Source organism: Pelobates fuscus, chromosome 3, assembly GCF_036172605.1.
Source record: "Pelobates fuscus isolate aPelFus1 chromosome 3, aPelFus1.pri, whole genome shotgun sequence".
Taxonomy (NCBI): Eukaryota; Metazoa; Chordata; class Amphibia; order Anura; family Pelobatidae; genus Pelobates; species Pelobates fuscus.
In genome coordinates, this window is record NC_086319.1 from 285,435,466 (window position 1) to 285,577,292 (window position 141,827).

Genomic DNA, 141,827 nt, shown 5'->3' on the forward strand with positions numbered 1-141,827 from the left:
ATTCTTGGCAAGTTACAGCAGATCCAGAGAATCCCTGCAAGATCCGGTTAAAGCTCAGTCGGAGTGACGAGGAACTTTGTGGATTACAAATTTTATTGTTTCAGAGATTTGGTAAGTGAGTGACAAGGCCATAATAAAGCCTGTCCGCTCACCGACGTATAGTGTATAAGCCAGGAAAAGTCCCGAAGGGACCCCTGTGAAGACGAGCAGAACTCCATTCCCTGCAGCCCTTACATCCTGGAAGCTGAGGTGCCTTCGCACGGACGAAGACTGAGGATGACGACGAAAGATGTGTTCTTAATAATGTTTTTATATGTGTATTTTTATATTCAGGAAGGTAGAGGTACCGACATACCTCACATAGCTGTGAGGTATGCATTAAGACTACAAGAACAGGTAACCATATTTCCCAAACCCTAATTTGGCATTCACAATACGAGTGTAAAGGAGATGTATCAAGATGTAGATACCTAAATATAGAATATAGTGTGTGCCATTTAGGAGTAGGAGAACCTAAGTGCTTCAGTCCGGAGTATCAACCTCGTACAATTTGGTTGACTCTCAGGAATGGAGATCCTCAGGGGACCCTAATTAATAAGACGGTATTAGAATCCGTACATTCTTCGGGTGTTCTGCTATTTGATGCGTGTAAGGCGATATCAAGTGGTAGAAAGCCGTGGAATGTATGTGGGGATCTTAGATGGGAGAGGACGTATGGGTCTAACGATAAATATATTTGTCCCAGTAGTAAAAATAAATATGTGAGTCCTAGATGCCCAAATAGAGATTATAACTTTTGCCCATATTGGTCTTGTGTGGGGTGGGCAACTTGGGGACAGACAGTAGACAAGGACATGATTGTGACTAAGTTGCCTACCAGCCCATATTGTAAGTCTATGGAATGCAATCCAGTCCATATACTTATAAATAACCCCGACAAGTTCTTAGATAAATATGGTAATTTATTTGGGTTTCAAATATATGGGACGGGTTTAGATCCTGGGACAGTATTGTTTATAGGGATAGAGACTGATACGGTAACCTCCCAAACTCATCAAGTATATCATTCCTTTTATGAAGAGATGAGCATAGATAATAAGATCCCCCATAATGCTAAAAACCTGTTCATAGATTTAGCCGAAAGTATTGCCGGTAGTCTTAATGTTACCAACTGCTATGTGTGTGGAGGTACTAACATGGGAGACCAATGGCCTTGGGAAGCAAAGGAGGTAATGTCTGGTTCTGAGGCAATTGACCAATTAATATCTACACAAGCCGATTATCATATGAGTGTTAGAGGTAAATCTGAGTGGAGATTAAAGACCTCCATCATAGGTTATGTTTGCATAGCAAGGAAAGGAATGATGTATAATACTTCTGTAGGAGAATTAACTTGTCTAGGGCAAAAAGCTTATGATGATGATACAAAGAATACAACTTGGTGGTCAGCTTCAAATGTCTCAGAACCATCTAACCCGTTTGCTAGATACGCCAATTTAAAGGATGTGTGGTTTGATCTATCCATCACATCTACCTGGAGAGCCCCAGCAAATTTGTACTGGATCTGTGGTAAGAAAGCCTATTCGGAGTTGCCACAGGACTGGGAAGGGGCATGTGTGTTGGGTATGCTCAAACCATCCTTCTTCTTGTTACCTATTGAAACAGGTGAGACTTTAGGTGTTAAAGTGTATGATGTGAATCATAGGAAGAAAAGGGGACCCATAGAGATAGGCGCCTGGGAAGATAATGAATGGCCTCCCCAGCGTATTATAGATTACTATGGGCCAGCCACGTGGGCAGAGGACGGTACCTTTGGTTATAGAACCCCAATGTATATGCTCAACCGTATTATAAGATTACAGGCAGTGGTTGAGATCATTACTAACGAGACATCACAAGCGCTCAATCTTCTAGCGAAGCATAATACCAGGATGAGGACAGCAGTATACCAAAATAGATTAGCCTTGGATTACCTTTTGGCAGTAGAGGGAGGTGTATGTGGGAAGTTTAACCTGAGCAATTGCTGTCTTCAAATACGAAGGGCAAGCAATAGCTGAGCTTACTAGCCATATGGTTAAACTAGCGCATGTGCCTACTCAGGTATGGAAAGGGTACAATCCAAGTAGTTGGTTTGGTAGCTGGTATGAGTGGTTTGGAGGGCTTAAGGCAGTGGTAGGTGGAGTCCTACTGATTTTAATGTTGTGTCTACTCCTGCCGTGTCTTATACCCTTAGTAGTTAGGTCTGTGCAAAGCCTGATAGAAAATATAGCAGAGAGGAAGGCTGCTGCACAGATAATGGCAATTTATAAATATAAGGCTCTAGATCAGGGAGAACCAATGCAGGAAGATGAGTGTTGAAGATTCACATCATAAGATAAGTCTGGTCTGGTTCAAGGTAACTTGCGGTGTATGCAAACTAAGGTTAAGTGATGCCTCAAGTAATTGTGAAATATCAAGAGGCATCAAAGGGGGGAATGTGGTGGAATCTCGGTAAAAATAAATTTAGTAGGCCGAGATTACCACGTGGCATGTGTACGTGCATATGCTGACGTATCGATCAGTTGGTTGCACGAGGCAAGATACGATCAGTAGTTTACGGAGCATGTGCAAGAAAACAGGATATAGTATTCCCCTCCTCCATTGTGCTGGACAGGCCATGCGGTCAAGCAGGAAGTTAATTCTTATTTGTATTGATTGGTCAAGAGAATGTGCGGGTGGAGCTTAATATGGGAGGAGTTATGTGCCTATATAAGGAGCCTGCACTATTGTCCGGGGCTCAGAACTTGCTGTATTTTGGTGACATTAGTCCCTCTGAGTCCCGATCGGTGATCCAATAAAGAATCTCTTCCTTCCTGAAGAAACCTGTGTCCATCTCTCTGTGCTTTGCTTCCGTCAGTTTCTCCGGTATCAATACCAACAAGACGGTAGCCATGAGGGTGGCAGGATGAGCCATCCACAAACTCCCAAGTGCACCTCAACTGGGGCTCGGGAGCCAAGCATTTGGAGGTCAGCATTATGAGAGAACTACTCGCAGGTGTGTTGTTAGGAAAAGACCTGGGCTATCTGACATCCCAGTTTGCAACCTACCCAGAGGAGACGTTGCCGGTGACCTCAAGATTGCAAGTCCACCAGGGGGAACTGCCGCACTCCGAGGACCCTCAGGTAGGACCCTATGTCCCATCCCTAGCGGTAAATCCCATCCAGTTCTGGGGTACCCCCCAAGGTTTTGAACAGGAACAGAGGGCAGACCCCACATAGGAAGGAGGCAGCATCCCCCCAAGGAGATATAGCACAGGAAAGGTTTGAGTGGAAGAAGGGGTTATTATACAGGGTGAAACAGGGATTAGAGCAGCGCAAGTAATGAAAAGACAGCTGATAGTGCTCCGTAAATCTAGGACTGAGCTACTCGAGTTCAGCCATGACATTCCCCTAGCAGGACATCTGGGTTTCTGGAAAACTAAAGACTGGTTAACCCAGACCTTCTTCTGGCCAGGGATCACACAGGACCTGCAGAATTACTGCAGGACTTGTGACGTCTGCCAAAAGATAGGGAAGAGGGGTGACCACCCGAGGGCCAAACTACACCCCTTGCCCATAATAGAAGAACCCTTCCACCAAGTAGTGGTGCACTTGACAGGCCCCTTCAGTAAGCCCAGCACCTCACAGTGGAAGATTTTGCTACTAGATATGCGGAGGCAGTAGCCCTTTCTAATATAGAGGCAGAAACTGTGGCAGAGGCTCTAGTTACAATTACATTTACACCTCAGGGCCTCCAAAGCTGGCATCTACCTTATGTAGGAGGCGGGTGGTGAGGGAGCACTCTCCCCTGAGTTCTTCCCTGCTCAGCTCCCTCGCACGCACCGCAGTAATGCCCGAGCTGAAATATGACATCACAGCGCTCTGGCATCATGAAGAGGTGCGCGAGGGAGCTGAGCAGGGACGAGCTCAGAAGACAGTGCTCCCTTGTTGCCCGCCTCCCACATAAGGTAGAGGCCAGACTCCCGGCAGGTGGGGCACTGTGCGCCTGCCTGCCCGACGAGCTGCAGCCAGCCCCACTAGACCACAGGGAAGAATCCACTCCAACACTCCTAAAGGTAAGAAGGCTGGGTGGATTGAACTTTAATTTTTATTTTAAATTGCTAGTGTGTGTGTCTGTTAGTGAGAGTGTGTGTGTGTGTCTGTTAGTGAGTGGTGTGTGTTAGTGAGTGTGTATACGTGTTTGTCAGTGACTGTGTCTGTCAGTGTGTGTATCTGTCACTGAGTATGTCTGTCATTGTATGTATGCATGTTTCAGCGTGTGTCAATGTGTGTATGCGTGTCTGTTAGTGTGTGTGTCTGTCTGTGAGCTAGTGTATTATTGTCTGTCAGTCAATGTGTGTGTCTGACCAGGGCCGGTGCAAGGATTTTTGCTGCCCTAGGCAAAAGAAAAATTTGCTGCCCCCCCATGTGACATCACAAAGCCCCACCCATATGATCTGCCATATGAACTAACGCCACTGCTGCACACTGTGTTTACATTAAAAAGCCTGCAGGGACACGCTATAGACACCGGAACCACTTCATTAAGTGGTTCTGGGGACTATAGTGTCCCTTTAATGTGAGGTTAATTAGAGATTAGTGTCACTAATAATATACTAGATTGCCTACTTACAACCAGATGAAGATGGTGATGGCACTGGCTGCAGTTTGGCTCCACTGGTTTAGTGTAGAACCGGATCTCTGGAGGCTGTTTGTAACTGCGGTCACAAAATTCAATGTTCTGGGAGAACAGGAAGCAGCTCAAGGTCTGGGCCCCAGGGCCTGACGGTGAGTATTCCCATAAGGCCCACCCATAAGTCCACCTATATGTTCCACCCATTAAATTCGCTCACAGGGAGTGTAGTGTGTAGGGGATGTGTTATGTGTTATTGTAGAGGATCTAATGTGTGTGCTTATGGAATGTAGTGTATAGGCATACCAGTTTGTGTAGGTGATGCAGTGTGTTTGTGTGTAGTGGAAGCAGTGTGTGTTTGTGGTTGTGTGTAAGGGATCCATTGTGTGAATCTGTGTTTGTATGCATAAGGGATGCAAGGTGTGTGTCTGTAAGTGTGTGCATTAAGCTCTCCCCTGCCCCTTAGTGGTCTCTCCTCTCCCCCCACCCTCCCCTGGGGGTCTCTTCTCACACCCACCCACCCTCCCTGTGTTTTCCTCACCTCCCCTTCTCTTCATCTCCACTTCTCCTCACCCCTTCTCCTGTGTTCTTCTCACCTCCCCCCGTGTCTTCTCACCTCCCCCCGTGTTCTCCTCACCTCCCCTTCTCCTCACCTCCCTCTCCCTGTGTTCTTCTCACTCCCCCCTCCCTGTGTTCTTCTCACCTCACCCCCCACCTGTGTTCTTCTCGCCTCCCCCTCTCCTCACTCCCTCCCTGTGTTCTTCTTACTCCCCCCTCCGTGTTCTTCTTACTCCCCCTCCCATCTTCTTCTTACCCACCCTCCCCCTTTCTTCTTACTCCCCCCTCCCCCTTTCTTCTTACTCCCCCCTCCCCTCTTCTTCTTACTCCCCCCTCCCCTCTTCTTCTTACTCCTCCCCTCCACTTGTCTTCTTCTTACTCCCCTTCCCCCCTTTCTTCTTAATCCCCCTTTCTTCTTACTCCCCCCTCCCCTCTTCTTCTTACTCCCCCCTCCCCTCTTCTTCTTACTCCCCCCTCCACTTGTCTTCTTCTTACCCCCCCTTTCTTCTTACTCCCTCACCCCTCTTCATACTCCCCCTTCTTAGCCCCCATCCACTTGTCTTCTTCTTACTCCCCCCCTTTCTTCTCACTCCCCCCACCCCTCTTCTTCTTACTCCCACCACCCCTCTTCATACTCCTCCTCCCCCTTCTTAGCCCCCTCCACTTGTCTTCTTCTTACTCCCCCCTCCCTTGTATTCTTCTTACTCCCCCTCCCTTGTTTCCTTCTTACTCCCCCACCTTCCCTCTTCTTCTTACCCCCCCCCAGTTCTTCTTATCTCCCTCCCCTCCCCTTCCCCAGTTCTTCTAACCGCCCCCCCCATCCCCCAGTTCTCCTCCTAACCTCACCTCCCCTTCCTGTAGCGTGGCCGAGCTCCACTGGAGCCAGGAGTGCCATAGCACCCTCCCAGAATAATTAGAGTCCTATCATTTAAGAATGGTTTGGCAACTTACCTGGGTTCTACTGGGTGCTCATTGCTGCCTCCTCTCTGCCAGTGTTGTGGTGATTAAAAACTTGGGTTTGTTCACTGAATACTGGATTTTAGTGAACTGCAAACTTGAACTAAAATAGCCAAAGTGTGACTTTAAAAGATTTGGTGATTTATTGTTGTTTGGTATTTACATGTCATCTATTTTGGCCTATAATTTGTGATCTGGTGTTTATGAAATCAAACCCCTGCATTCTAAGTGGAAATTAGCTGCTTGGGGCAGTACCACTACATAGGACAGATTGATGTGGTTTTTTTTTTAGAGATACTTAAATTCTGTATACGTTTTATAAGGCAATTGAAAAAATGTGTCACAGGACTAATTTTACAGTTGAAGAATAGGATGTCAACACAAAGTGCATTAATTAAGTACTTGTCATAAAGGTTTAAAAACTACTGGCTTAAACAAACTACTAGAGTTGCAGTGGTTTGCCTTCTGGCACTGAAAAGATGAACAATACCATTTTTAGTAGAGTTTTAAAAGAAAAACACACACAGCCACATTTCACATCCCACCGCGAAGCCAGTTTATTTTGCAGGTACAGAAGTAAACAGAGGCAGAAAGATTCCAGTGCAGTTGCACAAATTAATATTTACATTGTTTTCAGACATCACAATACAGGGAAATGTCATCTATGGGAAATTATATACATATGGAAAGACTAAAGACCATCATTTTCACGATTGTCAGACATCACACTTCCCAAGTGGAATACAAGACAAGATAATATGCCAGTGGGGCTCATTCAAGCAAAGAGAATTTAATCTTTGCATACTCCAAAGCAAACCAAGTAACTGCTTCATTCACTCCTTTAATACAGGAAGGATTGAGAATGTCTGAGTGATAAATTAAATATTATCCATTGCTATTTCATAAAGCGACATTGGATCAGAGATTAATACTAATCCATTGAATTTGGAGATGCTCAATTACAGCTGTGTACAAAATGGAGAAAGAGATATGTATAAACAGCAATTGTAGTGTAACTTGCGTAAGTAAAGCAATTACCATGGAAACCAATAGAATGTTTCTCCTGATGGACTCAGAATTGCTGTTTATAAATAACCCTTGTTTTACTTCAGTTTGCAGCAGTTCTACATATTACTAAGAGTAGTAGTGGCTTACAACGTGACATGTTCGTGATGGTGAACCACGCAGCAAATTTAGACCATGCTTCTATATGTGTACAGGGTGCAGTTAAGAGGCAAGCAGTGTTTGTAATAGATAATAACCAGCTCAGTGTTCCTAGAAAAAAGTGCGTGCAGAAAAGCTCCTGTTTGGTCCCAAAAGCTACAGGTTGGATAGATAGAAATTTTGTAAACAGAGCACCATTAACTGCGTCCATGAACTGCTTAGATTTATAGCACACGATCACTATATTTATTGTGTGGACTTCAGCTACATTTACTATATATGCACCCGGATTTATATTATTGATTTTTATTTTCCTTTACGTTTATCTGGAATTAAATAATTGAACAAACATAGAATGCAGGAAGTTTAAAAAAAATAACATAAACTTTTCATTTTGAAATTGAGCCAATAATAACTAAACTTAAAATACTAAGATAATATAATTAAATGTAAGCTTTAAACATAATAGGGAAATATAAATAATTTTGTAAAGCAACAAATAAAATTTTCTTATTTATATTAAGATATTTGTCATAGATGCTGATTTTCGTTTTTTATTACCTTTAGCTTGTTATCCTGATAATTTATTGCATTACTTTTAAAGTCTAATCATGAAAAACCGTAACGTGCAGGATCTTATGAGACGCTTCCAGAGGGAATATACATAGGTTTTCCCATAATGACTTGCATCTTGTTTTTCAATGAGTATATCACATGGTCATATTGAAGAGAAAGGAAAAGGTTATGGCAAACTGTGTCACATTTTATATGAAAGTATATTAAAGGGACACTATAATTATCAGAACTACAATGCAGTGTTTCCGGTGTCTATATTATGTCCCTGCAGCCATAGCACTGTAAACATTGCCTCAGTGAAAAGGCAGTGTTTACATTGCTGGCTAGTTACACCTCTAGTGGCAGTCACTCAGACGGCCACTAGAGGTTCTTCCTGTGTTAGTGCTACACATGCACAATAGCCTCCCTTTCCTATGGGAAAGCATTGGATTGGCTGATATCATCAAAACTGATGATCACAGCCATGGAGGCGGCACACGCAAGGCCAGCCGCGGTGAGCTCAGCGTGGTGTAGGTAAAAAGGTGAGTGGAATCAGCTTTAATCTCCGGAGAGAGGGTGGGCAACAACCTAATGCTGCATTCCAGCACCATAGTGTCAGGAATATGTTTGTATTCTCGACACTATATTGTTCCTTTAAATATTGCTAAATAAATATATGTGGTACGTGTCTCAGCTTATAGACATTTTGAATGTAGAGCTATTAATTTGCAACATTTGTTTACAGAAACAATTATTTTGTATCTGTTTTATTTTGATGTTTAATGAAGCTGAGATACACATCATAAATGTCTGGATCTTGAGAGTATACTTTTCGATGTGGCCTCATTTGCCAAAAAAATAGTAGTCATGTTATGTTAGAAAGTAGTCATGTTATGTCCATTTAAAGGCAGACTTATTGTCTTGAAAACGTGACATGTTCTAACATTATCTGTTGTTTTTGTGTATAGGATAACAGTATATTTCTAAAATAAATTAATAAATAAAAAAATGTCTTTATCTACTTGGCCTCCAGCAAAGAAGCACAGGGTTACTGAAAACCTACCGTAAAAGCTAAAATAAAGGTAAATCCCACCTGTTGTGGTACATTACATTTTGTAACGGTACATGGATTTTAATGTTACCATAGGGAAACGATAGACAGATCAATATAGGAAATACACATAAAATAAGAAAGCCAACAAGAGTTATAAATACATTCCAGAACTGAAATTAGACATGATGAATAACACATATATTTGATTACTATAGTGGTTTTTTGAAACCATCCCTCAAATAATGAAAACAAACTGTATTTAATTAAATATCGCACATTTTCAGCATCTAAAATCATGTAAGCTCTTCTTTCTTCTCTGGAATGTACTTAAAGTTAATCATTACCATTTGTCTGTCTGCATACCTACCTGGCCCATGATGATTATACTAAATGCAATGATGAAACGACAAATGGTCTATTCCAGTGTTTCCCAACCCAGTCCTCAAGGCACACCTACCAGTCCAGGATTTAGGGGTGACCCAGTTGTGTCTAAGGTGTTTTTTCTTTTTTTTTCTAAAAAACACCTTAGACAAAACTGGGTAATCCTTAAATCCTGGACTGGTAGGTGTGCCTTGAGGACTGGGTTGGGAAACACTGGTCTATTCAATATACAGTAAAATGCAATGCATTGACAATTGACTTACAAAATGTAAAAATAAAAAAAATCCAACTGAGCCAAATAAGAAATTGCATTCCATCTTTTTTTACATATATTTTGTACGTCAGTTGACCTTGCATATCCTTGTTGAGTGAATTGACCTCTCTGTGACAATCAATTTACTAAATCACAACTCACATAGTTCCAGTATTATTTATCCATTTTACCAGGTTTTTAACAAGCGCATGTAGAGAATCCAGCCACTAAAAGCCACCCATGCAGTCAATACTAAATGAAACTTATCACAAACTCTTCAGTTCCTACTCCAGAGAAATCCTTTTTTTTCAGTTTTTGCCTTGAACAAATGAGACTCAGCACGTTTTAGTGTCCCTTTAAATTAGATTGCACCACACAAAGCTATCTTTTGGAAAAAAATTACCTTCTGCTCCTTTTACTATTTCTAGTACATGACTAAAAGAGAAAAAAAAAAACATAACTTACTCTTAAATACCAAGATATAGTAAGGAGAAGAACTTTTTTTGGAAAATCATAAAACCAAAGTTCTTCTTTACACATGATTAAGGAATCGGATGTTGTAATCAATTCAGTTGTAGCGCTAACCTATCTTCCCAGTAGCAGAGAGATATGCACTGACGTCTCTCTGATACCAAATATGGTTAAATGGTCCAAAGAGAAAAAGAGATACTTTTATTTATTGTAAAGTAAAGTGGGATTGTCTGAGAAGGCAGGGAACGTATTTTGATGTATTAGCTCAGTTAGTACAAGTCCCCTAAAACACACACACCACCAACAAATCAGGTACTAAGGAGAAGTGAATGTTTCTAGACATTTGTGAAAACACAAGAACATTGGAGGCAAATATTACGTTGATCATATGTCACCAATAATCTAGAGTTTTGGGAAATGTGTAGACACGTTTACTCATCCCTACCATGAACAAGCATTCCATGTAATCTTCATGTCCTTAAGTTGAAGGGGTACATTTAACCCCCTTCGCTGCCACACCTGAGGCTCTGGAAGCAAAGAGGCTTGTTGTATACCCTATATGGGAAACAGTTTTCTAAAATCATGATCTCATACGCCAGGAGATCAGGACTCTGCTTTTTCCTTTTCTTTCTTCTTTCCTTTCTTAAGGAAGGAGGGTGTGCGGAATTTCTTTTTCTTTTTGGAGGGTGACTTGGTGGGGGAACCTTCTGGAGAAGCGCTGGGTGGTGGGTCATTTTTCTCTTTTGGGGTTTCTGTGTCTGTGACTTTTGCCGGAGTTTCCTCAGGACGAGACTGATCTTCCTCTTTTCCATTTAATACCACAGATGGCAAGACCTTTTCTTCTGCAGTCTCTAAGTCTGTGGCTGTTTGTATGTCCTCTTTCCTCTCTACTCCTTTACAAACAAAAAAACATGGACAATACAAAGATCAATAGTTCATATGACATAAATAAATGATTATGACTTTTTAATTGGAGTTAGGAATCTAAAACATTATTATATCACTGATAGCCTTAGAAACCCCTCTCTCTGCTGGTGACTTGAAGATGAAATTACCTATAGAGAATCATCATCATTTCTTGGGCATCAAGACTAAAATGTCCACTAATAAACTTAGGAGGAAGAAAATTATTCACTGAACATTGAATACAATAAAAATACTAGCCACTTCACACAATTTCTCCTTTTCATTTTACCCATCTCATATTGTTATACCAATAAAAGCAATAGGTGCTAATTTTAGGACAAAACTGGCATAATCATGGGATATTGGGAAGCAATTACTATTCCAGATTTTACACTCATAGTAGGGTCACCTATTTTGTAAAGAATGGTACTGTGTTAGATATGTGAATACAGAGAATACTTTTTATAGTATAACTAGAATTGACATTAAAACGTTCAAGATCACTTAGGTCCTATCTAAGAGACTTATGTAGTATTAAAAGCATACTTTCTTCTGGGATATCTTTTAAAGGTATCACCATTTACCGTACATTAATGTTTTTGTGAATTATTTCTCCACTATCATTATAAAAAAATGGAAAAGTTGCTAATTAAATAAAAAAGATTAATATTTGGAGCATGTTTACAGCTAAATAAAATTGAAGAACACAAGCAAAGGTGCATTTTTCATGTTAAGAGTGTTAATCAGAGTAACAAGGCTGCATTTGCAGTTAGTTAACAGGGTGTGAATTAGTTATATTGTACTTAAAGCACATGGAGAACATATATTGAAAGTTTAGCATAGCAACATGCAACCCTAAATTTACTATACCACACCCCAAAAAATAAATAAAATAGGAAAATGAGTTTCACTAAGCAGTGACTTGTGATTCAACAGGGGAAAAGCTAAATTTAGGCTGAAATAGTTGAAAGGTTGGAAAAACAAGTCAACACAGATAAATTGGAGGCTATCTTACTAATAGGGTTTCATGGACTTAGTTTTACAATTCACGTGTAAACTTGTGACAGTTATTATTATGTTATTATTTATATAGCGCCAACAAATTCCGCATTGACTAAACTTCAAATATTTGTTCTCATGTGTACAGATAAAAATTATATATTCCTGCCTAAGAAACATTCCCTAGATTGATATGTTTACATAAACATTTCTTTAGAACTCTACTGGAGGGGGATTTATCATCTTTCAGTTTGATTGATCTACATTCCAGAATCGAGTTACCAACACAGATGATGTCTGGCAATAGGCCACGTTACACATCATTTCCTGGCGAGATATGTATAACTAAAAATCTTAAAGTCTTTCACTTTTTTCTGTATACATTTTTTGGACTTTATGAACATTACAAAACCATATTCACTTCATGCAGAAAAACTGCAAGGTAATCAAGGTAGTTCAGTGAATGGACTGGGTAATTTCCAGGTAAAAACTGTAATTTACGACCTTGGCCTAATTTTCTGTTGCCATCAATCCATTTAAAAACAGATTAACCAAATCGATATTGTGGAGAAAATGTTTCTTCAAGTAGTTACTGCAGGCCACCAATGTGTCAGTGAGGAAGCCTGACACTATTTCCAATTAAACAGCACTGTATAATACCTACAATTTAGACTATTGCTATAAGAATCACAATGAGAATCAACAACTGCATACAGGGTACTGTAAGTGGTGTTTGGGCATTATATGGTAATCAATCGTCTGGAATGTAGGTGTCGAAGAGGGAAGGTGGTTGCGGTTGGTGTTTTTGGAGAAGAAGCATAAGGGCATGGACACAGAAGCAAAGCAGGTCAGCTATACTTACTACAAAGACAGGTATTCAGAGTCTGAGGTGACTCCTGCCATGAGAGAGCACATGGAAAAAGAAGGGGAGACGTTGTGGGGACACACACACAAAGACTTAATGACAACGTGTGATCACAATGAGTACAGAAAGAACTAGATGTATCACGTAGGGAAGAGAAAAATAGGACAGAAGGTGAGAACAGGCCTAGATGTTTATTTAGGTACTAACAGGCACAAACCTCTTACCGTCCTCTTAACATATGCTTATGAAGTTGTGAATGGCCATACAACATTTTTTATATCAGTGAGACACACTGCACATTTTCATGGAATACCAAACATCAGATTGCAGTAACAAAAATAACGAAATCTCTGCAAATTAAAACAATGATTGAAAACAATTACCATTTTAACTAATAACAATCATAGACTTCAATCAGGAATCTTCCAATGAGAATCTACACTTCCTAATGTAGATACTACCCCTTAGTAAACCCAATATATTTTGTTTCCAATTTCAAGATAGGGTACACTATGTTCTATCTACGTATTTTCCTCAGTGAACATTACTTACCTCTCCAGCCTCTCCATATTTAATTGCATCAGACTAATTCAATACTTTCCAGGTATCTCTCTTTAGAGGGGACTATGTAAGACCCAAATCCTTCCTCCCCTATTGTCACTTATTTCCAAAAGCCTGGAACATTAGCTGCTTACAAATGTATTCCAAAGCTCCACGGCACTCTTTGTAAATTAGTTTGTGTAACTAGCATACAAAAGTACAAGGTGAATGAACTAAAAACTCTAGGTAGTGCTCTGCCCATCAGATATTCCCCAGTCAGTTCCAAGCTTCTGTTATTGATCATATGATATGTTAAGTTGAAAGCCGAAATGTCTACTATTAAGTTGGGCAGATTGATTCACAAAAGTAAAGATTGTTGGAAAATCTAAGTTAATTTCAAATTGAAGGCACAAGTAGCTAGAGAGGAACCATGGTGAATTTGGAGAATATTTCCTGTTTAGCTATTTTGGCCATGAATTTGAAATTCACTTAGAATTTCTGATAATTCTCATTTTAATGATTTAACTGGGGAATCTGTACCAGCAAAGGATATCTATCACTGATTAAAAAGAAACATTCTATCAGGAGGCAGAAATCAACCGATTTCAGTAAATAAAGCTGTTATGGCATAAAACCGGTTTATTTAATTAAACAACCAACATTTAGTTTAATCCGCTCTGATTTTCTCAATAACTTACTACCCAATGTGAATGGTGGCTGAATATCCAAAATTGGCAAACTACAGTGCTCCACCTGATGTCCCATAACTCTCAACACCCTCAGTGAACTGTAGGCTGCAATTTGCCCAATGTGAATGTGTATGCTGCAATATACATTAAGACCATCTATCAATTCCAGTGGCAATATATTCACAAATATAGAAAGTAGACACAAATCGCCTTCAGCTGTGCTGAATGAATTAAGTACCTGTCAATCTTTGGACAAATTCATCTTTTCGTTTGCCATATCCCAAAAGAATTGATTAGTTCATGCATTGATTAACAGGTGAATATGTTCAGGTCAGCTGAATAGGGTTTGTGCACAAGGTTTAATAGAAAGTAAGTACCTAACGAAAAAAATCACGCAAGGTGTGACCCATGACATGTCTTTTCAAAAGGATCTTCTTGGTGTTTCTTCCCAAGTGGATATCTACCACATGTCCCTTTATTGGAGGGACTGTTCTTGGTGAACAGAGCCACGATTAAATCATCATGGCATAATTACCAGTTATCTGTGACTGGGCCTCTGTTACTCTTATAATGTGCATATGTGTATGACTTCCCATTTTTACTTTTTATGTGTGCTGGTAATTTAAAAGAGGTGGGTCACAAAAACCTGGAGGTAGCAGTAATTGCGGACTTTGCTCACAACTCACTTCAATATTTGGATTCTCCAGTAATTTAGCTTTTTTTCCATGTATAAAAGGATGCAGAGGGCCTGACAATTGTATTTTTGCTTTTAAAAACTGAAGGAAAAAGTGAGATAACGTGGAAAGAGGATTATGGGTAACCCTGCTCGTAAACAGAATGACACGAAAAGGTGAAAGTACTAAAATGTGAACTAAATGTGGAGATAAAGACTGGATAGGATGGGGGGAAACAGGGAATTAATTGGAAAGCAAGGGAGAAACCAGGTGAAAGATGGTGATGAGAGAATGCAGTTTGGTTAGGATGGATAGCTAGGATACAGAACTGGGTGAGCAGGGAAAAGGTGGTGAGACAGTGGATGAAGGGGACAAACAGGAATTATAGATAGGAAAGAGTTAAAAAGAGTTCACCATAGAGTTAAAAGAGAGGGAAGGGGACAAAAAACTGTAGAGGGAAAATGAGCTATGAAATAAAATGCGGAAAGATAGACGAAAAATGATGGCAAGGAAAACAATTTTGAGGAGAGATTGGAAACTGGCAGAGATACATATACGGGGGCAGGAGATTGGCGTAGGAAGACCGATATAGGTACATTGAAAAATAAAACAAGCAAATTAATGAATTGGGAATAAGGAATGGTTAAAAAGCGAGCAAGAAAAATCCTGGCAAAGGAGATGGAAGGAATGTGAAGATGGAAGGACAGTAAAGAGATAATGAGGGTGGTTGTGTGAAAAAACAGAGTAGGAGAATAGAGTGAGATATTAATGATGGACACAGAAGGAGGTGGCAAATTGGACCTTAAAAATACTTGCACTAATACTGTATATGTGAAGGCCTGATCAACTGATTTGTGCCAGTATGGTTTGGTAGAGGATATTTTCTTATCTGAAATATGTGCACTGCAATCACACTTCATCATTACAACTTAGAGGATTCAGAGTGCTTCACTGTCCTGGGAAGTTGTACAGCCCACTCTCCCCCAATTCCTCAACAATCCCCCAGAGAGGGCTGTCAGTTTCCTCATATTTTTGCAAATTTCATGTCACTCCTTGATGTAGGGCAGTACATGAAAATGATTTCCGATACTGTGTATAATTCATCTCATTAACCCCTTAAGGACACATGACATGTGTGACATGTCATGATTCCCTTTTATTCCAGAAGTTTGGTCCTTAAGGGGTTAATCATGGTCGATCCTCATTGATGCACTCTGTGATTAACTAATTCATGAATAACATTTAGACCCCAGAATGTCCTTGGAGTCTAGCAAAAAGCTAAATGTAACTTTTCTGATAAAAACTTAATTATCATTAATATAATTATTATACCTGTGCCTACCAACATGTAAAATTATGTGAATTCCGCAAAAATGTGGCAGATCAGACCACCCCACCCTAGGTCTCTTATTCTTTAACGAACACTATAGGGGTCAGGAATACAATTGTTTATTCCGGAACCTATAGTGCAAAACAAATTCTAGCTGGTCAGCCCTACCCTTAAATAGGGTTAACACTTACCTTTATACTAGTGCCGAGTGGGTCCCCCTGGTGCTGGCCTTGCCCATGCTCAGCCTTTTTAGTTGACATCATCAGAATTCACTATCTCAGCCAATCCAATACTTTCCCATAGGAAATCATTGGCAGGCTATTGCGCACGCACTGTAAACTGCTGTGGTTCCCCAAATCAGCATTTCCTCATAGAGATGCATTGAACCAATGCATCTCTATGGGGAAAGTTCAGTATCTCTATGCAGAGCGTGGAGACGCTGAATGTCAGTGCTGCACATTGTGCAGTGCAGCACTGACCTATGAAGCACCTCTAGAGGCAGTCTGAGGAGTGGCCACTAGAGGTGTTACTAGGCAGTAATGTAAACACTGCCCTTTCTCTGAAAAGGCAGTGTTTACATAAAAATGCCTGCAGGGACAAACTATACTCACCAGAACAACTACATTAAGCTGTAGTTTTTCTGGTGACTATAGTGTTCCTTTAATTATCCCATCTCTTTAATTACTTAATTTCTTGTTCTATTTTCACCAATTTCTCTTTTCCACATGTTGTCTTGTTCCACAGCAATAAACCTCACATAACATGTGGTAGGTATGAGAGTATTACCAAGCTCCTTATCAATAAAACATGTATTAATTGACTGCATTACAGAGCTACACAGTAATAAAGCACACAGCAGTGTGAGTGTGAACTACAGTAAATAAATATGTGTAGAATTATTTTGATTTCAGCCATTTAAAATATGGAAGTATTTCCATAGAGTTTCCCACCAATATACATAACTGATAGTTACAGAGAGACATGGCTACCTACCTTCTGAAGACTTTGAAGGAGATACAAATACACCTGTTGTTTTTGAGGGGCTTCTGGCTGGAGATGTAGGTGGGGTCACCAAAGAAGGCTGTGAGTCCTCATTGGTTGCTTCCTTGTCACCTAAATCTGTAAATAAATGACACATTATATATATATATTTTAGCAGCAGTGAAGCAGGGCCACAGGTGACAAAAGAGAATTCCCCACAACTCGTAAAATCAAAGGTATTCTTTTCAGACGATATTAACATAACTGAGTCACTCCAATTGATGTTGATTATTTTAAGGATTTCACCACTTCTTTGCACACATGATAGTTTGTAACTAATGTTTAGCATCATATATACCAGCTAACATTTTTGAATGGCAAAAACATAATCTGTGCAGCAGGTCAACGGTAGATCCTAAGCCAGAGTCAAATTACTTGTACGACAGAGCAGGGCATACACCTCCTAAAGGAGTCACTATTTTCCAGGTGCCCTTGCGGGGGGCAAAATGGATGGTGCGCCACCCTCTTTGTGTAATACATTCATTGCCTGTTTTCATTTATATCAATCGGAAGTTCTCAACATTTGGGATGTATCTCTTAGGCACCCCAGTTTTCAGCTGAATTCTCTCTGCCAAAAGGCTGGCTTGGACTATAAACCAGGCTAACTTTCCATACATTTATGAAACAAAGGTTTATGACAGTCGACTGGGAAATATTGAGCTGTTACACCAAGCAATATACTAACCATCAGGGGCCGTCTTCTTCCTTTCCACCTCCTTTTTGTATTCCTCCAGTTCCTGGTCAGTCAGTTGGCTAAATGGGTTTGGTGGTTCTGGTTCTACTGGGGTTTCTTCCTGTGGTTGTTCCTTTGAATCTATTTCTGTTTTGGAAGCTAGATTGCTTTCCGCCGACTAAAAAGAAAATCAGAAACAATTATACTTTCTGTTATGTAAAATATACATTGTAAAAGCTGAGAGTGGGACAAAGTATGGCTATAAATGTTATTGCTTTCTTTCCTAATCAAAACACTTCAGGCACCATAACCACTAAAGCTCAAAACATGACATGTTCACTTTAATCCCTTTCATTCATCTCAGAACTCACAATGCTGTCCTCACTCTGTCCCCAGTCCTCTTGCTGACAAAGTATTCTGGATCTGCCAGGACAGTCTGATTTTATGGGGGAGTATAGAAATGTTCTCACTGGATACAGAATGAGAGCATCACTGAATATGCTACTTCACATTTTTGATTACTGGAGAATATTCAGCAGTGCTCTGTGTAATGGCAGACATGTGTAACAACCTAGCAGTCTGTCATCAAGGTAGGTATATGGACTGGAATGCCCTGTCTCTTTTCTGGCTGATGTGTATCATTAGTGACATAGCTGCCATGCACCCTACTAACCAGACCCCCAAATATGTCGATTTCATACCCCTCATCATTACAGGAAGTATGCAGCCATCAATGAATTTATGTAGCAGGGGCAGGCAATCGACAATTTACATTTGCTTATAAGTTGTCCATAACGTTACCCAACAGCCAAACAAAATAACATTAAAGTGAGGGGTTGCTACCAACTGGTGATAAAATGACCTGCTCATTTTAGCAGTCTAGCGACATAGTATCATACCAAAGTGTGAACTAGCCTAGTTTTATAGTCACAGCTTTTTCGGTATCTGCAAAGCTTTAGCTTTTATGTCCTTTCAAACTACAGATGCCTGTTTAAGCCAGATAACAGTATATACCAGGGGTAGGCAACCTTCGGCTCTACAGATGTTTTGGACTACATCTCCCATAATGCTTTTACAGCCATATTGCTGGCAAAGCATCAAGGGAGATGTAGTCCACAACATCTGTAGAGCCGAAGGTTGCCTACCCCTGGTATATACTATATGTATGCATTATGCCAATCAGATTTTGTTAACATTTCTGCTTTGTTTAATCAACTGAGCGTCTCAAAAGGAATTTAAAATCGTACCGGACTTCTGCTTTTATCTGTTATGACACTAGCTAATAATTGAGACTGAGGTCCAGCAGATTTCACATCTTGTCGATTTTGTTCTCGTATCTGGAAGACAAAAAAACAAAAGCCACAACTGTTTAATTTAGTTTTAGTCTAGATGTTGGACAGGGAAATGTTATGGGATCTCATAAATTCATCATTTATTGAATATAGCCCATCTGACTGCATAATGGAATGCATATCATCATATTACATCACATAGGGATGTAACATAGCAGACAAACAAAGGACCATACTGGTTAGTTTCAGTTCTCCATCCCAGTCCTTTCTGAATTTAAAATGGTGGACAGACGGCTGTCCCAAGCCATGATGCTGCCTGGCTCTAAGGACAAAATGTTGTCCCCACCATGCATTCTAAATATCCCTGGAGATCTCCCTGACTGGCCTAGCCCATTCTAATATTTGGGGTCATAAGGAACTTGTGATCTGTATTAAAAATTATCTCCACCAGTTGGAGGCGTAAACTGCATGCTCCACCCACTACCAATCAAGGTCACTACCATCAGGTTCCTACTCTTTGGTCCAAGGTAAGTAAGAGGGAGTAGGATAAACTTACAAACACACACCACAGTCTCTATACACATATACATACTACAGACCTGTGCACAACCCAGTTCAACACACATTATAGGCCCTATACACAAGCCTACTACAGCTCCTATCCATGCATATGCACACACACACTACAGCCCCATATGTATACCTTAACTTCCACACACATACCACTTAAATACCCTCTTTACGCACACTACAGCCCCTATACACACACACTACAGCTTCTATCCAAACATGTTACAACACAAACAGCTCCCTTCAAACATACCCACATACTACACCACAAACAGCTCCTCTACGCATGCACAACTTCACAAATAGCCTCTTCGACATACACGCGCAAGCCCACAATAGGTATCCTCCACACACATAAGCAGTCTCACAAGCAGCCTCCTTCATAAATAGTTTCTACACACTAACGTGACACCACAAGTAGCCTCCTCATACTGGTACAACACAGTCTGGTGGCACCGTCTGCTGTTTGTACTCTGGTGTCACACGTATTGGGACAGCAGAGACAGGTTTTCAGTAATTACAGCACAAGCATGTCATTAAATTCTCTTGCACTGTATAATGCAAACACAGAGCATTTTTCTCATGCAGGAACACTACAGCAGGACTCAGACCTGGATGGGCACTAAACTGATATGACTACTTTTGGGGAACATACATGTCATTGTTGATGGCACAACTCCCCCACCACCCCCGGCTCTGCCCCTGCACCACTGACATGTAATATTAACATATTTGTGATGCACGTATATATGGATTCTGAATATTTAGATCAAGGTAAGTCTATCATGGATACTGGCAAGTAACTTTTAAAGCCAGACTAGTAATGTAGGACTAGAAATTTTAGACTCTGGTCTAGACAATTTTTTCGGTTTTCAAAGATGTATAGCTTGTATTCATGATGATCACAGAAATGTTAACAAATGTGAGAGTTTACGACAGCTTATGATTACGATGAACCGTCTATACACCCAAAGTATTAGACATTGACAACAGCCACAACGATTACCAGAATTTAAGGACCACTAAAGTCACACAGATCACTTCATCTCACACAGACAACTACAAGAAGTGGGCTGGGTGCAGTTGTCCTGTCATTTTAATTCTCCAATGAAACACATTGCTGTTTCCGCTGCACTGACCTAGTGTCTGTCACTTGAGGTTGCAACTCACAGGAAAGCATTGAGTCCAATGGTTACCAATAAGTGGCATTTGCATTCACGCACTGCTCATGTTCCTCAGTTTTAATTGCTCCTCTGTGAGGAGCACTGGATTGGCCATCAGTTCGAGAGCCAGATAACGTCGCGGGTGGAGGAGTGACTGGAAGAACTGAGGGAGTCTATGTGCTGGAGTAAAGGCAATTAAAAACCTAAAAAGGGACCTAAAACAATTCTGCAGATAGGACATTTAGGTTTATATACACTTTTATGTAACATATGAGACAGTGGGAATTATATAGAGTAGTTCCAGGGCAAAAGTCTAATGTATGTTCAGAAATCACATTGGAAACCAGATGGAAATTCTAGGTGGTTAACTTACATTAAGAGATTTACCCCAGAATTGCTCTTTTTAGAAGTAATCCTTATTTGTGATGATTTTATATATTTCATTCTAGAGAAAATCTGTGCATATTACTAAAATCAGTTTTATTAAGATTCATTGTCATGCACGGGCCTTATCAGGAAAGACATACAGAGACTGCTTTTTACCCACCTTGTTTCTTGTCTCGAGGACTTCACGAGGATCTGTAAACAGTGGAACAAACTGATTGGGATTTTCAATACGTATAGGCATTCCACTGCTAGGCTTCACCACCTCATCTGCTTTCAACCACTATACAAAAACACAGAGTCAGTAAGTACTTGATCACAAGCCACACTTATAAGTCACAAAACAATTTTCACAAAAGTGTTAAGCCCACCGTTCATGATATTCCCCCCGAAAAAACATTGTAAGTGTTACTCCGTATCCCTGACTTGTCACTGGGAGCTTACCGTGGTCTTGCTCCTGGGGCTTCCTACATTTTCCTCGCCTACATTGACCCGTAAATAAGTGTTTGGTGTATTAAGCCAGCGAGTCTTCTCCTTCTGCTGCTTCTGAGCATGTTGACGTAGTGTGGAGAGAGGAACACCTTCATCCTCGAAAACAAAGGCAGTAACAGTGGCCGGGATCTCCACATCACTCTTATGTCTTGTTTTTTCTTGGACAAATGGGTGTCTGTAAGCATATCCAGTGCGGTAACCCTACAAAATAACAAATAACAAAGGGCAACATGAGTTTTATATGAGCAGTAATAGCATACAGACAGCATACCTCGTATTGCATAACAATAGATAAATCTAAATGAATGGTTAATGTCACTTCTGTGAAAACGTGGTATCTGACACCCGCACACACACCAGGCCAATGGCACCCCTCCCACCTGTGCCTTCCCTCAGTCCAGGACGTCTTAACAGCATTATAGGCCCCTGGGCAAAGCAGTGCACGGGGGCCAAGTATACACAACCACTCACAGGGATAATCCTTTGACTGCATGATTATACTAAACATTACTACTGTTGTTTCTTTACTCTTATTATTTTTGTGCTATAGGAGGCAACACTTGTGTAAGTTACTAACACTACTATAACATTACAAAGCACTATATCCAATTAGTCTATATATTTCTAATATTTTACAGGCTGTGACAATTGCTGTATATTTGTACTTTGTGAGATTCACTAAATAAAAATCTAAGTAAAAAAAAAAAAAAAGGAGAAAACTTTGGAAAACTACACACACAGACTGCTAAACACACACAGCAAACAGCCTTCCCTCATTCCTCACATACTAGGGGCAATTGAAAGCAGGCCAATTCAGTCAGAGTGATACTTGCTCTGCTCTGAGGACTCAGGACTTGCTGCCATGTGCTTTCATCGATTCTCACGTGCTACTTGTGGCACAGGGTAGGTGGCAGGGGTGCGTGAAAGCTGCACCCTTGTGCTGTCCTGTATACCGGGTGGGCCGTGTAAATGGTCCGATACTCCTACAGCTGTGGCGCCCATTATTGAACAGCGCCCCCAGTCCACAGCCTAATTGACCTGACAGGAGCGCCAGCTTCTTCCAAGTTTGGAGAAAGTGTAGGGGCACACCTGAGTAATCCACCCATAGTGAATACTACGCAAGGCTATGGACCCCTGTGCTTGTGGGCCCTGGACAACTGCCCAGCGTGCCCATTTGTTAAGACGGCATTGCCTCAGTCCATCCTCCCTGACCTCCGTCCCAGGACGGACTGAAGGGAGGACAATGGAGAAGTTGGACTCGGGATAGAACATAGATAATTTTTAGTATTTCTTTAATTTTCTTTAAAGTGGTTTATTTTTTGTTAAGTTAACTTCTTGTTTAAGTTCTTTCATTTTTCTTTAAATTTGGGGTGGAGCACTGAAAAAAGGGTTAGTCTATAACCAAAAACCAGTGTTTGTTTTGTGGGCGAACCCATTTAAGCTGTGAACCAGTATGTTCTATCATACAAGGCTCTGCTGAGTATCAATTCTGCCTTCTTACATAGTTTAGCTATAAATTACTACTGGTTTAGGAACATCTGAGGTTTCTTCTTTTGTTCTTTTTTCTTTATCGAAAAGATTGTGATCTTGAGTGTTTGGCTATTACATTTCAAATAAGGTGTTTATTTTCTCGATTTACTACTATGTTGTAGTTAGAAGTATATTTTGGAATAATGAGAGTTTGCCATTTCAGCATTACATTACAGGCTGAATTTCTGTGCTGGTAACCAATATTTTGGTACTGTGGCGTAGTGGTGGGCTTAACACAATATGGCCATATAATGAAAATGAATCCCCATATACCTTTGCTGAGAGGTGATTTTAAGTAGCCTTATTAAATATAAAACTGCATTTTTATGTGTGTGCTGTTCCTTAATCTGTATTATGTAACCTATATAAAGGCATACTTACGTGGTGCTGTAAACACAAATTTGTTTTTGTTGTGAATTCTAACTGCGAAAAAAAATCTCTCTTTTTACTTTTTTAATTGCTAGGTCCTCTTTTTTCTCCTTGAGGTACAGAGATCTGATGTATACAGTTCAGAAAAATGCCAGATTTATTGAACAACCCTGATCAGTCTCCCTTTACAGTTATAGTAACAGTTTAGTTTGTAATTCGTTCTTGTTTCTGAGGTCTTTTACCTGCAGTACCATTTCCTAACCACCAGATGGGACATCAGCTCCTAATTAACCAGCTTCTCAAGTTCAATAATTTACAACATGCGGTTTTTCCACTTGTTTTCTAACTGGGGATTAATTAAATTTGGGGTACACTTGTGGAGAGTTTTGCAAGTAAGACTAAGAATTTGCATTAAATCATGAAAAATAAAAGAAGGCACCGTACAAATTGACAGAGGGGAGAGCTGTGATGAGTGATGGATAAGAAATGCCTGGAATGCATTATGAATTGTACGGGGTTAATTTGTGCACATGTGAGACGGATGGACCATGGATTACAGTAATAAAGTCAGATAATGTACGAGTGAGCAAGAGAGCATTGGTGGTATCTTCTGGTAAAAAGGGGATGTACGCATTATTTTTAAGGTGAAAAGAGCAAGTTTTGGAGATTGAAAGAATGTTAAGAATGAAAGAATGGTTAGAGTGAACATCTTTAAGTGGCAGCAGGCTTGTGGGACAGGGATGATGGTAACACAATGGACACAATGCTTAGTTATGTCCCGAACAGTTCGCCGACGAACATGCGCGATGTTCGGTCCGCCCCCTATTCGTCATCATTGAGTAAACTTTGACCCTGTACCTCACAGTCAGCAGACACATTCCAGTCAATCAGCAGCAGACCCTCCCTCCCAGACCCTCCCACCTCCATGACGAATAGGGGGCAGACCGAACATCGCGCTATGTTCGCTGGCGAACGGTTCCTGGCGAACTGTTCAGGACATCACTATTAATGCTTAAAGGATGACTGAGAAGTTTAAATTGTGATCTGTTGCTTTATTTATTTATTTTACAAAATATTTTACCAGGAAGGATACATTGATATTTCTCTTGTTTTCAAGTATGTCCTAGGTTCACAAAACATTGCATTGATACAATAGGGTACAATAAAATACAAAACCAATATTAATACACAATATATACAAAATTTAACATAGAACAGGTAGGAAATATATAATCAACCATGACACGTGCATTCTGTTTTGCGATATGTAGAGAGGGATCTCTTAAAGGATTTTAGGCTTGAGGAAGATTTGAAAGTGTTTCTAGATCATCTTGATTTTTGTTGATTACCGAATGGAATTATTTAAATGGATTTTATGCCCACAAGAGCCCTCCTGAGCTTGAGTTTTAAACTCTATGGTTCAAATCATGAGAAGATTCCTATTTTAATATGGATGACAGTTCTGCGTGGTCAGGGATGAAATATTGGACAAAACTACTATTATCAGCCCATACATTGCACTATTACAGTGCATAGGTCATTGTTAACTGGTTTTAATGGGAATCTGTCTGGTTAGTCACAACAGAATTCATTTCAGTGGATCAGATAAGACATGGGTGAGGTTGACTGGTAGACATGGGGATTTAGAGGCTGTATTACTTTTAATTCTTAAGATGAACAACATGTGCAGCACGCCACCTGTGCATGGTGTGAACAGAAGGATGGTGTGGGAGTTAAAAACTAAACAAAGGTAAGAGCGGTGTATGCAGTAGGAGCCCATAGAAAAAGCATAGAAAAAACAAAATACCTTTATTGTTCCATTGCGAACATGCTGCAGACATCAATCACATGTTTTGTGCAAGCTCTTTGTCACTGACACTAAGAACACTCATTTTATAAGTCAGCAATTCAATTTGTACCATTTTTGCTACTCACTTGAGTCTGTAGAATTTTTTGAAGAATGAGAAGATCAAGCAAGAGAAAACATTTAGAGCATGGATAGACAATAGTGATGTGGGGTGTAGTGAGAAACATTAAAGTGAGAGAGAAGATACAAAGTATGATAACAGGGTGCGAAGAGATAAAAAAAATGTAAAAATACATTCATACACAAACATACAAAAAATGCTAACCTGTATTCACCCACTACCTCACACAAACACACCCCTGCAATAACACAAACTGCAATACTAGAAAATATACCATGACATTCACACATACTTTCCACATACTAAATATAACGCTGGAACTAACACACACTGGCAGAGTTACTCACTGATGTTTAAACTGTTGGAAATGTATAGTGAATTCAAAGTACTTTATTTTTGTGTTCAGCTTCCCAGCTCAACCTTTTTGGCTTAAAATTAAAAATTGAATTCAATTTTTAAACCCACACTTTGATGAATAACCCTCATTATATATGCTCTTACATACACACACATACAGTATCTCACAAAAGTGAGTACATCCCTCACACTTTTGTAAATATTTTATTATATCTTTTCATGTAACAACACTGAAGAAATGCTACTCTGCTACAATGTAAGTAGTAAGTGTACAGCCTGTATAACAGTGTAGATTTGCTGTCCCCTCAAAATAACACACAGCCATTAAAGGACCACTCTAGTGCCAGGAAAACATACTCGTTTTCCTGGCACTAGAGTGCCCTGAGGGTGCCCCCACCCTCAGGGACCCCCTCCCGCCCGGCTCTAGAAAGGGTAAAGTCTTTAAAAACTTACCTTTTTCCAGCGGTGGGGGGAGAGCTCTCCTCCTCCGATCCTCCTCTTCTCCTCCCCGTCGGCTGAATGCACACGCGCGGCAAGAGCTGCGCGCGCATTCAGCCGGTCACATAGGAAAGCATTCATAATGCTTTCCTATGGACGCTTGCGTGCTCTCACTGTGATTTTCACAGTGAGAATCACGCAAGCGCCTCTAGCGGCTGTCAGTGAGACAGCCACTAGAGGAAATAGGGGAAGGCTTAACCCATTCACAAACATAGCAGTTTCTCTGAAACTGCTATGTTTATGAAAAAATGGGTTAACCCTAGAAGGACCTGGCACCCAGACCACTTCATTAAGCTGAAGTGGTCTGGGTGCCTAGAGTGGTCCTTTAATGTCTAAACCGTTGGCAACAAAAGTGAGTACACCCCTAAGTGGAAATGTCCAAATTGGGTCCAATTAGCCATTTTCCCTCCCCAGTGTCATGTGACTCGTTAGTGTTACAAGGTCTCAGGTGTGAATGGGGAGCAGGTGTGTTACATTTAGTGTTATCTCTCTCACACTCTCTCATACTGGTCACTGGAAGTTCAACATGGCACCTCATGGCAAAGAACTCTAAGAGGATCTGAAAAAAAAAATGTTGCTCCACATAAAGATGGCCTAGGCTATAGGAAAATTGCCAAGACACTGAAACTGAGCTGCAGCACGGTGGGCAAGACCATACAGCGGTTTCACAGGACATGTTCCACTCAGAACAAGCCTTGCCATGGTCGACCAAAGAAGTTGAGTGCACATGCTCAGCATCATATCCAGAGGTTGTCTTTGGGAAATAGACGTTTGAGTGCTGACAGCATTGCTGCAGAGGTGGAAGGAGTGGGGGGTCAGCCTGTCAGTACTCATACAATACACCGTACACTGCATCAAATTGTTCTGCATGGCTGTCGTCCCAGAAGGAAGCCTCTTTTAAAGATGATGCACAAGAAAGCCCGCAAACAGTTTGCTGAAGACAAGCACACTAAGGACATGGATTACTGGAACCATGTCCTGTGGTCCGATGAGACCAAGATAAAATTATTTGGTTTAGATGGTGTCAAGCGTGTGTGGCGGCAACCAGGTGAAGAGTACAAAGACAAGTGTGTCTTACTAAGAGTGTCATGGTCTGGGCCTGCATGAGTGCTGCTGGCACTGGGGAGCTACACTTCATTGAGGGAACCATGAATGTCAACATGTACTGTGACATACTGAAGCAGAGCATGTTCCCCCCCCTTCAGAGACTGGGCCACAGGGAAGTATTCCAACATGATAACGACCCAAAATACACCTCCAAGACGACCAGTGCCTTGCTAAAGAAGCTGAAGGTAATGGTGATGGACTGGCCAAGCATTTCTCCAGACCTAAAACCTATTGAGCATCTGTGGGGCATCCTCAAACAGAAGGTCCACAGACATCCACCAGCTCCGTGATGTCGTCATGGAGGAGTGGAAGAGGACTCCAGTGGCAACCTGTGAAGCTCTGGCGAACTCCATGCTCATGAGGGTTAAGGCAGTGCTGGAAAATAATGGTGGTCACACAAAATATTTACACTTTGGGTCAAATTTGGACATTTCCACTTAGGGGTGTACTCACTCTTGTTGCAATGGTTTAGACATTAATGGCTGTGTGTTAAGTTATTTTGAGGGGAAAGAAATTTTACTGTTACTTACAACTTTACATTATAGCAGAGTGTAATTTCTTTAGTGTTGTCACATAAAAAAGATATAATAAAACATTTACAAAATTGTGAGGGGTGTACTCACTTTTGTGAGATATTGTATATGCAAAGACACAGATGCATTCACATGAATGAAATCGCCCGTCAGCCCTGAATTACATACTCAAACTCCTGAACTCATAAACTTCAATTGACTACGGGTTTGTGGAAGATGCTCACGGTTGTTAGTAAAAGTAATGAGATTTGGTAAAATAATAATAAAATAATAGTCAGGATTGGCAATAATTTTACATTTTCACTAGTGAGTTAAAAAAATGTTTTAGTTCTCTTGAAAGACTGTGGGTTTGTATTATTCAAGGAGGTAACCCAGATGTTCTATACCTGGACCTGAGCCCAAGGTATTCTATAGAATACACTGATGTGGTTGTGTTTTATTGTCAGCTATAACTGGCTAGGTGTTGGAGCATTGTTTTTTTTCCACTTTGTGCATTTTATATATAGAAAACATAACTTTTATTATCCAGTGTTTAAAAACTTACCAAATTATCCATCATTCTCATCAATGCCTCAAATTCATGCTCTCCCAACCTGCTCTTCTGCATGGGTCCAAACATGCTCCCCGCCCAGCCCACTGTCCCCACTTCATGAGGACGATACTTCTCCCTGTCCAGCAGGATTAGGTTGTCTGGCCCTCCGGCACTAGGAACAGCTGAGACCTGAAAGACATCCCAAACACATATGAGCATTTAATGATGACAAATACCACTCCCATAATCTCAAGGTAAAAAAATGTAAAAAGTGATTTGCTATTTAAGCTGCACAAACCTTCCCACAGGAGAGCAATGTGACTTCAGAGCCATTTACTAAGAGCAGCAATGCAGATGAATAATTCTGAGAGCTTATTGGGTGAGGAGAGCACCCCAATGATACAGTAAGGTGCTGAGTACTCACTTCACACTCAAAATATTATAAACTCAATTAGATATGGAAACCAACTGATCAATTTACAAGCATCTTGCAAAAGCCTATAACAGAATATCAACATTAGCATCTGTTGCCCACATATTTGACCACAAAGTTAATTTCTGATTCGTAAAACATAACATAAAATCACATTGCTACCTTCACAAAGCTTTCTACATTTGTTGCTGTAGGTTTGATTTTTAGTCCACATGCCACTGACCAAACAGACAGGTGCACAGCTTGAATCACTGAGGTCTAATCATATGTATACTCAAACAGTATTATTCTCATTTATGCTTGCTTATTAAAATGTAAGTACCGTATATATAAAAAGCTCTGTGGGTTGCCTGGGTCCTAGTACATGATTTCGAAATGTGATAACATCGCGTTGATCAGTGCTAATGAAAGTGGTGGCATTGTGAATAAGTCTGGACGTAGGACGTGGCCAGATAGTTTATCCTTAAGATTGGGTGATGCTATCTATGATATGCTGATAATCTCTTTATATAAGTTAAGTGCAATTTACTTAATCTGAAAAGAAGTTAAGTCTCGCTATGCCCTCTATTTAATGGCAAAGTGACTGGATACTATTTTTATTGGGGTAACTTGGTATCAATATAGTGGAAGGCTAATGAGTGATTAACAGAGTGGTTGAGGAAGCACTGCTCCATTCATCATTCATGTGGCAGTTCATCCTTAATTACGAAGGAGACTGGAGGATCCACACTCAATTATTTTTCTAGATTCATGTAATGGAATCAGGGATGAGGAGATAGACTAATTGTGGCTACAACCAGTTTAGTGATGGCCCTACAAACGTCCACTTATTTTTAATTGATTTATTTTGTGCATCACCGCAGGCCATGGGTGAAGGTGAATTTGTAGGTCAATATGTAATCTCTAAGAAACTGTGCCGCTTGCTTCAATTTGGCTGTTTGGTTTTATTTTTTGTTTTCCTAACGTGACGCAAGAGGTGTTTAATTATCTGCTAGTAAATATGTTCTGCTTCAGCTAAGTTGAAAGTTATAACTGGAAACCTTCACAACCCAATCGACAACACAACAGTTAAATGATAAATTCCATTAGTTTACATGAAATAAATAGTTAATAGTTTTCCAGATTAGATTCCGGCAATACCACTTAATGACCAGCAGGGTGAGCTTTTGCTTAAAAAGGTAGCTAATATCGCTGCATCGTTCGTATAACCATAGTAGATTAAAATGGATGGGGTGTGCTTTTCATTACAGTTTAGTCGTAGCAATATTTTGCCATTCTAACATAATTTAAATTGAGGTGGCATTCTCTAAACCCCCGGTGAATTTGGCTGTTTAACACATCACAGGCCTTGCACTGTTGGTTGCCATGGTGATTGTAGTGGTAGGGGGATTTATTCCTTTGGTCTGTGTATGCTCAGTTTTTATTTGTTTGCATTTTTAAATATACCATGAGATGCAATATATATACTTTGTGAGCTTCCAGAATTGCATGTTCCAAGGGAGAGTATGACATTTTTAGATTTAACACATTTCTCACATTCCATTATCTTTCTAGTCAATGAATATACTTTTTGTTGTGGTGTATATTTCATTTAGCCCCTTATGAATCATTTACTTCTTATGTTGTCATAGCAATCTATGAACCTGCTCTGTGATGGTATGTTCTATTTATTTGGTGACAGGTATTCCATGTTGGCATATGGTCCTCAAGGAACAGATTGTTATGACAGCACGGAATACCAGCGGCCTTTAAGAAGTTAGCATTATCTGTGTATATTTAGTAGTGATAGGAAGTAATACACATACAATATGATCATCTTTCTTGAGCATGATCTATAAATAATAAGCACATTAATGGGTTCTGATAACTGGAGAACCACCTTTAATTTAGGATTAAAAAAACAACTGAACTGTACAGGAGAGTCCACATAAGCTCGGCTCCTACCTATTTGTTATGTACACTCAACAGTGTATGTGAAGGCCTGTATATATTCATGTCCTTTTTCCCTCCCCCATCACCCTTATCCTCCCCTCCTTGTGTTTCTCCCTTTCCTCTGCTTTCTTTCTCTCTCTTCCTTCAATTTCCCTTTCTCCTGTTTTTGATGACTACCCAAGGCTGCACTGGGAGTTCACACGTTGGTTAGGTGATCTGGTGATGTTTGATGAGACTCTCTACTCTATAATCCAGTTTCTAACAGTTGGCCTTGACAAGGTAGTTCTTAATTAAATATACAATGTGTTTTGTGTCACGTTTTATTTCGTAGCTCACATGGCAATATATTCATTGTTGATGTAGGGTGGAGCTCTTTCTGTACTCATACGTGACATGTATTTCTAAGTGCTGAAAATGCTTAACACAGTACGCAGCTTATTGTATTTGCTACATTCTGTGCACCAATTTCTTTCAAAAAAACTACTATTAAACGCCAAAAACTGAACTGGAAAAAATGTACATTGTTGGAGATTTCTTCCATCTATTTAATACTGGTCTCAATTTTTTAAGTTTCAGATCTTCTATATTACCTGTACAGGTAATGTATCTTTACTTAGCCCTCTAGGTATCACCTGACTCCGCTGAGAATTCCAATCCAGGAAGAAAGGAACAAGCGATGCCTTTTGCAAGTATCAGTAATGGACTGTATGCTGCACCCATGACAACCTGTGATTTGCCAAGCATTATCACCATCTTCTTCCCTTAGGACTAAAACCATTGCATGTATACTGTAAGAGGTATTGCAAGCACATTACCTTCCCCACCTTTTAGCTTTCATCTATTATTAATAAATGCAAAAATGAACATTACATAATGGATACCTTATTGCACTGGAGAACACATAGTGATTTTAATATTTACCAATAATATCTGTTATATTGCCTAATGCATAGCGGTAGTTTTAAATGATTCAGTGTAAAAAAATCAATAACTAACAATGAAACAATGCTATAATGACACCTCATTCAAAAAGAGTGTAACTCCATCATAGGGCCAGTTATAGTGCACTGTAATTTCTACTTGGAAATGCTTTGAAACAATCCCTTTCTTGTAGAAACATAAGGAAAACTTTACCTTAAAGGGACACTATAGGCACTATAACGGTTTCATCTGATTTAATTGGTTATAGTGCCTTTAGTCCTCTGCCATTGTCCCTCCATACAGTGTTTAACATTTTAGCAGTTGAACACTAAATAAGGCTTCATGACCAACCACAACCACATCCCCCACTGGAGGTATGTCTAAGGCAGAATATACAGTGAGGGAAAAAAGTATTTGATCCCCTGCTGATTGTGTCCACTGACAAAGAAATGATCAGTCTATAATTTTAATGGTAGGTGAATTTTAACAGCGAGAAACAGAATAACAAAATTTTTTTTTTAAAAATCCAGAAAAATGCATGTCAAAAAAGTTATAAATTGATTTGCATGCCAATGAGTGAAATAAGTATTTGATCCCCTATCAATCAGCAAGATTTCTTGCTCCCAGGTGTCGTTTGTACAGGTAACAAGCTGAGATTAGGAGCACTCTCTTAAAGGGAGTGCTCCTAATCTCAGCTCATTACCTGTATAAAAGACACCTGGCCACAGAAGCAATCAATCAGATTCCAAACTCTTCCCCATGGCCAAGACCAAAGAGCTGTTCAAGGATGTCAGGGACAAGATTGTAGACCTACACAAGGCTGGAATGGGCTACAAGACCATCGCCAAGCAGCTTGGTGAGAAGGTGACAACAGTTGGTGCAATTATGAAATTATGGAAAATCAAGCTCTTTGGCATCAACTCGGCCATGTACTGTCAAATCTTGGGTGAGAATCTCCAACCTTAAGAAAGGGCATTGAAAATGGTTTGTGGATGGGTATTCCAGCATTACAATGACCTAAAACACACAGCCAAGGCAACAAAGGAGAGGCTCAAGAAGAAGCACATTAAGATCATGGAGTGGCCCAGCCAGTCTCCAGACCTTAATCCCATAGAAAATCTGTGGAGGGAGCTCAAGGTTCGAGTTACCAAACGTCAGCCTCGAAACCTTAATGACTTGTAGAGGATCTGCAAAGAGGAGTGGGGCAAAATCCCTCCTGAGATGTGTGCAAACCTGGTGGCCCACTACAAGAAACGTCTGACCTCTGTAATTGCCCACAAGGGTTTTACCACCAAGTACTAAGTCGAAGGGGTCAAGTACTTATTTCACTCATTGCCATGCAAAACAATTTATAACTTTTTTCATATGCGTTTTTCTGGATTTCTTTTTTAATTCTATCTCTTACTGTTAAAATACACCTACCATTAAAATTATAGACTGGTAATTTTTTTGTCAGTGGGTAAATGTTCAAAATCATCAGGGAATCAAATACGTTTCCCCCTCACTGTATAAATTTCCTTTAGCCATACTGATTTATACCACCAATGGTCACTATGATAGCCTGAAAGTGGTCAGCTGACACTCTCAACCAATCACAGCTGCCCATTTCTGCTCAGGCTACTGCTTCCTCATTAGCCTGATAAGCACAAAGGCTGCAGAGGCAACACATACAGAAAATGATCATGAATAGCACTGCAATGACCATTATCATTTCTGTTCAAGATGTTTTCGACACCATATGCAACGCATTGTTTGGAATATTAGTTTTTATCAATGCAATTTCATTTGTATACTTAAATAACTATTAATAGTTTGAAACAAATGTAAAAACAAGGTAATCAGAGGATTAGGAAGAGCTTGTATGAAGACAGTAAACATTGTGAGCTAAAGTTTGTGAACATTGGATTTTCTTTTCAGTGAATATATCTTTGAACAAAAAATGCTCATGGTTTCACTCTTTTCATAAAACCAGTTAGGACAAAGATATACTCTATAAAATGTACGTACTAAGTGGTCCCCTGGGCAGAAGGATGTGATCATCTCATATCATACACAGGCCTCAATTTAATAACCTTTCCAAATAATTCAAAACGTTCCAAATGGTTTATCTACAGAAGTCATCACTAAAGTCGAAGGGACTGTTCGTAGATAAATCATTTGGCAAGTTTTTCTAACAGTATGAAATCATTTGGAAAGCTAACTCCATGGAGGCGACAGTTTGCTAGTTTGTGCAGTGTTACCTGAATTTCACAAGCTTCCTGCAGGTGAAATATTTTATAGAAAGCTTCTTCCACCGATTCTCCTAATGCAACCACTCCATGGTTTCGTAGAACGAGAATCTGCAAGATGGAAGGTGAACAGTGAGACGGCATCATGGAAAATGTGAAAATGTTAAATGTGGTTAACTGATATTACTATATGTAGGCAACTCTAACACCCTACATACACAGGGTGGGGGAGGAGGGACGGGACGGATTGCCTTCTTTATAAAAGCATTGATACCTACACTTACTGAAAAATGTTCTTTGTTTACTGCAAAACAAGCTTCAACCTTCATCTATCACACCCCATTTGAACATTGTTTTATTTTTTTTCTAGATCTTCCTTATGCTATTTAATGTAACTATCAAACAGGTAATATTTGAGAGAGATGTGAGAAAGATATTTTGACTGAGATATTTGAGTATTGGGCTAATAATTAGCCACTCTTTTTTAGCCAATCTCTGCACAAGACGTATGTTAGTCAGAAAATGCCCATTATAATGCAAGTAAACATTGATCTCTCTGAAAGACCTTCTTCACTTTGACAGATGTCTAACTACTACTAAACAGCATGAATGGTTTAGTTGGTTGTAGAACATGTTCAAACTGCAGGACTTGCAGGTTCTATTATACTCAAGCTTTCATGCTTTAAATGTAGAAAAAAAGAGCACTTTTGCAATGGATGATGATTTACCAACTAAGAGTCAGGCTAAGTTAAAGTGGTTGTGCCAAGCTTTTAGGGCATTATATAGGATTGGTATGTTTCCCATACCAATCCTCAAGACCCACTAATAGTCCAGGATTTATGTATTTCTGTTTTATTCCAATGGAGATACTGACAAAACCTGGACTGTTGGTGGATCTTACAGAGTGGTTTGGGAATCACTGATATAAGTAATTAACTTGTCACTGTTGAAATAATGTGCACAATGTTTAGGGATGCTGCTTCACCTTGCATGTAGGTCCGAGACGCTTTTGAAGTTCAATTCTGTCCTTCTCCTCTTCCATACTTCCATTGTATTCAAAGTACACCACCTCACCAGCCAGCAGAGCATCATGGGAGATGGGCAAAAGGCCGCATTTCATGGCTGACACCTGCAAGCAGAGACCATGACATTATTTTAATGGGAATAAGAGAATACGAAGTGATGCATGCAACTTCCTAGATACTCAGAATCAGTATTTAGGTGTGCAAGCATGGTGGTAACTGTTGGAAGTCCTCAGAGTTTTGGGTATGTAATGCATTTTGCTGCCCCCAAACAAAGAATTTTAAAATAAAATCTTGAAATTGTATTTGTACTCATAGTACACATAATTAAATGTACACTCACCTGAATGCTTTGAGTAAATATTCTTACAACAATGTCAAAATCATCATGTTACAAGCAAATAAACGTGGCTTACTTCCAGAATCCTCTGGCCTGCCCGTTAATCTCTTAATACAGTAGATGCCATTTTATTGTCTGCTGAATGCATTCATGCACTTCTGGTTCTTATTATAACTCAGGTTTTCTAGCGGTTCCAGACTATTTCTGTATTTCATTAATTCAGAGAAATTCCAGGCCCAGTCCTACATACACCGTACTATAGGACTTTATTTCCAGTTGCCAACATTCCTAACAAAAACATTGTTTCATTACATCTTTGACATAAAAGGGTACATAATTTATTCTGCCATTCTGAATGATACACGTTACCCTATGATGAAATTGGGCAGGACTGGTCTGTAATAAGGTATTATTTCACTGTATCTTACCGCGGTCGTTGCTGCTGTGTGTAGTTGGATGATGCATCTCACGTCTGGTCGTGCTGAGTAGATGGCAGAGTGCAAGCTGAAGTCATAGGTGTCAACCTCAAAGTTAGTGCAACCTGTCTCCACCATCTCCCCCAAAATATTGACCTTTACCTGTAGATGACATTTGGACAAATATATCATAACACAGGATCCTGTATCCAGGAAGCTGGGAAGAATTACTACAACGGTGTGAGTGGCTAGTCTGACACAATCCCACTAGGGTATTTCTGGATTCTCTCATAGAAATACGCTCATTGTGCGTTATTGCAACTTTTGTTTTCTGAAACCTCAAAAGTTTGGAAAGACTGGAATTAATGCAAAAAAATTTGTTTTTCTTTATAACCAATTTAACTAAATCATAAAACTATTAAATAGTTAATACTATTAAATCATAACAATTAAAAAGTACGTAACAGGACCATTTAGTGGGAGCAGGGCAGGTTAAAATCTAAATCCACACAGAGCTATGCTATCAAACAAAAGGCAATGGCTTTACGCCAAGTTCCTGCTACACAAAATGACAGCCCAACAGTAATAACAGAAAACTGTGATCAATGCTCCTGTCAACAGAAAATTTATTTGAGCAATATCTATTTAATATGCTATATCGATCCCATCTCTCTTGGCCGAGGAAAAAAATAAATATATTATATATTGCTGTATATTTTTTATATACATATATATATATAGTGCATACAATGTTAAACAAAAATCTGCACACCAGTCAAGCCATAAGACTTGCTTTTCCCACAGAAATCAAATTTTTCCCCCCACCATAATCCTTTTGGTGTTTGATATATATATAGACATTTAGAGGTCATTTAAGATAGGAAAGTGTCCATGGCATGATACCCTGAACACAGAGGATAGTAGATATGTGGGGAAAAGCAATTCAATATATGATTTATTTGTACTCTGATAAAAACGTTTGTCTTGATTTGTACTCACGAGACTTGACGCCGTCACCTCAGAACAACCGATTCCTCTGGGGCTGATTAAGAAATGGTCCTGTTCTTTATTCACTCTTATCTAAAAGGCAGAACAGAATATATAAGCATTCTGCATTCTATCGACATCAACTCTTCCATTTTTTTCTAAAGCTGTGTTTGGTTTTAAAATGTGCACCCTTTCAAACCAGTGCTGTGTAAATGCTGGAGTTGTTCAGCAATACCTCAGAATTGACCTTCATGGTCTACAACTTGAGGTCTCACAAAAACCATTCAATCAACATTTACTGAGTTGTGTGAAAATGTAGGATGTGCTTCTTGTATTGAGTATGCCTCCATATTTCTTTGTGTGGATTGTATTCATAACTGATGCTCTATATCTCCACGTGTGTCTTGTCTTCATATGTAGCTGGCATGTTTGCACATATCCATGTGGCATGACTGCATAACCCCATATTAAGCATTCCTTCACAGCTATTCTAACTACTAGAGACGGTTATGTTCATAACACAGTGAGGGCTCAGAGAACTAAAAAGTTGTTAAGTTGTCAAATTTACTGCTAAGCCTTATAATATAGAAATATCCTGCACTACTGACTCCTTTGGGATTTATCTCTTTTTAGTCCTTAACGATCACTGACATGTAACTTTCAAGATACTTTTTTGGACTTATGATAATCTGAGCTATGCATGAAGGCACTTCAACTTCACACTGAGAATAATACATCACATGGTGCCAATTAATATGCACCTCATACCCACGTCACACTAGACGTTAGATACTCTTGATTTAGATCAAAGCAAACTTTGATTATTTGTCTATCTATTCCTTTCTAAATTGATTGTGCGCATGTCTTCTGGAAGTAAATCACACCGGACACATTGCAGGTTTATGAAGAACTCCAGAGTGGCCTTTATTGCAGGGGGTGCAATTCCCTTTTAAAGCAGAAATACGTCATGTACAGAGTCACAGTTAACATACAGTATACATTCATCAATTGGTTAACAGTCTAAGGGGTCTTGTCTAAACCCACCCTACTGGGCGTGACCCCAGCATCATCACATGACATTTCTTTGTATCCCAGCCCCATTCCAGCTCCATTTTACTACACGTAGCATGTTTCTATAGAGCTTTTAGTTGCACAAAAAGTGGTGGAGGAGTTAGTAAAGGAAGCTGTTCGTTTAACACAGGAATTTGTTACACGAGGCTTGCTCGATGGGAAGGTAGCAGGATGGGAGGAATTTGCAGAGGAATTAGTTACTGAGCACACATGTGTAAGAAATTATGACCCTCTTACAAGGATATTCTTTTAGGGAATGTGTTACAAAATAAGATTTAAACACAAGTGTATAATAGTAAAAAATAAATTTTTGTATTTTGTCCATAACACTCTCAGCACAAAGTGAAGACCTGTCTCACCGAAGCAAAGGTCCCACTAAGTTGGGCCCATCCATAAAGATCCAGCAGTCTGTAAACACTGGCAAGTTTACATCTCATGAGTCTCTCGCCCTTTGCCAGGGGAATGGGTTCGTTGCAGTGCATGTCGTTGATGGGTATCACCATGGAGCTATCTGGAAAATTAAGCAGTATCTTAGATAGTTTTGTTTCTTACTAAACATTTAATTGTATTTATACTCGGTTTAATCAAAACAAAATTCATATATGTAACTATCCCCGACGGTTACTTACTGACAGGACAAGCAGGGAAGACAGAGGGAGCTGTGCAGGCCATGAAGTCAGCAATTTGTCTGAGAGCCCAGATGTTAGAGGAGTTGTTTCCTTTCTTCATCTGCTCCTGGATAAGACTCTCCAGCTCTTCTCTGAAAGACTGAAATACAGAGACAATCACAAGCAAGTACACATCTGCTCTGAACTGCAAAAAGTGAAAAGGTTTTTAAACAGCCAAGTTAGCATAAAGGAACACAACTTATAGAAAATTATGACATTAGGAATACAAATCTATACAGTGCATATAGTGCCTCATTTTCAGATTTATTTTAGCTGCCTCCACCCCCTCCCCATGTTTCCAGTAAAAACCTGAAACAAGGGCTTTCACTTACCTTTATTCCATCGCCGAGACTCATTCAGTGATGCCAGCTGTGCCACCTCCTGTGATGTCGTCCAGCTCTTGAACCAAGCCCGTTCCTCATAGAGGAGCATTGGGGACCTGATGCACTGGCACCAGTTGCGTACATACCAGGGTCGCGGTTGCCCTGCGACCCGGTATGCATGCCAGTGTGGCCACATTTTGCCAGCCTCTTCTCCTTGGGGGCCCAGGAGCTGGCCCCCTCAGGGCCCTCCGAGGCTGGCAGTGGCTTCAGTTTGCCAGCGCGTCATATCGTCATATTCCGGGTCTGGCATCAGTAAGCGGCACGCAAGGGAGCTGGGCAGAGAGCACTCAGGGGGACAGTGCCCGCCAGCCCGCCCGCCCAGCAGCTTCACTGGACCCCAGGGGCAGCAGGAATCCCCACAGCACTCCCAAAGGTAGGGAGGCTGGGGGATTAAATTAAAAAAATATATATGTGAGTGTGTATGTGTCAGTGAGTGTGTTACTGTGTGTGTGTCTGTTAATGAGTGTGTTAGTTTGTGTGTGTCAGTGAGTGTGTTACTGTGTGTGTTAGTTTGTGTGTGTCTGCTAGTAAGTGTCAATAAGTGTGTTAGTGAGTGTTACTGTGTGTGTGTCACTGAGTGTGTTTGTGTGTCTGTTATTGAGTGTGTATCTGCTAGTGAGTGTCAGTGTCTGTGTGTCAGTGAGTCTGTGTTTGAGCCCTGCGACCAGGTGCCTGACGCCATGTGCAGCGGCACCGGCCCGCGCAGAGTAAGCGCGTGGGTGGGGGGGAGGGGGGCCGCGGATCAATTTTTGCACCGGGGCCCCATGGATCTTGTGTTCGCCACCTGCTGGCACAGAAAATGTTGAGTACGTATTCAAATGCTTCTCAAATGCTTCTGCAATCTTACGTGACCAAGTTTTGCTTTGTCAGTGCACCGGAACTGCCTTTAGTGGCGATTTCTGCAATGTTTTACAATGCAGATGTAAAATGACAGGACTACTGGACCCAGACTTTAAACCAAACCTTCCTATTTACAAAGCAGCTTCCTGATTGGAAAGTATGCAGTGTAGCTCAGTCCAGAGGCGTAACCTAGGTTACATGGCACCTGGGGCAGAAATATATTTTGGCACCACATCCCCCCGGAACTGTAAAATAAAAAGTGCTCTGTACTCTGCATAACCTTTTGTTATGAAAATTACACACACATACTGAAATTCATATAAACATACACAGTCATGTTTGCACATTCTTACATTCAGGTGCATATATGCATTCATATATATATACACACACACACACACACAGACACACACACACACACACACATGGACACATGGACACATAGATATACATACACATAGACTCACACACATACACACACACACACACACACACAAAGACTCACACAAACAAACACAGAAAAGAAAAATAATGTTGAAACCCATTCAGAAACTAAAACTCACTGGGCTCTGTAGGATCATGGTGACTCGTTTCTTTTGCTCCATTACATTGAAATCCTGTCTGAGATCAGCTGCCATGTTTCGAATGCGTAAATACTCCGGATCATCGTCTGTATATCGATCAAAGTATCTCTGGCCTTGTGAGGGAGGAGAGGACACAGGCTCAGGTGTAGTTTCGTTGCTCATTTTTGTAGCTTTCCGTCTTCCACTGGACACATTGATTCCTGTGAATAAGGCAAACCTTTATTAGTAAAAGGGAAACTAGAAGCACACACACTGCAACAGTAACTAATCAAGATTTACTTCTGGCAAATTCAAAGAAACCATTTGTAAGGATTTGTCTGCAAGTCAACAAATACCTGTAAGATGAGATTCCATAGAGATCTACATGGGAAGAGACTTTTGCAAATTAGATTCCACTACATTTTATTGGGCACACTAGGGTTTATCTTTTTAAGCAGGGAATTGTGGTAAACTCAAAACAGATTTACCAAATGTACACTAAACGAAATCAGAAAGACCAAATATACACTAAAACTGGCAAGTTGGAAAAACAGCTGATTCGGACAATACCGTTATTTTGACCTAGAATAAACAATTTGATTTTCAATTAATTAAAATTCGCTGTTTAGTAGGGAATAAACCCAAATATGTTTTCAATAATAATCCACCTCAAATAAAATCTACATTAAAAACGATATATTATTATAACTTGGGGTGTTCTTTGATACACTGGCTTCCAGTGACGCAATGTATGAAAAATAAATGATTAAGAAAACAGGAAAAGCTTGTTTTATAATGGATCCTTTTTGTGTCAGCAGTATAAATGAGATAAAGAGATGTTTATAAAATGAGTGATGTGTGTTAAATTGACTTTGTCAAGCACAGCATGACAGTGTTCAATCTGCAAACACTTTTATCTACATATTGTTCCAGCTGACTGACTAGATTATCTGGGCAGATAAAGTATATTGAGTTCTTAACCTGACATAGATTTCCAGGGCTGACAGAACAGGTAGACTCATGGAAATGAAAGGCCTACTTGTTTGTCACCAAATATCCTCTCTCTCCTCTATCTCAAAAACAACATATTCCAGGACAAATCATAGAGGATGTCAGGTAAAGCAAATGTTGGACTTTTCTGTGCAATTTCATGTGATCAGACGGGAGCAGGATGCCTGGAATATTAAATGTTATCTTATATTTTTTTTTAATTGATTCAAATTAAAATAATCATAGATGTGCCATGCCTCATATACATACGGTACCTCCCAAGTTTCAATGTTTATAACGGACAGTACCCAAGTCTCTCTTTTCAATCCTAATGTCCTTCTTTTGTAGGAGCTCCATGTTGCCGTTGTGTCTGAGTGTGCAACTCAGCTCCACAGCAATAATACTTACATTGTTACTGACATAAAATCATATCTTATTGGTATAAATTGTTATTAGAAGTCACCTAAAATTTTAGAACAGCCCCGGCTCTACCCATACCACACATGTTGGTAGGTCGGAAACACCATGTTGAATTTATCTAATTATGTCCGTCATTTGCCTTCCCCTTAATATTTTAATAGAAATATACACAAGTTTAAAGTGACACTCTAGTGTTAGGAATACACCTGCATTTCTAACGTCTCTACTTAGTATCTATCCTTCATTGAAAAAAAAAGGTTTCTCTATCAAGCAGACCTTATCGCAGAGCCTGTTTACTTTGGATGTTTTTGGTTTTTTTCCAATTGAACTTTAATCACACACACAGGAGGCTGCTGCAAACCATAGCAGGCAATTAATACTGCAGAAGATAAGAACTGCTAAATTACATACACTGTGCAATACGAGAAGTTTAACCCTTTCACCACCAAACACTTTCTGGTCAACAAAAATAGCACTATAACATGCATTAGAATGAAGGGATGTATATAAATACTTTTTTTAAAACCACAATTTCATCTATAGATTCCTTTTCCGACAAACATAAAATATAAATTTATGTAAATTGACACAATTTTCATTTTTCACTACAAATATTATACAAATATTTGGGGAATTATAAGCTTAAAACAGCATACATTGGGGTGGGGCCTGACAGCTAACATGGCCGGTCGCACATTTTTAGAGCTCCTGCAGCAATGGACAAAATTTTCCAGATACCGACCAATATACAAGCGATAGCGGCAAACGGGGACCTGTACAAGATACAGAACGGCATCAGGAACAAAATGATCTCTGTCCAGCACCGGTGCGCCATGGAAAAACTTAAACTGACTATGCGGCCTATACCAGAGCAGAGCCTGAGGACCGGGGGAGGCGGCCGATCTCCTGGCACAGGACACGCTCCTAAGCAGAAACCCATTACAGCCCTGCTAACCCCCCCACCCCCCCTCTGGACCGGTGGGGGACATCCCGGTCCTCGCTGGGGACGATTACCCCCACATGCACACCTGATCAAGCGACAAAACCTTCAATCAAGTGGGATCTCATAGGCCCAGCCAAGATGGCGGCGCGGACACGGCTTGGGACCAAGCACACATGCATCAAACCACCCAAGCACACAGGGGTTTTCATTGACCGGCTACGCACCTATTTCTGGGCACAACATAAAGCCCGGAGACAACCCTACAGGCTGGCGATGAGAGAGGTGGCAGCGTGGATACGCCCGACCACCCGACGCACCCTTCAATGGAACCCCCCTCGCAGCGCCAGGGCGGCCTTCAGACTGCATCGGAGCCGAAGCTCGGAAGGGCAGGAAACAGTGCCGGGTCCCTCGAAAGCCAAAACCCATGATCACAAGCCACGGAACAAGGCCCAATCTACTCCTCACTCAGTGGTCCCAACAACCAAAGCGCAGGACCACCACGAGGCACCTAGGCACAATACATGCCTGCAGGATACAAGCCCAACGCAGAGCTACCAACAACCACATAACAGACTGGGCATTGGATGAACGGGCAAGAAGCCCCGGACTGTCTCTCGGCACATGCACAGACGGCACTGCAGACCTAGTCTATCCTGGTGGACTCCCGACATGAACAGGTTTCCCAATATGCCTCTTGCATACGTTTACCTTGACTCAGCCTTTGGGACTGTTACATAGATGTTTTCACTGCCTAATAACCCGAAAAGCATAATATTGAGTATCATATGTTGTGTATTACGCGTTGAGTTAAATACTACTGTTTAGTTACTTAGCAAACAATTCTATGCATGAACCTCCCTATAATCTTGACACCGCATCATTGAATGACCATAGCTAATAGCGCAGACCAACTGTTGTTTTATGGCACCTTGTCTTGTCTAATCGTGTACCTCACCTGTCCTGATAAACAGAGCAGGGAAAGGTGCCTGAAAAGCGATATTACTGCAGATATGCATTCCTTAATGCCTACCTAATGTGATACCATACTATAATGACTACCCACCCAAGCAATGTTAGCACTCTAAGCCTGACAACCAATGCTTTAACCTCTAGACCTACTTTTATGTTATTTCAGTTAATGTTGCCCTATCTATTATTGTTGCCTAATCAGATTAATGCCTGTTTACTAATAATATAAAATTGTGCAGATTATCTATTTGTCACGTTTGACACTGTAAGAATCTATCTCGCTTGTGACTGCTGTTGTGGCAAAACAGGCTTGTTTGTATCACATGCACAATAAAAATAAAGAATTAAAAAAAAAAATTATTGACTAAATTTCCTTTTGCTCGAAAGTAAAAATGTTTATACTCAATTCTGTGAGTCAAATTAGATCTGTTTAGCAGGAAATGTGGTGGTAGACTGTGTCACATTCAGGGGAAGTCTGGTTAGGGCTGAATAAACAAACATGCATGGGCATGATATCAACACCAAAACCACTTATTTAAGTTAAAGTTAGAGTTAGAGTTACTGAAAGTGAAATTATAGTAGAGATGGTTTTATAAATTAGTTTTAATAAATCAAGTATTTAAATTGTTTTAAATCAAACTTTCAGTTTCGTAATGCATCTTGAAGGTCACAATGTCACCTAAAATGGTCAAAAGTAGCCCTATTCTCTATACCACCAGCCACACCCAAAAACAAACTTTGGCCATTTGAAAATTGACAGATATAAAGCTGAGTAGAATCATCCAAGGCTATTCAAGGAAAATTGAGTAGAAAAAAGTACAAAAGAAAATAAATATAAAAGCCGCTTTAAAAGTATTATACTATAACTCAGCTTTAATTAAAAAAATTACCGTTCAACAACACCTTGTAACATATAACCTAGCTTTAGTTACCATTGGTGTGAATAAAAAAGCCAAATCCATCTGCTAGGGTGCTTATCCTGCTCTAAGCTTGTTAGTGAGACTGACATAAAAGAAAGTGATCCTGACTTTTCATAGGGTAATCCTGGTCACATACAGAAGATAAGACGTGTTGTCCCAACGAAGACTATGACTGCGTAGAAATCCAGATAAGTATGATTTGAGACTTATGATGGAAATTTGCAAACGTTACTTTCAACCCCCTACCAAAAATAGCAGTCTATAAAGGGTATTTTAGCTCAACCTCTAGCATTTTTACTACTTAGCGGTAGTTAAAAGTGAGAATTGGTGAGAATTCAAAGTGAATTTTAAACCTAAGGCCAAAATAGAGAAACTGGACAAATTCTTCAACTCAGAAATGCTTCCAGTCCAGCTACAGGCCTTAACATTTTTAAATTCTCAGTTTAGTGAATAGCCCTGTATGTATTCAGGGCTGGATTTCCCATAAGGCCGCCAAAGCCATGGCCTCAGGGCAGCAGACAGAGTCGCAACACTGTCCTGTATCGTTGGTGGTACAATACGAGTGCTCTGGCGAGGTACCCAAGGCGGCAGACACTCTCTCCCCCGGGGGCAGTGCAAAGGAACTGCAGGAGACTGTGCGCCGATTATGTCAACGTCATAACCCTGTGTGACCTTCTGTACCTCCAGCCTGCAATTACTGGAGAATAAGTTAGCGATGGGGAGAGAGCAGAGGAGAGAACAAGTGAGTGAAGGGGAAATAAGTGGTGGATGGGGGGAATAATTAGGAGACCAATTGTGTGAAGCAAGGATACAGAAGAGCAATAAAGGAAGGGGATAAATAAAGGGAGACAAGTAAGGGAAGGGGGGAAGTAAGAGAGGAACAATAAGGGAAGGAGGAAATAAAAGGGGAACAATTAAGGAAAGGGGGAACAAGTGGGGGTGTGTGGGAATAAAGAAGAGAGGTACAAGTAAGGGATTGGAATACAGAAGAGGGGGAGAAGTAAGGTGTGAGCATAAAGAACAATGGTACAAGTAATGGGTGGGAATAAAGAAGAGAATTACAAGTTAGGGATGGAGAAAAGAAGAGAGGTACAAGTTATAGAAGGGGGAACAATAAGAGGGGAACAAGTGAGGGAAGAATGGGAACGACAAGAGAGAAACAATTGAAGAAAGAGAAAGTTATTGGGAGAAGGACATAATTGGGGATATTGTGCACCACAAATAATCTACCAGTGCCCCTCCTGGGATTAGTTTCTGGATCCGCCCATGGTGTATGGCAGTGTATGTGTTTCTTGTCTATAAGGTCTTACTTTTGTCTTCTAGAGTCTCAGTGCTGGTTTACATAATATGTTTCTATTATCAGTACGCTATGCACCATTAACAGTGATGATCACATTGTCATAATTTTTTATTAAGCAACTTGCTGAGTCTGATCATCTTAATCGGTGACCAAGAGACAAAGACTACCAGCATATCTATACATTCCTATAGAACAGTCCTCATGGCCTACCAACAGTCCAGGATTTATGAATTTCCCTGTTTTATTCCAGTGGAAATATTGACAAAAGCTGGACTGTTGGTGGGTCTTGAAGACTGGTTTGGGAAACACTGATATAGAGTGTTTTCAGGATACAATGAGAAATTTAGTGTTACCGTTGATACTTGAAGAGATGAGAGCAAGTGGAGGGATAAGTAGTATTAAAATATGAAAAGTGGAAAAGGAGTAATATTTTCATTGCAACAGTATTATTGGTAGATTGCAGTTGGCAGAGTCAAGTGAGTGGTATGCCAACCAACAAATGGTTGTAGAGTTAAAGGGACATTGCGCTGCTCAAATAAAAAACATTAAAACAAATCACTGTTTATTAGCTATACCCCAATGAAAATAAGCATGCATTATTTTTCATTTGATGTATTTCTAAAAACAGCTTGCAAAAGCTGCATATCTCTGCTACCTTGTCTGCAGCCTTTGCAAGTGTTCCACTTCTATCTCCGCCTGGACTTTCTGTGTCTGTCTAATTTCCTAATGCAGCTCAATGAGAAGTCTTTGCAAGGCAGGTGAGTAATTGTCTGCCTCTTGAGTTCAGAGCAACTAAGCTAACCAAACCAGGAAGTAACAGGCCCGGTTGTCTGCTTGAAGTAACAAGACCAGTTGGCATGTAGTGTAGGGTTCTCAAAAAAGAGAACACACTCCTAAAAACACATAAACCCATTTCAACAAGATAAAGTGTTTTAGGGTCTCGAGTATCCCTTTATGGGGTTTCAACTGGGGTGAGAAAAGGGCAAAGTGTAGTAACGTGTAGGTGATGGAATCTATTTTGCATCGGATATAATAGGTAAATAGGAGGGCACAGTTAAGATAACTGTAAGACACAGGCATGAATGAAGGTAAATAGAAGTGTTATTTATGTTAAAGGAACACTATAGTCACCTAAATTACTTTAGCTAAATAAAGCAGTTTTAGTGTATAGATCATTCCCCTGCAATTTCACTGCTCAATTCACTGTCATTTAGGAGTTAAATCACTTTGTTTCTGTTTATGCAGCCCTAGCCACACCTCCCCTGGCTATGATTGACAGAGCCTGCATGAAAAAAAAATGGTTTCACTTTCAAACAGATGTAATTTACCTTCAATAATTGTATCTCAATCTCTAAATTGAACTTTAATCACATACAGGAGGCTCTTGCAGGGTCTAGCAAGCTATTAACATAGCAGGGGATAAGAAAATCTTAATTAAACAGAACTTGCAATAAAGAAAGCCTAAATAGGGCTCTCTTTACAGGAAGTGTTAATGGAAGGCTGTGCAAGTCACATGCATGGAGGTGTGACTATGGTTCATAAACAAAGGGATTTAACTCCTAAATGGCAGAGGATTGAGCAGTGAGGCTGCAGGGGCATGTTCTATACACCAAAACTGCTTCATTAAGCTAAAGCTGTTCAGGTGACTATAGTGTCCCTTTAAATGCAAATCTGAGTAGGGATGGAGTAGATGAAAGAAAAGCAAATCTTTAAATAAAATTCAAGTATTGCTAAGGAGACTAGGGCTGCAAGTTATGATTCATAACAGGATGTAGAAGAGCAGGAACAGGGAATAATACACTCTTACAGTTAACACATTGCCTAAAAAGACTTAGTGTGAGTAGAGACCTCTTATGTAGCAACACTAGCCCTGGGGCTCTCCAGTCAAATTTACAGACAAAACTGAGACGAAACTGGAGGGATGGAGGGAGCTTGTGCCTGAGGTACTAGAGACACGGACCATGTATGAGACAAATGCTAAGTGTGTAATAGCAAAATATAGCCTCTGTACCCTGAATATGTCACACACTGCCATGGAGCTGATTTGACACAGCTATTAGATGTAAAGCATTATTATAGACCCACAAACACCTCATATCATTGTGAAGTGGAATGAAAACGGCATCATGGCTGTTATGTTGAGATATAACGAAGGCACCAGGCTGGTAGTCAGGGTCCTAATGCGGGACATTAATGTAGTAGTTCTGGTGTCTATAGAATGTCCCTGCAAACTTTTTAATATAAACACTGCCTTTTCAGAGAAAATGTCCACTAACAGTTCTAGTGGCAGTCACCTAGACGGCCACTAGAGGTGCTTCCTAGGTGAGTGATGACTCTGCATGGAGGCGCTGAACGTTACTTATAGAGATGCATTGATTCAATGCATCTCAATAAGGAGATGATGATTGGGGCAGCATGCAGTTTTGCCACGCATGTGCAATAGCCTCCCAATGTTTTCATATGGCAAAGCATTGCATGGGCTCAGATCATCAAGTCTGATGATCTCAGCCAAGGCCAGCCGCGACGGACCCATGCAGTGCTGGAAAAAAAGGTAAGTAAACTCACCTTTCACTTAGCTGCTAGAGGGGCCGGGGCCCGGGGGCCTAAAATGTTTTGTCATAACTATAGTGACAGGAAAACTTGTTTGTATTCCTGCCTCTTTAGTGTTTCTTTAAGCTATCTATTTATCCATATATCATATTACTCTTTAACTACACATTATTTTTCCTTGCAACACATTTCATCTTTTCGTACAGCACAGTGTTGATCAGACAGTTAATTCCCCCTGCCTGCTACATCAGAACGGTCAGCAGCAAGGATTAGCCTGTCAGGACCGTCTGCTGTCCCCAATCACTGCAGCCACATGCCATTGAAATGCACGCCTCAGCACATCAAAATCGTACTATAAATCTAACGCTGAGTACTTGGCACCATGTTACAAGCTGTGCTGAATGTGCTGTCTGCACAGTAGCTCTGTGTTAGAGAGACGAAGAGATGGAAAGTAAAGGACAGTTATAGTAAATAAATCACACTTGTTTCAAAAGTTAGAAGGTACGAGACATTTATTTCTACATTTAACGTTTTACAGTTATTAGAAAATACATCTGGGGTTTGTTCAATGCACAGAGAATGGTGGGGAACTGATGGCAATATTTTAGTCTAAAATAGCCACAATGTAAAAAAAACGCTTTGTCATTCTGTAAATCAAACGCTTTGATTCTTTTCTATGTTCTCAAAGTGGCTATTGAGTTCTGAAAGACCATTTATATATAGAAATAATGTTTTTTTTAACAAGGAAAAGAACATTTAGCTCATATTTATTTTCCAAGTACATCCTGTGATCTAGATGCTATTATTTTCCATGATGAGAAAGCATTAGCTTAAGCAGCAATGTGAGGCTGTGATTGGCTGTGAGTGTTAGCGGACTGATTCAGCTTATCACAGTGCCCATTACTGCTATTAATTGGTTACAAGGAAGTGTATCTGCCTTAGCCGTACCTTTAGTAATTGCTGGACTGGGAATACAAAACTGTAATCCTAACACTATACTGTCCCTCTCCCTCTGTGCCCCCTCCCATGTAGTCAAGAAAGGGTTAAAAACCTTATTACAATGCCGCTGTACCTAGGTGCTGGTTTGGGCCCCTCCTTACGCCACTGGACGTCCAGGGTCATTTCACTGAGACAGCCACTAGAGGCAGTCTTAACACTGCAATGTTTTACATTGCAGAGTTAAGAGAGCAGGGACTCTTCACCCAGACCACTTCAATTATATGAAGTGGTGTGGGTGCCTATAGTGTTCCTTTAACACTGAAACATGGGACTATGCCAATGGACAAAAAGCAACCTGTGCACAAATTAAGTTTCCTAGATGTAGTTCTGTATGTACCACTGTGTATCTGGAATGCAGGCAGCGTCCACCACTTCTTCTATGTTTCAGTCTATCATTTATACCCCAATTAAGGCCAATCTATATTAAATATTAACAAGAAGGCCATAACATGTAATAAACTACATACCCACTGCCACTTAGAAGACAAACTCCAAGCAGAGTTTGGAAAAAGTAACCATCGACTATTGTGAACTATAAGGTCATAGATGCTGACACAGCTGGCAATTGAAATACAACTCCCAGAAACCCTTGCTGTATGCAGAAAGAATTGCCTATTGCAGTAGTTCCTAAACTAATCCTCATGGCCCACCAACAGTCCAGGATTTATGTATTTATCTATTTAATTCCAGTGAAGATACTGACAAAACTAGGACTGTTGATAGGTCTTGAGAACTGGTTTGGGAAACACTGGCCTATTGGATAAGCTCAGCAGTGCTATAGAAAGTTAAATGGTATGCATGGAAATGCTGAATGCACCCCATCAACATGCACTGACTCAATGCATCTCCATGAGGAGATGCAGATTGGTGTAGTGTAGCGATTATAGCATGCACAATAGACTCCAAGTGCATCCTCACGTGGATGCGTTGGGTTGGTTCAGGGCCGGATTAACATAGGGGCTGATGGAGCTGCAGCTCCAGGCCCAGGCCCATGGAATAGGCCCATTTAAAAAAAAAAAATGTTTTTTTTTTTTTTTTTTTACACACTACTCTTAGCTTTGCCATCTGACTGGTATTTTACTGGTTTGCCACCTGACTGGTATTTGAGGCTTCCTGGCCGTGCCAGTATTGCAGTACTACCGTCAATACAAATGCAGGTATTTTTCTCAGAATAAATGGAGATTACTCTGCAATACCAGCACCGGCCAGTAGGGGTCACTGTGTGTGGAGAGAGGCAGGGATAGGAAGTTACAGCATATCCGTACCTCTCTCTACTACTTACTGATCCGTGGGGGAGCAGCAATACAGCACAGAGTCCAGACAGCAGCTCTACAGCTCAGGTAAGAGAGGGATGGGGAGAAAGGCAGCAGGGACACATGGGGAACACTGAGACACTAGGGAACATATGAGGACACTGAGACACTATGGGAAACATACACTAGGGGACAAATGGGGACACAGACACTAGGGGACACTGAGACACTAGGACACATGGGGACACAGACGCTGGGAGACCTGGAAACACTGAGACACTTGGGGACACTGGAAAACATGGGGACACTGAGACACTAGGGGACACTGGGACACATGGGGATGCTGAGACACATGGGGATGCTGAGACACATGGGGATGCTGTGAAATATAGGGACATTGGGAGACACTGGGACACGGAGACACTATGTCCTCATTTCTCCCAGTGTCCCCATGTCCCCCATCCAGTGTTGCTAGTGTCTCAGTGTCCCCAAGTCTCCCAGGGTCTGTGTCCCATGTCTCTCAGTGTGCCTAGTGTCCCCATGTGTCCCAGTGTCCCTATATGTCCCAGTGTCCCCATGTCTATGTCCACAACTGTCCCCATGTCTCCCAGTGTCCCCAATTGTCTGTCTCCCAGCCAGTGTCCCATAGTCTCCCGGTGTCCCCATGTCTCTGTGTCCCTAGTGTCTTAGTGTCCCCAAATGTTTCAGTGTCCCCATGTCTCCCAGTGTCTGTGTTCCTAGTGTCTCAGTGTGCCTAGTGTCCCCATGTCTCCCAGTGTCCCTATATGTCCCAGTGTCCCCATGTCTATGTCCACAACTGTCCCCATGTCTCCCAGTGTCCCCAAGTGTCTGTCTCCCAGCCAGTGTCCCCTAGTCTCCCAGTTTCCCCTAGTCTCCCAGTGTCTGTGTTCCCATGTCTCTGTGTCCCTAGTGTCTTAGTGTCCTCAAATGTTTCAGTGTCCCCATGTCTCCCTAGTGTCTCAGTGTCCCCATTTCTCCCAGTTTCCCTAAATGTCTCAGTGTCCGCATGTCTCCCAGTGTCCCCATGTCTCAGTGTTCCCGAGTCTCTCAGTGTCCCCGGGTCTCTCAGTGTCCCCAGTATCCTAGTGACTTGGGGACACACTGAGACATTGGTACACTGGGAGAAATGGGGACACTGAGACACTGAGAGACTAGGGGACTAGGCGACATAGGGACACTGACACTGTGATACATAGGGACACTGAGACACTGGGTGACTTGCGAGACTGAGACACTGGGAGCAATCCATCTATACAGCAGAATCAAACTGTGAGTAGTCTGTTGGTGATTTTACAGAATTTTCACTGATGTCACTCCTTGTGATTATACAAATGATTAAGGCTGGTATTTTTTCCCAAGAAAGGTGGCAACCCTAACTACTCTTCACATACTCTTGCTTAAAGGAGCACTACAGGGTCAGGAACACAATCATGTATTTCTGACCCTATTATGTTAAAACCACCACCCTGGCCCCTTCTTGCCTCCTTAAGTATAGTAAAATATAACTTGTATTCAAGTCTGCAGCTGCTGGCTCTGCCTCTGAACTGACTGTCTGCTGACATCATACGAAGTGGTGGTCTGAGCAAATTACAATACTTCTCCATAGGATTGGCTGAGACTGTCAACTATGCAGATCAGGGACAGAGCCAGCACAAGTCCAACATAGCCCTGGCCAATCAGCATCTCCTCATAAAGATACATTGAATCAATGCATCTGTATGAGGAAAGTTCAGTGTCTGCATGCCGAGGGTGGAGACACTGAATGGCAGTGCTGCACACTAGGCAGTACTGCCCCAGGAAGCACCTCTAGAAGCCATCTAAGGAGTGGCCAGTGAAGTTATTTTCTCTGAAAAGACAGTTTACTGCAAAAGGCCTGAATGGAATGATTCTACTTACCAGAACAAATACAATAAGCTGTAGTTGTTATGGTGACTATAGAGTCCCTTTAAGTTTGGAAGCTTAAGAGGGATGTATGGGAACAAAACTTGTGTGGACTGGCTGACAATAAAATTAGTTTAGGTAATGCAGACGCTGGTCTCTCTAACACTGTGGCATGTCCCCTTTCTTTTACACTCACTACATACACCTTTTCTCTGTCTCAGACTATATACCAGGGACTTCTGCCTGCTAGTAAGAAGGTAAGGAGACAAGTGGACATGTCAGTGCTAGGGGACAGTCCTTAGAAAGCATGGAGTGAGCGCATCATTAGATACATTTATGTCAAACTCAGGGTGCTGCCTGCATAGTATGTCCTTAGTTGGACAGCCAGCAGGATTGTCTGGCAGCCTGACATGCATTCATGCCAGGCTGTCCTTCAAATTCTTTGGACAGACATGCCCCCTTTTTGGGAGGTATGACTGTTTTAGTGTTTTTGGTCAATAAGATTCTGTAATTAGGCCCATCATAATTGTCAGCACCAGGCCCAGTGTGCTCTTAATCCGGCCCTGGGTTGGTTGAGAGTATCTTTGCACATTTTGATGCAGTATCAGTTAAACACATTAAAATATCTTCAGTCTTAAGTGCCTGGTTCAGTGTTTAGACCCGGCTCTCTCTTATAATGTATAGTGGAGCATAAGAATTGATTATTTGTCATTCATGCAAGTCCATGACTGGTGCATATCCAATTCTGGCATAAAACCAACCACTCATAAACATGTTCATTTAGAGACTGAAACTGAGCCATCTGCCTTTAGAGATTCATTTTCAACATTTATAGATCCTCAACCTTTTCTATTGTTAACACATTTATGAAGGTTGGATATTTGATTTGCCATTAATTAAGGTTAAATAAATGATACATTGACAGAAAATCGATTATCTACCCCATGTGTCTGCCAATGTAAAGCTGTGGTTGTAAGTAGGACTGGATTAACATAGGGGCTATTGGAGTGGCAGAGAAATGTTTTCTGTTTTATGCCTCTCTGCTCACATGCTTTTGCTTATGTGAGTTATGCAGAGGGAACTAAGAAGCTTAGGGAACTTGGAAAGGATGCAGGAGAAGAAAATTTTTTTGGACTGGCTGGCTATAAACCAATTAAAAAAATTACCACTCCACACCCCAAAAGCACTTTAGCTTGCTGAATTACGTTATGGGTTAGAAGTATCCTAGTTTTGATTTTGAGAAATCTGCACTTTTATAAATTAACTATGGAACACCATTGGCAGTCTTTGATTGGACAGCCACAGAAAGTCTGGGCGGGGCTATAAGGGAAGGGTGTGTAAAGGCATCAGATAAGAGATAGGCAGCTTTTAAAAACTGTTTTAGATATACCCTCAATTTTAAACAAAAGCATAATTAAATATATGCATGTTTTCATTTGTGTTATACTTATTAAACAGTGATCTCTTTTTTTTTTTATGAAAAAAGTGATCTTTCATTTTTTATATATGGACAGTGTAGTGTTTCTTTAAGATAAAAAAAGGGGTAAGAGTGGATAAAGGAGGAGTGAGTTGAGTTATGGGTATTCGAGGCAATGCTATAGACACCTCTAGGATGTATACACTAAACCAGAGTTGTCCAACCTTTGGTAATCCAAGAGCTGCATTAAAAAACAAGATTTATCTGAGAGCCGCATTAAAAATTTTAAATTCATTACATACTACCTTATTATAGCATACCTTATGTCATACATTAGTAGTTATTATTGTTACATGAGATAAAATCTATTTAGTAAAGAGGAATTATCATTTCGGAGACAATGGACTGTAATATTATCCCATGTAAAAATGGGCATGTAGTATGTATGAGGGGTGCAGTGTGAAGGGTGTAGTGTGCGAGAGGGGTGCAGTGGGTGTCTGAGGTTCCATGCGTGTGTGAGGGGTGCAATACGTAAGAAGGGTGTAGGGTATGTGCAGGGCCGTCTTTAATATGAATAGGACCCTGGGCAAAGAATTTTGTTGGGCCCCCACGGCCCTGCGACCCTCTCAATCCACCAACCCCCCAATTACGCCCAACCCCCAATCACACTGACATATTGACACATACACACACACAGACAGACATATTAAAACATTCACAGATACATACTGACACACACATACACTGACACACAAATATATACTGGCAGACATATTGACACACATTCAGACATACTGACACACACACACACACACACACAGACGCACATACATACACATACACTGACACACATACAGACACATACACTGACAGACGTATTGACACACACACAGACATGCTGATACACACACGCATACTGACATACACACAGACACAGTGACACACACAGGCATACTGACATACACACAGACATACTGACACACAGACAGAAATACTGACACACACACAGTCATACTGACACACACACAGACATACTGACACACACACAGACAGAAATGCTGACACACACACACAGACATGCTGACACACACTGACAGAAGTATTGACACACACACACACAGGCATGCTGACACACACAGGCATACTGACACACACACAGACAGACATACTGACACACACACAGACAGAAATACTGACACACACACACAGACACACACACACAGACATACTGACACACAGACATACTGACACACACACACACACACACACTGACAGAAGTATTGACACACACACAGACATACTGACACACACAGGCATACTGATATACACACACAGATACACTGAAACACAGACAGACATACACACACAAACATACTGACATACATTTAGCCACCCTCCAACCACCCTTACCTTTTCTGGAGGGTGGTTTCCCTGGGGAACAGTGGCAGGCTGAGGCAGTTGGGAGTTCTCCTCTTAAACTCCCCTCCTCCCTGCCTTTCTCCTCCTGTGCGGCTCTGATCTCCGGTGGGAGGAAGTGACGCGCGGCACTCACTTCCTCCCAGCGGGCTGACGAACAGGAAGGGGCCCGGTCGCGCTGTTTAAGCGTAACAGCGCCCGACTGGGCCCCTGCTGGCACATGTCCACCGGGTGGCCCTTAGTGCATGGGCCACCCGGGGGCCCTCTTTAGCATGCGGGATGGTGCGGCTCTGTGCAGCCGCACCACCGGGTCCAAGGGGGGCTGCCCAAATCGCGGAGCCCATGGAGCAGCTGCTCTGGGCCCCCCAGGAGCAACTGGGCCCGGGGCAGCTGCCCCGTTTGCCCCGCGCTAAAGACGGCCCTGGGTATGTGTGGGGTTCCATGTGTGTGTGTGTGAGGGGTGCAGGGTGCATGTGAGATGTTTCAGGTGTGTGTTGGATGTTATAGAGCCTACATATATTGTGTGGGGAAGTAGGGAGACAATATGCATTTAGCAATAAAGCTTTATGTCCCACCTCCCTTCTTCTTAATTTTTTACTTAGTTGGGATACTGCAGACTTCAATGGTCCAGTGGTATTCACCAACTCTAGCCTGCAGCTTCTTCGGCTGCAGGTAGAGGTCAGTGCCCAGCTCGCAGGAAGAACATTCACCCTCCCCGCTCCTCCTCTCCCATAACTCTCCACTCTGCAGCACCAAAGTCTCTTTGGGCCGGTGTAGTCCCACCCGTAAAGGCAACACAGCAGGGCCGACGCTTGGATCAAAACAACAGCAGGGCCGACGCTTGGATCAAAACAACAGCAGGGCCGACGCTTGGATCAAAACAACAGCAGGGCCGACGCATGGATAAAAAGAAATCAGGCTATGCTAGCCAAGCTATGACTATATATTATTCATATTAGCTGTTTTAGCCTAAATATTACGATTTGGTTTTACATTTGCCAGAATTCACTGTGGAGTGAATAAACCCTATCTGTAAACAAACCTTTTAAAGAAAGTTTTGCTTTCTTATTTCAACTCATTGCATTCATGAGTCAGGAAAAGGTAGGAAGAGTAAAACATCATTTGTGCTTTCCATAATTGAAAAAGCAAACAAAGACACAATGTGGGGTTAGTCACTACAGTGGGAATCGTGGGAGTCGAAAATTAATGCAAAGATAACTTCACATTTTAGACATGTGCAGAATATAACTGAATTTTCCCAGTTTGGCTATTTTGGACTAAAAATCTAAATTCCCTTAAGGGAATAAACCTGAATCATGTTTAATTTCTAATTTGATTTTCCATTCACTACAATTTACTGTTTGGTCATTAAACCCCAATATCTTATTTTATTCTGTTTATGTTGGTTCTGCCTGTAGCAATTGTATTTCTTCACAAGCTTTTTTTTTTCTTCACTGATTTTCCACAACTCCTCCAAGGAACCTCTGTTATCTTCACTGAGCTAAGCCCTGCTGTTCAGGCAGACCCAGATTACCCATTAGGTGGTATTTGCAGCTACATAGGGCCCGGGCTCAAACAAGGACCTGGTGGGCCTCTGTCTGTACCTCAAGCTACACGCAGTCTGAAAACTTCTCCCTGCTTGTCCTTGAACCTTCTCACTACCTCTTAAAGGGATACTGTAGTCACCAGAACAACTACAGTTCAATTTAGTTGTTCTGGTAAATATAGTATGTCTATGTAGGCCTTTTCATGTTTATGTGGCAGCCACAAAGAGGCTCTGCATGGAGACGCTGAACTTTCCACAGAGATGTATTGATTCAATTCATCTCTAAGAGGAGATGCTGATTGGCCAGTGTGGCGTTTGGCTTCGCCCTGCCCCCTTTGCTGGAAAAGCCAGCTGAAATAAAGGTGAGTTTTCTACATATTTAAAGGGGGGGGGGGAAGACACTAAAGGCTCAGGAATACATGCTTGTGTCCCTTATGTGTTCCTGTTAGACATGTGCAATTCGTTTCGGTCCGAATAGGAATTCGGACGAATTTCGGACAATTTGGACATTCGGGTACTTCCGAATGTCCAAATTGCCGAAGTGCCGAATTGCCGATGTCCTGAAGTTCCGAAATTACCGAAGTTCCGAAGTTGCCGAAGTTCCGAAGTGTCAAAGTGTCGAAGTTCCGAAGCACAGTATTGCCTAAGTACTAATATACTTACCCAGTGAAAGAAGAAGAATGTTACATTGTATACAATTTTAAATAAAAAGTATACAAACATAGCCAGGATTCACCTGTAAGCATTTGTAACACTTACAACAATCAAGTAACATACATTCATTTAAAATGTAAGTTACTTGGCCAGTCAGTTTAATGACAGGAATGAATAAGTAGATAACTCCCTAATTCCCACGGTATTAGGGAGCTATCTACTAAAAGGCTGAAATACCTAAATTGGTCTTTCAGCCAAATTTACTAATACTAAGTAAAAATTACTTAGTATTAGTAAATTATGCCCCTATTCGCTATAGCGCGAGTAGGGGCATGTCTATTAAACAGTGAGCAGCCTGTGGCTGCTCACTGTAACCAAAAAAAAAATAAGCCCCCCCCCCCGGAGCGGCGGGTGGGGGCCCTAATGTAAAATAATGGGGGGGCCTATTGTCCTCCCCCCGGGCCCCCACCCCTGAGCGGTGGGCGGGGGCCCTAAATCAGAATAAGGGGACGACGACCTAATGTCCTCCCCCCTGGCCCCCACCCCTGAGTGTTGGGTGGGGGCCCTAAATCAGAATAAGGGGGGGACCTATTGTCCTCCCCGGCCCCCACCCCTGAGCGGTGAGTGGGGGCCCTATATCAGAATAAGGGGGGGGACCTAATGTCCTCCCCCCTGGCCCCCACCCCTGAGCGGTGGGTGGGGGCACTGAACTAGAATAAGGGGGGGCCCTAATGTCCTCCCCCCTGGCCCCCACCCCTGAGCGGTGGGTGAGGGCCCTAAATCAGAATAAGGGGGGGGACCTAATGTCCTCCCCCCTGGCCCCCACCCCTGAGCGGTGGATGGAGGCCCTAAATTGTAATAAAGGGGGGGACCTAGTGTCCTCCAGCTCCAGTCTTCGCTCCCACCCCCAGGCAGCATCTGGCTTCTGAAATTCCCGTTTCAGTGCAGAGTGCTGCCGGGCAGGCTTGGAAAGAAAGGTAAATAAAATAGGTGCAGGACACTCTCTAAACCCTGGCCCTAAAGAGCCAACTTAAGTTGCTTTACGATTGATTTGTCTTTGGGCATGAAGGCACAAGACTATATGAGGTACAGAGACTGTAAAGTGTAACATTTCTCACAAATCAAGCGATACATACAGAGCGCACACAGAGAGATACTCACAGGAAATTTTTAATTTAAAGGAATTCCTATTAATAGGTGATAATACGCGCAGAATCCTTTTAGTTTTAAACACTTTCATTGTCGTGAATCAAGCATTAGAGTCACAAGCACTGCAGTAAAAGCCAACCAGATATGAGATAGTGACTTGTATACCTTACACAATATGTTGGTGTTAAAAAAAAGATGTAACAACACAAAATAATTAGAAACAAAACAGAACATGCTCGCTGTCACGCATCATGCTTAAAATAGGCATGATAGAGAGGAAATTTGATTTTAATGGAGCTGAATGCTTTTAATGGTGAAGATAATGGATTTTAATTCTGTTACTGCTAGTCTATAAATTATTAGGCGCCAACATGTTCTGCAGTGCTATTATAATGAAAGGGGAGGGTAGGATATATTAATAATTCACAACTCTTGCAGAGGTGATCAAGACCCCTGCTTTTAGAAGCTTACAATACGGTGTAAATGGTCTTGACTGGTTGGTTTTTGATACCCGTGGGTTTCTTCCCACTTCCTCCCAAAAAACGGTGTGTTTTTTGTATGGCATTGAGCTAGTTAAGTCACATACAATTCCTACTCCTTTTCTCTCCCGCCTCCTCCTCCTTTGCAGCATCTCCAAGGTTGCTAGGAGACTGAGACAGGAGCAAGGATACCCACACAACAAGCTTACTGCACAGCTCACACACATCACAAGCATAATTGCAGCTACTGCCAGCGAAACACACCTCCACCTATTACTGCCATTCCAAGGAACAGCCAATCTGTGAGATGAACTCCAGCTGCAAATACGTAGCATGTGTTATGACGCAGCCACCATAATGTGTTTGCAAATATCAAATGAAGCGGCACAGAGCATGCCCTGCTAATAAGAAAAAGGGAAGCAGAATAGACATTGAGATTAACTTGATGGGATTTTCTCAGTAGCCCTTTTATTCAACCACTATGATATTTTGATAAAACACAACTATTTTGTCAACTATGCCAAATGGCTATTGCAGGATTAAACTCCCCGTCATCACCAACTTGACACTGGCTGGCTGAGGTTAATGCTAGCTGTAGTTTGACACGAGACATGGCAGTTGGAGATTTTTCTCTCCCAATTCTGTAAGATTTACAAATCTCGTCTCATCAGTACAATTCTCTCTTTAGTAAATAAACCCATTACCTTAGAATCCAGCCAGCACCCTAACTTTCAGATGATCTGCTAAATGTATTAACTGTGAACCTTGATTATTAAAATTCAGTATAATATATTGGACTCTCAAAAGATAATATAATATTTGATCAAGGCTATATTAACTTTACATTAATAGAATACACATAAAACCTTTCTACGCATAGTGCCTCAGATGTTTACCTAACAGGGCAATCCATCCTTAGCTTACACTTACTAATCTAGATAAGGGGAGCAATGACGATGTCTAATAGTGACACTCTTACATTTTTGGGAATAAGCCAAAAAAGCATGGTAAATGACATACTTTGACCTCACTTCAGAAAATGGTAGTGTGGTCTTAACAGCGCTTATATGCAATTATTTACTTAACCTTATATAGGCTTCCTCCTCATCATGGTGATGGCTGTGTAGTCTAAACTGTGTTTATTAACAATAAAGTTTATTGTGAATTTATGTATCATTCAATGTAAGCTCATTGAGCAGGGCCCTCCACCCCCTCTGTTCTTGTATTCCAGTTGTCTGGTTACAATTACATGTCTGTTAGTCCACCCATTGTACAGCGCTATGAAAACTGATGGCGCTATATAAATAATAAAATAATAATAATAATGTCCTTCACAAGTTTTAAAAGGGCTAATTAAAACATGCTGCAATGTCTTTATTTTTTTGTTCTTATTTATTTTTTATTTTTATTTATAATAATACAATATTAGTTTTCAATAACTAAATGGTATCATGAGATTTCTTGCATCACTGAAATACAATATATTGCTGTATTTCTGTGTTTTTTTTCCATCAGGGAGCGAAGAGTAATTGCCAAACAAATACAATTCTATTACATTCTGTGTTTAAGGGTTCTCTAACATGTTTAGTCTGGAGACCTCTTTAGAAGGCTTTGGAATCTCTGGACTATGTCCCACTCTTTGCCATTTACAATACTCAACAAATAAATAAACAACTGAACTGCGACATTTTAAAGGAACACTATAGTGATGGGAATCCAGGCAGGCATTCCTAACATTATAGCATTATATACTCCCTATTTAGATTAGTGCCCCACCCCTAAATTTAGTAAAAAGAAAGGAAATAAAGAGTTCTACTCACACTTTTTTCCAACGCTGCATCACAATCCTTGTGCCTCCTCCTGTGCAGTCATCTTGTACGCAGACTCTTGAAACATTTCTAATCCAATCGAATGACTCTCGCAGAGAATCATTATGGACGAATGCTTTCCTATGATAAGCACTGGAGGACGTTCGACGTCATTATGCAATACGTAATGATTTTGAAAGACTTGTAACCAAATTAAAGATGTTTTCAATTGTGACAAAATTAGGTTCAATATTTTCAATGGCAAAACCAAAAGAACAGGGCCATTGCACCAATACTACGTTGTTGAAATAAAGTGGCCTGAATGTCTTCGGTTGTCATTTAAATTGCACCCAATTCAGCCAAACAAACACTCTTCTCACTTGTTTTTAATTCTGTGTAAATACATATTTTAAAGTAAATCTGAGTGGGGACCCACCGAAGCACAAGCTTCGTCCATAGCTGTTGTCCATACTAAGCACCCTGTTTTATTTTTTCTCTCCACATATTTTAAAGCGGTACTCATTTTGACACTTACTGTTTTGAAGCCCATCTTCGAAAATCGTGACGACCATTGTCCTTGGGAGCACAGTTTGAGTATTCGTTTGTTAAAACTGATAATCAGTGCAAATAAACACTTAGATTGTAACATGGTGACTATTGCATTACTACTGATAACGTGGAATAATGGATGTGTGTATGGACAATTGTTTAGTATAAAAGTATTGAATAAAAGGCAGTCACACCAACTATGTGAAAAGAATATCAGAGGAGTCTATAAAACTCTAGAAAATAGCACATCCACAATAGTGAAAGGCTTGAATGTGAATCAAAATTAAATAATTTTAAAACTCTTATGGGGCTTATCACTGAACTGCTAAGTGTAAAATATTTAGAAGGTAATCGAAAAGTTTAGGCCAGAATAATTGAATAGAAAAAAAATAATTCTCCTGTTCATCCATTTTTCCAGCTTGACTATGGTCATTTAAAGGGGAACTATCACTTCTCTAGAAGTATACAATTGTATAAAACAACGAAAATCGCCTATAATGTGTGTTAAGCTTTGTTCTTTCATAAAAAGCTCAGTTTTCTTTTAAATCTATTTTAAAGATTTAGCAAATAGTATCATAATCCACTTCAGACAAGGCAAATGAAGAGGGGGAATAGAAACATTGTTTATTTATTTTCCTTTGCACTGAATGCTTTTTCTATGCTGACTGCCAAGTGCATTGACTGATAAGGGACAAAGATGGAGGCCCCCGTTGCAGGAAAAAGAGGGACAGGTTTCTACATTTAATTTTATTTTTCACACCTTGCAAATACATTTTTTATAACCATCAGTGATTAGTAAAATGAATGTTACAAATCCCAGGAGGTGACAGTTCCCCTTTTAACTTTGTAACTGCCTTGTCAGCCCTCCACCTTTCTAATAAACTGTTTAATCGTGTCAGTGATGGTTTGGCTGAGCATCAAGTAGTTACTTACACAGTTTATTTCAGTAGACTGGTCAAACAATTGTTTCAGCATCCTGCCCACTGCTCCTGGATTCTGCTAGGTCAAGTCGAGAGCTGCCAGGGTGCCCAGGAGATCATATCCTCCCAAAACACTGGGAGTCAAACTTTTACAGCTCCTCTTAGAATGACTGTCCTTATCTATTGAGAGAGGGTGGACAGATGGCTGTTTTTATGAGATAAACTCACCCTCCTTACCCCCCCCCCCCCCCCTACATTTTTTTCTTCCTTTGCAAAAAAAAAAAAAAGAAAGAAAATATCTATGCTACTAATTTATTCATAAGGCACATCATGCCAGAGCCTAGTGTAATCTGACTGAGAATAAAGCAGGCAAGTATTAGTGTACATACTTTTGGGATGCTATTATTGAAAGACACATACAATCTTCAATACACACTGTTAGATGACTCAATTGCCATCAGATCAGAATTACTTATTCGTGTTCTGCATTGGCAAGAACTCCAGAAGTAAGATGTAAACTATGATTGATCCATCTACCTTTATGCATGTCAAGGGTAAAACCTATGGCTGTGGCGTTTGTTCTTATGGATGGACTCATAATGTGGATATGAGTGGAAATATGAATCAACCATCCATATAAGTTCGTAAAATACCCATTGCACTAAATAAGTGTATTTATCTAAATTGAATATTGTGTTCACTCAAAAATTCCTAGATTATGTTATTACTTTTTATACAAAACACGGACTAAGTAATTGTTTTTCTCCCAAGTTAAAATTAGTGTAGGACCCACCGATATTGGGGCACTGTGACGTAGCAGTGGGCGTGGCACGGTATTATTATTTATTATTATTTTATTATTTATATAGCGCCATCAGATTCCGTAGCGCTTGAGATGCGAGAAGGGGGGAGTGAAGCAGAGAGGGATTAATGTTAATGAAATTGTGTTGTTGAGGTAAGTGGGTGTAAGGGGATATTTTGATGCTGAGGGAGATCAGAGAAAAGGAGAAGAGGAGAAGATTGCTCCTATGAGTAGGCACTTTAAGGAAAGCAGAATGAGCAGGCCGTATGGTGGAGCTGAGTTAGCATGTTTATTTGTTGACCTTGTGAAATAGCTGTATTTTTGTGAGCCCTGTTCCTTGGTCTGTTTTTGGAAATAGTTTGATCCTTATGGCGGAACCACTGCTAAGAAATGTTCTGGGTGTGCCCCCAATTTCTCTTTTTTTCCACGGTATTACTTTTATCTAAATAGTGCTTGTAATGATTAGTTGTATTAAATCCACCTTTTAGAAATGATTTAATTAGCAAAATGCTAAATAAATGAATATATGAAATTGCTATTATTAAGCATTTTGTTAGCAAACTAAAAAGGGGACAATATGCAAAATAATTTACATTTACATTTGATAAAAAATAAAGTGGAACAAGTATACACGACCACCAGTTTAATTAATGAGGTTTGGGCATCAAGGGAATATTCAGAAAAGATTCAAACTAACGTGTTGGAAATTAGAACATGTTTAAGAGATTTCACTTGCTACTTTCAAACTGACTGAATGCGAAAAAAAAAAAAGGCATGATAATTCTCCATTACATAAGTAATTATACAGTCTCCTCAATGTTCTCATTTCAGCCTTGTCTTCCACTAGGATACTGGAGATCATTCACTAACTGGGTTATTTACCAACTAAGCCAACCAATCACCACGCTGAGATAGCAAAGTCTTGACAGAAGACGTATTGGCCTCCACCTCACTATTAAAGGGACACTATAGTCATCCAGACCACTTCATCTAATTGAAGTGGTCTGACTGCACTGTTTCTGTCCCACTTAGTCCTGCAATGTAAATCTTTGCAGTTTTAGAGAAACTGCAATGATTACCTTGCAGGACTAAGACTGCCTCTAGTAGCTGCCATACAGCCAGCAGAGGCACTTCCTGGATGCTAACGGACTGTAGGTCCCTTAAATGACGCTGGCCGTTCTCATGCTCTGTATGATTACATCCAGTGTCAGTCAGTAAAATCCTTATAGTAAAGCATTTAGGCAATGCTCTGCTATGGGGAGGGCATAATGTGCCCGCTAGACCTCAATCAGGCTTGGCAGAAATCACAGCTGTAGACCGCTGGGTGTAGCCCCAAGCCGGGTCCGACCAGGTGGGATGTCAGGTAAGCCAAAATAGGATAAGATAGAGAGCCACAGACACAGGAGACTGGACAACAACACCGATTTCGAGAGGAGTGTAAAGTGAACACGTCCAGTCACCATGACAGTCAGGCCCCACCCCCTGCAAAATAATTTTTTAACCCTTTACATGCCTGGGGAGCCAGAGGGTGCGAGGGAGGGTGGGCAACTTTGTATTTTTAACACTATAGATATGCTTTAATACCTTTAGGGGGTTAGGTAGGGACATTGGGGACCGCTAAAGAGGTAGAACATGCCATTTCTGGGGGAATGGAAAATATACATGTATGCATGTACACACACTCTCATTTAATTAATTATTTTATGGCATATCCCCACTTGCTGGTCAGTGATCAACCACCCACATTACTTATTGAAAAGTTCCCCACACGATGCCCATGGGTAGGACATGGGGGAGACTATGTCCACCCCCCTTATTTCACAATAACTACCCAGTCGCCAGTTTCAATATGTTCGAAGATGTGCCAGCACCTGCCTTCCATACAGTAATATGGTGGTTCTAACTGACCGAGATAAGATTTTTATTTTATTTATTTAATGTGGCAGCTGGCTTGCAAGCTCTGGTCAGCTGCCACATAATTAACTGTCGCACCACTGAGGGGTTTTTAACAATTTGCTCGTTGGCTGCTAGCAACGCCACCAGGCAAATACTTTTGATTTTTTTTTAATATGGGCCCCGATTTAATTAATTTTGTCTAGATTTCAGCCTTAACACTTGTGTTCAGTCTGACTGAAATCCAGACCTAAACAGCAAAATGTGGACATTTTGCAGTCTGAATAGCCCCATTGGCCACCGGATGGTACAGTACAGTATGGGGCTACTAAGAGTTCAGTGACATACAATTCTAATATGATTGATATATCACCTTAAGGTGCAACACTCAGGAACAGTTGATTGGGCACACCCATATCATTACTGTACGGAAGAGCTCTAATAATTTTAAGGAGCACATTATTGCGTACAGGGCCGGCCTTAGGGGTGTGCGAGCTGTGCGGCCGCACAGGGCGCCATGGCAACAGGGGCGCCGGGCGGCCGACACAGCTCGCACTCAGTCACTCACAGGCCGGCCCGAGTCATGTGCAGAGCAAGTCAAGTGCATTGTGCTGTGCACTTGACTTGCACATTATGAAGAGAGCAGCAGCCGGGTGAGAGAGGAGGTCCTGGAGCACAGAGGAAGAGCATGCTCCGCCTCCACAGTCATTCGCGGAAGGATCCGCACAGTGAGTGTGAGGGAGGAGGTCAGTGCTGGTATCAAGGTCGGCAGACTGGGACACTGTCAGGAGGGTCCAGGGAGCAGAAAGATTTAATGTGAGTCTGCTTAATCTTGTTATAACTATTGTTTTTCTTTTATTAAATAGATTGTTGGGGAAGGGGTTTTGTAGAAGGGGAGGGGTTTTGGTTTAGGGAGGAGCAGAGGTTTTATACAAGAGGTAAGGGTTTTGGTGTAGGAAAGGGGTTTTGTAAAAGAGGGGGATGGCATTTCTGGTGAAGTGGCAGGGGAAAGGATTTTGTGGAGGGGGCATGGGTTTTGTAGAGGGAACAGGGGCTTAGTATAAGGGGGCAGATGCTTAGTATAAGGGGGGCAGGGGTTTAGTATAAGGGGGCAGTAGTTTAGTATAAGGGGGCAGGAGTTTAGTATAAGGGGGGCAGGGGTTTAGTATAAGGGGGACAGGGGTTTAGTATAAGGGGGCAGGGGTTTAGTAGAAGGGGAGCAGGGGCTTAGTAGAAGGGGAGCAGGAGTTTAGTAGAAGGGGAGCAGGGGTTTAGTAGAAGGGGAGCAGAGGTTTATGTAGAATGAGTACAGGGCTTTTGTAGAGGGCAGCAGTGGTTTTGGTGGAGGGGGAAGGTTTTAGTGATATTATGTGTACATTGCTGTATAGTTGATATATATATATATATAATGATAGCATGTGTTTTGTTAAAGGGGGAGAAAAAACTTTGTAGAAGGGTGGGCAGGGGTTGTATTAAAGGGAGAGCAGGGGTTTTGTAGATGGGGCAGGTGTTTTGTAAAAAGGAGGGCAGGGTTTTTGTAGAAAGGGAGGCGGGGGTTTTGTGGAAGGGTTTTGTAGTAGGCGGAACAGGGCTATTGTAGAAGGGGCAGGGGTTTTGCTGAAAGGGGGGGGCGCCATATGTTGGGCTCGCACAGGGCGTCTGATCACCTAAGGCCGGCCCTGATTGCGTAGATAGATCCTTTATGTCCTCTGTTGTTCCAAGGTGGTCTCCAACTGCATATTTCAGAGGTGCTCCTGCCAAGCTCACATGGGATCCTTAGAATCCACTAATCCCTGCACCTGGGTGGGACAGAGTAGACTTTCCACCAGTCCTGGGGACCATCAAAACTAATTTCAGTAGCGTTATCATTTTAGGTGGCTTAATGGAGATATGGTGTGTTTGCCAAAGAATAGGAAATATAATTTTGTTTTAGAAATTAGGCATTTTTTCTAGGGGAATCGTTTTGTTTGTTTGTAAGCGGTTTATATAATTAATAAAGACTTTGTTGGGGAAAGGGAAAGAAAACCCATCAATAATTGAACATATTGTCACAATTAAACATAATTTAACAGTTCGAGGCTCTCTGAGAGTCAGTTATCATTGCATTGAGTGTGTTATAGAATTTATGAGTTGGATATAGATATTCTGATACGGTTCTGTCCCTGCTCCAAGTTCATCATCTAGACATCACTCAGCACTTACTGTGCAGACGGATTATAGACTTCACACATTTCAGTCCAAACCCTACCTGGCATTATTCCAGCTGTAGCCTGACACAGTTTCCAACAGTCCAGCACAGTTAACATGCAACGCTGTTCTGTTACTGACTGTTGGCACATAAATATTACTGTGCACCTGCAACACTGCACGATGCTCACCTACAGACAGATTGGGTGTTAGGCCTTCAGTGCTCTACATTAACCAGTGAAGAAAACAGATTATTGCAGAGTGTAGTCAACAGCAAACTAGAAGAATGTGAAATGGCTTGCATTTGGATAAGGAATGGTTGTGTATATGGCACAATAGACAACGGCAGGCATCTCGGGGTGCATCGTTATATGATACTCATTAATGTTAATGGATATGACTACTACTGCAGATACAATAAGTTTAAAAAAATTAAATAAATGCAACATTAAATTACCCAGTCCAGAAAATCATATATTGATTCCGCTCATTGAAGTGGTCTGGGTGCAATGTCCCTGTTCCCATTAGTCTTGCAATGTAAAACACTGCAGTTTTAGAGAAACCGGAATGTTTATGTTGCAGTACTAAGACAGCGTCTACCAGACAACCACTAGAGGCACTTCTTCTAGCAAACTCTATGTCCCTTAGATTATGCTTTCCTATGGGGAGGGCCTAATGTGCGTGCAGTGCTTGCTGCACATGCACATTTTGTCTCCCTGTTGGGTACCGTTGGAGTAGGCAGAGTGCCATAAATAACGGGGGAGTAAATAAAAGTTTTTTTTTTAACCCTCTCTGTGCTAGACATGAGGGGGGGGGGGGGGGCGGGGGACCAGAGACCACTGTAGTGTTAGGAATACAGATTTGCATTCCAAGCACTATAGTATCCCTTTAACTCTGGTTACATCTAATTTTAGATTAGGTTATGTCCATGTTAGAGATTCTTTTATTGTTACATCCATGTTCTGGAAGCTGCACTTCTTTCTGCAAGTTCCCGATTTTACCCTGTGTGTTGGGCTTGCTGTCACGCAGTAATAAACCCTACATTTATATTAAAGAGTAACATCTCCTTATTGTGTAAAAATAAAGGATTGAAAGATTTAACTCCTAGACAAAGGTGTGTCAGCACCTGGAAAACCTGTTTCTACCACCAATACCATCCCAACTCTGGATAACCTTTTAAACTGACAACATTACGCTACAGAGCTGTGCTGGAAACAGCATAGAATAGAATAGAATACAGAATAGTAAGGCAGAAAGAGTGTGAAAAGGCAGAATATTAGAATATTAGAGCTCGCCGGTAAACAGGCATTCTTGAGGTTTATTAAACATCTTATTGTAGCTGTTAGATAACAAAATAAGCAAGGTGTCACAATTGTTGACTCATATTTTTTTTTGTAGCTGAGAGAAACATCTTTTCCTATTGGTTCATTGCTGCTAAGGTTTATTTATTCCCACATTTCACACTTAATATATACCCAATAATATGGAGACAATAAAAAAATAAAACTCAGTGGGTTTTAACTCCAACTGGCTACACAATGAGTTCAGGAAGGTGTGAGCCTATGATCGTTGGATGGGTCCACTTCCTCGAAGGAACCCTTAATGACACTGCCAACATTTCTCCAACTGTAGGAGGTATTTTAATAAAGGGCTAGCCTAAAAGGGACATGTATAGGTGTGAAAGTAGACCACATTTGTATTGTAGATATGTAGATGTTACACGTGTTTTCTTTTTTTCTTCCCTAGCAACTTGTAGGAGCAAAATTAGTTATCTTATTAATTGTAACTCTATTGTCTACCTCCTTACTTTTACTAAATATAATATGAAATAAGTTGGTAAAATGTTACGGGTTGTGTTTTTTTTTAACCTGTAATAATTGTAATTTGTATTTATGTTTCAGGGCAGACACAAAAAAAAAAAATCAGCTTACCTATATGTGAGATTGATGGGGTTAGTGTTTTTTTTTTTTTTTTTTTTTTTTTTTTAAAGAAGTGAAGTGGATTTTCCATTGAAAAAATGGAAACCCTTTTTTTTAACATTGAATTCGAGGTGCCTAATGTTGTAGATTAAAGCTGATACATTTTAGTTTCTTTTATTTTCATTTTAGGAGTGATCTTATTTTGTGTAACTTTTATGTTACAGATTTTGTAAACTGTTTGAGGCGTTCATCCTTGAAGTATATGAGCTTTAATGAATTATTGTGGTTTTTACCACAATGTACTTTATTCTTTTCCCCCCTCATTATATTAACCCATAAGACAATTCCTGATAATGCTCACCCTATACTAATGGTTAATTCTTTCATAGGTATGTGTATAGCCTCTGTCTGAGGACTTCATTTATTTGTGTTTATGTTTTATTCATACTGGTGATAGTTGATGATTAGTTTATTATTATGTGCCACTTCTTTTTTATTTTATTTTTTAGAATCCAGTGCAGAATACAAAAAGAGTATTACAGGTCATAATAGACAGCATCAACTTTTAATAACAATAATAAAAAATAAAATAAAAATAGATGGGAACAAAACAACATAAAATACATAATACTAATAATACATGCTTGTGTTCCTGACCCTATAGAGTTTCTTTCAGAGCGGTTTTGTATATTCTATAAAGAAGATTCACCATTATTGTCTCAACTCTAACCTATCCCCTGACAAGGACAACACCATTTCCTGGCCAAAGGGGGTTATCAAAGCACTACTTAAAGTACCACTATAGGCACCCAGACCACTTCAGCTTAATGTAGTGGTCTGGGTGCCTGGTCCAGCTAGGGTTAACCCTTTTTCTCTATAAACATAGCAGTTTCAGAGAAACTGCTATGTTTATATTTGGGTTGATCCAGCCTCTAGTGGCTGTCTCATTGACAGCCGCTAGAGGCGCTTGCGTGCTTCTCACTGTGAAAATCACAGTGAGAAGACGCCAGCGTCCTTAGGAAAGCATTGTAAATGCTTTCCTATGAGACTGGCTGAATGACCGCACGGCTCTTGCCGCGCATGCGCATTCAGCCGAAGAGGAGGAGAGGAGGCGGAGAGAAGGAGGAGAGCTCCCCGCCCGGTGCTGGAGAAAGAGGTAAGTTTAACCCCTTCCTCTCCATCCAGGCTGGCGGGAGGGGGTCCCTGAGGGTGGGGGCACCCTCAGGGCACTACAGTACCAGGAAAACGATTATGTTTTCCTGGCACTATAGTGGTCCTTTAAAATTGTGAAACAGCTGCTGGCTGTGGGAACCCTTCAGAGGAACTCCACACTTGTGTAGGCCACAGTAAAGCAGTGAATAACTGTGCAATTCAACTACAGCAAACAAAAACTGTATACCCCATCTCTCAGCTACAAGGTTTCCTTGAGGCAGGGCTCAACAAATCCCAGGTGCCAGGTTGCCATGGTGACTAGAAATTTTGCCCTGGTGCCTGGGATTTGCCAGCTCTCTAGTTAGTGTGGCCGCCAAGGGAGCTTTGACGGTGGCAGTCACGGGGAATATTGGAGGCGGCTGGCCGCCCCGAGGAGCATGTAGGCAGCCGCCTGCCCGTGGAGGGGACGGCCTGCGCAAGCATTGTGGATGGCGGGCAAGGGAGCAGTACTTTGCCTGCAGCTGCTCTCTGCTCCCTCGTGCTGTCTAATGATGCCGGGAGCCGGAATTTGACGTCATTCCGGCCCCGGCATCATTACAGAGCGCAAGGGAGCAGAAAGGAGCTACAGGCAGGGTACTGCTCCTTCCCACACAGAAAGAGAGCAGCCCCACTGGACCCCAGGAAAGACCCACTCAGCTCTCCCAAAGGTAGGGAGGCTGACTGGGTTTCAATTAAAACAAAAATGTAAGTGTGTGTAAGCCCGTCAGAGTGAGTGTGTGTGTGAGTGTGAGAGAGAGCCTGTCAGAGTGTGTGTGTGAGTGAGCCTGTCAGAGTGTATGTATATGTGTGTGTGTGTGAGTGAGAGCCTGTCAAGAGAGTGTGTGTGTGCGAGTCTGTGACAGTGTGTGCGTGCAAGCCTGTTGTCAGCGTAAGAGTGTGTGTGTGTGTGTGAGCCTGTCAAGAGTGTGTGTCTGAGAGCCTGTCAGAGCGTGTGCGTGTGTTTAGATACCTGCTCCTTGCAATCGCATGAGGAAGGTGTTTTTACTCACCTTTTTCCCGTTTTCCAACGCCGTGCCAGTTTCGCCATGGCTGAGATTATCAATCTTTAGGATTTCAGCTAAGCCAATGCTTTTCCGTAGGAAAGCATTGGGAGGATTTTGGGCATGCGCAGCAAATGTTCCAATCCGCATCTCCTTATAGAGATGCATTAAATGAATGCCTCTCTATGAGGAACATTCAGCACCTCCATGCAGAGCTTGGAGACATTGAACCTGGGTGCTGCACGTGGTACGGCAGTGAGCCAGGACTCTCTATTGGCCATCTGAGTGACTGTCACTAGAGGTGTTACTAAGCAGAAATGTAAACTCTGCCTTTTCGCAAGCTGTAGTGGTTCTGGTGACTACAGTTTCCTTTTAAGAATTACATTTTCTCATTGAAAATGACTGGCTCCTAACTTTTTTTAGCTGGCTCCTAGATTCCAAACAAATTTGTCAAGCCCTGCCTTAAGGTAATATAGGTAATGGTGTTGGCTTTAGAAGATAGTAACCATATAAAAATCATTGGCATTTATGAAACCGTTAAAGCCGTAGACCTAAAGACCTAAATCGACTTCTTAACACTGCTCTCATAAACAAACAGTACTATTCGAAGGTGTCTTTAGAGTGTATAATTATATGTCATCAGCTTGCAATGTGATAAGGCAATCAGCTACATATGGTGGACTCCCCATTTTCTGATATTAAACCAAGGTGACTTCATTATTAAAATGGTCAGTTCTTTTGATGTTTCTGACTTTTTGAAAGCAATTTGACTCACTTTATCTACCACTACTAATTCATGCAAGTGGAACAAACAAAAACAATGCTGGACTCGAATGTGGATATGTGAAAATGAAAAATAACTAATTAAATTAAAAAATCCAAGTCCAAAGTAATGTATTTGCATCTATCATTACAATTAACTGACATAGATATTTATATAATGTGGACCCGTCTTGGGGAATATTAAAAAATGTACCGCATTTACTCAGTTCTTATGCTGCTTGTAAGGGCATTGAGGGTGGAAAAAATATTGTAGAAAATATCCTGATCTATGTTTTACTAAACATAATAAAATAATTAAACTTTAATTAATACACTACAGATACAATATTTAAATCAACTGTAATTAAGTAATTTAAGTCGAATCAAGTTAAGTCATTTATATTTAAAGTTTGTAAACTAGTCATTAATAAGTCATATTTAAGCAAGAAATACTTTAAGGACACATGATGGAAATGTTATGTCATGCTGGCCTTTTATTTCTTAAGCAGTGTCCTTAAGTGGGAAAAGAAGCTATTTCACTAAAATATATAGCATTTATCCTATGTTTGGTAATGTAGAGGACTATCATTTTGTTACTTTGTGAAACCAGCTCAATTTAAACCCATTGCTGTTTCTCAATAAAGCATCTGTGGATGTTGCTAAAGCTTGCCTGAGGGTCAGTAGACTTTATTTTGGGATCTTAATTAATGCCAAGATGTAAGCTGAAAAGCAGCAGGGAGGTTAATAGACACACACAGCTTGCCCCTCGTAGATTAGCAGCTCTAACACACTGCCTGTTGCTACGGAAGAGGAAAACCATTGACTTCCACAGTTGCTAGGTAGAACCAGCTCATATTCATTGATAGTAGGACAAATACTGGACCTCTAGATATGAGCGGACTACAACTCTCGTGAATGATTGATATTTAAAAACACAGCTGACAAAGGTTCACAAGTAATAGCAGTTTCTTAAGCAGGTGTTTCGTATATCAATACCTCCATCTGGATATTTCAGCCAAAAGGTGCCTTTCTGATGAAGAGAAAACAGCAAACATAAAGGGAAACAGGAGAATGTGCATGCTTAGCTTCTTATTCCATTATAGTCCCATTCATGGTGACAGCATTAGAATACAATAGTAGCAGAAGACTGATATAGATCTCTAAAAATCAGTCCTTGAATGCATTTCTCTATTTACTTCCCATGCCAACTGCAAAGGCAGTCCGAAGTTTAGAAATCTCTTTGCAGTTTAAGAAAAACCTCTCGGCCCAGATTATTAATATTATTTTTTTTATAGTTTATAGCATGGCAGCAAATCTGACAGAGTTCTACAATGGATATACAATCACAACAAGCAATGGTATTAATAATTAGGATACATAGAAACATAGAATGTGACGGCAGATAAGAACCATTCGGCCCATCTAGTCTGCACAATTTTCTAAATACTTTCATTAGTGCCTGGCCTTATCTTATAGTTAGGATAGCCTTATGCCTATCCCACGCATGCTTAAACTCCTTTACTGTGTTAACCTCTACCACTTCAGCTGGAAGGCTATTCCATGCATCCACTACCCTCTCAGTAAAGTAATACTTCCTGATAGTATTTTTAAACCTTTGTCCCTCTAATTTAAGACTATGTCCTCTTGTTGTGGTAGTTTTTCTTCTTTTAAATATAGTCTCCTCCTTTACTGTGTTGATTCCCTTTATGTATTTAAATGTTTCTATCATATCCCCCCCGTCTCGTCTTTCCTCCAAGCTGTACATGTTAAGATCCTTTAACCTTTCCTGGTAAGTTTTATCCTGCAATCCATGAACCAGTTTAGTAGCCCTTCTCTGAACTCTCTCTAAAGTATCAATATCCTTCTGAAGATACGGCCTCCAGTACTGTGTACATTACTCCAAGTGAGGTCTCACCATGGGCGTAGGAACCGGGGGGGATGGGGGGGACGCATCCCCCCCAGCAAATCATGCGGGGGGGACAGGTATGGGGAAATCCCCCCCAGCTCCGCCGCCCCCCCCTGATGCTGCAGCCGCCCGAGCGCTCTGCAGAGAGCCTCAGGCGGCTGCAGCTTTGCCCGGGCTGGTGCGTCCATGAGAGCGCACCGCCCGGGCGCAGCATGAAGAGAGGAGCTGACAGGAGGGAAGCGCTCAGCGCTCCCTCCTGTCACTCCCTCACTGTAGCGTAGCCGAGCGCTGTATAGTCCGCTGGTACAGGGAGCATCTGTCTCCTGTACCCGGCCGGACTAACAGGAAGTGCACACTGAGTGTGCACTTCCTGTTAGTCCGCCGGGTACAGGAAACAAAAGCTCCCTGTACCGGCGGACTATACAGCGCTCGGCCACGCTACATCATAGGTAGGGGAGGGAGGGAGAGAAAGAAACAGGAAGGGGGGAAGAGGAAGGGGGGAAGAGGGAGGGGGGGGGAAATAAAGAAACAGGGAGGGAGGGGAAATAAAGAAATAGGGAGGGAGGGAGGAAGGAAGGGGAAATAAAGAAACAGGGAGGGGGGGGGGAAATAAAGAAACAGGGAGGGGGGGGGAAAGAAGCAGGGAGGGGGGGAAAGAAGCAGGGAGGGGGGGAGAAAGAAGCAGGGAGGGGTCGGAAAGAAGCAGGGAGGGGGGGGAGAAAGAAGCAGGGAGGGGGGGGAGAAAGAAGCAGGGAGGGAGGGGGGGAGAAAGAAGCAGGGAGGGAGGGGGGGAGAAAGAAGCAGGGGGGGGGAGAAAGAAGCAGGGAGGGAGGGGGGGAGAAAGAAGCAGGGAGGGAGGGGGGGGAGAAAGAAGCAGGGAGGGAGGGGGGGGAGAAAGAAGCAGGGAGGGAGGGGGGGGAGAAAGAAGCAGGGAGGGAGGGGGGGGAGAAAGAAGCAGGGAGGGGGGGAGAAAGAGTGACAAGGGAGGGAGAAAGAGTGACAAGGGAGGGAGAGAGATTGACATCCACCACACACACACACACACACACACAATCACACAATCATACCACCCTTACACACACAGAAACACACAATTCATCCTTACACACACTCAATGCACCCCGTGCACACACACACACACACACTCACACAATCATGCAACCTTACACACTCAATGCACCCCGTACATACACTCAATGCACCCCTTACAGACGCACACACTGCATCCCGTACATACACAGAATCACACCTTGCAGCCCTTACACATACAAACACAGATTCACACAATGCATTCCTTACACACATATCAGGACATCCCCTACACACTCCACCCCCTGTGAACAAACTCATTGGTGGAACATGAAGGTGGACCCTGGGATCCAGACCTTGAGCTGTGTAAAGGGCCCCCAAAAAATGGAGCTGCTTCCCGTTCTCACAGAACATTGATTTTTGTGACCACAGTTACAAACAGCCTCCAGAGAGCCTGTTCTACACCAGACCAGTGGAGCCAGACTGCAGCTAGAGCCCATCATCATCCTCATCTGGTTGTAAGTAGGCAATCTAGCATATTATTCGTTGCACTAATCTCTAATTTACCTCACATTAAAGAAACACTATAGTCCCCAGAAGCACTGCAGCTTAGTGTAGTGGTTCTGGTGTCTATAGCCTGTCCCTGCAGGCCTTTTAATGTAGGCACTCCAGCACTGGCGTTAGTTAACATGGCAGAAAAATAATTGGAAAGGGTTAGGGGGGCTACTAATAAGGATAGGGGAGAGGGGTAGGTAGAAAAATAATTGGAAGGGTTTAGGGGGGCTACTAATATGGATGGGAGGAGGGGGTAGGTAGAAAAATTATTGGAAGGGGTTAGGGGAGTACTAATATGAATGGAAGAGGTAGGGTGGGTTCTAATATGCATGGAAGGGGTTAGGGGGGTACTAATATGCATGGAAGGGGTAGGGGGTTAATGTGCGTGGAAGGGGTAGGTGGAGTTCTTTTGTGCATGGAAGGGGTAGGGGTGGTTCTAATATTCATGGGAAGGGTAGGGGTGGTTCTAATCAGGAGGATCCCGGCGCTGTATCCGGGTAAGTAAAACCCCTTCCCTGTGGTGAACCTTTAATGTTGTTATTATTTAATCATTTATATAGCGACTGCAAATTCCGTAGCGCTGTACAATGGGATAAACAACTCCTAGTTTACGGAATAAGAATATACCCGGCGAGTAAAAATGCTATCCCCCCCAGATTTTTTTGGGTTCCTACGCCCATGGGTCTCACCAGTGTTCTGTACAATGGCATGACCACTTCCCTCTTTCTACTGCTTATTGTATTTGTTCCTTGCAGTAAACACTGCCTTTTCAGACAGGGAATTACAGCCTAGGGATATCTCCAGTGACATTATATCTCCAGCAACACTGACATTCATGGAGACACTGACATTTTCTCATAGAGATGTATTGATTCAATTCATCTCTATGATGAGGTGCTGATTTGCCAAGGCAGTGTTTGGATTGTACTGGCTCTGCCCCTGATCTGCCTCCCTTTACAATGGGAAAGAATTGTGAATGGCTTAGATCACTACTTCAGGCCAAGCAGGTAGATCAGGGGCAGAGCTAGCACCTGCAGATTGGAATACAGTTAAGATTTTACTATATTTAGGAGAGGAAGGAGGAGCTAGGTGGTGTTTTTAACACTATACGGTCAGGGATCTAATTTTACAATTGTTATTGTGACCCTATAGTTTCCTTTAAGGGACTTCAACCACAGCCGGCTTGCAAAGTAATAATTTATAATATGCTTCTGTGGTTATGGAGCTTGAATAGAAACAAAAATTGACAAGTGGTATGTTCTAAACAAGTCTTCAATAGAAGTGGAGTACACAAGAGATAAAGAACAGGGGAACAGCACGGGGAGAGTTCACCGGCACCCTCAGACCCCAAAGATCTACCCAGAGGCACTGGGCTTAACTCCCGCAACCTGGACACTCTATATTTGTTACTGATGTGAACTTACAGCTGCACGGGACTAGTGTGATGAGGCTCAAAGGCCCTAAACCGCAGAGGGAGAGACGAGGTGGAAGGGGGGGTGTGGGGGGGGGGGTGAGGTTGTAGTCATGATTATTAATGTTGGAAGTCCATCCCCTACCGTTACATGTCCCTTTCCCACCTTCATGCCATGACCCACAGCCCAATGTCGACTCGAGTTCCATGTTTTATAGTCTATATGCCTTGATTCCCATGCTCTGACATGGGACGAGGAAACATACTAATAGAGCTTGTGCTAGGCCTCATTATATTATACTGCCTCGTATTGTTGACTTGTAGACCCAGGCCCGTTAACTTAGAGCGATACCCTGACACACTGCACGGCCCTGGTTCCACCGACAGCTATCACCTACACACATACATCTATTTGCAAAACTGGGCATGCACACGACACTTACTCTCATGGACACCTTAGTGCCCGGTTATGGCCCTATACCCCAAATTCCTGCCCTCCTCTCTGATACGCACACACTCATGACCTCACACTTGTTCACATATCTCACAGGGACCGACGAAGGTGTAAGGCAGGGGTCGCAAGCACATAACGCTACCGACAAATCAGATGAACAGCAGTCTGACCCCGGGAAATAGAGGCAGGGTGTACAATGGCATCAGGGACCACAGAATAAGGGACTAAGCCACCATTAAGCATGGGGGTGGGGGGGAAATAACACCAACCAATATAACCGTGGGGTTGGAGGGAACGGAATGGAGCGTACTGAGGCTGGGAGGGTGCTCACCGACTGGGGGGAAACTAAGGGGTAAAAGGGTACTCTGGAACAGAAATGCTATGTTAAGGTTTCAGAAATTTGTTTTTGTTTTTGTTTTTATGAAATTTTTTTTATTTTATTTTTTTATTTTTCTTTGATGTACTGAAGTTACTGCAAACTAAACCTTAAAGTGAATGCGCTCTATATACATAAGCTGCTCTAGTTAATTTTGTTATAGTGATGAGGGGTGGGATGGAGCGGCTGGTTCCACATATGACCTAGATCCTTTACTTGGGCGGAGCTCGAGCCGCGCTACCCATTTACTAACACTCGTGCTGAGAGTTGAGTGACCAGGCCGTGGGTACCCTAGACTTCTGAGCCGGCATCGGATCGAGCCCCTACTGGCGCTGGTCACTGCACAAGACCACTCCTCCCTGTCTTGAGGGGGTTTTGAACCGGGAAGCTCCCGGAAACTGTGAGGACACTCACATACAGGGCACACACCTCCTTTTTAAACACCACACCACTTAGCTGACCACACTTCCCGGGACTCCGGGCCTCGGTTCTCCATCTCAGATTCCCTGCTACAAACTACCTTTCCCTTCTGGCTCTTTCCACCTGTTTCTACACTTCTCACCCCCCCTTTTTTCTCTCATGATGGGTCTCCGGGATTTGGGGAACCGGGCACCGGATTCAGACGGGCCAACTGCAGGATAAACACTCGATATAAAATAAACGGGGAGGACATACATAAACAAACTGCAAGAAGAGAATGGAAACTGGCAAAAAGACGAGGACACCCGCCTGGTGCCATGGAACCCAGGGCATTCCAGGACCTGGAAGCCGGGTACCTGGGAAGTTTACAAAAACACAAACAAATACACGAACTTTAGATAAACATACATCCCAACACGTTCACACACCGTGTGAGACAACTACCTTAGATTGATCGCGAAGACATCACACATAGTAACTGATAATAAAGAACAGCACACTTTAGGGGAGGCGAACTGAGACCTAAGTAACGCTCGAGCTCTGTCATAAGTAACTTCGACAATGATATAGCTCAAACAGAAATAAACAGGGGCAAACTGCTGACCCCCACGAGATAGAGTCACTGATAAAGACCGTTGACCCCCAGTCGATAAACACGGTAAGGGACTGTTACGGAACGCAGTATATTAGTCCACGATATCCGTTGGTATCTTCAGGAAATCCACAGTCAAGACAGAAAGCACGGCAATATTCCCCATCCTCCCAATAACCGGACGAAACACAGTTTGGGAGTCAACTACCTCGGTTTATTCGCAGGTAGCATATTTATACAGTTCCCCATGCAAGGGGTTTCCAGACAGTAATTCCAGGGGATTTCTCCCAACATACACTGCGACTTTCCCAACAGGCATTGCTGCACGAGAGGGATACTCCTACCAAAATGGACGCTTAAGTGGATTATCTCCTCGTGCAGCAAAACCGACAATTGACCTTAAAATACACAATTCACACAATACTCGGTACTTTATAATAATTGAACGTTCGGTAGATAGCTGGGGTCGGGGCGCACACCTTGGGAGAATACCGCTCCGATCCCAGCTGAACTGACCGAACGCCGCACATAATACGATAAAACATTCAAGTGGTTTTAAAAGCACCGAATAAGTACAGGGCATAGGATGCACCGAACGCGGGACTTCCGAACGCTCTGAAAGTCCAGCGGTGTTCACTCATCGAGTAGCCGTTTTCCGTTCCAGGCTCTCGACGACCGAACACCGCTGCAGAGACAAAGGATCCAAGATGGCCGACCGCCGCATGGTCGGTAGCCGATCGGCGGCCACCTAGGAGAGCCTTGAAATACCGATTGCAACCGGGATGCACTCGGTTACTTGGTGCCACACGACTGGTGAAGATGTGGTCTATCTGGGGAGCCCACATTCGTACGGCGAACGGCTGTACATAGCATTATCACAGGTAACGACTTGCAGTATACATTCAGCCTATGGACAACATACGATACATATAAGTCAGAAGTGGCTGGGTTTGCCACAATGCTCCCCCAGAACCAAGCCGGCATACACAGTCTGATCCCAACGGATCGGCTTGGGGATGTCCGGGGGAGTACTCACAGATCATTTTTCTAATTCTGTTTGTCTGGATAACCCGTCGGCGTTACCGTTTTGTTTTCCTGGTCGGTAGTGGATGGTAAAGTCAAAGGGCTGCAGCGCCAAACTCCAGCGCAACAGCCGGGCATTGTCTCCAGATACACGGTTTAGCCACACCAACGGGTTATGATCTGTGAGTAAGGAAAAGGGTTGTCCATACAAATACGGCTGTAACTTTTTAAGGGCCCACACCACGGCCAGGCATTCTTTCTCAATGGCGGCGTAGCTTACTTCGCGGGGTAATAACTTGCGGCTTAAGTAGGCTACGGGATGTTCTCCGCCATCGGCTCCCACTTGGCTCAGCACTGCCCCCAATCCAAACATTGAAGCGTCTGTGTGGACAAGAAATCTTTTAGTTGGATCAGGAGCCATTAACACAGGAGCATTAGTTAGTGCGGTCTTGAGCCGTTGGAATGCCTGCTCACACTCTGGGGCCCAGACAACCAGTCGGGGAAGGTTCTTTTTGGTCAGGTCCGTCAGGGGTTTGGCCAGGGTACTGTAGTCGGGTACAAATTTCCTATAATACCCTGCCGTCCCTAGAAACGCTAGCACCTGGGTTTTGGTCCTGGGGGTAGGCCACTTGGCCACGGCCTCAATTTTGGCTGGCTCGGGTCTCTGCTGCCCACACCCTACTCGGTGTCCTAGATACTGCACCTCGGCCATCCCTACGTGGCACTTACTCGGTTTCAGCGTTAACCCCGCTCCCCCAATACGATCTAGGATCGCCCCTATATGTTGGAGGTGATCTTCCCAAGTCTGGCTGAAGATGGCTATGTCGTCCAGGTAGGCACAGGCATAGTCCTGGAAGCCGTCCAGTAGTCGATCTACCATCCGCTGAAAAGTAGCCGGAGCGTTTTTCATCCCGAAGGGCATGACCTTGAACTGGTACAGGCCAAACGGGGTGACAAACGCCGACTTGGGGATGGCATCATCGGCTAAAGGAATCTGCCAATATCCCTTACATAAGTCAATTGTAGTGAGATACTGGCCCCGTGCCATTTTATCTAGCAGTTCGTCTATACGGGGCATCGGGTAGGCGTCAGACACGGTCTTGTCATTCAGCCTCCGGTAGTCAACGCAGAATCGGGTCGTGCTGTCCTTTTTAGGCACCAGGACTACCGGTGATGCCCAGGGGCTATCTGAGGGTTCGATAACCCCTAACTGCAGCATTTCATCCAGCTCGGCCTTCATATGAGTCCGGACTGATTCCGGGACCCTATATGGTGCCTGCCGCATAGGTAGCTGTCCCGGGGTTTCAACTCGGTGGGTGGCCAGCGGAGTGTACCCAGGTAAATTAGAGAACGTAGCCTCTTTAGCTACGATCAGCGCCTGTATCTGGGCACGCTCGCGAGGGCTTAGCCGCTCCCCCAGTTGAACCCCCCGGGAGGGCTCTACCGGCTCTTCCTGTTCTAGCAGATCAGGTAGTGGTAAGTTCTCCTGATCTTCCATGGCTGAGGCACAGATTGCCGTCACATCCTCTATCCGCTCGTGGTAGGGTTTGAGCAGGTTGACGTGAAGCATGCGTCTCTTCCCTACCCCGGAGCAGGGGCCAATCACATAGGTAGTGTCGCATCGCTGCTCCACTACCTGGTATGGGCCTTGCCAGATGGCCTGCAGCTTATCTGTGCGGACAGGTTTTAAAATTAAAACCTTCTGCCCCACTTGAAAGCTGCGGTCTCTGGCTCCCCTATCGTACCATCGCCGCTGACGTTGCTGGGCCGCCTGGAGGTTGGTGTGTACGGCCTGGGTTAGCGCCTCCAGTCGGTCTCGGAACTCCAGTACATATGATATTATAGGGGTTTCACTAGCGATACTCTCCCCCTCCCAGTGCTCCCTAATTAAGTTTAAAGGTCCCCGTACTCTTCTCCCGAACAGTAGTTCGAATGGGGAGAACCCGGTCGATTCTTGGGGAACCTCTCTATACGCAAAGAGCAGGTGAGGTAGAAATCTCTCCCAGTCTTTGTGGGTTTCCCCGAACGTCCGAAGCATCTGCTTCAGCGTCCCATTGAAGCGTTCACACAGTCCATTGGACTGGGGGTGGTAGGCTGAATTGACTATGGGCTTAATGCCACACACTTTCCACATCTGTTGGGTAACCTCAGCAGTAAATTGGGTGCCCCGGTCAGATATTATCTCCTGGGGGAACCCTACTCGGGAAAATATTTTTATTAGAGCTTCCGCCACGGTTTCAGCGTGAATGTTAGAGAGGGCTACCGCTTCGGGATATCGGGTGGCGTAGTCCACCACAGTTAAAATGTATTTCTTCCCAGAAGGACTGGGTTTTGGCAGGGGCCCTACTATATCTACTGCGACCCTGCTGAAGGGTTCGGCGATAATGGGAAGGGGGCATAACTTGGCCTTGTGGCGATCCCCTCGTTTTCCTACTCTCTGGCAGACGTCGCAGGACGTGCAATATTGTCGCACATCCTGTGAGATTCCGGGCCAGAAAAACGCGTGCGTTAGGCGGTACCGGGTACGGGTCATCCCTAGGTGTCCTGATAAGGGGATATCGTGAGCAATTCTGAGCAGCTCCTGCCTATACTTCCGGGGTACCACTAGTTGTTTGTTCGTCAAAGTGACGGACCCCCCTACGTCTTTGGTCGTGATACGGTACAGTAACTCTTTTTCCCACGTGTAATGCTCTCCCTCTAGCCCGGCCTGGACAGCTTGTGCCCGGTCCCTATAGACTTGTAGAGTGGGGTCGGTCTGTACTTCGGTGATAAAGGTAGTCGGGGTATCCCAGGATATGGAAGTCGGGGAAGGGTCGTGGTTTCTTACCTGAGCCTCAGAGTGTATCGGTGTAGCCGTGGTGCGTGCCTGTTGCCGTGTGGTTACTGGATGGGCTTCCTGGTAGGGTGCCTGTGGAACAAAGGCAGAGGTCATCTGACCCAAATCATTCCCTAACACAACATCTGCTGGTAAGTTCTGCATTAGTCCCACTTCTACTGTCCCCTCTCCCGCACCCCAGTTCAAATGTACTTTCGCCGTGGGTAGTCGGTATACAGCTCCCCCGGCTACCCGAACGGCCACAGATCCGCCGGTATGCGTGCCCTCCGAAACCAAATGGGGGGCTACCAGGGTCAAGGTAGCTCCCGAATCTCGCAGACCCTGCACTTCGGTTCCCTCAAGAGTTACCAGTTGTCGGTGATGTTGCCGGTTATCAGTGGCTCGGACCGACATGACTTCGTGCAATATGCCCGGAGGTTCCTCCGCCTGTACACTCCATAAATCCTGAGTGGCGGGGTCCCTCTGGTAATGGTGAGCAGCCGCCCTAGGTGCGGGGTTTGGACGGCCCTGATTCCAGGTGGGCCTGCTGCGATTATGGGTGCACTCTCGGGCCATATGCCCCCATTGTTTGCAGGAATGGCATTGGATGTTGGCCCGCCCGTTGTATCTGGACGGTGGCGGTATCTGTCCTTGTGAGGGACGGAACGGGGCAGCGGTGGGCGCTAGGGGTGTTGTAGCGCTAGGTAGTCCTGGGGGTCGGGGGTAGCTTTTGGCTACGGGTCCCTGGGGTCTCCGGGCATCAAAATGCTGATCGGCCAATCTAGCCGCTTCCGTTAGGGTAAGGGGTTTCCTATCCCGTACCCATTCTTGCGTCTCCGGGGATAGTCCATTAAAAAATTGTTCCAACAACATCAGCTGGCGCAATTCCTCCATGGTGGTGGCGTTGCTGGCCTGGATCCACCCTTGGGAGGCTTGATCCAATTTGTGTGCCCATTCTGCGTGCGAATCTCGCTCCGGTTTTCGTAAGTGTCGGAACTTGCGCCGGTATGCCTCCGGGGTAATGGCATACCTCTCCAAGATTGCACGCTTTACTTTGGCATAATCTTTGCTGTCCTCACTGGGTACAGCACGGTACGCTTCGGCTGCCCGACCTGCTAGTTTGCTTGCTAGCAGTTGCACCCATACGGACCGTTCTAGCTCATGCAGATCGCACAGTCTTTCAAAGTCCTGCAAGTACCCGTCTATCTCGTCCTTTTCCTCGCAAAAAGCCCTGAAGGCCTGGTACGGGATCTTGGGCTTTACTGGGTTGTAGAGGGACCCTGGGTTTGACTCGGTTCGAGCCAGGGTGTGTTGCGGGCTGTGTGCCATAACATATTCCTGCACATTTGCCATTACCATATTTAACATGGCATCTGATATCGGTTGCGGCAAAAACGCTAGCCTGGTCCTCATCTCTCTTTCATAGAGCGTTTCCTCCATAACTACCGGGGGGGTAGCGCTGCGGGCTTGGTCTCCCTCCATCAGCTCGGCAATGATTGTCGCCTTGTTTTTGCTGCTGGCTACTTTCCCTCTGGCTTCCAGTAGTTCCTTTAACGTCTGTCGCTTCAGTATGGTATAGTCAATCTCCATACGAATTGCCTTTGCTTTCCTCGTTCGGTAGTTCCAGTTACACGAACTCCGTTTTTCGGCTGTAAGGTTCGGATCCCGTCGCTTGCCACCAATTGTTACGGAACGCAGTATATTAGTCCACGATATCCGTTGGTATCTTCAGGAAATCCACAGTCAAGACAGAAAGCACGGCAATATTCCCCATCCTCCCAATAACCGGACGAAACACAGTTTGGGAGTCAACTACCTCGGTTTATTCGCAGGTAGCATATTTATACAGTTCCCCATGCAAGGGGTTTCCAGACAGTAATTCCAGGGGATTTCTCCCAACATACACTGCGACTTTCCCAACAGGCATTGCTGCACGAGAGGGATACTCCTACCAAAATGGACGCTTAAGTGGATTATCTCCTCGTGCAGCAAAACCGACAATTGACCTTAAAATACACAATTCACACAATACTCGGTACTTTATAATAATTGAACGTTCGGTAGATAGCTGGGGTCGGGGCGCACACCTTGGGAGAATACCGCTCCGATCCCAGCTGAACTGACCGAACGCCGCACATAATACGATAAAACATTCAAGTGGTTTTAAAAGCACCGAATAAGTACAGGGCATAGGATGCACCGAACGCGGGACTTCCGAACGCTCTGAAAGTCCAGCGGTGTTCACTCATCGAGTAGCCGTTTTCCGTTCCAGGCTCTCGACGACCGAACACCGCTGCAGAGACAAAGGATCCAAGATGGCCGACCGCCGCATGGTCGGTAGCCGATCGGCGGCCACCTAGGAGAGCCTTGAAATACCGATTGCAACCGGGATGCACTCGGTTACTTGGTGCCACACGACTGGTGAAGATGTGGTCTATCTGGGGAGCCCACATTCGTACGGCGAACGGCTGTACATAGCATTATCACAGGTAACGACTTGCAGTATACATTCAGCCTATGGACAACATACGATACATATAAGTCAGAAGTGGCTGGGTTTGCCACAGGGACCTTGCCCCGAGCAATAATCATCAGCTTGTATAACGCAAGGGTGATCCCACACTAGAAAGCGGGAGTCCCAGCTATCCACGCTTTCATACCCCATCACCGCTGTTTTAGAAATGAAACCCACCAAATTATACATCGACCTAGTACTATACTCTCTAATACATAGGGACGAGGGAACTTCTGACTCAAGGTCACGTACAAATGTGCTTGCAGTGACGCGGCACCTCCCCACTCCCCATAGACGAATTCTCGTAGAGTGTGGAATATAGTGTTAAAGGGAAGGATTCAAAGTCATGAAGGGGCAATATTGTATGACCTCTAATATGGAGGGAAACTACCTATCTATACTTGCTCATGGTAACGGAACCGGACCTGCGAGTTCAATCCCTAAACAGGCCTGCGAGCTGATAAACCTAAATTTCATATGTCTCCAATTAAACTGCTTGTTGCTTATCTTATTGATCTACACTTGTTGTGTAAAACGTCAGGATCTGCGTATCCATCATTGTGTTACGGTAATTTACAAATAGACAAAAACGTATTTACAAAAAAAAAGATATAAAGAACAACATATCCGGAAGGGAGGAGAGACTGCCAAGTGTATCATCTGTATTAAACTAGCCATATATAAAAACATATTGATATGCAATCACGCATATAGGCCTTAATTTAAAATTGTCGGATGAGCTTTTCAAACTATTTGAAAAACGTATCCAACAATACTAAATTGACACCTAAAGTTAGAAAAAAAAAAACCCTGAACATTATTTAGCAAACTCCAAAAATTCATTTTTTTTTCACCTATTCACCTCTGCTCCATAGTCCATAATCCTTTTAAAAGATGAAAAGGGCGAGGAAGTTGTGGAGTGGAGAGCAAAAACAATGCTATTTCAAGAATATATTAATTTATTATGAAGTACATGTTCTGGAATGAAAGCTACATAATATATCCAAAAGGCAGATATGTAACGTTCACTAGGGAACCCTAACACGCAGACAGGACAGAATAGAGAGAACAGAGGTCATCACTGTGTGCCGGGTCACATGATCGGGTACAGCACACATATAAGGAAGCTGCTCTGGAGCGTGCAGCGTCAGACACACTGCCAGTCTGGAGACAGGGCCCAGATGACGCCGCTTGCTGTGATAAAGTAAGCAAGGCCACCGCGAGCGGCGCAGAGGCAGGAGACCTGACAAAATAAGCACAAAAATATGTAGGATAAATATAATGCACCCAGTGATTAGCCTAGTCTAGTGATTCTAAAACATTTTTTGTCAGGGACATAAATTATTCTCATGAGATTTTACTTGGCGACCCATATCTTAATTGTAAAATTAGTTCAGTGACTAGTTTACCAATTGTAATATAATAGATAGCAAAATAAGTACTATATTAGACTCTTTTCACTGCAATAGGGAAGGCAGTCCTTCTACAATGAACATAAGGCCTTAAGAATATCATGTGAATATTCCAAACATTGCGGACACACTCGATAAAAAATATACATATTTTGGGTGATTTGGGTGTCATTCATGTGGCGTTTCGAACAAATTTAATCTATGCATCTGGTTTGTCAAATGGAGACAAAATCAGTATACTTTAAAATGTACACAAAAATATTATGAATATATTTAGCAGTACACAGATCAACACATTTTCATGCAAATGGCTCACATATCATGTGAAAAGAAGTAACTAATGGGGGAGGGGGACAATCTATATTTATAAATTGAGATACTAATTAATAAATATATAAATAAAAAATGTTTTCATTGATGCTCATTTCCCCCCCTCTATTGGTCACTACTCAATTGACCTGAATAAAATCAACATTTAGTTGCGGTCATCTAACCATCAATTATTCATTTATAAATCAATAATCCTTTTTTTGGGTCAATGGACAGAACACCGAATCAAGAAACAAACTCTGATTCACACAACAAAGTTCAGAATTTTGACAAATGGCAATTTGTTTAACCCCTTCACGATTGTTGACGGTTCAGGACCGTCATCGGAAAAATTCCCATGAGGACCGGTGACGGTCCTGAACCGTCATAACGGTATTATGTACTTACCCGATCGCTGTCGTTCCCCCAGCGGAGATCGGCGTTGCTCCCGGTGTGGGGAGACTGCCTGACAGCCCAGGCAGTCTCCCCACAGCGAATTAGGACCCCGGGGCCATGTGAACAGAGTGGTCACATGGCCACAATAGCTGTCCAAGTATCTGCCTGCAGGGGGACTGCCTGTGCTGACAGGCAGTCTCCCTGCTGCTGTAAAATAAAATAAAAAAAATGTTAATAAAAACATAATTTTATATATATATATATATATATATATATGTATATATATATGATATATAGACATATATTTTATATATATATATATATATATATATAGATATATATATGTGTCTGTATATCTTATATGTATAAAAATTACACTTATAATTAAATTACACACATATATATAATATATAGATCATAACTATATATATATATAGTGTGTGTGTGTGTATATATATATATATATATATATATATAATAAAATACAAATAAGTTAATTAAAATAAATTGAAAAACGTAAAAATAATAGTTTAAAAAAATGATATATATATATATATATATATATATTAAATTTTATTCTAACTGTATTTTGATATTAATATATATATTTATATCAAAATACACTTAGAATGAAATTATATATACACATCAATGTATATATAAATAAATCTAAATAAAACGAAATATATATATATCCATATACAAAGATACATAAATAATTTCATAAATATACACGTAGACTTCAAATATAAAATATGCATATATATTTAAATTCTATGTGCGTATTTATGTAATATTTTTACATTAAGTAATTTTATTGAATGCAATTTGAGGGACCTGCCTGACAACCCAGGGAGAAAGTCCAGAGAATTTAATTTGCTAGCACTGTATTTAACCCTTTAACTTTGTATGACACCCTAAAACCTGTACATGGGGGGATACTGTTTTACTCGGGAGACTTTACTGAACACAAATATTAGTGTTTCAAAACAGTAAAACATATCACAGCGATGATATAGTCAGTGAAAGTGACTTTTTTTTGCATTTTTCACACACAAACAGCACTTTCACTGATGATATAATTGTTGTGATAATTTTTACTGTTTTGATGTACAGGTACATGTTCCATGTACAGGTTTTATAGTGTTTTTGAAAGTTACAGGGTCAAATATTTTTACATTGAAAATTGCCAGGTTGGTTATGTTGCCTTTGAGAGATTATGGTAGCCCAGGAATGAGAATTACCCCCATGATGGCATACCATTTGCAAAGGAAGACAACCCAAGGTATTGCAAATGGGGTATGTTCAGTCTTTTTTAGTAGCCACTTAGTCACAAACACTGGCCAAAGTTAGTGTTCATATTTGTTTTTTGCATTTTTAACACACAAACAAATACAAATGCTAACTTTGGCCAGTGTTTGTGACTAAGTAGCTACTAAAAAAGACTGAACATACCCCATATTGAATACCCTGGGTTGTCTACTTTAAAAAAAATATGTACATGTGAGGTGTGATTCGGAGATTTATGACAGATAATAGTGCTACAATGTCACTATTGATACATTCTAAAAATATATATTTTGGAACCGCAATTTCCTATTTGTACTTATAGCCCTATAACTTGCAAAAAAAAAAAGGCACAAAAACACTGGGTGTTTTTAAACTCAGGACAAAATTTTGAATCTATTTAGCAGTTTTTTTCATTAGCTTTCGTAGGTAACTAAAAGATTTTCAAGCAAAAGTAAAAAAAAACATGTTTTTTTAAAAATATTTTTCACCAGATTTTATTTTTATTTTTAAAGTAAATTATATGACATGATACAAATAATGGTATGTAAAGAAAGCTCTTTTTGTCACGAACCCCCCCCCCCCCAATATATAACTTGTATGGGAACAGTAAATGAGAGAGAGGAAAATTACAGCTAAACCCAAACACCACTAAAATGTTAAAACAGCCCTGGTCCTTAACGTACAACATCGCCAAAACAGTCCGGTCCTGAAGGGACTCAAATACAAACATCTACTTGTTACTTTCTGACTTACTCTGTTAACCAGCCTACACATGTTTTTTCCTAGATTGTAGGAAGTAGTGATTGTCACTTTGTAAATAAATGCATGACGCGAGGGATATTACCGTAATATTGCTTACAATAATAAAGTCAGACAATCTTATAAATAGGTGAAACGACTTCTAACTGAAGCCATGCCAAACCCCCATTTGTTTGGGCTCCAACTTTCATAATGCTTTGCAGAGCCTCATGCAGAGAATTATGGTAGTTGCAGTCCTACAGTATCAGGATTAAAATGTATTTGAAAAGGTCTTGACTGAGAACATAAAATGTAAATGACCCCAACATAAAAGCCAAGATAGAATACTGCCAGGGCACTTTCTTTACTTGGTTTATTTTAAGTAAAATCAAACCCTCCCCTACATTCAGCTGCAATGTTATGCTACAGCACAACAGAACCATGAAAATAAGGCTTACGTCAGCAGCCATTTATTTATAACAATGCCCAAACAAGCATTATAATCTCAAGGGAGAAGTGAATCACAAAAGGTTTCTCTTAAGATTATTATTATTATTATTATTGCCATTTATATAGCGCCAACAGATTCTGTAGCGCTTTACAATATTTTGAGAGGGGGGATGTAACAATAAATAAGACAATTACAAGAAAACTTACAGGAACAATAGGTTGAAGAGGACCCTGCTCAAATGAGCTTACAGTCTATAGGAGGTGGGGTATTAGAAACATTAAGATGAGTTTATTGTGTAAACAGCACAATTCCGCCATGTCAAATGAATGCAAGCAGGTACTGCCAACATGATAGACATGATGTGGTCTGTAGATCTGAAATAAAAATAAAAAAATGGAAAAAAATAAATTGTGTGTGTGTGTGTGTGTCTGTGTTGGGAAAGACACGCTGATCTTCAACTTGTCTTATCTTTTTGGTATCTATCAGCTTCTCCTGCTTAATTGTGAGTCCTCATTGCAGCAAAACTGTCAGGGCCACATCACATGAAGGGAAGAGTTTGGCAGAGACCGTATAGCATAAAATGTTTATATATATATATATATATATATATATATATATTTTTTTTTTTTTTTAACTTCTGTTATATTTTTTTAAATTTATTTAAGAGAAAGTCATTTAAAGATTAAATATTAAAGGAAAACAAAAAATGTCCAAAGATTCACAGGATCACAGGCTATAGCAGGCAGTCTTTTTTGAGGCATGTCCTCCTGTAGTAGGTGTTCCCATGGTAACAGCCTTCAGTGTTGTGCTGTACAATTAGGAAAATACCATAGAAGCAGGAATAATCCACAAATAGAACTCAGCCACATATTAGTCAACTCTGGCACTTTACTCTAAAAATAGAAACACGTTATTTTTGTTAAGCATGAAATTGACATACCAAACAAATCAAATTTAGAAACAGTGAGGATTGAGAATGAGGATAGAACAGCTGACAGCTTCATGTTTGCTGTGTTTAAGCAAGGGAGAGTTTGATAGCAAAGGCCAAGAGCCAGTAAACATTTCTACTAATGCTTTTGAACCCATTACCTATAAAAAGAAGCAATAACGATTATAGAGACAGGGAAGGATTAACTTTTACCATTCCCCATTCAAACGAGTACGAGTTCTGTGTTTGGTATATTACCAGCAACACAAATCTATCTCTGCCCCAGACACATATAATGTGTAGTATATGTGAAAATTTAACAGTACACAAACTGTTTTGGTAGTAAAATTTCCATCTTGACAAATACAAATAATCTATGATGATAATATAATAACACATTTCTTGAATTCTCCCCAAGTCTTAAAGAATTAAAGGAACAGCATAGGGAAAGCATTGAATTGGCTGCAATGGGCAAGGAGGCAGGATGGGAATGGGGGTGGGGCCAAACAGGTTTGGTCAATCAGCCCCTCCTCATAGAAATGCATTGAATCAATGCAGGGCCAGTACGTCCATAAGGCGGCTCAGGCAGCTGCCATAGGGCACCAGAGCAGGAGGAGTGCAAAACTCTGAATCCCCTGCGTCTGGCTGAGGACTCTTGATTTTTCCAATTACCTCTCTCTCCCTGCAGCCAGTGGAGTCGGCCGGCGTCTTCTGAGGATTTCAGGAAGAGGGGGCGTGACATCCTCTGCTCTTCTCCCAGGACCACTGGAGAGTCTGGGAGATGAGCAGAGGAAGTCACGCCCACTCCTCCTGACATAATCAGGAGAGGCCGGCCGACTCCACTGACTGCAGACTCCAGATCCTGTCCCACCTCAAAATTAGGGTGCTTGTTATACTCTAATAAATATTCGAGTGGGTGCTCGATAATACCGACCGCCGGGCTCATTACAAGGCCGGCGGTCCTGGGGGGGCGGGCAGCAAGCGTTTACTCACCTCCGTGCAGCTCCTCCAGCTTCCCTGTGTAAATCTAGCGAGACCCGCGGCCAGCTCTGACGACGTCAGAGCTGGCCGCGGGTCTCGCGAGATTTACACAGGGAAGCTGGAGGAGCTGCACGGAGGTGAGTAAACGCTTGCTGTCCGCCCCCCCCAGGACCGCCGGGCTTGTAATGAGCCCGGCGGTCCTGGGAGGTATATATATTCGAGTATAACGCGCACCCCTAATTTTAAATTAAAAATCGGTAAAAAAATGTGCGCGTTATACTCGAATAAATACGGTAAGTTTTAGGGAGGAATGAACTTTAATTTTTTTTTTCATTCCCCTTTCCGGCCCCTGTCCCTCTTCCCCGGCCCCTGTCCCCCTCCCACAGCCCCTGTCCCCCTCCACAGCCCCTATCCCCCTTACCCAGTCCCTCTCCCCCTCCTCGGCCCCTGTCCCCCTCCACAGCCCCATATCCCCCTTACCCAGCCCCTCTCCCCCTCCTCGGCCCCTGTCCCCCTCCACAGCCCCTATCCCCCTTACCCAGCCCCTGTCCCCCACTCCTCCTCAGCCCCTGTCCCCCACTCCTCCTCAGCCCCTGTCCCCCACTCCTCCTCAGCCTCTGTCCCCCACTCCTCCTCAGCCTCTGTCCCCCACTCCTCCTCAGCCTCTGTCCCCCACTCCTCCTCAGCCTCTGTCCCCCACTCCTCCTCAGCCTCTGTCCCCCACTCCTCCTCAGCCTCTGTCCCCCACTCCTCCTCTGCCCCTGTCCCCCACTCCTCCTCTGCCCCTATCCCCCTCCCCTCAGCCCCTGTCCCCTTCCTCAGCCCCCCCTCCCTCTCCCCAGCCCCCTTTTCCCCTTCCCCTTCCTCAGCCCCTGTCACACATAAAAAGAATAGGGGGAGGGGGGGGGAGAAGACACAAAGAAAGATACACAAGGGGGGCTATAAGAGACAAACAAGAGGGTGTAAGACATATAAAAGGGGGGATAAAATACACTAAAGAGGGTAAGAAAATCAAAAGGGGGGGTTAAAGACACACAGGTGAAGACGCATTTTATTTTTTTTAAGGGGGGCAGCAAAATGCATCTTTGTCGGTGTAGCCAACAATCCTTGCACCGGCCCTGCATCAATGCATCTATATGAAGAAAATTCAGCGTCTCCATGCAAAGTGTGGTGACGCTGAACGTCAGTGCTGCCTCGTGTGCAGCACTGCCCCAGGAAGCACCTCTATTCTGTAATATAACAACTAGAAAAATGCTTTGGAATCCAGAATTCCCAACATTGCTGCTTACTGCAACATAATAAAGCAAATAGTAGAATATTTCATACTTTAAAAACATACAAGGAGTTATTCATTATTCATGAAACAGACTGAAAACAAACTGAATTGTTAAATAGCTAACCTATGACTATAGTTAAATTGGAGAATTGTTTCAAATCCGCTATTATGGCCTAAATTGGGTACTCTGATTTTCAGTTCACGACATTTCAATGTTTATTGTATCTATACTGTGTGTATTTTGGCAGGCACATTAAGTTGATGTACCGAGTTTTCAATTAAAAGGGAAATAATTTAGTAATTAAGTATGTGCAGTCTTCAATAGAACTATTTTGTTTTAATGTAAGCTTTTCAGTTGCTTGTTATATATTATTTAATGTACAAAAATAAGACAGTGCAGCAGCCATTTTATAAAACAATGTATAAAGAGAAAAAAAAAGTCGTTATTTTTTTTTTTAAGTGGGACAATTAACATTCATTAAAAGCTTCCTTGCATATTGAAGCTCATGGTAAAATTTTAACAGGAGGTTTTGGTGCTGCTGTGATTAAAGTGACTCTGTCACCCCCTCTCCACAAACTTCACATATTTTCAGCAAACTAAACTGCTTTAGTGGTCTGGAGCATCCATTTAATATTAAATACTTCATAGTTAGGGAAGAGGCCAAACTACATAAGATTAGGGTTCAGGGTTACCAACTTAACAAGACCACCCTAGTGTATAACAGATGCTGGTAAAATAATTTGCCTGAGATCAGCTTTGACATTTCTTGCACTTTTATGGCTCCAACAATTAATACTAACCTATTAACAATTAATATTAGGAGTAAAATAATAATAACAAACAATAAGACCTTAGGGTCAAAGTCATGGTCACACTATGTACAATCTAGAATTTAGAACTACGCTTAGGAAGCCACATTTTAGTTAAAGACTGTTTGAGACAGGTTAGAATTGTTTAACCCCTTAAGGACCAAACTTCTGGAATAAAAGGGAATCATGTCACACATGTCATGTGTCCTTAAGGGATTAATTCTATCTTGGAATTTAGAATTATAGTTCGGAAACCTACTTGCAGATTTGAGGCTAGAGTTGATCTGAATGGCAATATTCCTTAGAAATGTTCACATTTGTATTCAAAACCAAGACTAGATCTTCCACTCCACCTACCATATACCCTGCCTCTGGCCCACTTACATCTCCACAACACAGCCGCTCAGCAACAAGCCATATTTGGGATGATTATGAAATGCTTTAAATCAAGTTTGCTTTGTTTTTTTTTCTTCTTTTCACTACTGAAAACATATCTGATGCCAGTAGGTCGCAACCATCTATTTGTGTAATTATTGTTATTGCCATTTATATAGAGCCAACAGATTCCGTAGCGCTTTACAATATTATAAGATGGGGGGGATTTAACAATAAATAGGACAAGTGCACGAAAACTTACAGGAACGATAGGTTAAAGAGGACCCTGCTCAAACAAGCTTACAGTCTATAGGAGGTAGGGTATAAAACACAATAGAACATGAGATATCAATCATGGTGGGAGTGAAGCAGAGTAGACAGATTAGGAGAGAGCAAGAGACAGGTATGTGAGGTAGAGGTTACTCTGGGAGTTACTTCCAAAAGAGTAATATATGCATCAATGTAAATTTTGCTACAAACATTTACTTTTTTTTTAAATGTGATGAATATGTTGAGGCTTATAGTTGAAATGTTTTCATTGTGTGTTGTAAGAGTCTTAATCTCTGTTAACTTCCCTGAATATATGTACTCCACACAATTATGAATGCAGTGAACTGTCCAAGGTACTGAGAAAAGTCTTGATCATCTAGAGCAGCTCATTTATAATCATGCATGCAATATTTATACCAGACTACAGCGACATGGCCAATTTAACACTAAACCATGGAAAACATTTACATAATCCCCCTGTTGCCACCTCCCCCCCCCCCCCCCCAAAAAAAAAAATCAATAAAAAAAAAAAATCACAGCTCTATAACAGTATTACAAAATTTCCAACTGAGGGGAAATTTGGCCAAATTGAAATGCTGAGTGCAGGGAAGTTTTTTTTAAAGACCTAAACCAAAGGGTGAACTGTCTATTTTGACCTAAAATTTGTAATTAATTTGTCAATTGCAGATTTACAGAATAGCTATTACTGTATTTCACTACTAAAACAGAATGAAAAGAGTTACAGGATCCACGGCAGCAGGAGGATTACACCAACTCTCATACAATATGCATAGAGTTCACTGTGAAGGCTTGAAGCTTTTCTAAACCCTAACACTGTTAAATATACAACTTGTCCTTATCGTGCATTCCCACAGATATCACTAATGTACCAGATTTTAAAGAGACAGCACTCATTTTAATGATTAAAGGAGTGCTGTCTCTTTAAAATCTGGTACATTAGTGATGTTTAGTGATATTGCATTAGTGGTAACGCATTAAATAATCATGCACTTGAAACAATGATAGAAAAATACTTTGCTACATAATGGCCTCTCCTAAAGGTTTATCCTGGGAAGCCATTCACCTCAAGTGAGGTGCTGCAACAGTATTTGTAATTCTAGGCTCCCCTTTATATTCCACTGATACCAAGGTGGAAGGAAACATGGTGTGTGCAGTGCCACAAGTGCCCAGGGAAAGTACTTAACCATGGAAATACCAGAATAAAGTGCTGTGGAGTTATGATAATTCGCAAATTATATAACTGACTTGGATTTCTCAATATGACACCTAGAGCCAGGGGAAAAGGCGTGCAAATTAAAACATTAAAAGGAACACTGTCCCTTTAATCCCTTAAGTACACGTGACATGTCATGATTCCCTTTTATTCCAGAAGTTTGGTCCTTAAGGGGTTAAAGGATGCTATAGTTGTATATACAACTTTGTATTCCTTACACTATATTGCCCTCTTGTTGTCCCCCCCTTCTGGGCTCTCCGACATGTAAAGGGTTAAAAAACCTTTTGTTTACCAACTGGATTCCAGGGCCAATCTCATTTGGTTGATGTCATCAGATGCGGTGAGGTGGGGGGGTGGGGGGGGGGCTTATGCACCTGCCCGGCGAGTACAATAGACCCTCCCCATAGAAAAGCATTTCCTCAATGCTTTCCTATGGGGATTTTACTGCCATTGGATGTTCTCATGCAGAGTGTGAGGACGTCTAGTGTCAGGAGACCAAAAGTCTGTTGGGATCCAGGAAGTGTCTCAAGTGGCTGACTGACAGCCACTAATGGCAGTCTTAGTCCTGCAAGGTAATCATTGCAGTTTCTCAAAAACTGCAATAATTTACATTGCAGGACTAAGGGGGACAGGGACACTGTCTGTCTCTTTTAGTGTTCAGACAGACATTGACAACAAAAGAGATAACTGAAATAAATATTTGTACATGTTTATGAGGATTGTTTAAGTGACATTTGAGAAATCATAAATATAAATAATATTTGTTAGTTATCCAATTATCCAAGAGCTCTGCTTTTTTATGGTTTTGTGCTTTAACATAAAGTGGTACTAATGGTTGTATTTTTATTTAGATTTAAACTACATGCTTCACTACTCTGTTTTTATGACTTTGTAGTACTTCCCCACTACAAAGGCAACAGAGCAGCCATAATTTCTGAATAAATTAATGAGAGCAAATAATGGCTGTAGTGTCCATTAGAGAGGCTCCCCCAGTTTCCAAGAGTGAAGGCCAGGCATTCGTACTATATTGTTTGTGGGGGGGAAATGAAAGTGATGTGAAAAAGGCAGGAGTAATAAAAGTAACTTTACATAATCACTAACATGCTAAAAAAAATATGTTGGATACTGATTCAAGAATTGTCTACACTTACCATGCTGGTAAATATACAATTCTTCAAATCGTCCTTTAAAGATACCGATAGGGAGCAGACAGACCCATGGAAAATCTTATTGGAAAAGACAAATTAACCATTGATCACCTTGGAGAAAATGATCTGAAGAGTATTTAAGATAATGATTTAAAGTATAATTCGAGTCTAGTGACTAAGTGGCAGGAAAATACTTTCAGAGTCAGACAGTGGGGATAAACCAAAGTATGTACAAATAACTCTTTGATGAGCGTAGATTGATCTGTCAAAATGACTGAGCCACTAATTCGTTGACTATTCATTAATCTACTGACTATTCAACCCTACCTCCTGTGGTAACCATGAACACATCTTGATCCATTCCTGAATAACACTGCAGTGTTCCTACAATGAGCCAACGCTGACAGAGTAATGGGAGTTATAAGCTCAACCAAGAACAGCTAAGTGCAAGTAAAGCATTTTCTGGATTAGAATCAGTGTATTCCAACTTGAAAAGTATGGCTGGAAAACCGAGTTCATGAACATCCCCGCAGGTAGACAAGTACCCAAATACAAATGTAAGAACTAAAACTATACAGTATATATATTTTTTGCCGATACCCAAGCGACACTACTGTGGCCATCTCGATCTCTATATATAATTGGCAAGTATCTGACGTAACATAGTGTCGCTTGAGTATCAGCAAAAAAAGTCTGTAGACACTACCATAGGCCAATGATAATATAATATTGTAGAAGGAAACCATCTAGTTTAATCAATATCCCCAGTATTGTTTATTCTGAGGATAAACACTTAAGGATTTACACAGGAATGTTCAGATAATCCAGTATTCAGGCATGGTTACCACTATGTGAATTAGTGGCGGATCCAGAAGCTAATCTCGGGAGGGGCACTGGCAGATTATTTTAAGAAACAATCCAGGCACAATAACCACTACAGCTCTCTGTAGTGGTTTTGGTGCCAGGAGTTGCTGTCCGTCCCAGTACACAACGACAGCCGTCTTTTCCTGAGGTTCCTATGGAAAGGAACACCTTGGCAATTCACCTGCCTTCCATTCAAAATAAGCTCAGCACCATGGTGCTTTATGAAGATTGTGAAACCAGTGCTGGCCCACCTTTGGGGATTGAGTATCCGATGCATAGTGTATCTAGACAACATACTTCTGTTCGGTCAGATATGACAACAACTGCTGTCACAGACAGCATACAGTGTGAAGGTATTCGAATGGTTTCCATCGTAAACTGCACAAAGTCTGCAATAACCCCAGCTCAAAGTGTGTAATTCCTGGGCTTTGACATCGATTCAAGGTCCTGTACACTTCGACTTCTAGCAACAAAGGTCTCAGCAATCCGAAAAGAGATTCTCAGAATCCTGCACTGGGAATCAATCCCGCATGTTAGCACGGATTGAGGGCCTCCTATTGTCCTCTATTCAGGCAATCTTCCCGGGCCCGCTGCATTACTGCGCCATGCAACGACTGAAAGCACGCTTCCTCAGATGGAACCCCACCCATGACCAACCTGTCCCTGTGACAGAAGAAGTCCGATAGGAACTTTGATGGTGGCTCGATTGCATGCAAGCCTGGAATAGACGGGCCATCTTTGGCACGTGTCCGGAATTCGTACTGGAATCGGACGCCAGCTGAAGGGGTTGGGGCACCACCAATGGACAATTAGCCACAGGCAGAATATGGACGACGGACGAACTCACGCTCCATACCAACTCCCTGGAATTGTCGGCAGGCACCTTTGCGATTCGGGGTCTAACAAAAGGCAAAACAGATTGCTGTATCCTACTACGAATGGACAACTTCTCTGCAGTTCGATATATCAACCATCTAGGAGGCACCCGCTCCCAAACATTGTCAGATCTCTCAAAGGAAATATACAAATACAAATACATAACATTGATGGCGGAACATCTACCACCAATCTGACTACGGACTGGTTCTCCCAGCATTGGCGAGACAGCAGCGACTGGCAATTAGATCCATGCATATTTTCGGAGCTGAATGAATAGAGAGGCCCATTCGAGATAGACCTCTTTGTGTCTTGCATCAACTGCCAAGTGGACGCATCCTCTGGGAGTCGTGGGCTCCAGGAACTAGGAGATGTTATCTCTCAGCCTGGCTCTCGTGGTCTAATTTGTGTATAGGACAGGATCTCGATCCCTTTACGGCCTCTGTCTCCTCCATGTTGAATTTTCTGGCTTCATTGTTTTCGGAAGGCAAGTCTAACCGCTCTATTAACGTGGTTCGCTCAGCGATATCAGCGGCTCATACTCCAGTTCAAGGGAAACCCATAGGGCAGGACCCTCTGATTTGTCGCCTACTTCGGGACATACGGCTGCGAAGACCACCGGCCCCTCTTTGGGACGTAGCCCAAGTTCTACGATTCCTAAAGGAATGGCCTTCTAATGATAACCTGTCCCTGAGACAACTGTCGGGCAAATTAACTCTCCTCCTTTGTCTAGTTTCCGTCGGGTGTCGGACGTTGAGGCTTTTGATGTGGATGCCTTTTCTTTTAATCCAAAAGGAGTCAGATTCCGATTAGCAAGACATACGAAATCAGACTCGACGTCTGTTTTTCTACCCCTTTTTCCCCTTCAGAACCCCACATCTGTGTGGTACTAACTCATCGTGCGTATAATACTCTCATCTTCTGTTAAGCCACACGGTCCGGTTTCAGTTACCACGTTGTTGCGATGGATGCGGTGGATTTTGTCTTTATCCGTTATTGACACTTCGTTTGGCGCACATTCAGTTGGGGGTGTGGCGGTGTCATCCGCCTTTGCTGCGGGGGCCTTTTTGTCTGACATTTTTAGCAGCGGCGGATTGGTCTCGGGAGTCAACCTTTTGGACCATTTACTTTCGTCCTTCTCCAAATGCCGCACTCTTCTTGTTACAGTAGCGTTAAAACTGCAAAATATGAAGCCTCATGCCGTGTGATAAAATTTAAGATTATGCTAGCTTTAGTGTACTAATAATCTTAATCTCCCCCCCCCCCCCCCCCCCCCCCTTCTCTTTCGCTTTCCTCCTTGGGATTTTGGTTTTAGCTATGGTTCATATGGTTTCTTCTTTCTATATTGTTTAGTTGAAATTTCACTGCCAAATGTATTCACGTTTGCCATGTTATGCATTTCTGGTGTATGTTTACTATCAATTATAATGTAGTATGTTATCGATATGTTAGTCAGTTAGACTTGTTTAGTTTTCAGTACATTTAACAAGTAATGTTGCTAGTTAGCCAGACTATGGTTTCTCATGTTTTATCAAGGTCATTGGCTATACCACTAAAACATTCTCGCTCTCGTTTCAGCTTCATGCAACGCAACACCGTATTTGGATGTCTTCATGAGAAGAGGTTTCTACATTCCAGCGGTCGTATGGATTTTATGGGGACAATTCTTTGTTAGAACTTGGATGTTTCCTGGTTCGGATTTATGTTTGGTTTGACATGTGATGTCACTAATTTCAAGAGGATATGCCTTAGTGGGAGGGGCTTATTATATACTATGCTTATCTCTTATTGGTAATTTATGTTCTATGTTCTTTGCGGCTATTGGAGTATTAAAGGAAGTTTATGCAAAATACTCGCCTCCTGTCATTATTAATTTAAGATTATTAGTACACTAGAACTCTCCATGCGGCCAAAGCTTGATTAGATAGAAATTATTGTTTCTGAAAACAAATGGACTAAAAAACAAACAAAAAAAAATGGAATTACAATAAACATTGCTGCAATGGAGGATTGCCAGATTAGATCTAAAGCTTCTGACATTAACTCATTAATGGATTATTTCTTTGCTAGCAGATCCTGCACAGAAAGAAAATTGTATTTATGGAAGCAAGAAAGCATTGATACAACTACAAAATACTGAATATTAAATTTTTCTGTCATAATAAAAAAACAGAATGGCAATCCTATTTATGGGGCTCATCCACAACGCATGGAGTAGAATGATTAATAAACATTGTTACCGAATAGAAGGAATGGGAATATATCTCCCCCTCAATGTAGAGTTTAAGTCTTTGTTACTAGCTCTGGTATTTTGCATGTCAGTTATCAACTCACAAACTGTTATTTAGTGCAGGCGTTGGCAACCTAGCATTTTTATTCAATAGAACAAATCAACATGGATGCTCGTCAACTCAATGACGGTTGCACACGCAGGGTTAACACTAAAGTGGGATTTGTTGGGAATTCAATGCATATTCAAAGTAAATGTCAAATTTAAGGTCACATGAGCCAAATTGGAAAAATTCTCCAAGTCAGCTATGCTTTTAGTTCAGTTATTTTGGGCTTGCTTCTGAATTCACTTCGAATCCACGTTGCATTCTCACTTTAGTGAATGTCTCTGTATGTTTTCTCAATTGAACCATATTCAGTTGATTGAATTCGAGACTAAAGATTGGGTGAAATGTGTCAGCAACTCCTTGATTTATGCAAAAAAGGTGATGAGCAGTTGATCTCAGGAGATGGAAGGAGTTGTTTAGAGCTTAGGTTTTTTTTTTAAATTTCATTATCAATATAATGTCTCAAAATCAGTGGTCTCATGACTTAATTGTATCGGCTCTCAATTTTTTTCTAAGAGTGATAACTACTCATAAAACAAGCTTTTAAGGGGCACTTTGGACCACTAGTGTGTTGTAGTGGTTATAGTACTAGGAGCCCCTTGGTAATGTTCCTTTGGTAAGGATTGAAACTGCTTTTGAATGTTTTGACAATTACAGTACTTCACTAAGAAGCCCAAGGTTCTTCCAGCTTTTTTTTTTTTTAATGCTTTATTTTTATTTTATTTGTGCTTGAGATGAACAGCCTTGTCTGCACTGCCACAACAGCTGGCGCAGGCATTTATAAAGACACACAATAACATTAGTATGGCATTGTTTAACACTGCACAGTTTTTCTTATTTTTCTCAGAGTAGGAAATATATACCATAGTTAAATAAGGCACACTAAGAGCTAGGCATAACGAGTAACCAGACATTGCTATCATTTTGTGTATGTGCACATCATTTGAACTAGTTAATATTTCAGTAAGCAAATTGTAATAGCCAGGTTGACTGCAAGTATGTCTAAGGTGTCTAAGGTGCCTAATGTGTGTAATAGAGGATTAAGCTGGTATAGTGAGTTCTGAAGCGTAAAGTGTAATCATGCTGGGTCTAAGTGGTACGTTACATGTATTATTTCACCCTGGCTGGTCTGACTTGCGTGATCTGGTACAGACTCTGGGAGTCGTCTGTGTGACGGGCATGGTTAGCCGATGCCCCGTTTGTCGTGTCGGTGTGGCTGGGTATGATTGCCCACCAGGATAGGGATCCGGGCATAGTCTATTTGCTGGTGTCCTGTGGGCCATAGCCGTGTCGGACCAAGACCGCCAAGTTTGGGCAACAAGAGGGCAGAATCCGGCGGGGTAGGTAGTAGAGAGTCCAGGAAAGCCTGTCGCCGGGTGCCACGTGTATCCCCTCTCTTTGCAGGTCGTGTGTACAGTGGGTATGTAGGCAGACTCACTGTGGGAGCATTTTGTTTGGCGGCAAAGTCTCCGGTCCCTGTTGTGGGTAGTCGCTTTGCGGCGTTGCAACCCTCCATTGCCGCTGCTGCCAGCGGCTCTTCCATGTTCCCCTCTCTGCTTGCCATTGGTGTGGCTCGTGGGTGGGACAAATGAGAGCTCTCATGATGGTCTGCGGTGTAGGGTATGGAGGTCGCGGGCTTCTCCGACCCCCTGAGACTCTGTTCAGAGGCCCCAATGGTTGCGGAGGGATCGTTGAGAGAGTAGCCTTTCTCTTTTGCCTCGGCGCACATGGCATCCGCCATCTTGTGTGCTGCGCCAGGGCCCCCAAACGGGGTGGTGGTGTCACTGGGCCTGGATTGCTCAGCCACTGGGTGAGGACCAGGACCACCCCCACCGGTCCATAGGGGGGGGAACTGGGCCGGTTCCGTCCGGTGTTGGGTCTCTGGCTGAGTGCGGTCAGGCAGGATAGTGGGGCAGCGGCCGTCCGCCCCTCTCAGCGCTGGTGAAGGCCTCAACCGGGTTGTCGACAACCTCACCTCCAGGGGACTGAAACTCATGGAGCTGGCCTCGCACTGGATCCAGCGTCCCCTTGGGACTGAGGACCGTTGCTGCCGGTCTATGGTAAGTTTGTTTTTCATGTTTATATGCTTTAAAAGTTGGTGATTTGCAGGAGCTGATCTCACTTGCGACCGTCCAGCTCGGCCGTCCGGCCCCGCCCCCCCCCTCTTCCAGCCTTTTATGATATCTCTGAAGTTCCAATCCAGTTTTTAGCAACATAAATTAACTAAATTCATTGGACGGGAGTAACAGCTGAGCCGGTAAATGATGTGCAGATATTATTACTGACAAAGCAGCATGGTAACTTCTCCTTTAGTGAAATCACAACAGACCAGAAGAACCATCAGTGCCCAAGTGACCTAGAGTCAAATCTTTTGAAAACAGATTACATACTGTGGAACAACGCCAGGGAACTTATAGTGCCATAACCACTACATAACAATGCAGTAGTTATGGTGCATGGAGTATTCCGTCAAGTTGTTACTGGTTTCAGAGAGGGCCATTTTCAAACTTTTTTTGCTTAGTAAGTGTGCAAACACCTTTGCTTTTCCACAATAATTTCACAATATGGGAGCAGAAGAGACAAGTATATTGAGCATGAGAAATGATCTTTCACATTCAGACATTTCTTCAAAGGCCCTAGTGTGTTAATGAGTCTGGAAAATTCCCACTGGGGTCATTAATTAGCAGTGATACAGGAAAGAAAAACTACTAATTTAGGAGAAAAGATCTTATCTGTCACTCTTGCACATCATTTCATTATAACTAGCACCATTTCATCTGAAAAGGGCAGGAGCAGAAACCACAATAAATTTAGCCTTTATAAAATGAATAGTAAACGGTAGGGACAGCTGGTGTGAGGGTCTCCATTAAAAAAAGCTATTCAAATAAAAGAAATGTTTGGTAATATATAAACTCAAGGATCCCTGATGGCGGACATGTCTAAAATCAAAACGGCAAACCAACCCATTAATCAAACAGCATTCTGCAGATATATAACCAAATGATTCTATTATTTAGAATAAGTTTGTTTAGTAGAAGTATAAAATAAAAGAATTGTACTAATTATGATGGAATATGAGGATCATAATGAGGAATATGAGGATCATATCTTATCAAATGCATTTGAACTGTACACTCGTCCATAAAATGAATTGCACTAAAAGCAAACAAAAGGCTTGAGAAGGATGAATGCATATCCTTCCTACATATAACGATTATATCAAAGCATTATAAGGTAATTGCAGCATGAAATGCCTCTTAACCCCCAACCCCTGAACTAAATTAAATAATGCATTGTGTGTTCTGTCCTTAATCTAACTAGAAGTTACATTCATTTTCCTTTATTTCTCATTAGACTACAACTCCCATCCTTACAGACAGGGTCGTTAGAGGGAAGCTTTGAAGCTGTAGCACAATATCATCTGGATAATTATTTCTCCAAATAACATCACACATACTACATTAGTCCTGAGTGCATTGTTTGATCATAGTATATACATTTTCCCAATTGGAAACATTCCAGTTCAAGAAGAGTACACACTTAAAGTGTACCTGCCATGCAAAACAAAACAGAAAAATAGACAAGAAATGTCATCTATACATTGCGCTAACAGACTTTCTAGCAAACGTACTCATAAATTCTGAATAAAACAGTGACACCTGTGCAGAAGTGTTTAGTCTGTATACATTCAGCTCATTTTCATATCCACTATTAACTTATATCTCCACTAAGACCAAAAAACAGGCATACCAACCTCTATCACGTTGGTACCAGGTACCATCGGGCTTATAAAAAGTCATACTGTGAATCTACCCTCTCTGCCCGAGATGATGAAAGGAGGAAACCACTCTCAGCCATCTGAGGTGGAACTCATCCAAGATCAGACTGCTGTGGACCCAGGTACAATAAGTTATCTCATCATTCTCAGATATTCGTATACTCTTTACATCATAATATTTGCATTCATTTAACACTAATCCAACCAATAAAAACCAACAAGTTTTCGCTCACATTTTCACCTCAAAAATTCAGCAAAATCTCTTATTTCCCTACACTGGAAACAAAATATCCTCCATCACAAAAAGAGTGTGGATTCAGAACTTAGAAGACATTCAGTCCATGAAAGAACTGGTGCACATAGACGATGACACCTTGGAAGAATTCAGGCTCATTTGGTCCAAATGTTAGATTAACCTTACACCGGCTGAAGCGGAGGCCCTAGACGCCCCCATAACCGAAGAAGAAATACGGTTGGCCCTGAAAGTGGCAAAAACAGGTAAGGCACCAGGCCCGGACGGGTTCCCGGTGGACTATTACAAGAAATTTGGTGAGGTGCTCATCCCACGACTAGCGAAGGCATTCAATGTCCTGCGGGAGGGTACAAACTTCCACAGAGAATCAATGGCTGCGACAATCACGGTGATCCTGAAACCTGGAAAAAACACAGAAGAGGTAGGGAATTACCGACCAATCTCCCTCATCAACACAGATGTTAAACTCTTCTCCAAGATCCTGGCTTCCCGACTGCAAACCTATATGCCCAGACTGGTACACCCAGACCAAACTGGGTTCATCCCGGGCAGGGAAGCCAGAGACAACACGCTCCGACTTTTCACGATCCAACACCTAGCTAAGCGCCTGCAGACAAAGCTACTCCTGCTCTTCACGGATGCAGAAAAAGCATTCGATAGAGTGGACTGGCTCTTCATGACGGAGATGTTGAGGAGAGTCGGAATAGGAGACGGGATGATGACCTGGATCGCGACACTCTACCAGCAGCCAAATGCAAGAGTGAGAGTTAATGGAGCGCTGACAGACAGCTTCGACATCCGGAATGGCACCAGACAAGGCTGCCCACTGTCATCGCTCTTATTTGCACTTACCTTGGAATCGTTCCTGGACCGAGTGAGAGAGACAACCGCGATAACGGGAATGAAATACAAAACTCAAGAGCATAAAGTAGCAGCGTATGCCGACGATATGATGTTTTTCTTAGACAACCCACTTGAAACTCTGCCGCAGCTTATGGAGGAATTTCACATTTATGGAAAAGTTTCTGGACTGAAGCTAAACATATCTAAATGTGACGCCATGAACATCACGGTGCCAAGGGGGGAGTACGTACAACTGAAACAAAGGTTCCCCTTCCAATGGTGTAAGGAGCAGATTAAGTACCTGGGGATCTGGATCACAACTGAAGCGAAGGATGTATATACGCATAATTATGGGCCCCTTCTGGCCAACTTCCTGGGTGATCTTAAGAAATGGAATTACAACCACATTTCATGGCAGGGACGTATAGCAGCGATAAAGATGAATGTCCTGCCCAGGGTGTTACCATTCCACGCATACTCCCTCTAACATTCTTCAAGACCCTCCGGTCAGCGGTCCTTCAGTACATCTGGAGGGGTGAGAGAGCTAGGATTAGCCACGATAAATTGAGCCTACCAAAAACATGGGGAGGGCTTGCCTACCAGATTTCGGCAAATACTATCAAGCGACGGTCCTGCAGCGTCTCAGGGAAATCCTCACAAACGCACCTCATAAACGATGGGTCTCCCTCAACAGAGACATCGCGGACAACCGCCTACACTCACATATTTGGCTCAAAGAATCGGAGGCCGCGAAGGACCCCTATACACAGACGCTTACAGCTTGGAATAGGATAAGAAAGGCGCCATACATCTCTCCGAAACCGAGCCCACTGATCCCCATCACCCACAACCCGGACCTAGCAGATGGCCTTCCCTCATCCGCATGGCCAATGACGACTCAGGATGGCTACCTACCGATGCAAACGGCGCTGTCGGAATCGGGCATAAAGGTGCTGAGAGATCTGACGGATGGAGAGACACCCACATTAATGCAGCAGTTCCACTACACCCAATTGAAACATTATTATCATAACCTCCCACACAGGACCAAGCTGCACAGGGACTTGGCCTGGTACGAGCAACTTTGCTACCACACCCCGGAGGCAGAGGGCACGGTCTCAGTTATATATCAACGCCTAATCAACGGAGACAGAGATAAGAAGGACATGTTCAAACGGCAATGGGAAGATCTCACAGAACGGACCTTCACGGATGCCCAATGGGAGAAAATCCTAGTGCTACAGCACAAAAGCTCCACCAGCTCTCAATACCAGGAAGTGAACTATACGCGGCGATCCCAGAAATCTGCTGGAGATGTGAAGATGACCGAGGAACGCTTAGACACATATGGTGGGACTGTACTAACATCAAACCTTACTGGGAGGGCATAGAGAAGGAAATAGAAATCATCCTTGGGGAGACCACGCACTTGACTGTAGACTTGGCCCTAATCCACCACACTGAAAAACCGCTCTCGGTGTACAAAAGATCCATACTGCGACATCTGCTTAATGCAGCGAAGGCGCTAATACCACTAATGTGGAAGGCTACTAACCCACTGACAGTGGGACAGTGGAGACGTAAAGTCGAAGAAATACAAAAGACGGAATCCTCGATTGGAGAACTGCAGGGGAGAGGGGAAAAACATACAGAGATGTGGCGACCATGGTATATATACATCTCACGAAATACAAACGACGACTGAATAAGGTGAACATGAATAAGAGAGGCTTCTTGAAATAATCCGCTCGCCGAACGGTCGCACATCTGTGGAGCTCCGCTACAGCCCCACAGATTCAGAGAGCTAAAGCAAAGGAATCAGCTCCAAAACTGCACAGCTACCCTGCCACCCGATAGCTGACAACATGGGGCGCAAACATAGGAAGCAAACCTACACGGAGCGACCCGCGGCACCCGACATTAGGCTGGCGTTTCAGAGGCCTCCACAGGCGCGGCCCGCCAAGATGGCGCCGGAACCGCTGAGTGAGTTGGAGACGTCGGATGATTCCCAGGAAGAGAGGGACTACCAAGCCTCACTCCCAGGCACCACTCACAGGTCTGATTCGGAGGAGAATGACTCCCCAGCTACAAAAGGGGACATCAGGAAGCTGCTGACAGACCTAAGACAGGTCTGGAAAGCTGATCTGAAGGAGACCCAAGCTGAACTAGGGGTCTTGCAGCAGAGGGTCCAGGAGGTGGAGACCATAGAAAAGTCTAGAGATATCCAACTCCAAGACACCAAGAGGCAAGTGGAAGGTCTTACTGAGCAGGTCCGACGCTTGCAAGGAACGGTGGTGACACTCGAGACCAGACACCGCCGTCGTAACATACGCCTCAGGGGCATCCCTGAAACAGTTGGCGGAGAGGACCTGCTGCCTTTTGTCCGGAGACTTACCTCCTCCATGGGCCTCAAGTGCAACTCAGACACCCCACTGATACTATCCGCCTTCCGGGTACGCAAATCACCAGCAGCACCAGCTGGTGCCTCCAGAGACACGATAGCTACCACCAGAGACATAGCGGCAAAAGCCGCCATCATGGCCGGATCTAGATCTTTGGGATCGGTGAAATTAGAAGGGAGCGAGATAGCCATCTACAGTGACCTCCCTTTCGCTGTGCTTGCTGCCAGGAGACAACTGGTACCGGTCACAAAGAGACTGAGAGAGCACTCCGTCCGATACCGATGGAGCACAGACGGCTCACTGATGGTACAGCAGGGCACTGATGTACTCACCTTGACCTCAGGGGAGGACCCAGAGACTTTCCTCACGAAGTTAGGCTTGCTAACCAATGGACAACATAAGCGAACCGAGAAACGCAACACTTAGCTCCTGCAAGGCTTAGCTATTATAACACTGTAATTCATGTGTTTATTTGTGTATATAGTTCATAGGAGTTGTTCATACGCCTAACCTACTACCCCATACATAAGCCCTACCATCCTGTCTTCATAAGCGTAGAATGCGTCAGTAGGGAACGCTAAACTCAAGCAAACTCACTAAGCAGAGGTCAAAGTATAAAAATATAACAGTAGAAAATGCATATTGGCACCTAGAAATGTTACTGTATATATTTCACTCATGATGTGAATATTACCATGTTTGTAATCCAACGATATGCTACATGATCTTGTTATAACCTATTCAATAACCAATATATTGGAAAAATGTATACTGTGTGTACAAAACCCAATAAAATACAAATTATAAAAAAAAAACATGAATAAGAGAGCCGGGAACGGGGGCCTGGGCACGTCGGGTGACCTGCCGCTCCACCCTCACCCACCCCTACCCCTTACACAGGTTCCCCCATAAATCCCCCAGCCACACCGCATAAACCACAGGAAAACACCACACACGAATGGAAGCAGCACTCCACAGACATAGCTGGAGAAAACCCAGCTAAACAAACTAGTGAATCAGAGCATCACCTCAGAGGAGGGCGCTAGCCAGATAACTTATCACACCCGCCTCCGGAAGGTGACGAGACACGAACTCACAGACTCGGAGGGTGAAGCGGGAGAGACAACCTCTCGCGCAGTAGGCACACGAAACCCCACATACCTCAACACACGACCACATACCTAACCCAGGACAGGGGGGAAGACGTGCAGTGACGACCCCCCGATAGCTGCGGGGCCCTGGGGGTGGAGAGAGATCAAGGGGAGGAACATAAAACAAGGAAGGTAGGAACGCAATGGGAGAGGAAAGGAGAAGGACACACCACTGGATGGCACAATTGATACACCCTAACTACACATCCACGACTACAGGCACACAACCACCAAACACCCACACACATTAAAGAATGATAACCACACACATTATTTCAGCCCTACTCATACCAGATAGGGTAGCCCCTACTCAGAACTCCAACAATTTCAGGAGGGTTCCCTATAAGATAACACAGATAAGCTAGGCCCAATACTGCCCTGCATTACCGCACTCTGGAAGGACTCATGAGTCTCCTCTTCCAGACAACACTTGTACAATTGCGATACAACGCAAAGGGAGCTCTGAGAATAACAAAACACTATTGGAGGTAGTTGGACATACAAAGTTACTTATGTCAGCGAACGACTGGCACGGCAGTCCAGAAAGTGAATCAACCGTGCACTGAAGGGGACCTACGTGCCCATAACCATTGGGGGTGTGCGGATCCTCCTGGGGACCAGGGAACTATTGGGCAATAATATTCATAGATAGGAACCCTCAGTTAACCAAGCAAATTGAACAAGAGATAAACCAGTTTGGGGAAGGATCTATGTTTATGGTAGAAGGGGAAGGTAAACCCATTACTGTTGAGGGCCTGCGTGCTCACTTGAAAAATCGGTTACAAAAATTTATCTTCGCACATGTTGCGCTTTGACAGTTATGCTTGAACCACTGATAGAGACCTGCGAGTCTCAATGTATTCTGCTCTCATCAACATAGAACCGAATAAAAATCATATTTACAAATGTTAGATTAATCCGTCATCTTCTGGAGGTCAGCCACTGTGTTCCCCTTAAAAAGATTCTATAGAATCCTACATTGCGCCCCTCCCTCACGCCCCTCTCCCGCAGAGCACTGTGCAGGCATGCCCATCACTTACCTGAATCCAGTGCCGATGTCCCTCTGCCCATGTTTCTCCCCCACCGATGTCAGCCGGTTGGGGGTGGGGGGGGATAGCATTAGGATTTCCCCATAGGAAAGCATTATTCAATGCAATACAAATTTTAATAACTCAAAGCAATACAAATGATATATATAATAATTTATAATATAAAATACACTTACATGTTTCCTTCAAAAGTGAACCTGTCATGACGTCTCTGTCATAGATATGAAGTTACACATTTTACAATGCTATTTAAATAATGCTGAAATGTTGCGCTGTGCATAAGACATAATTGGCAATCTTCATTACCCCCCTTCGGGAGCAGAGGTGGACAGGAAAGAGAGCAGGTTGCACAGAGCACTGTGCAGGCATGCCCATCACAAGGGATAGCTTGCCCCCTCTAGCAGACAATGTACACCGTTTTGTTAAAGCGCTTTGTGCATGGTCCTAGTGCCCAGTCCCCACCTGCATTTTGAAATCTGCTGGGACAGTACCCCAAAATGGATGACTGTCCCGGTAAATATGTGACTACTCGCACCTAGGGAAAGAGTACAGTATTGTTAAAATGTAATTAAACACCATGACACTAAATCTAAAGTTAGATCCATTTAGGTACAATTGTGTACCTATATTTAAGAAGCTGTGAACTGTAGCTCCCATGATGAGAGTAACAGGAGTTAGAGTGCATAGCATCTTCAAGGAAAGGACCCCCTGAACCTAATTTGGTGGAACTTAATACTCTCCAAGAAAGATAGCACAGATTATGATTGGCTTCTTTGACTGTAACACTTACTGAGGGTTTGTAAATTGTGATACATTTATAAGTCGATACCTGGCACATTGAAAAGATATAGTATAGTCTGACAAAACTAAATCGCAATAATCTGTTGGGAATTTTTTTTAAAAAAATTGATAGTGAAGTAAAGAAAATATAGACTTTTATTTGAAACAATAAAGGTTGAAGTGTGCCTGTCGTGCAAATGACATGATGGCAAATTAGACAATTAGTGCAACACTATTTATAACATTATTTAGATCAGGGGCAGGCAACGTATGGCCTGTGGACCACACCCAGCCTGACACCTGGGCTACACTGGCCCATCAACATACTGCCGACTGTCCCCATGCCTGCCCCTGCTACACCAGACAGCAGAGTCCCCTAGAGTTCTACACACTGCTCCTGGTAGATCGGATTGTAGTGATGCATGACATCACTACAGAGTAGGTAGCAAGAGAGCAGTGTTTAGAACTAAAGCAAGGTGCTTCTCATGTCTCTCTCGTGCCACTAGGGATGAGGCCCTACCAGGATAACAAGAGGTTGTTTCTACCACATGATATTCATTTAGAGTTACCCTACTTAAATGAAGTTTCTGTATGACTGTATGAGTGTGTATGTGTGTCTGTATGACAAAGATCCGACATTCAGTGTTTAATCCAATGCAGCCTTTAGTAGATATGCCAGGCAAGGTTTTGACTCCAATGAGTCTTTGTCAAACCAAGACACTGTCTGTATTACTAAGTTTCTGTATGAGTGTGTGTCCCTGTGTGACTATGTGCCTGTATGGGTGTATTTGTGTATCACTGTTTGTAGGATTGTGCCTGTATTACTATGAGAGATAGAGAGAGAGAGAATATATAACTATATGTCTGGGGAATATTTAAGTGTTCTGAAGAGTACCAGTTTGAAAATGCTGTTTCGTCACTGAAAATGGCATATTCAAAATGTCTAGTTACCATGCAAAAGAAGCAACAGATGAGAAAATCTGATTACTCAATTTTTTTTAACACACAAACATAATCAGACACACCCCACTCATCACATTCAGTAATCACCACAGAATAACATTTAGTCGATCCTCATTTGCAGAATGTCTCGGCCACTTGACCCAATCACACGGATCCTCCCCACATGCAATCACACTCCACCAACAAAACTCACAGCATATTCAACCAACCACACATCAATCCTCACACACTCAGCCTAACACATATTTCCATACATATCATATATAGTATCGGTTATTCCATCTATTGTACAGCGTTGCAGAATTTGTTGGCACTTTGTAAATAATATTAATATCACAGTCCAACACCGAAAAGCTTTGTGAGATATTTGTGTACTCTGAACATCACTGAGTTTTATTGGTATGGAACTCTGTAAAACATTTAAACACTGTATTACCGCATTGCTGAGGATCTCTGTGATACTCCTACACACTGTGCATTGCTGTGGAGCTCTGTGACATACGCGTATATACCACACACTGCTGTAAGTTATTAAAATGTTCAATAGATTAATAAATGGTAGGCCAGGTTTTAATTCCCTGAGCCTCATGTTGATAATTTAAATACATGAGGGCACAGGCACACTGAGGAAACTGACCTTGAGGCAGCAGAGAGGATAACTCCAGTTGTGGTAAAAGAAAGTGTCAGTGGAGGGTGGCGCTGGTAGAGAAGGGTGACTTTGTAAAAAAGGGGCAACACTTAACTAAAGGAACAATGAAACACTACCAGGAAAAGAAAGGGAATGTGGATAAAGGACATTGAGAGAGGTAATATGCATGAGCAAAGAATGGAACTTGGAGAAAGGTGACATGGATGAGAAGAGGTATGATATTAATAAGAAAAGGAAGGAGTGTGGGGAGAAAGAAGACTCAGGATCTCAGACTGGGCTGACGATTCACCTACGTTATCAGCTTAGGGACAACTCTGATTTCCTTGACTTGCCAGCCACAGCTCAGACTTGAAACCATTGAAATATCTCTGTAGAGACTCAACAATGGCTGTCAATCGATAGTCCCAATCAGACCTTGATGGGATCTGCAGAGATGAATGGCAGAAACTACCCAAATCCAGGTGAGCGATGCTGGTCTCATCATAATCAAAAAGACATTTAGCTGTAACTGCTCAGTTAAGGGTCTGAATACTTAGATCAATGTAATTTTTAATTTTCTCTCTTTAATATATATGCAATGGTGCAAAAATCGTTTTTTTGCTTTGTCATTCATTTTCACATCATTAGTAGCATAAGGCCGCAACATTTAAAAAAAAAACAAAAAAACTAAAGAGTCTGAATTCACTGTATATATATTTTTTTGTTGTTTTGCTAATCCACATATCTGCAGTTTCTAAAACAAATGCCTAGTTCACCCATCCATTTATGACGGGTAACTTACCAGGACTGTCATGATGAAAGGATTTAAACGGTTAAACGGTTAAATATGAAAATATGAATTACATCCATAATTGATTTTTAGCAAAATAATGCATTTCCTGGTCTGTTGTAAACCAGTATTCTTAAAAGCAGTCTGGATCCTTGCTGAGAATGGTTTGTGACTCAACGGTTTGTTCTGCCAAATGCCTGGTGTTTATATCACATGCGTTAACATATGGCACATGCCCTCCCCCTCATCCATAATCATTGGCGGACTTGTAAGACCGTTTTAACCCCCCCCCCCCCACCTGAGCAGAGGTGCAGATTTCTGTAATTTGGGTCAAAGGAAAAGTTCATTAACCAGATAATTCACTAAAAAAAATGTTTTAGATAGTGTAGTGGTAAAAAATATGCTTTGAATAAGGCTGTATTCGCCCAGGAGGTACTAAGCTTAGAAAAGACAATAGAAAACAGCAGACAATTTTGTGGAATGGTTATGAAGGTTTACCATCACTGCGTGTTTATTCCGCTTTAAGAATTAAAAGAGGTTTCACCAAGATTCTAGTGAGCTTGCAGGTTTCTATTCATGCTGCTGCCTGGGAGGAGAACAGAGGCATGAACTTGAGTTAACCAAAGGAGTCAAAGAAGATATTATAAGCATAGCTGCCTTCTGTGTATTTCCTCTGTGTTACTGAACGCCAATATACAGAATGGGGTTCTGGAAGTCCACACGGCCACCAACACACAGAATAAGATATAGGATGGCTCCATTACGCGAGCTGGAGGTAATGATTATTGAGCAAAAGAGGAGTAAAATCAGTAACAGAACAGCTTCTTACGACAGCCATTAAATATTATTTAAAAACACAGAGCTTCTTTTACTGTTTTAATGTACACACCGGAGGGAAAAAAAACACACCAATATATACAAAGAATTGCTGTAAAGCATATCTTATTGAACTTCAACTGTTTACAAACGCTGTAAAAGTTTTTTGTTTTTTTCTCATAACATATATAGGCTAAATTTAAAGGATTACTCCAACTACCATGACCACTTCTACTTTTTGAAGTGAACAATTTAGATAAAGCCATTTATGGTGAAACGCGTCAAGTGCATTGAACCATTGTTTTATATAGTAATTTTGCTAAAATTTTTTATTGTATTATCTTTTTATCAATAAAAGTACTTTTTCTATTTGACCCATTTGCAGCTGGACTTCCTGAACATCAATATCCCTGGTGGGGATGGTACAACCTATGCCAGTTGGATAGAGCAATCCTTGTCTGCTCTATTAAACGTGAGTAGTTTTTATTAGTTTCATTTTATCTTGCACTCCATACGGTGTACACTATTTTGGCTTGTCTTTCCCTTTTTATTTATATCACCCGAGAGAGACCACCATTACCAAGAGCCACGGGCTGGGATTATACCACTTCAAGCTGAATCTGCAGAGCCACTTTCCTAGGCTCCGAACCATGTGAGTGCATATCTGTTTAATACTTATTTTATATAGTTGGATTTAATATACTACACCATATATCTTATTTTTTTTCCAAATATCCACATTAGTCACTACCACTGCAAGAATCCACTAAGAGAACGATTACTCCACCATATCCATAGGCAGGGGTTGTTCCGCCCAGCCACCTAAGTTGGAGCTACATTTTAGCCCTGAAAAAGTGTGTGAGTGTGCTTATTTTTATTCCACTAGTTACTGGAACTGTGTCAGAGATATTGTGTAGGAAAGAAAATACGTATATATTGTGTGATAAAAAGAATACATGAATAATGGCAAAAACGCAACAACGTACTCCAGGTCTAAGAGTTAAAATAGTGAGTAACTCTTCGCTTTTAAATAATAAATGGGAATAGCGCAATAAAATATCAACCCCTGATATTTTAATAAAGATTATTAATTGAAATTTTTATGAAAATTTTGTTTTTAAATAAAAAATTAATAATTAATCCCCATAAATATTCTCACAACTTGACATACTTTCCATTTTTTTCATTCTATACTCGAAAGACATGCTGAGCGTTGCACCGCCCCTTCTGTTTTAATCTACTTTTTGAAGTGGCCTAGGTGATGGGAGTCTAGATGTGCTATGTTTGCACACATGACTTATTTAGGGCGTATTTTCTCCTTTTTTGTATTTATCGTCTCTATGGTCCAGGGCCGCTGGTGGAACTGGTATCACCATACTGACCACTATGTCCCTAACGCAATATTTTGGATTAGGTGACATAGCTCTTTTTCAACTTTTATTTAGGCAGCCAAAAGCTCTGTCTGGGACTGCCCAATGTCATTTCTGAGAATATTTTAAGTGTGTCGTCCAGGCCCGGACAGGCCACGGGGCAAATGCCCGGTGGGCTGCGATTGCCAAGGCCGACCAAGGAGATCAAAGGATCTCCTTGGTAGGCCCATGCAGGGCAGACGCTCAGTGAGTGCGGCCTATATATTTAAGATAGTCCCTTCAGGGGCTGGTGGGGAGATCCAAGATCTCTCTCACTGGCCCCTTACTGAGTCATGCAGAGCTGCGCAGGGAGTGGAGAGTCTCACCTCCAGTACCGGCAAGGACCCCAGCGCTATAATCTCGCAAGCTCCGGTTACTGAGACCGTTGCCGCAGGTTACCATGGCAAGGCTCTCAGTACTACTGGAGCCCGTGTGAAGCAATGTGCTGGCAGCCAGAAAGTGCCCACTTGACCACCAGGAGGTCCCCCTTTCTTATCCAAAGGGAGGGGGGAAAAATATTTCTCTTTATTTTTAATTGTTTGATTTTTTTATTTTAAAGGGACTATCCAGTGCCAGGGAAACAAACCGTTTTCCTGGCACTGCAGGTCCCCTTTTCCTCCCATCTCCCATCCCAGGTTACTCGGCGCTGGTTCAAGGTCCGCCCAAGCTCCTCCCCCGCTGACATCATCCGGCGGTGGAGACCCATTGCGCATGCCTGGCCGCCGGCTGGGGAGACCTAATGCGCATGCGCGGCATTGAAAATTGCTTTCAGTGCTTTCCTATGGGGATTTCAGCGACGCTGGAGGTCCTCACATAGCGTGAGGACGTCCAGCGAACCTATAGTACACTTTTCGGGTGCTATAAACAGTCACTAGAGGAGGAGTTAACCCTGCAAAGTAAATATTGCAGTTTATAAAAACTGCAATAATTACACTTGCAGGGTTAAGGGTAGTGGGAGTTGGCACCCAGACCACTCCAATGGGCAGAAGTGGTCTGGGTGTCTAGAGTGTCCCTTTAATTAATATTTTTTCCCCCTGTGCAGTCTGAGCACCTATGCCCCCTCACGCAACAGCTCCATAAATATAAACTAAAGCCCCCTATATACACAGTCACACACTTATAAAGCACTCCCAATCTAAGCACACTGTCGCCCCATACTCACACTACAGCCTATATTAATATACACACATTACATATACATACACATTATACATCTCTAATCACACTACAGCCCCTAGATGCACACACACCCTCCAGACACACATTACATCCCATATACAAACACATACACTACACCTTCTAGACACACACTCACTATAGTCCCTAAATACAAACTACCCTGTACACACAAACTACAGCCCCTTGTACATAAACAAGTACATTACAGCCCCTGTACACACACTACAGCCCCTACATACACCCACACAACAGACCCTATAGACAAGCATGCACACTACACTCTCTAGAAACACTACGCCCCATAGATAAATATACACACATGCTTTCTCTCTCTCTCTCCAAACGCTAGCCAGACAGACGCATGCACATGCACACACACACACACTCACTCTACAGCTCCTAGATGCACACACTTTACACCCAGTGGAAATACATACACACTACAGTCCCTAACCCCAAATACTACACCACAGTCGCCTCTAAGCACACGCAATCCTACAATTAGCCTACAACTACATTCAGCACCACAGAGAGCTTCCCCACACATACACAAAATGCTTTACTGGCCATGCCCCACTTTCGTCCTCTGGTATCCCTCTTTTAGGGACACCAGAGACAAGTCACCAGCAAACACAGAGTAGTGCTGTGTAAAATAAACACAGGGCACTGCTCCCATACGTGAGCTTTTCAGCAAACTAACATACTCACTTTGAGGTGGAGTGTGTCATTGTTGATGACATGACCCCTCTGTCCCCGCCCCCTCCTACTATGCTGCTCTGCCTTTAAATGCCTGGGCGGATTTTTTTTTTTCCCAGTCCGGTCCTGATGTCGTCAGTGTGCACTGCACAAATGTGAAAGATGTTCTCTATGAGAAGCCTTTGGTTGGACCTCTGCGTGACTCCTGTGACATCACTGTGTCCAGAACGGTACCTGGATTAAGGTAAATAAAACCTAATTTATAAAGATTTTCAGTGCTTTTTAAGGAAAGGGGCAGTGGCGTAAAGAATAATGCATAACCAGGAATTCTTCAAATAAAATTAAAAAAAATGAATAAAAAAAAAGGTAAGAGTAACAAAGTCAAAATAACATTGCATTTGAGTAAGACTCTTGTTCAGCCAGAACATCACTTCAGAAGGGTGTAATAAATTCTTTCACATGAAGCTTTTTGTGGTGTCTCTTATTTATTTTTTACAAAAGGACCTCTATCTGACAGGACTACTTGGGTGGTAGTGCTGGCGGTTGAAAACAAGTGCAGAAATGGCTCTAGTGTCACTATTTTCTTAGTGATCCATCAACTTTGTAGCATTGTACACGCATGAGTGTTAGAAACAAGCTGGATGTACATTTGCAATGAGCTGAGCCATTACGCAAAGAAGCTGCCCATTTGCATCAACTGTTGTGACAATTGATGGGAAATGGTATGTAAAAGAGGATTTTCAAAATATCGTTGCATATATAGGACAAAGTAGCCCTGGGTCTATCTTACATATATCATTTGCTTGTTTTGGAATGAACAAAACTATATATACACATTTTACATATGGCAGCACTATAGAAAAACTAGCACCCCTCGCTGTCACTAATGCATCATCGCTGGCCCGATTTAACATTGAAATCGTCAGAGAACTCTAGGCATTGGTCCAATGCAAGTGGGTTAATCTCATAGGAGAACTCAGTCAGTGTGGGGGTACTCCATAAAAAGGTGCCAACTTGCCATGTATGATCATATACTGTAACTAAATTCACATTATTTTATAAGTTAGGCTTTAAAAGCATTGTACCTTTTAAAGTCGGTCTGAATTTTGTATGTCATAGCAGCACTCCTGTATACGATTTCCTAAAGATTTTATGGTTATGAATTATTTAGAAGCAACAGTGCAACTTTAAATTTTACAAGACGATTTGGCAAAAATAGGAACCAGGTCAAATCAATAACCTACGAGGACATATTAGAATGTATTGCTAAACATTGAATTATGTAGGATTGGGAAAGGAATTGCAAATTTTTCAACAAATATACCCAAATCCTAACAATTCTTCCATTCAGCCATTTTTCAAGCTAGGCTAATTTAGCCTACAATTTGCAGTTTCCTTTTGCAATTTTGCAGTTATTCACTAAGCTCTGAATTATGGTAAATAAAATTTGAATGGAGGCTTGGAAAAATCTTGACTATACTAAAAAACAAAATTGAACAAGAAAATAAAATGATTGAGTAGGTGCCGTAAGGAATACTTTAGCAAAATTTAGGCAATTAATAGGCGCAAAAAGGAAAAGACCAAAAAACCCAGTCCATGTAACCCCCAATGTGTGGAGGGAAACTGATTAACATGCTAGTTAGTTTGTAGTATCCTTACAACTGCGAGGGCCCATATCTTCATAGAGATTTTCCCATTCACATCAATTTTAAATCTTTTTCTTGACACAGCAAAACGTATTAGGCCTCAAAGAACTATTCAATGCAGGCACAACGTTAGATTTGTTGGCAAGTGGTTTCTCTTTCATTTAGTCCAAGGAATCATGTTTTTTGCACATGTAATCAGAGACCAGAAGGAGAAAGCAAACAAAATTATAATCGATTGTTTCAAGTATTATTACAGAGAACAATTCAGAGACAAAATGAAAAACCTCTTACGGGAACAGCCTAACAAACAATACTTAGTGGGGTTTATTTACTACACAGTGAATTATTGCAAAAGAATTCAATTGAAAAGAGTAGGAACAAAAATGTCTCTAGTTTGCCCTATAAATTTGCACTTAATTTTCAATGCACCACAATTACAGTTTGCCAAATAGTAAATGCATGTTTGCACTCAGTAGGCCCTGAAGGCTTTTTAGAGAACACAGGGCTAGAAACCATCAACCAGCTACAGGCGTAGCCCCCACCCAAATGCGTTTGAGTATTAACCTCTGGGCTGCCCGCACACTGTAATACTGAACTTCCTAAGCTCTCCTATTATTGATATCATTGAATAGATCAGCATTTCATTGCATAATAAATATACTAAACCATTTAGAAGCATTGAGGCAAAACAATATAGATTCAAACTGGCCTTTCTTAGCTCCTAAATAGGTGTGTCACCTACCTAAAGAACTTCAGAATCAGCAACAGAGATCTTTAATAAAGCCAAGGTTCAATGTATCTTGGGGTTTGTTAAACCCTGTGTATAATGCATAAACTATAGATACATTAACACATTTGCACTGTCCAGAATTATAATGAACAGGTGTTAAACCTGTATTAACTTACGTAACTACATCATATTTATATAGACATACACACAATAAAGAACTACAACAGATAAATTCAGCTTAGCTGTAAGGGTGGAGAATTGGATACTATAATTTCATTGTGCCAAACCCAATGATTTGGTTCAGCAGAAAAAGCACATACATGACTCCAGAATGTGTGTTCACATCTGCTATTAACCCTTTTGCTGACTTACAATTCTCTCTTTAAAAGGCTATAATCTGTGGCTTTTTTTGCTGCTAGGGATTCGTGATGTACATTGGGCCGCTGATGCTGTAAGCCTATTGTTAAAGTAAACAGGTCACTCCCTTAAATATGAGATGTGATTATGCCATCCCTGAAGAATACACAGATTTAAAAGTACAGATGGTGGATTCGGAGATGTATACATTTGATCCATAAAGGGCTGGAAAGGGATGCAAGCACATATTTAAAGTTTTTCCAATATTTAATTACACAAAAGGTTCACAAAGGGGCTGCAATAGAATTCAGAAAGTGATGGGACATCAATGCTTGTTGAGCAAGGGTCAAATCAAATTGTCACTTCTGGCAACCTTTGATGATGGATACGGTAGATATCCACTTACCTCTTATGGAAATGGAACAAGTGGTTCTGCTACGTTTGTTTGAAGGAGAGGGGCAGAACCTTCTACTACAGACTACATTAATTAAGGTTTCTGCAATGCAACACTCTCAGCACCAATATAAAAAGCAGAGGATATTTTGGCACATATTTTAGCAGCAGCCCCTGTTCTTCCTATATACTGGTACAACATTTTGTTACCTGAATACGGTTATTGTAATAAAAGGATATGTTGCATTACAGGCAAATATTCTTGCAGCACAAATGCTCTCCAGTGGCCAAAGGCAGTACTACAACTGTGAGCCAATCTCAGCAAGATGCTGTATCTCTGCCTGTCTTACATCCATTATGTTGGCATTTCCATTTGTACCATCAGAAAATATACACACCAAACAGATATAAACATGGGCTGCAAAATTCTGTTATAGTTTCTGTTGAGCAATGCAATGGCACACATTCATTTAAATGATTTTACATAAAGCATCATGCAGCGTTGAACCAATTTGTGCATCATAATGCATGATTTTGCAATCTGTAACAAAGTGCTGGCATGGGTGTACCTACCTTAAATGTGATGAGGTGGAAATGTTATCTGCAGCAGGTCAGGGAGCCCATGCTATCTCCTGCTCCTTGGTGATAGAACAGAAGCTCAACCCCTCTCTCTATCCAGCTGGCAAACAAAAGGCTGTGACAGTCATCAGCCTGGTCCGCCCACTGCTACACCCACCCACATAGCAGCATCTCTGGGATGCTCTGTGCAATCTGCTCGCAAATAAGGACCCAAGTCAGATGGGAATTACAGAGCATCCTTGAGATACAGTGAGGAAGCTGCAGTATTTAAAAAATAAATGACTGACTGCCTATAAAGAGGCTAGGCTTGAAAGGGCAAAGTGGGCAACCCTACCACCAAAACATTAAACACAATAGGCTACAAAAATGTTAATACCATAAATAACATGAAGCCTATAAAACAAAAACAAAAATAATCATTTTTTTCTGTCCACTTGAAGTCTGTGCTGGTACCCAAATAACCTCATGCCACATATAATTATCTTTTCGAAATTCCTGAAAACACTCTGTTCCATCAAATATTTAATTGCATACAGAATGCAACATTGTTCCCTCTGGAACTCATCCTTAAACACAAAAATAAAATAAAATAGGGTCAGAATATCTAATGAATGAATAGGTATTTTCTTAAGCAGTTATGTGCCTAAACACAAATACCTACACAGGTCAACTATAGGTATGCAGTCGCATATTGCTGTACTGTGCACCTGGGGTCTTTTAAATGTATTTTATTGAATATTGCTTGAAAGCAAACAGTTATACTTGTCCTTTATACTAAACCCTAATTGTGAAGAATTGAAGAAAGTTCACATTTGTGGACAGAAAAGCTGATCAAACTATTTGTTCAGTCCAGTTCTAATTTAAACTTGGAAAAAAAAAAAAACAATATCAGGGAGTGCAAAATACAAATTATACAGATTCCTCCATATACCTACTTTTTTTTTTTTTTTGGGGGGGGGGGGGGGGGGTTCCACCAAGACTGTATATTGTTTTTCCCCCCATTTATTAGCTATTGGACATGTTTCTGGTTCTGTTTATTTGCAACATTTTTGAGCAGGGGATAGTCTACAAACGCTGCTTTTACGGTGTCCTTTTATCAAATGTGTACAGCATTATTTTATAAACAATATTACCTAATAGGGCAGATTTATCTGTATTTTGCACTCCATGATGGATTTTCGGCCCAACTGTTACAGGAATAGCGCACACACTACACTAGAGTTAGGTGTATATAACTATATATTCGGTGCATAGTCCAGTTATAGTTGCATAAAATCTATGATCTCATTGTTACCGTATATACTCTAGTATAAGCCGACCCGAATATAAGCCGAGGCCCCTAATTTTTCCCCAAAAAACTGGGAAAACTTATTGACTCGAGTATAAGACTAGGGTGGGAAATGCAGCAGCTACTGGTAAATTTCTAAATAAAATTAGATCCTAAAAAAAATATATTAATTGAATATTTATTTACAGTGTGTGTATAAAGAATGCAGTGTGTGCGTATGAGTGCAGCGTGTGTGCGTATGAGTGCAGCGTGTGTATGAGTGCAGCGTGTGTGTGTGTATGAATGCAGTGTGTGTGTGTATGAATGCAGTGTGTATGAGTGCAGTGTGTGTGTGTATGAGTGCAGTGTGTGTGTGTATGAGTGCAGTGTGTGTATGAATGCAGTGTGTGTATGAATGCAGTGTATGAATGCAGTGTGTGCAGGGCCGGTGCAAGGATATTTGCCCCCCCCCCCTCCCATAGTGGTCCTTATCCCCCCCTCCCTCCCATAGTGGTCCTTATCCCCCTCCCTCCCATAGTGGTCCTTATCCCCCCCCCTCCCTCCCTCCCATAGTGGTCCTTATCCCCCCCTCCCTCCCAAAGTGTTCCTTTTCTCCCCCCCTCCCTCCCATAGTGGTCCTTATCCCACCCTCTCCCTCCGATAGTGGTCCTTATCCCCCCCTCCCTTCCATAGTGGTCCTTATTCCCCCCCCTCCCTCCCATAGTGGTCCTTATCCCCCCCCCTCCCTTCCATAGTGGTCCTTATTCCCCCCCCTCCCTCCCATAGTGGTCCTTATCCCCCCCCCTCCCTCCCATAGTGGTCCTTATCCCCCCCTCTCCCATAGCGGTCCTTATCCCCCCCCCTCCCTCCCATAGCGGTCCTTATCCCCCCCCCTCCCTCCCATAGCGGTCCTTATACCCCCCCTCCCTCCCATAGCGGTCCTTATACCCCCCCTCCCTCCCATAGCGGTCCTTATACCCCCCCTCCCTCCCATAGTGGTCCTTATCCCACCCCCTCCCTCCCATAGTGGTCCTTATACCCCCCCCCCCCCCCCCCCACAGTGGTCCTTATATCCCCTTTTTTTATTATTATTTTTTTTTTATTATTTATATTTTTTATTTATTTTTCGTCCCCCCTCCCTGCTTGATACATGGCAGGGAGGGGGGCTCTCCTTCCCTGGTGGTCCAGTGGCAGTTCAGTGGGGGGGAGAGGGGGGCTGGCAGAGAGCGTTACTTACCTGTTCTGCAGCTCCTGTCAGCTCTCTCCTCCTCCGCGCCGTCCGTGCAGCTCCTTCTATCAGCTCACACTGTAAGTCTCGCGAGAGCCGCGGCTCTCGCGAGATTTACACTGGGAGCTGACCGAGGTGCTGAACGGACGGCGCGGAGGAGGAGAGAGCTGACAGGAGCTGCAGAACAGGTAAGTAACGCTCTCTGCCAGCCCCCCTCTCCCCCAGTCTGTATTATGGCAATGCAAATTGCCATAATACAGACCTTGACTCGAGTATAAGCCGAGTTGGGGTTTTTCAGCCCAAAAAATGGGCTGAAAAACTCGGCTTATACTCGAGTATATACGGTAATTGTATATGGCTCTCAGTTTAGTGAACAAACACCCGCTTACTTGCTTTGTATACTCGAGAATGCATGCAGAGACCTAAATAGAGGTGACAGAGAGAGAGGCATTTTGTTCTATGTTAAGGTGTACCCAGGTAAACTTGGCACACACCTTGTGCCCTCCTTTAAATCCAGCTATTAGAATTTCCAGTATCAGGATAAGGTCGCTCTTACACTCATTATTTAGCGTTTAGTTGGAGAGGAAAGCCTTTACACCACAACATATTTTTGGTTCCTAGTTATTCTGTTAAATTACTCTGAAGCAGAATGAAAAAGAAATTACACGCCATTCCTGCACAGAACATATTCCCAGTGCCACTGGAGCACACACACTAATACACTGTCTATTATTTTGTAGTGGATGATCGATGCTGTGCCCAGCCACAAACTCCAGAACGCTTGTCCTCTTTGCCATGCTTGTAGTTTATCCAGAACACTCTATAGAGGAACAATGTTATTCAGATACTAGTCATCTATTTTAGGAAGGAGTCCTAGAGATGATCCAGGTTGCTGCACCCACACAGTTTTCCTCCCTCAGTAGCAAAGCCACAAATCTCACAATAACGAGAATCTCAGTGCCACTATTCATGGAGGTTATTATGTGCCAATGGTGCTCGTGTAAATCTAATATTACTGATCAGTAGGATCAGCCAATCGCAAATTGGTTTAACACAACACTGCTATAACAGTGGTTTCTTTCTACATTTTATACTAAAGAACTAGAGATTCCAGATATACCAGGTTTTCCTTGACATACATCACATACATAAAATGGCAGCATTGCTGCCCTAAGCTCTATAGTACGTGAAGTCACATAGCCAGGTAGTAATATATACATTGTACTATACAGGCACATGAAGAAATGGCATGTTTGGGAAAACATGGTGAATATATGCAACATAGAAACCACTGGCTGTAAACTTGACCTTTGCTATTCCATTCTTTATAATGATGATAAACACTAAATATTTTAGTTACATTTATACCAACTTCCTAATATTTCTTTACCTTACTTCCCGGGCATTAAAAGCAGGACATTTTTTTATTTGTGATTCCATATACCACACACAGAGTAAACTGCTTGCCAAAACTGTTTAATTTTACATTAAACATTCTAAAAAACAAACATAAGCACCTGGCCAAGTTCATGTAATTAATACATCGTATTCATATAAATAAATAATAAATCTTCATTTTCACACATCCTTTCAACGCACCTAAGAAACAAAACAGGAGAAAACTGATTAGTAGAGGATTGTGGAGGAGGAAGTGGGGTTAGTATTGCCCCTGACATGATCTAGAGCAGTGGTTCCCAAATCCGTCCTTATGGCCCACCAACAATTCAGGATTTATGTATTTCCCGGTTTTATTCCAATGGAGATACTTACAAAACCTGGACTGTTTATTGTTCCTGAGGACTGGTTTGGAAAAACGCTGATCTAGAGCATTATGATTGATATATTTGCTATATGTAAAATAAGCGGCTTCATAATGCATACACGTATGCTAAAGCCCCTTATTCCTTCCACAACCATTCCTATTCTCTCTCCACTTCCCTTATTCAATTCTTACATTTTACACTTTAAAGGACCACTATAGTGCCAGAAAAAAAACACGTTTTCCTGGCACTAGAAGGTCTTTAGGTCCCCCCCGCCATCAGGGTCCCACTCTCGCTATGGGCTGAAGGGGTTAAACACTTACCTTTCTCCAGTGCCAGGCTCCATCGGCGCTGGGGAATTCTCCTCCCCTGCCGACGTTAGCACCGATTCAAACATTCCATAGAAAAGAATTTCTCAAGGCTTTCCTATGGACGTCCAGCATCTACTTACTGTGATTTTCACAGTGAGAAGCGCGGAAGCGCCTCTAGCGGCAGTCAGTGAGACAGCCACTAGAGTCTTGATTAACCCTAGTGTAAACATAGCGGTTTCTCTGAAACCGCTATGTTTACAGCTGCAGGGTTAACACTAGATGGACCTGGCACCCAGACCACTTCATTGAGCTGAAGTGGTCTGGGTGCCTATAGTGATCCTTTAAACACACACAAACTCCCTACCATCCCAAAAAAAGAGCAAATGCATTTTCATTTATTGTACTTATTGCCCTGACTTTAATAATATACGATCATTGATTGGGTCTGTGTGCAATAAAAAGATTAAAAGTAAAATATAATGCTAACTATGCACTAGCCAGTTTAAGTTGTAGATGAAACTGTAAACCACACAAAGTGTTATCATGTGTGGCATCAGTGTGTTCACATAAATGGCTTTTGTGAGAAGCCGCAGAATTCAAGAAGTGCAAATATTTATATACACACATATTTTAAAGAAAGCAGTCATGAGAATTATATGCTGAGAGACTGCAGAAGAAAATGAATCCATTAAACCAATGGTAGAATTAAATGGAAGGTCATGGGTCACTTTATTCCATCCCCGTGTACAAATGCTATTTATAATCCCAATACCAGGCTCGTGAGGGATGTCGTTCTTGGAGGAGCAGGTTTAGGGACTAGTTCAGATGAGCATTTACATAACTCTGTAAGAGAACGAAGACCACGAATATGAGGTCACAGCATGGAAGAAGACTCCATCAAACCACATCACCAGGGAATGGAAAAGCAGATGGTGCAAAGTCTTCATGAACCTAGGGAATAGGCCCCTGCTGCTCCCCAATGACCTTTATTGTTCTTATACTGCATTTGATTTCACACTTTAATGCAGAGGATGCTGGTTTGATACCAAAATATAGCTAGAATCAATGGGCAATCTCAAAATGTAAGAAGGGGAAACCGTTCTGTGAATTTACCTACATATTCGATCAACTAAAATTATTTATTAACTCAAAAGGAGTGGTTTGCAAAAATAAAATAATTGATACCCCCTCACAAAAAAACAAAACAAAAAAAACTGTTCAGCAGATGTTTCCAATTTGACTATTTTGTCTTAAAGGATACTTTAGGTATCAAAGCAACGTTAGCTGAATGAAGTAGCTTGGGTATATAGATAATGCCCTTGCAGTCTCACCGCTCTATTCTTTGCCATTTAGTAGTTACACCACTTTTGCTTATGCTTATACAGTCGTAGCCATACCTCCCCTGGATGTTACTGACACAGACTGTATTAAAATAAAAAAAAATAATTTTCATATCAGATGTTAACTTGCTTCAGAAGTTTAATCTCCTGCTCTGTAAATTAAAAACTTTAATCACGGACACCTGTCACTCATACACAGACCTCGGACACAGAACTGTTGACCCCTCACATCCTGGTCTGTACGGCCTCCCTCACGTTGGTTCGCCGACTGGACGGACTCTGACTTACCCAGACTCCTTGACCGCTGGGACTGAAGACCCCTACCCATAACCGCCAGACTGCTCCGTAGCCGCCTCCCGACTTGGTATCGGGACATAGGCGCATACCTTTACCCCATCATTTGGTACCCCATACCCCGTTCGCTGACTGTCACAGTTTGCACTCACGTAAGAGGAGTTCACGACTCACACTACAACTGAGCCGAGTGACCCCACATGTGATTCTTACCTGGTTTTATTGTTGTCAGCTACTAGACCTAACGGAAACTCCCTAACGTTGGCAGATTCTTGCCCCAAACCCTTTTTGTATTCTACACCCCACCCTTGATTAACCTATGTACGCACCAATGACTTGAAGTCACCCACATCTGTCTTATATTACATACTCCGGACCACAAGCAGACTTCTGTGGCTCCCTGCAGATGCACTAACCAGCCTGCCTATCAGTTGCTTCCTATGTTTATCTAAAAAGCTCCGTATGGGGCTCATTTTTGCTGTAACTCTGCTATGATGTAAACCCTTATGCCACACACCGGAGTTTTACATATGTGTCTATAATGATAGATGTACCCTTCAGCTAACCCTGTTTACATGTAATGTATACGTTTGAATCTTGAAAATAAAGATTGTCAAAAAAAAAAAAAAAAAAACTTTAATCACACGCAGAAGGCTCCTGTAGGGTTTAAAAACTATTAACAGAGCAGGCGATAATAAAATCTGAATCAAACAGAATGTGCAATAAAGGAAGTTTAAACATTAGAAATCTCTTTACAGGAAGAAGTGTTTAGGAAAGTTTTGCAAGTCACATGCAGGAAGGAGTGACTAGGGTTGTATATAAAAAAAATAATAAAAAAAGCATTTTCACTCCTAAATGTGAGAACTGAGAAGTGAGACTGTAGTTGCATGATCTATACACTAAAACAGCTTTATTAAGCTCAAGTTGTTTTGGTGCCAATTGTCCCTTTAAATTGCAAACCATCACTTACTTTATAGTACATTTGTGCATTTTTTAGCTGGCTTCATTAAACTATTAACATTTATTAAATTCTTTAAGCCAGAGACCCAAAGTGGTGTGATCTAAAAAATGTTGCAACTTTGTTAACATGGTGCGATGTCCCTACTAGTTTCCTTGGTGATTGCCTAACTTTTACATATTCCCCATTGATAAGATTTTCTGGCAGCTAGAGATTAAAAAGAAAATATTTTCATGCAATATCTACTTCGTAAATTTAACCGTTGTCTCTTTTTTACCACAATATTTTTAAATAAAGATGTGCAGATGAAGGATTGAGAACTGAACAAACACACAGCAAGTAGGCACCTTCAAAATATATGCAATACACATTTATTACTACTACTACTACTACATCTACACTTAAACACAAACCTCATTATGCACTTTACCTGACTGTTTACCTTGGTAAGGTTACTGAACAATAACCTAACTAAATAAAATCAACAGGTGGTGGCTCTCCATTAAAACTGCATCAGTGCCAATAAGGAGATACATTCCGCATAACAATCCATTCATAAGCACAAAAAAGCAAAGAAGATGAGTTACATATCACCATGAAGACCAGCATTAGAATTTACATGATTGTTGTAAATAGAATAAAGCACCATTTATCCAATTACAAGCATATATGGGCACATGGGAAACACAGTACAATGTGGAATTAGAAAGTAAACCATAAAGTGATAAGCCTGTACTATTGGTGACTCAGTAGAGAAATTAAATATAAAAATGTTACCAAGTTCACAGTTATATCTAATTCATAGAATGGTAGATGCATATTCTATATGTACAATGATATCACATAATCACAATTTTTTCCAATCTCATGAAAGTAAAGATTTCCTCCCTAGAAGTGCGCCACCAACGGAAAAATGTCAGAATCCGCGGGGCCCCAGAGACAATAGGCCAAGAAGCCCTGCTCGAGTTTGCCAATGAAGTCCTGTAAGCACTGGGAGTTCAGACAGAAGACGAACGGCCACCACTAGTGTCGGCCTTCAGGGTCAGGAAGGCCCCCACAGCACCCGCGGACGCAGACAAAAGCCAAATCTGGTGATCGCAAACAATAGGATTTCGATATATGATGACTTACCCTTCACAGTCCTCCTCGAATGGCGCAAGTCCGCGCCCATCACCCGGACTCTGCGAGATCACGGCATCAAATACTGATGTGTGTTGTCGGGAACACTGGTGGTACCGCAGGGAGATGCGATACACACCCTGTCGGCCGCTGAAGACCACACAGAGTTCCTAAAAAGACTCAATATACCAGCATCGATCCCCTCGGAGCAGCTCACAACAGGGGACCAGAAAGCAGTGAACCCTAATGCGAAGCAGAAACGAGGAAACAGACCCACAGGAGACACGCACCCGCTAGGGCGGGAGGACCCCCCATAAAGAGACTCTTGTCCACTCAACCTACATTATCATCAACGAGGCTCCAGCGTTTCACAAGGCCACAGTAGGTTCCATAAAGGACTAACAGCAGGAACTATAGAGGACTAACAGGGACAACACAAACTCTTCAGTTAATCCAATACCTTTATTTTTCTTTTTGTTCTGTTAAGCTTTAAACCACAAGAGCCTCTAACATGCCCTACCCATGGGCCGATATTGACTCCACCTGTGTTGCTAACGCATACCATAAGAGTTTATTTTAACCCCACAGGAGTCACTGACAGGCATTGTCATTATGTCTAATTTAAAGCCACGAGAATCACTCACACGTTTTGCCAATAGGCTCATGTTCATCCCACTAGAGATGCCAACCTGTGCTGTCAGGGTGCTTGCCTTACCCCACGTGAGTTGTAGTGGAGCTCTACCACAGTATGCCATTATGACTCCATAAAAGTCACTAGCGGGCCCCACCAACGCATATACCTTAACAATACACAAGCCGCTAAAATGCCCTACCAATGGGGATCACCCTAAGCTCCACGGGGGTTGCTAGAGAGCGATCTAACATGACACTTACTTATATTCTAAACCCGCAAGAACAGCCAGAGGGCTTAGACACCACACAAGCCTCTAGAGGCCAGCAGCCTATTAAAAGCATATACATGCAATTATGTGAATGTCCGCATGGACCCAGAGAATACCCTATTACTATAGTAGGGCATTCAGCTGTAATTATACAAACGGCCCCAAAAGGAGCAAAGAGCCGCATAACAACCGAACGATCTATGTTTAACTGAACACTATAACAGACATCATTATTATAGCGCCAACAGATTCCATAGTACTTTACAATAATGTGAGAGGGGTATTAACTATAAATAGGACAATTACTAGAAAACTTATAGGAACAATTATTGTATATTGTTAATATTGTAAAATGCTTTATTTTATAACATATTATATAATATGTACAATATATATATATATATATATATTTTTTTTTTTTCTTTTTTTTTTTAGGTGTCAAGGGGACTGGCAGACAGTCCCCCTGCAGGCAGCTCCATAGACTCCTATTGCGGCCATGTGATCACATGGCCCTCGAGGGCCGGGGTGGCTGGAGCTGCTGCAGAGGTACAGTTGGTGTCTCGGGCAGTTCCCCCGACCGGGATCGTCGGTCCAGGTAAGTTTACCACTCATATTTGCCACAGATGTACTAGGTATGTCCGCGGTCCTTAACGAGCGTTTTTTGACGAACTTACCTACGTTCCGTTCGTTAAGGGGTTAATTCATACTTGGGGAAAGAACTGGCTTCTCTGGAAGCTCAGAATGGAGATCAGGAGAAGCAAATTGCGAAATTGAGTTAGATCGACAATCTTGAGGGAGGTCTGCTGCTTACCGAACAGAGTTTAGTGGGGGCAGGTAGTGGAGTGGAAGGAGGAAGGTTAGAGGAAATGTTAAACTAGTGGTGAGTGGGGGTCATAGAAAGGAGATGAGCTTTAGCTCAGTACAAGGGGGGCAGAGATGGGAGGAGGGGCATGCTCAAAACAAAGTAAATATGTAATATTAATAAAAATTCACAAAAAGTACAAGTAACTCATGATAATATTAAATGTATGCTTACTTATGCAAGGAGCCTAAATAACAAAAATCGGGTTACTAGAAGCAATGGCATACACTAAACAATATGACATAATAGGCATAACAAACATGGTGGGATGAGACACATGACTCGGAAGTTAACTTAAATTGGTACACATTATTTAGGAAAGATAGAAAAAAACAGGTGGTGGGCATGTTTGTATGTTAACCATGAGTTAAAGCCAAATCTCCAGCATGAGATGAGGAACATTTAAAGGCTTAATGGGTAAATATCTGTTTGGGGCAAAAGAAGGTAAATCAATTATTGGTTGGGATATGTTATAAACCAGCTAATGTTAATATTTGGAGATTTTAATTACCAAGACATAAATTAGGACAGAGGGACTAGTAGTTCAGCAAAGGGAATTAGGTTTTTGAACTTGTTAATTTTAAATGACCCCTTCATGTCACAACTAGAAAGGACGCTTGTCTGGACCTGGTTCTAACAATCTGATATTTTGACCAACATTCAAGTAGGTGAGCACTTGGGAAATAGTGATCACAATATAGTGTCCTTTGAAGAAGAAAAAAAAAAGCACATGAGGTATATTAACACATTAATTTTAAAAAGGCCAATTTCTATAAGTTAGGGCAGCTTTACAATATATTGACTGTCAAACGCTTTAGTGAAAAAAAACAGATGGAATAAATGTAATATCTTTAAAGGGACACTCCAGGCACCCAGACCACTTCTGCCCATTGTCACCGTCTGGGTGACAACTCCCACTACCCTTAACCCTGCAAGTGTAATTATTGCAGTTTTTTTTTAATAAACTGCAATAATTACCTTGAAGGGTTAACTCTTCCTCTAGTGGCGGTCTACTAGATTCATAGCACAGGTTTTCTGTGCTATAGCGTCGCTGGACGTCCTCACGCTGTGTGAGGACCTCCAGCGTCGCCAATATCCCCATAGGAAAGCATTGAAAGAATTTTCAATGCTTTCCTATGGAGAGGTCTAATGCGCTTGCACGGCATTGCCGTGGCTTCTGACGATTTTAGCCAAGCAGGCAGATCAGGGGAAGAGCTGCCAGCAGCAGACTGGGTAGAGGAAGAACACTATTGTTAGGAATACAAATCTGTAATATTGTTAGATAAGCTTTTCAATATTTTTGGGTAAACTCCCCCTCCACACACACAATATATCATGAGAACTTATTTTGTAATATTTCGACTTATTGTTTTTATATAGATAAATCATTTATATATTAATATTTTGAAAAAAAATAATTTTAAAAGTTTATCCAGAAATATTAAACCATTTGAAAAGCTTATCCAACAATGTCTAATAGAGGCCACGGTTTGGTAGATAAACAAGGATACAATTTATTTTGCAACAAATTATACACTTAAATCATGGGTCGTCAACCTGGTCCCTACCGCCCACTAGTGGGCGTTTTAGGATTTCAGGTGGGCGGTAGGGATTTCCAGGTTTTGACGACCTGACGACCGGGTGGACAGGCGGGCGCGAGCCGGCGGTACCCCTGCGACTGGGTACCGCCGTGACAATTTGCGGCCCCGGCCCGCGCGGCAAACCGCCGGGGCCGCATATGGAGGGGTCCATCGGGTGGCCCATGCTGTCAGGGCCACCCGATGGATGTGGATTGTGAGGGGGCCCGGTCAGCGCTGGGCGCTTTAACAGCGCGACCGGGCCTCCTGTGATGACATCGCAGAGCTGGGAGGAAGTGACTGCACGTCACTCCTTCCAGCTATCAGCCCGCGCGGGTGGAAGACCAGGGAGTCAGAGTGGGAACTCTGACTCCCATCCACCTGAGCCACCACTGGACCCCAGGGAAAGTCACCTGAATCTAAAAGGTAGGAAACAGGAGGGTGACTTAAATATAATGTGTGTGTGTGTGTGTCTGTGTCTTTGTATGTATGTCTTGTGTGTGTGTGTTTCTTTGTATGTATGTCTTGTGTGTGTGTGTGTTTCTTTGTATGTATGTCTTGTGTGTGTGTGTGTGTATGTATATATGTGTGTCTTGTGTGTGTGTATGTATGTGTGACTGTGTTGGTATGTGTGTCTTGTGTGTCTGTATGTATGTGTGACTGTCTGTTGGTATGTGTGTCTGTATGTATGTGTCTTGTGTGTATGTGTGTATGTGTGTCTGTCTGTGTTCCTGTATGTGTGTGTGTATGTGTGTCTGTGTGTGTCTGTATGTGTGTGTGTGTATGTATGTGTCGTGTGTCTGTATGTGTATGTGTCTGTGTGTGTGTGTATGTATGTGTCTGTGTGTGTGTGTATGTATGTGTGTGTGTATGTATGTGTCGTGTGTATGTACGTGTGTCGTGTGTGTGTGTATGTACGTGTGTCGTGTGTGTGTGTATGTACGTGTGTTGTGTGTGTGTGTATGTACGTGTGTTGTGTGTGTGTGTATGTACGTGTGTCGTGTGTGTGTATGTACGTGTGTCGTGTGTGTGTATGTACGTGTGTCTTGTACGTGTGTCTTGTACGTGTGTCTTGTACGTGTGTCTTGTACGTGTGTCTTGTACGTGTGTCTTGTACGTGTGTCTTGTACGTGTGTCTTGTACGTGTGTCTGTCTGTTATAGTGGACAATATAGTAAGTGGGCTACCTAGCTCAGCCTTCCTACTGGGCATTGCTACAAGGAAGTTTAAAAATTGAAAAAAAGGGAAAAAAAGGTGGGGAGGGGAATTGAGGAGGGAGAGGAGATGAGCTGACGCACAAATGAGAAATCATATTATGCGCAAACAGAGAAGTCGTCTGAATATCACTGAAAGAGACCTTCGTTTGTTCCTTACGAAAATCGAACCAGATATCAAATATTTAGTCTCGCAGCATCAACCTCAAGGATCTCATTAATCACTAGTAAAGGTAATTTCAATTTACTTTATTGTTTTCTCATTAAGTAGAAATAAAAAGATAAATGTACGTACATTTATTTTTTGTAAAACACCCTCCTTTCTAAAAAATATTCGGCATTTGCGCGAAAACTGGTGGGCGGTAAGGACATTTTTTCAACCAAAAAGATGCATTAGTGGGCGGTAGGTAAAAAAAGGTTGACTATCACTGACTTAAATATACACTTCAAAGACTGTCACAATTTTAAAAACAACAGTGTCAGAAGGGCAAACTTTACAGTGCATTAAACACTCACCAACAGGAACAGAAAGCAGACAGGTCACATTGAGTGATTGTTGTTAAGCACCTGTTAAAGAGAAGAGTATATAAACTACAAACAAACTCCACAGTTCTGAACATTTAACATGAGCACGTGACATTGGTGAATGACATTACCAATCGGCCTGCTTTGTGGATCTGTATGATGCCTAGATAACCAGGGAGCACGCCACCAGACCTCCATAAACAGACAGGCTCTTCAGGTTTAAGCATGAATGGGATGTTGCCCTGCATGTTTCCCACAGGCCTGAGGTGAAATTCAGTAGGTACAGACCCCATAAATTCTGGCACCATGGAGATTTGTCCATTGTATATTTCAGGAGTATCTACATCAGGGACATTTTCCACTTTCTGGAAATAAAGAGAAAATAAAGCAGCAAAAAGTGAACAGAACATATCCGAATACGATGTATATTTTTCATATAACATACTTTATCGACCAAACACAAAATGCAATGGCAAATAAGAACAAATTAATATTCCAAAACACTTTGTAATGTCAACACATATAAAACATTTCATTTCAAGGGACACTATAGTCATTTGAACAACTTTAGCTTAATGAAGCTGTTTTGATGTATAGATCATGCCCCTGCAGCCGCACTGCTAAATCCTCTGCCATTTAGGAGTTAAATCCCTTTGTTTATGAACCCTAGTCACACCTCCCTGCATGTGACTTGCACAGCCTTCCATAAACACTTCCTGTAAAGAGAGCCCTATTTAGGCTTTCTTTATTGCAAGTTCTGTTTAATTAAGATTTTCTTATCCCCTGCTGTGTTAATAGCTTGCTAGACCCTGCAAGAGTCTCCTGTATTTGATTAAAGTTCAATTTAGAGATTGAGATACAATTATTTAAAGTAAATTACATCTGTATGAAAGTGAAACCAGTTTTTTTTTTTCATGCAGGCTCTGTCAATCATAGGCAGAGGAGGTGTGGCTAGGGCTGCATAAACAGAAACAAAGTGATTTAACTCCTAAATGACAGTGAATTGAGCAGTGAAATTGCAGGGGAATGATCTATACCAGTGGTAGTCAACCCTTTTCTACCTACCGCCCACTAATGCATCTTTTTGGTTGAAAAAATTTCCTTACCGCCCACCAGTTTTCGCGCAAATGCGGAATATTTTTAAGAAAGGAGGGTGTTTTTAAAAAAAATAAATGTACGTACATTTATCTTTTTATTTCTACTTAATGCAGGTTTATAAGGTTTTTAACTTTATAATGTTTAATGAGAAAACAATAAAGTAAATTGAAATTACCTTTACTAGTGATTAATGAGATCCTTGAGGTTGATGCTGCGAGACTAAATATTTGATATCTGGTTCGATTTTCGTAAGGAACAAACGAAGGTCTCTTTCAGTGATATTCAGACAACTTCTCTGTTTGCGCATAATATGATTTCTCATTTGTGCGTCAGCTCATCTCCTCTCCCTCCTCAATTCCCCTCCCCACCATTTTTTCCCCTTTTTTCTATTTTTTAACCGTCCTTATAGCAATGCCCAGTAGGAAGGCTGAGCTAGGTAGCCCACTTACTATAGTCCACTATAACATACAGACACACACACACACACACACACACAAGACACACACACACAGGACACACACACAAGACACACACACACGACACACACACACACACGACACACACACACACACGACACACACACACACACACGACACACACACACACGACACACACACACACGACACACACACACACACGACACACACACGACACACGACACACACACACACGACACACACACACACGACACACACACACACGCACACACACGACACACACACAGGACACACACACAGGACACACACACAGGACACACACAGGACACACACAGGACACACACACAGGACACACACACAGGACACACACACAGGACACACATACAAAGACACAGACAGGCACACATACACACACACACGTATGTGTGCCTGTCTGTGTCTTTGTATGTGTGTCCTGTGTGTGTGTCTGTATGTTATAGTGGACTATAGTAAGTGGGCTACCTAGCTCAGCCTTCCTACTGGGCATTCCTATAAGGATGGTTAAAAAATAGAAAAAAGGGGAAAAAAAGGTGGGGAGGGGAATTGAGAAGGGAGAGGAGATGAGCTGACGCACAAATGAGAAATCATATTATGCGCAAACAGAGAAGTTGTCTGAATATCACTGAAAGAGACCTTCATTTGTTCCTTACGAAAATCGAACCAGATATCAAATATTTAGTCTTGCAGCATATACATACAAACAGACAGGCACACACACATGCAGACACACACATAAGACATACATAGACACACACACATGCAGACACACATACAATGACACATACATACAAAGACAAGACACACATACATACAGACAGACACACACACACACACACACACGACACATACAAGACATACATACAGACACAGACAGGCACACATACAGACACACAAGACACACATACATACATACACACACAAAGACACAGACAGGCACACATACACACGAGACACATACATACAAACAGACAGGCACACATACAAACAGACACACACAGACATGCACACACACATGCAGACATACATAGACACACACACATGCAGACACAAGACACACATACAATGACACATACATACAAAGACAAGACACACAAACATACAGACACACACACACACAAGACATACATACAAAGACACATACAGACATACACAAGACATACATACAAAGACACACACACACACAAGACATACATACAAAGACACACACACACACACACATTATATTTAAGTCACCCTCCTGTTTCCTACCTTTAAGGTGCAGGAGGGTGACTTTCCCTGGGGTCCAGTGGTGGCTCAGGTGGATGGGAGTCAGAGTTCCCACTCTGACTCCCTAGTGTTCCTCCCACGCGGATCTCAGTTTTAGCTGGGAGGAGTGACCGGGAAATCACTTCCTCCCAACTCTGATGTCATCACAGGGGGCCCGGTCGCGCTGTTAAAGCGCCCAGCGCTGACCGGGCCCCCTTTACAATCCGCATCCATCGGGTGGCCCTGACAGCATGGGCCACCCGATGGACACTTTGGAAGGCGGCCCCGGCGGTTTACCGGGCGGGTCGGAGCCGCAAATGGTCACGGCGGTACCCAGTCGCACGGGTACTGCCGGCTCGCACCCGCCTGCCCGATCAACCTGGAAATCCCTACCGCCCACCTGGAATCCTGAAACGCCCACTAGTGGGCGGTAGGGACCAGGTTGACGAACCATGAATTCTATACACTAAAACTGCTTTATTTAGCTAAAGTAATTTAGGTGACTATAGTGTTCCTTTCAGCCTGTCAAGGAATGTATAACATCTGAACTATGGTCCCTTACAACATACAAACCTTTTCTGAGGATGTGTGACCTGTAATTTATCTATTAAGATTGTTACATTAATAGCAATGTGCTCTTGCTATATGGCTTACCCTAGAGACAACACAATATACAGGATATTAGTGAACAGTATCCACTTGATCACCAAATTTTATTTTTAAAATATTAATCCATGCAGCTGCTGTAGGGATTAATATTTGTAATTGGTCTCTGAGGAAGTCCACATTTGTGGAGGAGTCACATTAACCCCTTAAGGACCAAACTTCTGGAATAAAAGGCAATCATGACATGTCACACATGGCATGTGTCCTTAAGGGCTTAAACTATTTTTGTTTAAAGGGACACTATAGTCACCAGAACAACTACAGCTTAATGTAGTTGTTCTGGTGAGTATAATCATTGCCTTCATGCATTTTCATGCAAAAACTGCCTTTTCAGAGAAAAGGCAGTGTTTACATTGCCCCTAGGGACACCTTCAAGTGGCAGCCACTCAGATGGCCACTGGAGGGGCTTCCTGGCTCAGAGATGCACAGTAGGCAGCTCTGCCGTTCAGCATCTCTATTCTCTGCATGGGGACGCTGAATTTTCCTCATAGAGAAGCATTGATTCAATGCATCTCTATGAGGAGATGCTCATTGGCCAAAATGGTGTTTGGCCCTGCCCCCTTGCAGATTTTAGCCAATCCAATGCTTTCCCAATGGGAAAGCATTGTATTGGCTAAAAATCGGCAATTCTGATGAGGTCACCATGGGGGTGGGTCCAGCTCTGGCGGACCTGCACGGCGCTGGAAATAAGGTGAGTTTTATTCCTTTTTAGGGGGAGAGCCACCTTAATGGTGGGTTTTGCACTATAGGGTCAGGAATACATGTTTGTGTTCCTGACCCTATAGTGTTTTTTTTTTTTTTTTTAAATCTATTTCATTTTTGTATTAAAATATTGATATCAAGTGGATACTGTTCCATTGATTTAATGTCTGTGGACTATGGTTCTGATTGAAGGAGGCAAAGTAGGTGTTAGCCACCCAGCCTACGTTAGGGGAGGCACCCCAAGACGCCACATTTCTTTATATTCTGCGAGTGCAACCTTATAGCGTATATTGCATTGTATGTAAATTTTCTATAACATTGAAATACATAAAGGGAATCAACACTGTAAAGAAGGAGACTATATTTAAAAGAAGAAAAACTACCACAACAAGAGGACATAGTCCCAAATTAGAGGGACAAAGGTTTAAAAATAATATCAGGAAGTATTACTTTACTGAGAGGGTAGTGGATGCATGGAATAGCCTTCCATCTGAAGTGGTAGAGGTTAACACAGTAAAGGAGTTTAAGCATGCGTGGGATAGGCATAAGGCTATCCTAACTATAAGATAAGGCCAGGGACTAATGAAAGTATTTAGAGAATTGGGCAGACTAGATGGGCCGAATGGTTCTTATCTGTCGTCACATTCTATGTTTCTATGTTTCTAAATGTGCTTCACCACGTGGTGCTTTTATCCTTTTCACAAAAGGTTAGCTGAATCCCCAGTACCCTGTATATTTTGCCGTTTAAGAATGGTGGTAAACTAGGAAAAACCACCTGGGAAGCTGAATTGTTCAAAGTCAAGTACTACTACATGTGGGAATATCAATCCATTATGAAAGTACATTTTTATTTTTTTTAGCCTAAATACAAACTTGTACTTAAGGGATTTAACACATTTTATTTTGCCACTTGTATATATACCACATGCCTGTGTGAAGCTGGTGAACTGGCGTCAGGGTCATTGGCTCATTGATGCACCTGGAAAGTGAAGGCTAGCCTGCCTGGTAGCTTAAATTGCTGAAAAGCCTATAGGGACACTATAGTCAACAGAATAACTACAGCTTAAAGGCAAGTTTATTACTTTTTAAGGGAGAGGCAAGCCACCTAAATGATTGTTTTAACACAAACATGTATTCCTGAACCTATAGTGCTCCTTTAATGCGGACATAATAGGAAAGTGTCAGAACCCACAGTGCATCACAGTTTGCCAAGTATTGGGCTGCATAGCCTCAGACCGTCACAGTGCTCACGATGACCTAGGGGTTTACTGCCAAAAGTGCCTTCAATGGAGATGTGAACATTAGAACTGCACAATGGAAGTGTAGAATATATAGGTGAGAGTGTATAATGTATGCGAAAATACATTACTTTTTATTCCTGCCTAAACGTTCAGATACATCAGTGGCTTTTTTTTTTCTTTTTTGAGTATGATCCTTTTTTAATAAGAGATTTTATTGGCAAAAGTTTACCTTGTTCCTGATACTATGTTGAACGTATTATGCTGTACCATTACTGTTGTGTCTTTTCACGTGTCATACAAAAATAAAGATTTTTACAAATTTTAAAAAAGTTTACTTCTTTTTTTAGAATATGAATTTAAAGACTTTCTAAAACAAGTATTTACATCTTTAAAACTATGGGTAAATCTCCAAAACTATCAGACCAACTGTTGTTTGCAATTAAATTAATTAATACAGCTTGCTCGGCAATACTATGGGTGAAAGAGATATCACTGATCACGAAAATCTCAGAATTGTGGGTTTATTTACCCAACACAATCATGGAGACCTTAAATGAGAATTGAGAGCACAGCTGAAAAAATTGCCTAGTACAAGATTTTATTTTAGTTGGGCTATTTTGGTCTAAAATTTGCAATTTCCAGTTCAGTAAATAAAGGCCAATGGCCCTTGTAGTACAGCTTGGAGATGGCAATTACCTGGATTTAGCACGCTTTTGAGCTATAAAAACATAGCAATGGCTATTAATCTATTTTTAAATTAGCTTATTTTGCTTTGGCATCCCTCCTGCAAAAATATTTTATAAATAGTGGAATTATTTAATAGTTTAGATGGTCATATAATAAAAGGAAATGTCATTTAAAATGTGGGAAATAAAGGTTACCTCAAACCCTCCTGTCTCTTCTAAGATGTCGTGTAAAAGTCGGATATATTCAGTAGCAGCTTTCAATGTGTCCACTTTGCTCGGCTTCCTGTCCTTGGGAATTAGTGGCACAATGCTTTTAAGCTTTGAAAACCCGCTGTTTATATTTCTAATCTACAAACCATTAAACAAAAGTTATTACACAGTGGACATGCCGCCATTAACACAGAAACACATGTGCATACAGTAACCACATAAACTAGCAATATGAAGGACAAAAAGAATAAGGACCATGTGAAGGCCACGTGGTATTTGTTTATATTTGTGCAGAAAGAGTCCTGCTTTTTTTGTCAAAACATGTGATAACTGACAAAAGCGTGGAGGTTGGTGCTCATAGACTATCTGAACCCATTACAATATGATATAGTGGTTATGGTGTTCAGATTGTATATCTTGTATACATTCATGTATTCATGAGGTGTAAAAATTGAAATGTAGAAACCCAAAAATTCTTCATTTGCAATGTTCCCCCTGCTTTGCTCTGTCTGAACTGGATTAAAAGGTTGTTGGCTAACATTTTAAACTTAAAAGGCACGGAAGACAGCCACTAGAGGTGGATTTAACCCCTTAAGGACTGAGTCAAATGTACATGTTGTGATCAAAACGTAAACAAAAACTTGAATTTGCGCTAT

At 42.0% G+C, this 141,827-nt stretch overlaps 2 protein-coding genes and 1 long non-coding RNA gene across 7 annotated transcripts in view; all 3 read right to left on the reverse strand.

Moving 5' to 3' along the window:
* Nucleotides 1-6,695: 6,695 nt before the first annotated feature.
* On the reverse strand, nucleotides 6,696-9,397 carry LOC134601152 (uncharacterized). Its single transcript, XR_010090403.1, has 2 exons — nucleotides 7,004-9,397; nucleotides 6,696-6,961 (listed from the first exon to the last, which is right to left on the reverse strand). It is a non-coding gene; the product is annotated as an uncharacterized LOC134601152 (long non-coding RNA).
* A 133-nt stretch (nucleotides 9,398-9,530) lies between these two features.
* On the reverse strand, nucleotides 9,531-121,588 carry ADD2 (adducin 2). 4 transcript variants are annotated; one of them, XM_063448665.1, is made up of 16 exons: nucleotides 121,486-121,588; nucleotides 40,321-40,541; nucleotides 38,496-38,634; nucleotides 38,226-38,377; nucleotides 36,808-36,888; nucleotides 35,821-35,970; nucleotides 35,016-35,159; nucleotides 34,043-34,141; nucleotides 28,529-28,705; nucleotides 21,615-21,863; nucleotides 21,334-21,453; nucleotides 19,009-19,098; nucleotides 17,774-17,939; nucleotides 17,041-17,166; nucleotides 12,812-12,845; nucleotides 10,864-10,937 (listed from the first exon to the last, which is right to left on the reverse strand). In XM_063448665.1, coding segments are annotated over exons 2-16 (1,911 nt in total). In that variant the 5' UTR covers nucleotides 40,504-40,541; nucleotides 121,486-121,588; the 3' UTR covers nucleotides 10,864-10,936. The 4 variants fall into 4 exon arrangements, with proteins under 4 accessions (XP_063304732.1, XP_063304733.1, XP_063304734.1 ...); XM_063448662.1 differs by lacking the exon at nucleotides 12,812-12,845 and having other exon boundaries at nucleotides 9,531-10,937; XM_063448663.1 differs by lacking the exons at nucleotides 12,812-12,845; nucleotides 121,486-121,588 and adding an exon at nucleotides 62,518-62,658 and having other exon boundaries at nucleotides 9,531-10,937.
* Nucleotides 121,589-125,537: 3,949 nt separating this feature from the next.
* The window catches only part of FIGLA (folliculogenesis specific bHLH transcription factor), a 30,653-nt gene continuing 14,363 nt past the window's right edge, over nucleotides 125,538-141,827 (reverse strand). For both annotated transcript variants that reach the window (XM_063445593.1, XM_063445592.1), the window contains exons 3-6: nucleotides 141,157-141,309; nucleotides 134,979-135,212; nucleotides 134,839-134,889; nucleotides 125,538-125,585 (exon numbers count right to left, since the gene is read on the reverse strand). In XM_063445593.1, coding sequence (XP_063301663.1) covers nucleotides 134,863-134,889; nucleotides 134,979-135,212; nucleotides 141,157-141,309 — 414 coding nt within the window. In that variant the 3' untranslated portion in view covers nucleotides 125,538-125,585; nucleotides 134,839-134,862. The remainder of the gene's footprint in view (nucleotides 125,586-134,838; nucleotides 134,890-134,978; nucleotides 135,213-141,156; nucleotides 141,310-141,827) is intronic.

Bases quoted from the DNA above. Each gene is read 5' to 3' on its own strand.
- ADD2 (XM_063448662.1), bottom strand. From the start codon at position 40,503: ATGAGCAACGAAACTACACCTGAGCCTGTGTCCTCTCCTCCCTCACAA. The intron at 36,889-38,225 runs GTGAGACAGGTC...TCTGCCTTTTAG, and splicing joins TTAGTGGGACCTTTGCTTCG to ATAAGAGTGAATAAAGAACA. The intron at 19,099-21,333 runs GTGGGTAAAAAG...TTTGTCTTCCAG, and splicing joins TCCTCGAGACAAGAAACAAG to ATACGAGAACAAAATCGACA.